The 144179-nt window shown below is 30.2% G+C and overlaps 9 protein-coding genes, 1 non-coding gene and 3 pseudogenes across 10 annotated transcripts in view; 4 read left to right on the top strand and 9 right to left on the bottom strand.

Annotated features, from left to right (window-relative positions):
* Positions 1-3736, bottom strand: part of LOC137818670 (telomere repeat-binding factor 4-like) — a 3879-nt gene extending 143 nt beyond the window's left edge. Inside the window, exons 1-6 of the mRNA XM_068622226.1 lie at positions 2768-3736; positions 2458-2678; positions 2159-2243; positions 1495-1578; positions 249-546; positions 1-148 (exon numbers count right to left, since the gene is read on the bottom strand). The exon at positions 1-148 is cut by the window's left edge and continues 143 nt beyond it. Of these exons, the coding sequence (XP_068478327.1) occupies positions 117-148; positions 249-546; positions 1495-1578; positions 2159-2243; positions 2458-2678; positions 2768-2917 (870 nt within the window). The 5' untranslated portion in view covers positions 2918-3736 and the 3' untranslated portion in view covers positions 1-116. The remainder of the gene's footprint in view (positions 149-248; positions 547-1494; positions 1579-2158; positions 2244-2457; positions 2679-2767) is intronic.
* A 5264-nt stretch (positions 3737-9000) lies between these two features.
* LOC137819017 (telomere repeat-binding factor 4-like) lies at positions 9001-12215 on the bottom strand. Its single transcript, XM_068622714.1, has 6 exons — positions 11847-12215; positions 11537-11757; positions 11228-11312; positions 10671-10754; positions 9364-9673; positions 9001-9263 (listed from the first exon to the last, which is right to left on the bottom strand). The coding sequence occupies exons 1-6, from the start codon at positions 11994-11996 to the stop codon at positions 9232-9234; spliced, it is 882 nt and encodes a 293-aa protein (XP_068478815.1). The 5' UTR covers positions 11997-12215; the 3' UTR covers positions 9001-9231.
* A 1884-nt stretch (positions 12216-14099) lies between these two features.
* Positions 14100-15171, top strand: LOC137818080 (uncharacterized mitochondrial protein AtMg00370-like; annotated as a pseudogene).
* Positions 15172-15970: 799 nt separating this feature from the next.
* Positions 15971-16042, top strand: TRNAQ-UUG (transfer RNA glutamine (anticodon UUG)). Its single transcript has one exon. It is a non-coding gene; the product is annotated as a tRNA-Gln (tRNA).
* Positions 16043-20591: 4549 nt separating this feature from the next.
* On the bottom strand, positions 20592-25440 carry LOC137819039 (linoleate 9S-lipoxygenase-like). Its single transcript, XM_068622753.1, has 9 exons — positions 25135-25440; positions 24476-24762; positions 24133-24370; positions 23345-23665; positions 23178-23263; positions 22980-23087; positions 22522-22826; positions 22171-22434; positions 20592-21661 (listed from the first exon to the last, which is right to left on the bottom strand). Exons 1-9 carry the CDS (start codon positions 25370-25372, stop codon positions 20905-20907), a joined length of 2604 nt encoding a protein of 867 aa, XP_068478854.1. The 5' UTR covers positions 25373-25440; the 3' UTR covers positions 20592-20904.
* An 8719-nt stretch (positions 25441-34159) lies between these two features.
* On the bottom strand, positions 34160-39289 carry LOC137819040 (seed linoleate 9S-lipoxygenase). The gene is made up of 9 exons (XM_068622754.1): positions 38877-39289; positions 37999-38285; positions 37678-37912; positions 37007-37327; positions 36826-36911; positions 36367-36474; positions 35903-36210; positions 35542-35805; positions 34160-35062 (listed from the first exon to the last, which is right to left on the bottom strand). Exons 1-9 carry the CDS (start codon positions 39109-39111, stop codon positions 34309-34311), a joined length of 2598 nt encoding a protein of 865 aa, XP_068478855.1. The 5' UTR covers positions 39112-39289; the 3' UTR covers positions 34160-34308.
* A 2156-nt stretch (positions 39290-41445) lies between these two features.
* LOC137818079 (uncharacterized) lies at positions 41446-101149 on the bottom strand (annotated as a pseudogene).
* On the bottom strand, positions 75847-76486 carry LOC137818813 (seed linoleate 9S-lipoxygenase-like). Its single transcript, XM_068622429.1, has one exon. It carries the CDS (start codon positions 76484-76486, stop codon positions 75974-75976), a length of 513 nt encoding a protein of 170 aa, XP_068478530.1. The 3' UTR covers positions 75847-75973.
* LOC137818812 (seed linoleate 9S-lipoxygenase-like) lies at positions 75847-81510 on the bottom strand. Its single transcript, XM_068622428.1, has 9 exons — positions 80958-81510; positions 79852-80138; positions 79456-79696; positions 78366-78686; positions 78139-78224; positions 77926-78033; positions 77314-77621; positions 76952-77215; positions 75847-76727 (listed from the first exon to the last, which is right to left on the bottom strand). Exons 1-9 carry the CDS (start codon positions 81184-81186, stop codon positions 76643-76645), a joined length of 1929 nt encoding a protein of 642 aa, XP_068478529.1. The 5' UTR covers positions 81187-81510; the 3' UTR covers positions 75847-76642.
* On the bottom strand, positions 87226-89762 carry LOC137819053 (seed linoleate 9S-lipoxygenase-like; annotated as a pseudogene).
* A 16230-nt stretch (positions 101150-117379) lies between the features above and the next one.
* LOC137818078 (uncharacterized) lies at positions 117380-121662 on the top strand. The gene is given in 11 exon segments (XM_068621300.1): positions 117380-117477; positions 118028-118110; positions 118373-118423; positions 118699-118749; positions 118850-118900; positions 119327-119377; positions 119623-119679; positions 119793-120143; positions 120351-120535; positions 120761-120944; positions 121019-121662. Coding segments are annotated over 11 exon segments (1806 nt in total).
* A 1881-nt stretch (positions 121663-123543) lies between these two features.
* On the bottom strand, positions 123544-127308 carry LOC137818811 (seed linoleate 9S-lipoxygenase-like). Its single transcript, XM_068622427.1, has 9 exons — positions 127035-127308; positions 126540-126931; positions 126210-126459; positions 125858-126136; positions 125688-125773; positions 125499-125606; positions 125014-125324; positions 124659-124922; positions 123544-124548 (listed from the first exon to the last, which is right to left on the bottom strand). The coding sequence occupies exons 1-9, from the start codon at positions 127240-127242 to the stop codon at positions 123798-123800; spliced, it is 2649 nt and encodes an 882-aa protein (XP_068478528.1). The 5' UTR covers positions 127243-127308; the 3' UTR covers positions 123544-123797.
* A 12789-nt stretch (positions 127309-140097) lies between these two features.
* On the top strand, positions 140098-143863 carry LOC137818810 (seed linoleate 9S-lipoxygenase-like). Its single transcript, XM_068622426.1, has 9 exons — positions 140098-140371; positions 140475-140866; positions 140947-141196; positions 141270-141548; positions 141633-141718; positions 141800-141907; positions 142082-142392; positions 142484-142747; positions 142858-143863. The coding sequence occupies exons 1-9, from the start codon at positions 140164-140166 to the stop codon at positions 143606-143608; spliced, it is 2649 nt and encodes an 882-aa protein (XP_068478527.1). The 5' UTR covers positions 140098-140163; the 3' UTR covers positions 143609-143863.
* Positions 143864-144179: the final 316 nt, after the last annotated feature.

Genomic DNA, 144179 nt, shown 5'->3' with positions numbered 1-144179 from the left:
GGTACAATACACCAAAAAAAATTTTGTTAAATTCTATCTCGTTTAATCAACCAAATTTTACATTTAGAAGTCATCATCAAGATGAATATATTTATAGACCTTTTCCGTTAACCATCTTAGGCCAAGAGGATAATTTCACCACGGGAACCTGCATGAATAGACCCACAAGATCAATGGTAGTTATAATCAATCAATAATATTAAAAGAATCACAAATTATAGGCAGGAAAGATAGGCTATCTATAGTACATTGTTCATATATGTCTTTTGCTAGCTGCAACATTGAATCACTATGTTCAACCAGCAATGATATTTTTTCTGCCTCCTTTATTGCTTCCGCAGCCAGGTATGATTTACTTTCAGCATCAGCAACTCTGTAGGCGGCAGTATCTGCAGCTTCCTTTACTGTGGCGTTAGACGCCGTAAAGACAGAAGTTGGGGGTTGCCGTTGTGGTTGTAGCTGCAGTGGCCGAACATCCTTTGGTTTTGGTGGAGGTGATTTTGTCCCTGAGGAAACATCTTTTTTTATTTTGTAACAATTTTGTACCTGTAGATGGTAAAGAGTAGAGAAATCCTCAAAAAATGGAGACAAGCTTCAAGATATTTTAACTTAAATATGACATAGTACAACACAGATATGATGATTGTGTAAGAATACATAAATGTGCAAATATTTAGACCACATTACTAATTGCTTTATAATACAAAAATATACCAATAGTTACAATTTCCAAAGTGTTTCACATGTGTTTGTGTCCAAGGGTGTGTGCAATTTTGGTGCATGCATAAATGCACAATATTGGTAAATGTCTATAGAAAAAAATATTAATGGTTCAGTACTTCATATACATATAAAAAATCTATAAATTATGATCACAACATACGAAAAAAATAGGTTGTAGTCATAACCAATGAGCAAATTACATATTATTCCCCCACCCCTATAAGAATGTATTTCTCCTACTATGAACATGTAACAAAATCTATAACTTTCCTTTGAGGAACTCCAATTAGATCCTAGAGTACAAATATGTAGTAAAGAACAATAATATTAACAAAGATTGAATAAGGGCGACTTCTGAATTAACAAAAGGTCTGAAGGGCAAAGCAACTTCAAAATAAGATAATAAGACAACAAGATTGAGGAGCATAGGAGAACGCCGATGCTTGCTCTATAGAAAAAAAAAAGAACAATGATTCAGTACTAATTACAAGGACATTAAAGCCGTGTCAACCAAGTATCGTGTTTCACTTATCAAACTGAGCATGATATTTACAAGTTAAAATAATAAAATTGAATAAATTATATAATATACAAAAAAGAAAGTGCAGTGCATGAGATTCCCACTTTATTAGAATTGAGGAGTGGTGATGGTAGATATACATAGTTTTCCACCAAGCAGAGAGGTTGTTTCCTGAATTTACAACATTAAGAAAACTATAATATGCAATACATCAGTAAAATCACCATTTCACTGTATTGAAACTAAATTACCTTTTCAAGTTTCCCTTGACTAACAAGCCTCCTCAACCTTGTACTTAATGCCCTTCTAAAATTTTGAGGAACCTGATGTTTTTGCTGCAGTATTATGTGTAGTGGTTGTTACATCTAAAATTCTCAAATAAAATGATAATACAAAGTAAAGAAGACTATGCACAATACAGCATAGCATGTTAAATTAATTTTCCAACTCCGCTCTCCCCCGTAAAAAAGTAGGGACAAAAACATACTACTTCTAAAAGATTATAACAAAATCATTATTGAGGTCTTGGAGTTCAAGAATTGATCTTAATACTCAAATTTATGTGAAGACGGCAAAGGGATAAATTACAATATTGCAAGTCAGTTGTTACCACCGGAAATATTTATACTTTGACGGACAAAAAAATTGTTTATACTCTCCAATAGGATTGCCCTGGTAAGTGAGAAAACTTATAGAAGAGCTGGAACTCAAAAACTCAGATCTATAAAGAGTATGATCACAGAACTACATCTTGAAATTGTATGCATTCCCATTCTAGGTTCTGAAATGTAAATATAATCTCAGAAATAAGAATATATATATATATATATATATATATATACATATATATATATATATATATAATTTCGTTGACAAATATTATGGAAACATTGGTAATAAAGATCTTCATCTGACCTCGATGAAAGTAACAATGGCATTTAGGTCCGATCCATTATTATCTTTTAGTGCTGATAGAGCTTCAAAAACCATTGCATTGTACCTGATAAAAATACAAAGAGCCCCTCAGATTATGATCTTAATTGGCAGAAGAACACATAGCCTGCAATGTTTTCACATTTATAACAAAAGAATTCCAATTTCTAATTGGGAGTCAATGAATGTGAACAACAATGACTGCAAATACAGCATCAGACAACTGTTAATTGGAGCAAATTAATAAAGAGCACAGTACATATACAGTTCTATCGTCATACCTCGGAGGGTTTTTGACATCTTGGTCATTCGGAGAAGAATCAGGGACAGCGACATCAGAAGGTCGGTTTTGAGGAACAGGAGCGGCGTTTTGAGAGGTGGCGGTTGTGGTGGAGGAGGTGGTAGCAGAAGGAGGAGCAGGAAGAGCCTTGAGCTTGGGAATCCTAGGTTTGTCTTTAGAGCCTTGAGAACCGTTACTTACGCTCAAATTCCGCCATTTGTCCTGGAAGAGGGGGATTGTAAGAACCCTAACCCTAATCCCAATTGTAATAATTGAAGAAAAGAAAAGGTGTTAGGGGTTAATGGGTTTACCTTGAGGTCGATGTTGGAACGGGAAGTGAGAAAAGGGGCGAATTGGGGATCTTTGAGAATGTTCTTCCACTTTCCGGGACCGTGCTTTTCAACTCCGGCGATGAGCGCGTCTTCTTCGTCCTGCGTCCACTTCTGCTTCTGATTCCCCATTCACATTCACATTCAAATTCAATTCAAATTCATATTCATATTCATATTCTCATTTAATTTTCTCTTCTCTTTCCTTCTTCACTCTTCAACTCTTCCTCATTCTCAAGCTTCCCTTCCCTTGTTTTGTTCTAAATATAAGTTTTTTTTATTTTTTTTGTAATTTTGTTTTAAATATCACAATATTTTTTAATGATTTCAAATTAGTTGATGACAAAAAATTAACATTGATAAAAGCTTAAAGAACAAATTTAATAGTATACAAATATGTTTTAATTTAAAGATTATTTTATTGAAAATGAAAAAATGGTGGTTAATAAAAATTAGTCTTGATCTAGTTTGTGTTCTAACAGTGATGTCCTTTTCTTTCCGTGTTCATTGTCGTTGGTCTGTTTGTTGACGTTGTCATCGGTGTGGTGCGTTTTCTATGGTGGTTTTAGTTGGTGGTGGTAGTGTATTTTCCGGTCTGGTGGATATATTACATCGGTTAAGTCATCCAACCGATGTAATATACCACGTTTTCACCTAAATTTTTTGAATTTTTTTATTTTATTTTGTTATGAGTGCGGTATATTATACCGCTTTCACCTAAACCCTAAACCCTAAATTAGTGTAATATATCATGTTAATACAGACAAAGAAAGCAACAACGACCGCACAAGAAAGACGTTTACCTGATTTCCAACGCCCTACACTGAAAAAAGTATAGTTTGTGTTTCATTTGTTCTACTGCTTGATTCGTGCTTCCAGCTGCTTCTTTCTCCCTCTCTTTGACAGGACCGCTGCTTCTTTTTCCCTTTCGTTTGAAATCCTCTTGCTTCTGCACCTGCACTTAAAAGCTAAACTTTTACACTCTCACAAAATTGTCCTTAATGCCACCTCACTCTCATCATATTACAAAATATTTCATTACCATATCCTCACCCAATGAAATATTTGCGGTGTCAAGTATATGTTTGCGGTGTCAAGTATATGTTAGTGGACAGAAGGTGAAAGTGTTAATAAAACATTTTTATAAATATTATGCATAGTAAAAAATAATAAAAGATAAAGTCAATTAATTATAAATAATATCTTATTCAAACTACTTGTATTTCTTAATTTGCAGAAATAGATTTTACTTTTTATCAAGTATGAATTTTTTGTTTATTTGCAATTTTACCACCGAAATATTATTATTTTACTAATTTATCATCAACTTTTTTCCATACATTATATCATTGAGTATTATTTTTTTAATTTTCATGTTTTTTACCAATTTGTTAAATGTGTATAACATGTTATTATATATCTAAAAAAATAATATTGAACAGCATTTAACAAATTTAGAATGCCCAAATCACATCTTCTTCTTGTTCTTATATATTCAGTTTCATCCTCAATCATTTTCCAAAGGCATCACCATTAAAGCTATACAAGCATTTAAAATGGAAAAGAAATTTCACTTTATACCAACACAGTATCGTATAGCATTTACAACCAAAACTGAACATCATCTAAGATTTAAGGGACAAAGCTTTCACAACCAATTGGTGGAAACGATGCATTATTACACTCAAATGGGCACCAAACCATATATATATATAGCAGTAGCATCTCTTCATTCTTCATTCTGGTTGCAACACTTTCGTTCTTGTTCAGTTGTAACATTTATCTGAGAGAGTTGACGAGAATATTTGATTCGAGATAAACTGGTACTAAAATAATTTTATTTTAATTTTGGACTCCATTTTCTCTATTTTGTGACTTAAAAAAATTGAACGAAAACACAATTATCAAAACTTACCTCAACCATCAAAGTTCACCATAAATCAATTATTAAAAATTAAAAGTGAGTCATCACATTCCCACCATAATTAAAGAGATATTATTGAAATTTAAAAAAAAGAAAGTATAAAAGTGTAGTATTAAGGTATAGAGATTCATAGAGAATTTGGCACAAAATTTTCTTACCTCAATTCAAATAATTGTCATAATTATATGTGTAATGACAAACAAATTATAACTGACATATTGGATCAACAAAGGAAATTAAATTTCCTTTTTTTAATGAAAAAAAAACAATGTTCAGAAAATATAGGTAGCAAAAGAAGTTTAAATTTTTTACATAGCATTGGAAGCTAGCACCTGAATGCCCTGTGACTTAACATTAATATGCACCAATATTAATGTTTTGAACCTAATGTTTTTGTATGTTTGAGATTTGTCTTTCAATGATTCATTTTGCGAATAAATGTGTTTTTGCGTAGAAACGGATAACATAACACAAAATTATCTTTTGACCTAAAAGTGTATACACTATACAATAATATAGGTATTAATATAAATGCTAAACATGGACAAAATTTATATATATTACGTAGAAAAATTTAATAGTATAATGTTATACATTTTATATCTTAACATCAAATATTAAAATGTTCACAATTTGAAGAGAATATTATTATTTAACCATACTTAAAAATATATATGTATGTAGTGTTCCTATCTCCAACCTATTTTTGTTTTCGCATATTGCCATTATTATTGTAGAATACATACAATCCAAACTATTTTTTTTTCCGCATATTGTCATTATATTTGTAGAATACATATAATTCTTTGCTTATAGGTGAGCAAATAATTTATAGAACCCACCAAAGGTTCAATTTCCTATCTAGCACCATTTACATCTTTATTTCCCTATCTAGCACTCTTTTATTTTTATTTCTCTATCTAGCACTCTTTTATTTTTTATTTCCCTATCTAGCACCATTTTAAAAATAAATAAATAATAAATTATTATTTTTTTAATAATTTTAACTTTGAATGCATTAAAAAATAAATATTTTTAATGTTTAAAATAATTAGAAATATAATTAATGAATAAATAAATGAGTTTTTACAAAATAAAAATAAAAAAAATAATAAATTAAAAATGTTTAGTTTAAAATTATTTTTTTTTAAAATGAAGAAAATAAAAAATTAAACTCTACAACAACATAAAAGTTGAATCTATAAACATAAATTAGTATTTATTTTTATTATTATTGATGATGTAATCATGTCAATTTCAAGTAAAAAATACAGGACATATTTATAAAAAAAATTAAAGTCAATTAGTATTAATTAATAGTTGACACATAAATAATATTGAAGTGTTTACATAAATGCAAAATTCTAAAAAAAACTAATACAAATGTTACACTTAATGCTTAAAAATGAGACAAAAAAATAAGTATAGAAAATAAAAACAGCAACAATAAAATAAAAACAAAAAATAGATATAAATAAAGAATGACAGAAAAAAAAATAACAATTAAAAACATAAAAGATATAAAATAAAGACAAAACAAAATAAGATAAAGATAAAAGATATAAAAAAAATTCAAACAAGATAAAAATAAGAGATATAAGACGATATTAAATAAGTATATGTTGATCATAAAAAGGAAAATAAATAAAAGATGATCATTCATTTGATATTTTCTTCAGTGGTACATTAAATAGTTTGTGCAAAATGAAACATAATTAATGACGAGAATTGCACAATCCAGTAATTTTTTTTATAATTTTAATTTTGAATGCATTAGAAAAAAATATTTTTAGTATTTAAAATAGTTAGAAATATAATTAATGAATAAAAACATAAATAGAAATAAATAAAGAATGGCAGAAAAAATAATAATAACTAGAAACATATTAAATGAACGATCATCTCTCATTTATTTTCCTTTTTATGATCAACATATACTTATTTAGTATCGTCTTATATCTTTTATATTTATCTTGTTTTGATTTATTTGATTTTTTTTATATCTTTTATCTTTATCTTATTTTGTTTTTCCTTTATTTTATACTTTTTATGTTTTTAGTTATTATTATTTTTTCTGTCAATCTTTATTTATTTATTTATGGTTTTTGTTTTTATTTTATTGTTGTTGTTTTTATTTTCTAAACTTATTTATTTTTTCATTTTTTTCTTCTCATTTTTAAGCATTAAGTGTAACATTTGTATTAGTTTTTTTTAGAATTTTGCATTTAGGTAAACACTTCAATATTATTTATGTGTCCACTATTAATTAATACTAATTGACTTTGGTTTTTTTTATAAATATATCCTGTATTTTTTACTTGAAATTAACATGATTACATCATCAATAATAATAAAAATAAATACTAATTTATGTTTATAGATTCAACTTTTATGTTGTTGTAGAGTTTAATTTTTTATTTTCTTCATTTTAAAAAAAAATAATTTTAAACTAATCATTTTTAATTTATTACTTTTTTATTTTTATTTTGTAAAAACTCATTTATTTATTCATTAATTATATTTCTAATTATTTTAAACATTAAAAATATTTATTTTTTAATGCATTCAAAATTAAAATTATTAAAAAAATAATAATTTATTATTTATTTATTTTTAAAATGGTGCTATATAGGGAAATAAAAAATAAAAGAGTGCTAGATAAGAAAATAAAAACAAAAGGGTGCTAGATAGAGAAATAAAAACAAAAGGGTGCTAGATAGGGAAATAAAGATGTAAATGATGCTAGATAGGGAATTGAGCCCCACCAAAAGGTAGCAATAAATTATTTAGAAATTAGATTAATAACAAGTGACAACTTCATCTTAAGTAAGGATAGAAATAACACATTATAGTAAAGAAGAAATAGATTCTATTGAAATACATTGTTATTAAAATACGAAACTTTTGACAACATAACCTAAATACTTTTTATATATTCAATAATCTCACATAATTTAGAAATTAAGGTTAAAATGTAATTTAAATAGGCATTTCTCCCTTAAGTCCTCAATATGCCTTTAAAGATAAAACTATTATAAAATTTCGAATTTCAAAACAAACAATATATCAGACGTAGTAATAGATCTTAACAATGTTATTTTAATAAGTTTGAGATCAAAATATTGACGACATATATGAGAATGAAAAAGTGATTTCAAAGATAAACTCCATTCTCTTAGTCATTATTAGGAGGAATAGAAAAGTAATTACAAAGACTAACTCACTTTGTCCAAGACCGCAACTCTGAGAGTTTGTTCAAGTACAATCAATAATCACTTGCTGTGAACAATTTAAATATGTCTTCCTCCCTTACCCTTTAAGGTGGTCTTTCAAGAACAGAATTGAACTTCAAAATTAACAATACCTCGAGTATGTTGGTTTTGAAAGGCAGTTAATTTTCCACCATAAAATATACAGATATCACAAGACAAAAGTTAAAAGAAAATCGTACTAACCAAAAAACGAACATTATTTGACAAATAATGAAAAATTCAACATTTTATGGAAATTAACTAAGTTGGGCTAGAATTTATTTATTTTAATGTTGACTTTGATTGGATTAAGACTATTTATGCCTTACAATATGTAGAAATATACCTGCTAAAATTGCACTATTATATTAGGTTTCCTAGCCCTAGGACTAATGGATGATCATGCATCTTCCTTGTAGTCATCTCTCATCATCAGTGTTGTCAAGATCGCGATCTAGATCTTTTGAGAAGAAAACAAGTCGAATTGTGAGGTGGATTGAAATTTGTCCAGAACGAAGTGATCTGACGATCTCTGGGCCTCTCCAATCCATGACTCGGCCCATTAAAAAAAATTGAAAATCCAATCCAAATAAAACAAGAAACCCTAATTTCACAACCCTCTACAGCTTGCAACTCCGTTCTCGCTATCGCTCGTGCTTCTGTTCGCGTCGCCGCACCACTGCTCACATTGTCGCTCGCGCACGCGATTCACCACCACTCACACCTCCAATCGCGTGCAATGTCAAATCTACTTTTAATTATATTATGTATTTGAACCATTTTATGAATTATGAATCTATGTTTAATTATGTAGTGTATTGGAACTATTTTATCAATCATGAATCTATTTTTAATTATGTTATATATAGTAGTAACTCGAATAATAACTCGAACTCTTTCAAGTCGAGTTATGACCCTTAGGTTAAAAGTTTTCATACCCTTTTTGGTTCGCTTCTGAATTACGAGTTTAACAACATTGCTCATCACCACTTCTCTAAATTTTTACATTTCGCTATGATGATTATTGTATATTGACTGAATTAGGGCCAAACACTTCTTGAAAGTTGAAACCATCACTCTCCCGATTCTCTAAAACAATGGAAATATCTCTCACCCCCACATCCGCAGAAGACTACTTTATGTAACATGCTTTTGGAGTGTTGATAAAATACACCCAAAAAATGTTAAAAGAGTATCTCATTTGATACACAATTTTACATTTAGAAACCAACATCAGGATGAATCTATTTATAGACCTTTCGTTGACCATCTTAAGCCAAAAGGATAATTTCACCGCGAGAACCTGCATGAATAGATCACAAGATCAATGATAGTTATAGATAATCAATACGATTCAAAACAATCATAAATTATAGGCAGGAAAATTATCTTATCTATAGTACATTGTTCATATATGTCTTTTGCTAGCTGCAACATTGAATCACTATGTTCAACCAGCAATGATATTTTTTCTGCCTCCTTTACTGCTTCCGCAGCCAGATATGATTTACTTTCAGCATCGGCAATTCTGTAGGCTGCAGTATCTGCAGCTTCCTTTACTGTCTCATTAGATGTTGTAAAGACAGAAGCTGAGGATTGCCATTGTGGTTGTGGTTGTGGTTGTGACGGTGCTGGTCGGACATCCTTTGGTCTTGGTAAAGGTGATTTTGTTCCGGAGGGGACATCCTTTTTTATTTTGTAACAATTTTGTACCTGTAGATGGTAAAAAGTAGATAAATCCTACAAGAATGAAAACAAGCTTGAAGACCATTAAACTTAAGTATGAAATTTCTGTTTGTATGGAAAGTCCCCATAAGAAGGTGGGCCCCTATTGGAAGAAGAGGAACAGAAAGAGTCCTAAATTGAAACGCATATATACACTGTACTACAACAGAGGTATGATGATTTTGATTTTGTAAAACTACATAAAATGTGCAAATATTTAGATCACATTACTAATTACTTTATAATACATTATCAATAGTAAATAAAGATTATTAACAATTTCAAAAGTGCTCACATATATGTTTGTGTCCATGCATGCGTGCAATATTTATGCGTACAAAAAAAGCACAAATGCACAATTAAGTGTATAGAAAAAAAAATTAATGGTTTAGTACTGCATATACATATCAAAAGTCTAAAATGATCAAACTTTACAGAAAAAAATAGGCTGTAGTCATAACAAATAAGCATAATTGCATATCTTACCCCCGCACATATTAGAATTACTACGAACATGTAACAAAATCTATAATTTCCCTTCAAGGAACTCCAATTAGAAACTTGAATACAAATATGTAGTAAAGAACAATAATATATTAACCAAGTTTAGCATCTTCGAAATAAGAGCACAAAATTGAGGAACATAGGAGGAGGCAGATAATAGGGAAAAAAAGAACAATGATTCAGTAACTAATTACACAGACATTATAAAGCTATGTCAACCAAGTAACATGCTTCAATGATAAAACTGAGCATGATATCTACAAGTTGAAATAATAGAAATGAATAAATTAGTAAAATATACGAAAAAAAAGTCCAATGCATGAGATTCCCATACATAGTTTTACTCTACCAAGCAGAGAGGTTGTTTCGAGAATTTGAAACAGTAAGAAACAACCTCACCCATTGTCCCAAGACTCACACTCAACTACAATATGCAATACACCAGTCAAGTCACCAATTGACCAAGTAGAAACTAAATTACCTTTTCAAGTTTCCCTTGACTAACAAGCCTCCTCAACCTTGTACTTAATGCCCTTCTAAAATTTTGAGGAACCTGATGTTTTTGCTGCAGTATTACATGCAGTGGTTGTTAGATATAAAATTCTCAAATAAAAAGATAAATTGATAATACTAAAAGTAAAAAAGAATATGCACAATAGACAATCCATATTAAATTCATTTTTCAACACCTCTCACCCCAATAAAAAAAGGTGCAGGGTTTCAACACACTACTTCTAAAAGATAATAACAGAACCATTATCATTGTACAAGTATAAACACTAAGAGGGTCTTGGAGTTGAAAAATTAATCTAAAGTACCCTCTTAGTGTCTTACTCACCAATAAGACTGCTCAGGTAATGTAGAAAACTTAAAGAACAGCTGAAAGTCAAATCCCAAATCTATAAAATTACTTATGAAAAGTGATATGCATTCCCATTCTAGGCTTTGAGATGTAAACCCTTATCATATAATCTGAGAAACAAGTATTATCATTGACAAATATTATGGAAACATTGGTAATAAAGATCTTTATCCGACCTCGATGAAAGTAACAATGGCATTTAGGTCCGATCCATTATTATCTTTTAGTGCTGATAGAGCTTCAAAAACCATTGCATTATACCTGATAAAAGAACAAAAATACCAAGAGCCCCTCAGATTATGATCTTAATTGGCATAACAAATAGTTTGTCATGTTTTCACATACATAACAAAAGAATTTGAATTTCTAATTGGGGGTCAATGAACGTGACAACAATGACTGCAAGAGTGCTAATACAACATCAAACATCAGTCAATTGGTGCAAATTAATAAAGAGCACAATACATATACAGTTCTATTCATACCTCGGAGGGTTTTTGACATCTTGGTCATTCAGAGAAGAATCAGGGACAGCGACATCAGAGTGTGCGTTTTGAAGAGCAGAAGCCGCGTTTTGAAGAGTGGTGGTGGTGGTGGAGGAGGTAGTAGCAGAAGGAGGAGCAGGAAGAGCCTTGAGCTTAGGAACCCTAGGTTTATCTTTAGAGCCTTGAGAACCGTTACTTACGCTCAAATTCCGCCATTTGTCCTGAAAGAGGGGGATTGTAAGAACCCTAACCCTAATCCCAATTGTAATAATTGAAGAAAATAAAAGGTGTTAGAGGTTAAAGGGTTTACCTTGAGGTCGATGTTGGAACGGGAAGTGAGAAAAGGGGCGAATTGGGGATCTTTGAGAATGTTCTTCCACTTTCCGGGACCGTGCTTTTCAACTCCGGCGATGAGCGCGTCTTCTTCGTCCTGCGTCCACTTCTGCTTCTGATTCCCCATTCACATTCACATTCACATTCAAATTCAAATTCAACTCAAATTCACACCCACATTCTCCCTTTCCTTCTTCACTGCTTCTTCGCTTTCAAGTGTCTGGTTTTTGTTTTCCTTGTTGCCAAACGTTATTTTCTCTTTCAGGTTGATGCTTGCTCACGTGTTAACATGCAATATCAACAACAGACAACAGACAAAAAAGAAGAAAATGGTAACTTTTGATACAAAAGATAACAAGAAAGTAATAATATAACATATAACAATATTTAGGGAATTCCTTTTTTTTCAATTTTATACTTTATTAGAATATTAAAAATAAAAAATTATTTATTTAAAATTGAAATTTTGAATTTTAAAAATCTAGAGAAATTTAAATTTTAAAAATCCAATTTTTTACAATTTTATCCTTTAAATATAAATACATTTTATAAATTCAGATAATTTTTTTAATAAAAACAACTTACACAATAAAAAAATATATTCAAAAAAATTAAAAAAAATACAATAATTTTTAATAAAAATATTTTATAATTTAATAATATATTTTTATTTTAATAGTTATAATAATAATAATAATATTTTGTCAAAAAAAAGTGTAATTATTCATCTCCTAAAAAATAATTTATTTATTTATTTAATAAAATAAATAATTGAATAACTGTTTTAATTTTAAAATAATTAAATAATTTTCTGTTAAATATATATAATAATTTTTATCATGTATCCGATTTTTTATTTTATTATTTATACATAATTATGTTTAATATTTAAAATTAAATAAAAGAAGTTATATGTTTCTATTATATATTTAATAAAATTTATTAAAATTAAATTGATCAATTAAATATACAAATAAAAAAATAATATTTTAATAACTTTAATGTTACTAATAATATTATATTAGAATAAATACAATAAAAAAAATATATATTGACATTCAATCAGTTTCCTTTACATTAAAAGCGTAAATGAAAATAAATAAATAAATACTTTTGTTTTCATTTTTTTTTTCTTCTCATGGTCTTCTTTACCTGGATTAATATCTTCTGCATCTTCGTATCCAAGAAACTAGAGAACAAACAGAAACATGTAAATAAGTTTAATAAAATATTTATCTTTTTTTAGTTTTAATGGTTTAAAAAAATTATCTTTGAAGATAGAAAATAAGTAGTGAATGATTAATGTTTATAAAACAATCATTTTAGTGCTCTTGATAAGAAATTGAGAAACTTATTCATTTGAGAGTGTAGGAAACACAGTAAGTGAGGGGAAGTGGAGAAGAGAGCGCGTTGGACAAATAGTCACTCATCTTAATTCAACCGATCAAACTTCATGCGCTTGATGACGACAACTATAAACCAATACAAAAACTATATACACAATCCTATATACAAAAACACACATTACATGTAAAGAAGATGGAACAATTGGAACAAAACCTACATGTAATTCTTCTAAGTTTCGAATAGTTCTCCATATTTTCTGTTTTCGATTATCTAATAAATCACTCAATGAAAGTAGATTTTCTTTCCATCCATTTCAAAATGTCTATGATCTCTTCCTTAATCAAACATGAATCTTTCGATTCATTTGCCTCTCACACTCAATTACTTATTGGAAATTTACCATTTTCTTATAATGAGTCTATCCTCTCTTCTCTATTCTAAGTGAAATCAATTATCAATATAAGACCAAAATATTCGGATGACTCTTTTGACCAAACAAATATATGTCAACAAAGTTGTTTTTTTATTCAAATCTAAATACTTGTTTTTAATCTATACACAAGTCATCCATCGATTACACATTATACAAAGGGGAGGTTTAAATTCACCCGTTTTTCATATCTCATCATAAATAGGATTCAAGACATTTTATCGACATGAGTGTTTTATATCGAACAAAAATCTAAGAATCTTATTGAAACCGTTTTCCTTTTTGTATTAACATAGTGGTAGAAAGAGCACTACACTGTGTCTAGACTTCAAACTATTTTTAATCATAGTAATGGTCCCAAATTCTTAGTTAACAGAGAATCAAAGTGGATTACCAATGAAGCGCGAAATGCTATGATTCTTTAAGCTTTTTCTAAATTATTCAAAAAATAAAATGAATTCAGAAGTAATTCGCGAGATTATGTACATTTTCTTAATAGAACTAAACTAAAAAGTGCAGTTTGGTTGAATCCAATTTATTCTTTGAAATAAACAACTCACACACACTCCTTTTCCAAAGAAAAAACAATACACCTAACACTACACTAATATTTATTGGATTTGTTTTTAAAATATCGGTATTAAACACAAAACTTTCGGCAAATGACCAGGAGCCCAAACAAAGGAAAGAATCAGTTCTATTTCTTATACGATCTCATCTCCTCTTATGAATAGACTAATTCTCTTTCCAAGATTCCTATTAGATATATAATAATCTAATTTGAATATATAATTCTAGAATTTGATATAATTTGGATTGGTCAATCAATTGGAAGATTCCCTAAAAGAATAATACTTCTTAGAATTAGATACTCGTTCTTTTTTCAATTGCAAAATCTATCTAGTTGTAACACTTTAAAAAAGTTATTTGAAAATCAAAGAAGAAATAGGGCGAATAAGTATGTGAATACCTTTCAATTAGTAATTGCAATAGAAAAGAAAAAGAAAGGTTTGAGATTATTTTTGAATCTTTTATACTGGAGAATCTAGTATTCTTATGCATGAATATAATGAATTCGATAGTTGTGGTCAGAGTCTATTATGGATTTATGATCACATTTTCCATAGGCCCTCTTATCTCCTCCTCCTTCGAGCTAGACTTGTGGAAGAAGGAACCAAGAAGAAAATATCAGCAATAACTAGGTTTATTAAGGGACAACTCATAATGTTAATGTCTATCTATTATACGACTTTGCATTTAGCATTATACAATAATTATCATAACTATACCATATCTTTTATTTCAATTGTTCGGCTATAGTCTAAAAATCTTTTTTAATTATGGATACACAAATCTAAATTCAATACGTAATTTTAGTATTCAAAGAATCTTCTTTCAGAATTTTCTTTTTCAGTTTTTCAATATTCTTTTCTTACCACGTTCAATATTCATGAGATTCGTCAATATTTATTTATTTTGCTGTAACAATTTTGATAATATATTCAAATCATTTTTTTTTGGCTAAAAGAGATTCCTCTGACCCCAACCAATAAAGTAAAGAACACTAAAACAAGCATAAAAACTTGTATAATATTGTTAGATTCATTAGGATATAAACAATCAATTTTTTTAGTGCCAAAATCAATGATACAAAAAAAAGACATGATATATTTTTGATAATTTTATTAACGCGATGTAGATATCTCTTCTGAATAAAAAAAATCATTTCATTCTTTTTTTATTATTAAAACTAATAAAAAAATTGTTTTTATATTTTAAGTTTTACTTGTTTCTTCCCCATAAAAGATATTGAATAGAATGAACTATTTTTTTTCCATTGAAATTCAAGAAATAACGTTTAAATACCCTTCTATAACAAGTAAATAAATTCAAAACATATAAAATGCAGTTAAGCATGCGGCAGAACAAGCTATTATTGCAAAAATTGGTGAATTTTTTTTTATTAGCAATAAACATTATATACAAATGAATCATTTCAGAGGTAATCCAACCCAATTACAAATAAACAATGACAACCTAACAACATAATACCTCCCAGACAACTGCTAAAAATTCTAACCTTGTTAGAAAAAAAACTTCAACACTAAACTAAAGCGAATAAAGAGACACTAGAGGATCAACCTATTGTCATTAAGAATCTCATCCTTAGATAAAAAAACAAGCAAAGGGTGGAATACAAACTAAAAAAAGTTTTTGTAATTGGTACATGTTATGTTTTGTTAAACCATCCATAAAAACCATATTTTGCTGGAGAATATCCGACAAAAGCTTCCATTGAACGAATAATGGGTTTACATTGTAGTGGTTCTATGGTGTAGTGGTTAGCACTCAGGACTTTGAATCCAGCGATCTGGGTTTGACTCCCGGTAGGACCTTTTTTGTCAAACAACTGTAGTAATTAATATTGACATAATTAAAGTAAGTGAATCGATCAAGTATCTGTATTTTTTATTTTATTATTTATATATAATTATGTTTAATATTTAAAATTGAATAAAAGAAGTTATATGTATCTATTATATATTTTAATAACTTTAATGTCACTAATAATGTTACGTTAGAAGAAATACAATACAAATAAATGATTGCATCATCTTGCTTTGTGCTGCCGCCTCCTCAGAGTCTTCTTTACCCTTATGGAATAATGACTTTTACACATTTATATCCAATAAACCTTAAAACAAAACAGAAACATGTAAGTAAGCTTAATAAAACATTTATCTCTTTTTAGTTTAATTTAAAAGGCTTTAAAAAATCATCTTTGATGAAAAAAAAGAAGTAATGAATGATTAATGTTTATAAAACAATCTTTTTTGAAAAACGCAAAAAAAAAACATGGCTAGTTTTAAAGTTGTAGTGTCTTATAAAAGAAATTGAGAAACTTACTCATTTGAGAGTGGAGGAAACAAAGTAAGTAATAGGAAGTGGAGAAGAGAGCGTGTTGGACAAAGAGTCATTCATCTTAATTCAATCAAGGGACCAAACTTCATCTGTTGGATGACGACAACTGTAAACCAATACAAAAACTATATATAAAAACACATACATGTAAAGAAGATAGAACAATTGGAACAAAACATACATGTAATTCTTCTAAGTTTCGGATAGTTCTCCATATTTTTTGTTTTCGATTATCTAATAAATCACTTATTAAAAATATATTCTCTTTCCATCCATTTCAAAATGTCTATGATCTCTTCCCAAACCAAACATGAATCTTTCAATTCATTTGACTCTCACACTCAATTACTTATCGGAAATTTACCAATTTTTTTTGTAATGAGCCTATCCTCTCTTCTTTATTCTAAGAGAAATCAATTATCAATATAAGACCAAAATATTCGGAGGACTCTTTTGACCAAACAAATATATCTCAAAGTTGTTTTTTTATTCAAATCCAAAGACTTATTTTAAATTTATACATAGGTCATCCATAGATTACGCATTGTACAAAGGGGAGGTTTAAATTCACCCATTTTTCATTTCTCACCGTAAATAGGATTCAAGACATTTTATCAACATGAGTGTTTTATATCGAAAAAAAATCTAAGATTTTTATTCAAATCGTTTCCTTTCTGTATTAACATAGTGGTAGAAAGAGTACTACACTGCGTCTAGACTTCAAACTATTTTTAACCATAGTAATAGTCCTAAAGTCTTGATTAACATAGAATCAAAGTGGATTACCAATGAAACGCGAAATGCTATGGTTCTTTATTCCATTGAATGAATAATGCATCCAAATTGCACTGGTTTTATGGTGTAGTGGTTAGCACTCTGGACTTTGAATCCAGCGACGTGGGTTCGACTCTTGGTAGGACCTTTTTTGTCAAAATTCTTTTTCATCCAGACGAGTTTGTTGGATCGTGGCACAACACACTCTAAACCTATAATAATGGATCAAGATCCTAAAAACAACAATGTTTTTGAGTAAGCAAATGAAATAAAACACCTCGATAAGATCCCATGCCCAAAGCTAACATCATATAACCCAATTAAGACATTGTAGAATAGGCCAATTTTTTCTTAATATCTTTTTGAGCAGTAGCTAAATTAGCCTCTAATATTACTTTTATTAGACCTACAAAAGTTATTGTGTTCATTATTTTGGGTAGAACTACAAAAAGAGGAAGAAGTCGAGCCACAAGAAAAATTCTCACGGCTACCATAGTAGCAACATGTATAAGGGCGGAAATTGGAGTAGCAACATTGCATCATGTAGCAATACATGAAGAGAAAATTGGACCGATTTGGCAACTGAGCCACAAAATAGTAATAGGGCAAACAAAATAACAAAAAAAAAGATTCATTTCATTTTTAGAAATCAAATTATTTATAATTTGAAATAAATGTCAAAATTCCAAACTACCTGTTATCCAATAAATAACTAAAATTTCCAATAATAATTCAAAATTCCCAACATGATTAGTTACAAATGCTTTTTGACAAACATTTGTCGTAATAGGACTGGTAAACCAAAAGCATATTTATAAATAAGAACACATTCCTATTAATTCCAAAAAAAAAAAAACTTGTATCAAATTTGAATTAGTAACTAATCCCAACATTGAAATATTAAAAAGAGTCATTGATAGTTGTCGTTTAGCAGTCAAATTAAATATGATTCTAACATTGACTTGTTTAACACTAGAGAGATGATAGTATAGAAGTGGTCAGATCACCCCAAGTCGTCTCCCAATGAATCCAATAGAGATTCCAGGGAATAGAATTCAAAACCTATATGCAAGCAATGAAAATTAGTAGTAATAGCAAAAAGGGTTATGATCGTTAAGCAAGAAAATATAAATGATGATTTAAAACAGCAAAGAATGCATATTTACTCACAAGTTCTTCCACCAATGAATTCCTCATAGGTTATCTAAAGATTATTTCTTTCTCATTCCTCCAACAGAGCTAACCAAATTGAACATATGTCGATCTGATTCAACTGAAACTCACTAGTAAAACATGCGTATACTGGTTTAATCAATACCCACTTTGTTCCATGTGTATACTTCATGAGATTGTTTATCTCCTCTCTCTTGAATCATGTGCCCAAGAAATTAATTAGAACAATACAAACTAACTAAGAAACCAAAAATTAGTTCAAGTACAACCTCTCACAAAAACTAGTTTTTCCAGGAGATTAGACAATAAAAACACTTACTATAAATAATTGAAAAATAAAACTTTAATTGATCAAAACCTCAGAACTCAATGGGGAATCACAAAGGAATCAACCAAAAGGTTTAGCTTTCCATGCAGAGGCAAAAGATTTACAAAAAAGAAAAGAAACTAAGAAAACCCTATATGATTAAGAACGAGAATGTCAACTCTAGTAATTAATGTTGACATAATAGAAGTAAGTGAATCGATCAAGTACCCAAACTCTAAAGAAATATAATTATTTATGGTCCAAGACCATACATATTGAAAAATTGAACTATTATGGATTTGATGAATAGACAAATTAAGCGAAAAAAAATAATCATAGTTAACAATAAGATACTAGGAAAAGCCCAAATACGAGGATATTTTTTGTTGCCATCAGAAAAAGTAGAAGTCTCACTCCTATTAACATCAAAACTGGGAATGGAATAAAGAAGATGGAACGAGTAGAACAAAACCAGAAAAAATAGACAAAAAAAAAATGAGGATGAGAATAAATACTTATTTACAAAAAAGAAAAAAAAAGTGAGAATGCGTTTGTCTCAAAAAGAAAAGTATGTGAGAGAAGGGAGTGAAAGTTCAGGTACATTAATATTGTAACTGAACAATTTAAGGACAAGTAAGAGAGAGGAGTGGAAAGTTTTTTATAAAGAGAAAAAATGAGAAGTTTTTTTTTTTGAATAGGAAAGTGAGAATTTGTTAAGAAAGTTAAGTTTGATTTTCATATTATAAAATTAAAAAAATGAGAATAAATACCCAAAATAAGAAATGACAGGAATGTCCAAGATAATAATAAAATGACAAAAAACCTCTTAATATATTATATATTTATAAAATAATAAAATAAAATATTGATATAAAATTAAAATAAAAAAATAAACATATACACAAAAAAGAGATATACTATTTAGATATAGATATAATATAATATTTATAACAAAGAAGAGACAATAAATTTGTAAAAATATTTAAAAAATACATATCATAAATATAATATAAACTTTATTTTAATTTTGAAAATACTACCAGTATCACTATCATTACTACTACCACTACTACAAAAACTAGTTTAATACCAATAATTTTATAAAATTATCTCTAATTTAATCAATATAATACTTAATTATTTTAATCTTTAAAATTAATTTTTATTTAATAATTTTTTTTATTTACATAACCACTATTTTTACTCTCACTAATCTTATTACCACTACCACAACCATTACTACTATCACAATGACTACACTACTACTAACACTACCCGGTTACCACCATCGCTGCTACCACCACCACTGCTAACACCACCGTAACAACTACTGCTATTAACATTACCATTATCACCGTAACAACTACTGCTACTAACCTTACAACTACTATTAGTCATCCTCCTCCTCCTACAATTATTATTACTACTATTCTATTATTATTATTATTATTATTATTATTTCTGGTATAATACCATATTCTTAAATATAATGATACATTAACCTAAATTTTTTATATAACTACTCACAACTTCCAATACTATTATTTTAATATCTTTTTTATATTATTTAATTATAAATTTATCCTTTATTATATATATTTATTTCAATCTTGATATGATACAATTTCAAGAATTATCAAACTGTAATTTTTCTATTTAAGTTCCTTTATAATTCAATTTCATGGTTAGTTTTGGAACAAAACTTTGGTGTTTGAATTACTATTTCCAAACATGAAAGTTGCTCTACATAATGTAAATCTAACATGGTATGAACGGTAGAAATATAGAATTTTTTTAATGCAGAACACCAAACAAACGCAATACAAATCATACTCTCAACGAAGGAGTTAAACTCCTTTTCTTTTTATTTAGACTGCAACACAACCATAGACCTCAGTATCTTTGTGTCCATTTCATGTCAATGTCCATGTTTCTATCATATCAATATCCGTGTTTGTATTATATAGTAGAAATATAGAATTTTATTAATCTAGAACATCAAGCATACGCAATACAACTCATACTCTTGGGAAGACGAAGGAATTAAACTCCTTTTCTTTTTATTTGCAAGCATATACCTCTTTAGATGGAGATACTGTTAGGAATACCTCTGCAAGTCAAGCCTTCCTCACTTGAAGGATAGAGCAATGTGTAGGGCATCTTCACTGGACCATAACGGTTCCTCAGCGTCTCATCACTATTTCTTTGGATGAGCTTTTTCTCAATTTCTGCCAATCTCTTTCCAAATCTCTTGAAGGCCTCTAATGGCTCTTTATCAAAAGTCCAAAACTCACCACCATCTCTTTCTCCAAGATACAACTCATCAGAAGCATGCCTTGACAAGACTTCTATTATAGTGAGGTCTTTAAGGGCATCACTCTTCCCTGTAATGGTTTTCAAGTACACCTTCTGAGGGTTCTTAGCAAGCTCATCATACTCAGGAGATCCAATCTCAGGCATGAATTGCCTACTAAGAGTTGGTCGGTTAAGGATGTAGCCACCATATGGATACTGTCCGAAATTCACAGCTGCATGAAGGGCTGAAGCAGTCCATATGAGTGTGGTGCAAGATTCAATCAACTCTTCACGAGTTTGCATTTGTACCCACCACGGTTCATTTTTCTTGTCACCGTGACCAACCTGAACAAGTTCTTTCCAAAAGGCTTGGAGTTCAGTATCTTGTGTAATAGCAGCATCTGACTTGTAGTAGAAAAACACATATTCTTGCACCCATGATTTGATGGTGGCCCATATCTCTAGTCCATCAGCAGCATAAGGATAGTCCTCTATCAGTAGACGAAGGCCGTGTGGAGAAGATGAATCCTCAACAGCCACACCTCTACATAACAAAAAAGAAAATAACATTAGCTTAGACACTGATACTGATATTGACACTGATATAGTCTCTAAAATGTAGGATACGGAAACACGGGATCATAGATTTATATATTATGTGTACAAGTATGTTTCAATTTTTTTTGTAGCAGAACAATGTTTCTCATAGATGATTCAAAAGAATTTGTTCCTTATTTTTGCAATCATAATACAAATTTATACAATAAGTTTGAGTTTTTAGAAAATTAATGTATTTTTCTTTTTTAAAATTGTATTAAAATCGTGTTAGAATTATCATAAATCCAACAAATATTTATTGAATTGGATACTTCGCTCATATGTGTCATACGAATGTCGATACGTATGTCCGACACAGACTCACCATTTATGAGGCGTGTCGGATCCTGATAACATCGTGATAAAGTTCTTCTTTTCAGATAATTTTTTGTTTGTATCTTAAGTAATGAATACATAGAAACTAAAAGAGATGTGCTAATAACTTGTAAGTATTACCTCTTAATAAGATCAGCAGGTAGTGCTTGCTCAGGGAAAACCCAATCCTTGTATACAACTGCAGACATTTCTAATGAATAGCGTCCCCACAAGAAAGTTGATTCTATAATACCTTCTGCATTGACCAAGACATTCCTTGCAAGTGCATTGATGTTCATTGTGTCACGATAATGTGGAAGAAGAAGTTTGTGAATAGGGTGAACCACACTAAGATGCCTGTTTGTTGCTATGACGAATGGCTCAACAACTGCATGAGTGTTTAACCTGTCATACATGTAAAGCTATTAAAGAATAATTTACAAATAGAAAAACTAAGTTTGAGTATATAAATGTCATTTGCAAAATTTATACCAATGGCTGACAAGTTGGTGATAACACGAGTCATTTACGATCACATAAGCCTTTGCAAGTAGCCAAATGAAAGTTTCAACTCCTTGGTTTGCCGGAAGATAAACATTGCTAATAGGACCAAAATTATCACCCGCAGGATGTGGTTTGCTTAGCTCAATGGCCAATGGCTTTAATGTTCCATTATCTTGTAAGAAAATGATGGTTCTAGTAGCATAGGCCTTTGTCTGTGTTGCGTTGATTCGTCTCAAATATGGAATAAGTGTGTCATGGTGATCTAGTATGAAGAGTCTGTTGTTTTGGATAGCCTGTTCAACCAAAAAATATTTTAGTCCTTGTAATTCATTTCAATCATATAAAAAATTTCTTTTATGCTTTATTTTTGTGAAGTTAGAGATGGATGGGAGGGAAAATTTCTTTAATGTTACTCTATGAGGAAAGAAAAAAGAATGTGAATTTACCTGTTCTACAGTGAGTCCACCCAAGTTAGGCTCCAAGTGTTCTCTGGTAATTGTACTGGTATTATCACCATAGAGTTGGCTATCTAGCTTGCTCTTAGGTGGAAACTCCTACAAAAAAAAATAATTTGACATTATCAAACTTATAACACCAATCCGAATAAAAAATGTACTTTCTTAACAGTGAAGTAGTAAATTTACCTGAAGTCTTTTGATGATATGAGGATTCACACCAGCTATCATCTCTCTTGCAAACTCTTCATCAGTCATCCATGCAGACTGGTTCACTACTCCAAATAAAAGCATTTTGAATGATATATGAGCTTATGATATGTTTATGAATATAAATATTGTTTGTAATGCACTACCTTGAATTACTTTAGGTGGTGGAAACTTAAGGACCTGCTCCCCATCAGTACGAAAGAGTTCAGTGAACAATGGTATTGGACTAAGCTTGCTAAGTGCATCAGTAGGCAACTTAATTCCACCATCATAGAGTCCACGCACGTCATCAAAGTTAGTAAACTCAGGTTGATTGAATTGTAATCTGAGTGCAGATTGCAATTGAGGTATCACATTTTGAGATGCAGATTTAAGTATATAAACAAGGAAATCTGATGACTTCAAGTGGCCAAATGATTCATCCCTGGGAAGATAAACAGAGTCACTGCGACTCTCACTTTTAGGATCTGTTAAGATATGCAATAGCATAATTAACAACAGTAATTTTAGAACTAGTACGATAATAAGTTTTTGTATTTTATATCAGCAAAAGTCACTGTATGTATGTTTGTGTTTCCCAGCATCTCAGCTCTGGCAAAGCAAATTGATATTGTTTGACAGTGACAGTAATGTCTATTTGAGGTCACTGTAAATATACTTCATTGTAAGGTAAATGATAACTTTAAACTTTTCTGTCTGTAGAATTGATTTTAAAGTTTAGCTCAAAACATACTTATTTAAGACTAATTCTAATGAAAGAATTCAGCCAAATGGTAATTATCTCAAGAACTAAACCACTGAACCCCAAAACTTTCTCCATCGAAGTAAAACACAACTTCAGGTGTAGATGTATCATTTTTGTTAAAATTGCATGCAATGAATTTGAAAAGAAGAGGACTGAAAAACTGTATTGAATCTTAGAACAAAGTCTTACCTTTCTTAGTTGGTTTTCTACCAGTTCTTCCCCTGCGAGGATAAGGCAATGTGGATCCTCCAAGAACTGGACGAGCCAATCTGGCATTGAAGTCAGGATTACCCAAATCATTGTAGACATCATAGTCATAGATCCTTTCATGTTCTTTGCGCTCTCCTGTTCCATCTCCTCTTAAAGTCTTCAATTCTTCTTCTCTATACTTCACCAGTGGACCTGGTGTTTCACTCGGAAGATATGCCTATATTTGTTTATATTTAACAGATTGATTTTCACATTGATGGATGATACCAAGATTGGAAAATAGAATTTAAATTGACTAGTTTAGTAGGTGAGAGGGGTTTACCTTGTTGGCAAAGAAAATGCGGTCAGATTTGTACTTCTTGTCATTGTAAATCCATGAGTTGCAAACAAAGTGAATGGTTCCTTGGTTAGGAACATCTTCAAGAATCAAACTCACAAGAAAGAATTCAACTTGCATGAAATTCTCGATGTAAAATGCTCCAGGAATTCCCATGTCACAGTCCCATTCAAAATGAACATCGAATGCAGATTGGCCAGCTCCCAAGGTTGCTATGGAAGTAATAATACCTTCCAAAAATGTTTGTTTTCCCACCTTTCCTTTTCCAGATGCTGCACATATGAAAGAAACACATCTTACAGCAAAAAGAACTAACAAACTCACCATTTACCATCTTGTTTAAGATCATATTAAAAGAACGTGAAAGCTATGTAAAATACATTTTAGCTAAATCATGATTTTCTTCGTTTCCTCTTCTTGGTTGCTTTATTATTAAACTGTTTACTATGATCCTTCGGTTATCAAATAACTCTTTAGTATCTGGTTCATGAGTCACAGACACCATTAGAGTGACAGTGAAGTGTTCCTTTTTGGTTGGACTGAACAAAGACAGAAACAAATTGTATAACCATATTCAACATTTTAACTATGAAGTAGCATAATAACAACAGTTTTTTCCATGTGTCGTTAATGAAGTTGGTTACCATCAGCAGTGGTGGCACTGATCAACCTGAGAGCCACAGATCGTCCGAGAAAGGAAGTGAGAGTGTCAACGGTGCTGCCAATGACACCACCCACAAAACCGAGTGCTCCACCGATGATGCCGGTGGGACTTTGAGCAGAAGTGAGGGCATTGATGTCCAGCACATTCTTACGCATCAACACCACTGTTCCCTTCAGCTTCTGCCCCCTCTTGATGAAACCAGACACACCTGAAAACATCTTTGAAAATCTTGAACAACAACAACAACGTTACACTTTGTTTTTGTCTGGTAGAGAAAGTGGGTTGTGAGAAAGACGAGGAAGGTGACGAGTATTTATAAGGCCAAATAAGATGGTGAGAAGAGAGAGTTCTTAAGCTTTCATCATCTTTTAAAATATTATGTGTTTGATTACTACTTAGAAAATTTGATTACATGTTGAAATAATATTTTTTATATAAATTTTATTTTTTAATTAATATATATAAGGTTGTGAGAAGTCTTTCATACTCTTTTTTTAAAATATACTAATAAAACAAGGATTATGCTTAAGTTCAGTTTAAAATCAACCTTGTTTTTATAACACTATATCCAACATGTTTCTACGCTCTAATTCTCCTTTAATAATCTAATCCTTCTTTTGAATGCCCTTTTGCTTTTATGTTAAAAGGTACAACAAGTTTAAATTAAAAAAAAATTGTAAAATGTATTATAGAAATAAAGTATAAAGTTATAATTTTGCATTGAGTATAAAAATAATCAAAATTACTAGGAAGTGAAATTAATTTTATTTGTTTTAATAATTATTTTTGGTTTATTATTATTATTTGCTATGTAACACAGACCCTGATAGATATGAACACAGAGAAACATATCATCTTTAAAATGTAGGATATATATTATATAATCATGAATTATATAAATTGACAATAAAAATTTATGTACAAATATGTTTCAATTTCTTTTTGTAGCATAAAGATGTTTCTATAAAAATTTATATAATAAATTTAAGTTTTTGAAAAATTAATGTATTTCTTTTTTTTAAAATGTGTTAAAATCATTTTAGAATTATAAAAAATTTAACAAATATTTTTTAATTAGATATTTCATCGATATATAAATATCCAATGTATTCGACACAAACCTATGTAGCACAAACACTGACACAAACACAGATACGTAAAATTTCTAAAATGTAGGACACGGGGACACAGATTTATATATTATATAATTATGAATTATATAAATTGACAATAAAGATTTATGTGCACAAGTATGTTTCAGATTATTTTTTAGAGCATAAAGATGTTTTTCATGACTGACTCACAAGAATTTGTTTCTTGTTTTTATAATCATAATAACAATTTATACAATAAAGTTTGAATTTTAAATAAATTAATGTATTTTTTCTTTTTAAAATTGTGTTAGAAACGTACTAGAATTGTCAGAAATCTAACAAATACTTTTTGAATTGACTTCATGGATACGTGTTCTACATGTGTCATACAAGTATCGGTGTCCAATACCACAGACACACATTTTAAACCAATTTACGAAACGGAGATTCTCCACTTTTTAGTATACTTGTCTTTTGATACTAAGTATCTACTGTGTATTTCAGTATTTCACTATTCTAATTTTGTAGAGTACGTATGACATAAAACACAAGATAAAGATAACCACCAACGTAAAAAAATCTGAAAAAAAAGAGAGAGAATGAAATTCATATTAATAAGAGAAAAATGTAGTGGAGAAAAATTATTATATTTAATAAAAAATGCACAGTTTACTTTTTAAGAAGGCCATACATATTTTATTTAAAAAATATAAATATAAACATTACATCTTAACTTAGTATTAAAATTAAACAATGTGATAAAAAAATGAATTCTAAGAGAAAAAAAAACTATTTTAGAAAATAAAGTATTAACTCTCATCACAAAGAGTATGGTGGGCTGAAATACAATCTCAATGGAGCAAACATCGAATCTCTAGCCCAACACTATTTCTATATATATATATATAATATTTTAATCATATAATCTAGATTTTGATCTTGTACAATAAAATTTTCATTATAGTATTTAATATTTTCAAACGTTTTATTTTTTATCTCTATACCAAAATCTGTTATAAAAAAATGTTAAGATGACATTGATATGATCACTTACCATATCATAAAGTATAATATGTCATGTTTTATCAGCAAGACTGTCAATAATAATATCATACCATGATAACAAAAGAACAAAAAATATAAAATATAAAAGCTAAATTAGAAAAATTAAAAGGACATAAAATAAAAAATAGTGGTGGACTAAACAAAAAAACTGACAGTTTTGTAGAAAGAAACAAATAATAAGAAGGAAGTATAATATATGAATTTAATTTTACACTAGTATAAAATAAAAATATTAATTAACGATCAATCTTTTTTAATCTATGTCTTTCTCCATTTTTTTCCTGTTCAATACTGCAAGGTTACTCATATTTTGCAAAAAAAAAAAGTTCTCTCACCACTTTTTTTTAAAGAAATAAATTTTTTATTAATAAAACCTCATAACTCAGTAGATCACAAAAAAATATTTAACAAAAGAATTAAAAAAAAACTAAAAAATAACGGTTCTCTCACCTATAAATAATTTGTTTCCATTTAACCAGACACATACTCAACAGCAAAAAAGAGTTCAAACACTTTAAACTATAGATTGAAAAAAAAAACAAACTTATTTTTCATACTTTAAGTTCACTAATAAGCTCACAAGTTAAGATAGTTTAGGTCAGATTCTCAAAATCTAATGATCATTATAAGTTAAAATAGTAACTTGATTTGTTTTCAATTGATAACTTAATCTATAGTTTATGTTACTTCTAGTTTTTTTGTTTTATGTGATAACAATGGAAATTCATATGTCACTTTATGTTTATACAGTGTTAATTATAATGATGTGATATGTGACCGATGAATTTTATAAGAATATTGAAAGATTTTTTTAATCGTTAAAAATAATTTTATAAATAATAGATAAATACATTGTCATTCTATTGCTGTTGTCAATAATAAGTCTATTATATACATTGATAAGAGAAAATTGTCTTAACACAAGAAATAAAAAATTATATTCGTCAAATATTTTGAGCATTATTGAAATTTGTTATTATTGGGGATATCAAGCTTTTAATTGTGCATTCCCCTATATGATATTATTATTATTTTCTAGATTTATGTCCACCTCATTAATTAAAAGGGTCACAAAATTACACTTTCATAAATAAATAAGAGAATATAAAAACAATGTAAGAAAATAAAATAAAATCCTTTTGTAATTTTTTTGGTACAAAGAGATAAAGGTTAGTGAGGGACCAGCAATGACTTAAAAACCACATTTATAAGCTTTGTCTTTGCTTATCAGGACCACCAATGATCTTTCTTGTATATGTATAATTATTAAAATATTTTATTTAATCTATACTGAAATATTTGTTATTTAAAGTTTCTAGACATTTTTACTATTTAAAAAGTCTAAAATTTAAATTAAAAATAAAAATCAATTTCATACTGTAATATAAAGACAAAAAAATTAATTTAATAAAAATTATTATTTTAATGATACAAAGAATATTAGAAACTCCATTGTCAGTCTGTTACCATCTCCTATAAGTAAAACCAAATAATTTTATTGAAATTATTATTATATATTGGCTAAAATGAAAGTAATTATTATACTAAAAATACAAAATATACTATACTAGCATTTTTATCAGACATGCCAAAGTAATTGTTGGTTGTTAAAAGTAACTTTACTTTGAGGGAGAACAAAAATCTTTGAACAAGCCAATCATAACATGGTTTTAACTTTTATGAGAAAAATCATTAACGTGATGGAAAAAAAAGTGACAGTTATTAAGCATGTAGGGTAAAAATAGTGTATACAAGAAATGAATATTACTTTATTCTATCTTTCAACCTCACGTTATTACATTCACACCTCTTCTTCTTCTTTTTTCTTTCACCTTCATTTTCTGGTTCTTTTATTAATAATATAAATTTATACATTAATTATTGAAATAAATAAAAATTTAAAACTCTATTAAAATAATAAGTCGTATTAATAACTTTGTTATAAAAAAATTAAAATAACACAATTTTAATATATTTCAACTAAAATCGTGTTACTATTACTACATATTAATAATTAATGTATAAAAAAGAAAATTTTATTACAAGAAAGTCATGTTTTAGATGCCATATAATTTCTAATTTAAAAAATTAAAATAATTTTGTTAGTAAAAAATATTTCAGTAGAATTAAAGTACGATGAAGAGTATACTTTGAAACACAAGAAAATTATTATATAAAAGTAAATTTTAAAGATAAAAAATAATTAGTTATTATTGTGACTAAATTAGAGATTACTTTAAAAACTAAAAAAAATTATTGATTTTTAAATTAGTTTCTATTCTTGATAAATAGTTTTTAAATTGGTATGAACTACGAAAATTTTGCTACTAAATTTAGAATCTAAATTAGATATCAATTTAGAAATTATTTATCAATAATAGAAACTAATTTAGAAATCAATAATTTTTTTAGTATCTAAAATAGTATCTAATTTAGTCACTATAACAATTAAGTATTATTTTTTATCTAAAATTGATTTATATTTAGTAATTTTTTTTAGTGATAATAGTATTTTATAAATATATTTTTGATATCACATGACTAGAAAAGTATATTTAAAAATATATAATTTTATAAAGTTGAGAGTTAAATTTAAAATTTATTTTTTAATTAAAAATATTTTTATGTGCGATAAAATCTTGAAAGACGAAAGCAATCATATATATTAAATGCGATAATTCTGATGGTGGAAAATGATTTGATGTCGAAAAAAATATATTTATAATATTTTATAATTTTCTATTTTGTATAATAAATAACAATTATATTTTCTAGGTTTTAAAATCGTAGTTTTCATGTACACTGTATTTGGAATACGAGGCACTGTGTTCTGTTTGTTTTTAGATAGACATTTGTCATACGTGGCCACGTTGTTTTTGTCGTTTTGTTAGCAAGAAAATTTGCATATCTTATCCATAAGAACTGAATATGTTATAAAAATATGTGTCATGCATATTTTTCTAGAAGAGTTCAATATAAAAATAATATTTCCTATCAAAATAATTCTCATTTTAATATCTATCAACTCATAAGGCCTAATAATGAATATTTTATCCGATCTATTTCTTATGATAAATTAAAAAATAGTATTTTTTTTTCAGTGTTTATGTATATTATAATTTAATTATATGTTTAGTTGAGGTAAAATATATAAGATATTTTCATTCAACTGGTTATTTATTGTAACAAAAATTATTACTTATAGTTGTGATAATAAATAATTTTTTTTTCTATTATAATTTTATGATCTAAATTTTAATTCATCCAAATACTTATAATATGAGACAAAAATATATTTAATTATTTTTAAAATATTGTTGTAAAAAACACAGTTCTCTTACATCATTGATCGAGATTGCTTTTGATTTTTTTTATAAATATTTTCTTAATTAGTTGTTATATTGATTAAATTTAAAATCTAATAATTGATAATTAAAACTTGATAATTAATTTGATATCAATTTAAAAAATATTTAATAATAATATAAACTAATTTAAAAATAAAATAATTAGTTTTTAAAATAAATTTTTATTTTATAATTTTGGGTAATGTTATCAATGATTATTTCTACCTTTTGCTTTTACTTTTATAATATAAATATCTGAAAAAAATAATACACTAAGATCAGAAAGAGACAACAAAAACCATCTCATATAAGCTACCTTTTATTTTCTTTTCCTTTCAGTCACAGTCTTTTTTTTCTTTCTGTCACAGTCTCTCACAACATGTCAAATTATGCTATTTCTTTAGTAGAAACGAAAGTGTTTCCTTCATTATATTGTCTACATCTTTAGGAGGATGTAAAAGATATACATAATAAATTTAAATATATTTTTCGTCACAAAATTACTCTAAACTTTATAACCTTATCGATACTTATAATAAAAAATTAATAAAATAACTTTTTATTAATATCTTTTAATATAATAAACGAACTTTTAACCTAAATTGTGTTATAATATTTTTTATTAGTAAAAAATAAAAAATAAAAAATAAAAAATAAAAAATAATATAGGTATTTAATGGATATCTCAACCCTTATACAAAGATGTTAATTTAAAGCTACTATGCAGAGATTCAAAACAAAACAATAATTTAAAATTATCCGTATACATCTAATACTTTTTGATAGATTTCATATAAATCAGCGACTCTAAACAAAAAAACTAACTATGCAAACTTTCTAAGAAACCCACAACAATACCTTCAATTGCACTATAATGAATATTTCTATACAATCGATTTTCTTATTTTTAAAAATCTTCTAATTTTTACGTCTTCACAATTCACTTACGACTACTATCAACACCTAATCTCATTTAATTAACAACCTCATTGACCCGAGTCATCTTAAAATAATTTAAAAAGTACTGTATAATATTTATGTATTATAATATTTTTGTGGATTAAGAAAAAAAATTTACAAAGTAAATAAAAGGGATATTTGATCTTTAAAATAATTATTATGATTATCCCTACCACGTCGTCGTGGTTTCTTGGGTTTGGTTGGAACATTAAATATTAGAGAAATGGTTTTGCAATAATTAATTATGGTTTTAATTCATGATTGTTTTGTATTAAAGAAAGTGAAGATAGAAGAAGTTGTTGTACCTGTCATTAATTAATATTATCATGTTTCCTTGATCTGCAAAACAAAAATACAAAATATATCACACGCGAGTCACGAGTTGATGAAACAACTTTAATTAGGGTTAGGGTTTGAGAAGTAACTTTCTTTTAATGTCGATGTTAAACACTTTAACCTTCTTTCTCTTTATTGGCTTTAACCTTACTTATTCATGAAAAATAGGGTTAAATGCTAATGTGATTATTTTGATTTGTTGAGAGAAAAGTAATGAAGAAGAGTGTAAGTAACACATGTTTTAGGCATTTGGGGAAGGTAATCAACTTGTCTCACTCTTTATTTTTTCTTAGCTCTTTTGATTTATACAACTTCACTTTTCTTCTTTAGAAGTTTTCCAGGATTCTCTTTTTCTTCATAAAATAAGTAAATTGAACAGTACTTACTTTTTTTTTCAATTAAAATATGATTAAGGGGACCACTTTTTGTGTAATTGTTTATATCAGGACAAAATTACATTTATTAATTTGTGTCAGTATTTCAAGTTTATAATTACATTCCAAAATATTATTTACTTTCAAATTTGATAAGTCTCCCTCAAAGTTATAAATTATTTTACACTATTTATTATTATGTTTATCAATAAATAAAATTATTTAAGGAATACTTCAATCTTTATAAAAAGTTACACAAAATAGTCCTACAAAATTCTTAAATGAATTCTAATAAAATTCAACATGATTAAAGAAAACAAACTTAAAAAAGTAGATTTACATTTCCTACAGCTGGAAAAAGGGAAGAAAGAAAAGTTTGATACTTGAATTGTCTCTATTAATTTAATTTTATTCTTTGTTGTTTTAAAAAAAACACCAAAAAAAATATAAATACATAAAAGTGAAGAAATACTAGACAAATTTAATTAAATATAACTGATTGTATTATAATATTTATTTTTTAAAGATATAATTAACTATAATTTTAACAGAATTTTATTATGATTTATTTTTATGATAATAATAGATAAATTGTTATGAAAAATAAAAATAAAGAATACCTACTATCACAAATAAAGAATGTTAATTAAGTTTACTTATACGTTTTATTTCTTATGAAAAATCACATTTTGTAAAGTATCTTCAATCGTATTATGGGAGATGATGGTTACATTTGAATTGTATTTGAGAAATAATGGTACTATCAAAGTTTTTTATGTTAAACTAACCTAACTGAAAATAATAATAAATAGAAAGTCATTTGTTGGGTATGTTATGCATATGTTAAAATATTATTTGAAATACATGACATTTTTTTTAATCAGCAAAAAATAATAAATAATATAGTATTTGGAGTATTGTAACTTGTATACAAAAGATTGTATATATGATTAAATTATCCACTTACTCTACAAGAAATAATGATGGTATATTCTCTAAAAGAGCGACGCAAAAGAGAGACGTTACATAGGTTAGTGTGGACTTAGCGTCCCAATAGAAATAAAAACTAATAATATAATCTTTTAGTGGTTATGCATTCGAGACGACCTCCAATTAAACACAAATTTAAAAGATAGTGTTGGTTAAAATGATTTCGTTCACAATACTCTCAAATTATATTAGCATTGTTAAATTTGAAAGCCAATACAGTTGTAAGGTGTTTCAGAAGGCTCAACTCAAATCCTGGCTTTGGATGAAGCACAAGGTGCATTCCTTTACTTATTCTTTTGTAGACTGGATTCTTAATCCAATGCTTTGCATTAGAAGTTATAATTAGTACTCCCAGATGCCAAGAGTTTTAAGACTACGGCCTATACTGGATTTATAGTTGGTTGGAGGTGTTGGTGGGTTTGTCACAGCCTGTAGCTGATGCAAGATGGAAAGGACATATGTGCTTGTATGCCAGGGAGTCAAAAGGAATGTTAAGGACATGATGGAGGATTCTGTTTTGATGTGTCTTATAACAGACCAATAGAGGCAGGGTGTATTTGATGATTTTGTAGTTGCAATTTGCAGTGCTTATAGCATTCCAATACGAGCACGATGCTAGATGGAATAGGATGTCTAGCTTATGCAACAAACATTATTTATCTATTGCTTCTGGGGTGTTTGTTCATCTCTTTATTCTTGAAGATTCTTAATGTGATTTGGTTTATGTAAAAGGGTTGGGATACCCCCTTTTGTATCCCTCTTAATTTAATTTCATTCTTTGCTGATAAAAAAAAACAGTTGTAAGGTATTAATTTTATGTATGCACATTGAAAAACAAGTGACATTGAAAAAGATTTATTTCTTATATATAAACTGATAGCATCCAAATATAAAGTGCAGAGATACATGCAACAATTACACACAGGTAAGCATATACCTATGTTATTGAGAAGTACAATAATACACAGAAGGAAACCACACACTTCTTTTAGATAGAGATGCTGTTGGGAATTCCCTTGAAAGTTAACCCTTCTTCACTTGAACGATGGAGCAATGTGTATGGCAGTTCAACTGGTCCTCTTCTGTTTCTCAGACTCAGATCACTGTTCCTTGCATTGATTTTCCCTTCAATCTCACCAAGTTTGCTTCCAAACCTTTTGAAAGCTTCCAAGGCCTTATTATCAGTGGTCCAGTTTGGAGTATCCCTCTGTCCAAGGTACACTTCATCAGAAGCATGCCTTGACAATATCTCTATCACTGAAAGGTCAATAAGGGTCTCAAACTTGGGTGTGATTGTTTTCAAATAAGCCTTTTGATAACTGCTCACCATCTCATCATATTCTGGAGTTCCTGGTTCAGGGATAAACCTTCTGCTGAGAGTTGGACGGTTCACTATGTAACCTCCATAAGGATATTGTCCAAAATTAACAGCTGCATGAAGAGCAGAAGCTGTCCATACAATAATAGAGCAAGATTTAACGAGAGCTTCAATACTCTGCATTTTAGGCCACCAAGGCTTATCTTTTAAGTCAGCATGACCCTTCTCTACAACTTCCTTCCACCATGCTTGGAGTTCAGTATCTCGTTGAACTGCCACATCGGTTGGGTAATACAATGAGACATACTCTTGGACCCATGACTTAATAGCATCCCAAATTTCTAGTCCATCAACAGCATAAGGGTAGTCCTCTATCAAGAGACGAAGTCCATGGGGGGAAGATGGATCCTCAACTGCCACTCCTCTGAATCAAGTGATAATAAAATGTTAATACAAATTCAATAAGCATCTCTCCTTTTCTTCCATCATCAAAGAGAAAATTTGTTACTGCTGTAAATTATGCAGAATTTTGCTGCATAACTATATAAAGCACTAGAGGATGTGCCAAAAAGCTTAGCCATATAAATGTTGCTATGATTTGGATTGTAGTTAGGTGGTTGTTGCTATGTATATGTATTGGATTGTAGTTAGGTGGTGTGGATTTTTTGACACTTGTATAAGGGTGTGTCAGAGAATAGAAAAATTTGTTGTTTAGTTTGCAAACTAGAAAATTTAATGTTTCTATTAAAAGAACACATTTCAACCTCCATATCTTCTATAAGATTAAATGACAACATAATAATATATGATCAATTGGTTGATTTTTATGGTACCTATTTTAAACTTTTTATGTATAAATAAAAGTAATAATTTAAAAGAATGGTTAGCTTTTACTATAAATACCTCTTGACTAGATCTGCTGGCAGTGCTTGATCAGTAAAAACCCAGTTCTTGTAAACGGCTGAAGACATCTCAATAGAGTACTTTCCGGGCAAAAATGATTGCTCTATAATGCCACCTGCATTAATCAAAGATTGCCTAGCAAGTCCATTGATATTTATGGTATCACGGTAGTGAGGATAGAGAAGTTTGTAAATGGGGTGAAGCACACTGAGATGTCTGTTTGTTGCTATGGCAAATGGCTCCATCACTGCATGAGTATTTAACCTGCAACATCAAAAGAAAAAACATCAATAATAAATTCATATATGCAAACATTATATATATATATATATGGGCTAAATATTGCAGAAGAATTTCTTACCAATGACTCATGAGCTGATGATAACCAGAGTCATTTACAATTACATGAGCCTTGGCCAATAGCCAAATTGTGCTATCAACACCATCAAGTGCAGGCAACACAACTTTGCTCACAGGACCCAAATTATCTCCACCTGGATGTGGCTTGCTTAATTCGATAGCAAGTGGCTTCAAAGTGCCATCATCTTTCAGGAATAAGATTGTTCTGGTGGCATAAGCTCTTGCAACAGGTAGACTGTTTATCCTCGTCAAATATGGAAAGAATGCATCTTGGTAATCTAATATGAATAATCTCTTTGCAGCAAGTGCCTGTGTTCCAAAGTTTAATTTCAGTGGTCAGTTTGTTTCGTAACTTCAAATTACAAACCTAATATGACTTCAAGTGCCTCTATACTACACAGAATTATTAAAAAGAAGAATATAACAAAAGCTGATGATTTTTTAGTGAAAACTGTATATCATTACCTCATCTACTGTGACCCCATCCATGTTAATCTCCAACTGTTCTTTTGTTATGGTACTAGTTTGATCACCATAGAGAGAGGGATCAAGCGAACTTTTTGGTGGGAATTCCTGCCATTATTAAAAGATGCTATATGAGGAAAGATGACAAAAATAACAAAGACAAGATTTTTTTTATCAGGAATAATAAATGAATAAAAAGGATACTTCATCTCAACCCTTATACAATAGTCGAATAGTCGAAAAGCAGCAAAATAAAGCAACTAAGAGCCTATGATTCTATGACACACCCATACTAGCACTGATTTTTTATAGCAAATTATGCAGCAGGTGCATTCACAATTATGCAGCAAAATGCATCCATAAATATTTAGCAGACTGCATTCACATTATGCAGCAAAATGTGACAAGATGCATTAACATTTACATCAAAGTTGACCATTTTAGAGACTTAGTATTAACCTGAAGACGACGAACTACATTTGGATTGACACCAGCAATCACTTCTCTTGCAAATTCTTCATCAGTCATCCATTCAGATTTTTTAACTGCACAAATAAAAAAGAAAATCATTATGAAATCAAGCCAAATATTATTTAATTCCACAAGTGTTAATATATTGAAGCTTTTTTTTATTAAGTACCTTGAATTACATGAGGTGGTGGAAATTGAAGAGTATTTTCACCATCAGTACGGAAGATTTCCTTGAGGGCTGGTAAGGGGCTAATTTGTCTCAATATATCTGTTGGCAGCTTAATTCCACCCTCATACAAACTACGCACATCGTCGAAGCTCTTAAACTCACTTGATGTGACCTTTAAGTCAAAAATTGCAGATTTTAACAGAGGTAGCACAGTCTGAGATAAAGATTTTATTCCATACATAAGGAAATCTGATGACTTCAAGTGACCAAAATTTTCATCTCTTGGAACATAAATCTCGCCTGGTTTCTCACTGTTGGGATCTGTAATGAAGCAACCAACAGAACATTAAAATCCTTATTTTCCAATCATATATTTTCAAATTGTACAACTTTTCGCACTTACAAAATCTATATGGCCTTTTTTTTTTCACGTTGACCTCTATATAATTTGTTACTTTGCAAAACATTACCAAATCTATAAGCATATTTAAGCAAAGTGTAGGATCATTTTAAGTTCTTTTAGTATAGTGTAGTTAGATAGAAAACTTGTTAAAATTCTTAGATTAGATGAGTTAAACAACTTCATCATAGTTATACCATTAGAACTATGCTCATATATAAAGTTAACTGAACAATGATAAATATCACAAATCAAACAAAAAAAGTCTAACCTGTCCTGGTTCGTTCTCTACCAGTTCTAACCCTACGAGGGTAAGGGTGGATGATAGATCCTCCAAGGATTGGACGAGGATCTCCACCATCTGGATTGCCCAAATCGTTATAAACATCATAGTCATAGATTCTATCATTGTCCTTGCGTTTACCAGTTCCATCTCCTCTAAGAGTCTCCAATTCTTCTTGTCTGTACTTGAGTAATGGAGCTGGTGTTGCACTTGGAAGATATGTCTGCAATATGTTCATGAAAACAATAAATGATCAAGACCATTTATAGTTAAAAACAAAACTCCAACATCAGAAAAACACAAGCTTACATCATTCACAAAGAAAATGCGATCCTTTTCGTATTGTTTGAAGTTATAAACCCATGAGTTACAGACGAAGTGAATGGTTCCATGGTTTGGAATGTCCTCAAGAACAACACTAACGAGGAAAAATTCATCAGTTGTATAGTTTCTGATGTAAAATGCTCCAGGAATTCCAAAATTAGCATCCCATTCAAAGAAAATACTGAATGCATCTTGTCTTGCTCCCAGTGTTGGTAACGTAGGAAGACGTTTCTCCAAATATGTTATCTTTCCAACTTTTCCTTTTCCACTAGCTGCAAACAAATACAAATAAAATTACAATAATGAAAAAAATGAGTATTTTATATTGCAATTGAACAATAATATTAAAAAAAAAGGGTGATCTTAGCATGAATCTTTTCACACAAATAGTTTACTGATATATAGCTGTCGCTGCAATAAAAAAACTAAGTTAGCCACTTAGCTGCAAATGGTGCAATCGTTTAAAATAACCCTATGATATGTTCCACTTACGTATGTCAGAACATAAAATAGTGAATTGATTCTTACGATGAATTTTGTCCCTCTATTTTTTTCTATCCTCGTAAAGTTAACTTCTCCGTTCAAGTTTACTAAAAGAGTTTTTAACTTATCCAAGAAACATGATAAAAAGTATAATAATGGTACACGTTTAGAGTAAATATTAATTGAATTTCATTTTCAATGTAAACAAAAGTTAGACAAGTAAGTCCTTGCATTATTGAGGTTGAGTCAAACGACTAAGGATAATATAATATTTTAAGAGTAGCTAGAGGTGGATGAGATGTGTTCATATGTTAAATGAAGTATAATTTGTGAAATAAGATATGATAGAAAATAGAGTGGTTGGTAAGATGAGAACAAACCATCAGCCTGAGTAGCACTGATCAAGTGCAGTGAAACATTTCTGCCTAAGAAGGAAGTTGCAGCATCAAGTGCTCCACCAGCTATGTTGGTGACAACGCCAAAGGCATCTTTGACAGTGCCGGTAACACCGCTCTTACCAATGGAAGTTATGGCGTTGAAGTCCAACACATTCTTGGGCATCAACACCACAGTGCCCTTTATCTTCTGGCCCTTGTCAAAGATCCCACCTAACATCTTAATTTCCTGCTATATCAAACACTGTATATTGTTACTGTTTCTGCAAAGGAAGAAGAAGAAGAAGAGAAGATTGAAGCTTAGTTGTGTGTGTTGTGAGGAGGCCAAGAAAAGCTATTTATAGAGAGGAAGTGAGAAGGGAGAAGCATATGTGAAACACGTTATCCACATTTGGTTCTATTATTTTTATCTTCCTTCTCTTTAATTTAATATTCTTTCATGTCATTCAATTAATTTCTCTATTATATTCACTTTATTATTTGAGTTTGGACGTTCCTAGTTGTCTTTTTCTTTTTAATTGCACATGCAAATGATCTACAACAATCAAGAAAGTAGAAAAATAATTGTATATTACAAGAAAGAAAATCGTGTAATCATTAATTATACTTTCTTAACTTGCCCACTAGTATAAAAAAATATTTTTATTACAATTATATTGATTCTTTTGGGATTGGAAATCCATGTTGTGTATGTGAAATGCTGAAGTTTTTTATACCCTTTGGATGAGAATTTCATATTAGAAAAAAATTAATCTCGAGAAAATTGTATGGTGTTTGTTGTTAATTATTGCACATCTTAGCATATTTATTATTTTAAGTGTGTAATAGCAAGAAGATAGTTATTTAAGAACAATCTACTTTACACTTGGTAATTATATGTTGTGATAGTACTTGAGAAATCCCAACCAACAATTACATAATTGAAAGAATTGGCCTTCTACAAAGTGGTGAAGAAAGTTTTTTTATTTTATTTTTTATTTTAGTACAAAGAACTATTTGAAACTTTGAAGATGAAAATATAAATGAGAAGTCGTGGTTATAGTAGATTCCATGGAGAAGGGAGTGATTCCAAAGGTCCTTGAGGTAGGTTACCAATTGCAATTCACAAGTGTAATAGTCAAGGCACGATAGGCAAAATGTTGACAACAATATATATTTTCTTAATAAAGAGGGAGTGATTAGATTTAGATTAAATGAAGCCAATTGAAATAAGAAAGAATGAAAGTTTTACAAACCATTGTTGATTGACTTGCTTTAAGCCATATAAGGACTTAGTTAGTTTACAATTTTGATTTGATTGAGGCAAAATAAGACCTGAAGGAGGAACCATATAAGCTTCTTCTATGAGACCATATAAGAAAGCATTATCAACATCACACTCATGTAAATGCGGATGTTGTGTGGTAGCCAAAGTCAAGAGTAATCTCACTAATGTTAATTTAGCCACTGGTGAAAAGGCGTCCAAGTAATCTATGCCTTCTATTTGCGTGTAACCTTTAGCAACAAGGCAGACCTTGTAACTTTTAATGGATCCATTCAATTTTTATTTAATTTTATAAACCCATTTGCAATCGATGGAAATCTTGTTCTTAGGTAACTTTGTCAAATACTAAGTTTTATTATATCTTGAAGAGTTTATAATACCTTTTTCATAACATCAAATTGATGGTATGTTTATGCACTATGAGACCGTCTAACTCATCTATTCAAAGTTGGATTGTCTAGTTGGTCAGTGTTTTGCACTTCATTTTTCTTCTATTAACATAGAAACACTCATAGATTTGTCTAATGGGTTTAACACTGAGAGACTGTCTAAAAATTTTAATACTATAGGATTGTCTAATCAATTATGCCTTTATAGACCATTTGACATGTGTTTGCCCTGTTCTGCACACTAATGAGCTTTGTTAGAATACTTATACATCTTATAATGTTTGTTATCATCAAAATTCATAGACTCTCATATCACAAGACTATCTAATGGGTGATAGACCGTCAAGTGGATACAGGACAGTCTAGCATCTTAACACAATTCATCCATTATCACTGTAATTACCTTTTGTGGAAGAGAGTCTCTCATATCACACATAGTAGAATAACAAGTACATCTTGAATTGGTTTCTAAAAATTGTGTTAAAATCTAAGTCTATATTATTTTCAATCTTTTTCGCTTTTTCACTTTTTCTTCTTCCTCCTCTTCTTCAAACTCATGCTCTCTTTCTTCCTCTTTAAATAATACACACTTTTCAATCTTTTCATTTGCCTCAGATGATATAATACTATCGCTATCAATCTTATTCATGTGATTAGTTATTTGATCAATCTCGTGCGATACATGTTTCTACTCCGTGAGTGGTAGTTGATTTCACTGAGTTAAGGTGAAACAAGAATCATTTCTGAATTTTCTACAGAATGCATATAGTAAGGGCTTGATGGAGTAATAACAAGATCCATGTTGTAAGATTTGGTTGCAGAGGATTCCATGCGGGAAGAAGTAACAAATGGAAAGAACCAAAAAAGAATAGGAAAGAACCAGAAGGAAAACACCTACAAGAACCAGAATAAGAAACCTTCATTAACTGAGAAGAGTATGAAAGTCACACTCTTTTACACACATGCCACTTCCTATATATAAAAGGAATGGCAGAACACATAAGTAAAATTGATAAGTTACAACATACTCAAAGTGAACAAGAGCAGCACACTACATACATAAAGACGATAATTTCACAGAGACTTGTATTGTCTCTTATTCAAAAGGATAATGGACAAGGAAATCACACATTCGTTTTAGATAGAGATACTGTTGGGAATTCCTCTGAAAGTCAACCCTTCCTCACTGGAACGAAGGAGTAAGGTGTATGGCAAGTCAACTGGCGAATGTCGGCTTTTCAAACTTGGATCACTGTTCCTTGCAGTGATCCTTCCTTCAATTTCTGTCAGTTTGCTTCCAAACTTTTTTAAAGCTTGTATTGCCTTTGAATCGGTTGTCCAATTTGGATTATCCCTCTCCCAAAGGTAGATCTCATCAGAAGCATGCCTTGACAATATCTCTATCACTGCAATGTCAATAATGGTCTCATACTTAGGTGTGATTGTTTGCAAATAAGCCTTTTGGGGATCCTTCACCATCTCATCATATTCTTTAGTTCCTGGTTCTGGGATAAACCTTCTGCTGAGAGTTGGACGGTTCACAATATAGCCTCCATAAGGATATTGTCCAAAATTAACAGCAGCATGAAGAGCAGAAGCTATCCATATGATAATAGAGCAAGATGTAATGAGATCTTCAATAGTTTGCATTTTAGGCCACCAAGGCTTATCTTTTAAGTCACCATGACCCTTTTCCACAACTTCCTTCCACCAAGCTTGTAGTTCAGTATCTTGTTTTAGTGATGCATCTGTAGGGTAATATAAGGAGACATAATCTTTGACCCATGTCTTAATAGCATCCCATATTTCTAGTCCATCAGCAGCATAAGGGTAGTCCTCTATCACAAGACGAAGGCCATGAGGAGCAGAGGGATCCTCAACTGCTAATCCCCTGAGTCAATCAACAAAAAATGTTATTGAAAAATTAAACTAACCTCTCTCCATTTCTACAATCATTAAGGGTTTTTTTTTTTTTTTTTTGTAGTCTCGGAACTGTAAGAATTATTGTTTCTGTTAACAAACACATTTAAAAGCTCAATGTCTGCTAAGAATGAACAGTTCATGCAATCACAAAGTTATCCAATCATGCATGTACAAATTCTCTTTTACATTAACAGTACATAAAAGATAAGCCCTTCTTGAATGACTTCTTAATAAATAAAATTTCATATATCTTTTTTTAGTGAAGTACATTTTATGAATATTACCTCTTGAGGAGATCAGCTGGTAATGCTTGGTCTGTGAAAACCCAATTCTTGTAAACAACTGAGGAAATCTCCATAGAGTACTTTCCAGGTAAAAATGCTTGCTCAATAATTCCACCTGCATTGATAAGGGATTTCCTAGCAAGGCCATTGATATTTATGGTGTCACGGTAGTGAGGATAGAGAAGTTTATAAATGGGATGAAGCACACTGAGATGTCTGTTTGTTGCTATGGAAAATGGCTCTATCACAGCATGAGTATATAGCCTGTTAACCCAAAAAGAAAAAAACATATCAGTAATAAATTCATACACACATACACTATACAATGCACATGGACTAAATATTGCAAAGAAAAGTCTCACCAATGACTTATGAGTTGATGATAGCCAGAGTCATTCACAATTACATGAGCTTTGGCCAACAACCAAATTGTACTTTCAACACCTTCTGTTGCAGGCAGCAGGGCTTTACTCACAGCACCTAAATTGTCTCCACCAGGATGTGGCTTGCTTAATTCGATAACAAGTGGCTTCAAAGATCCATCATGTTTCAGGAATACGATTGTCCTTGTAGCATAAGCTTTTGCTGTTGGTAGGTCGTTTATCATCCTCAAGTAAGGGATGAATGCATCATGGTAATCTAGTATGAACAATCTGTTTGTACCAAGTGCCTGTTCCACAAATTTTAGTTTAAGTGACTCTATTTCTTAACTTCAAATTACAAATCCAAGTAGACTTTTTTACATGTTTACCAAGTGTGTTTGTTTTTAACATGTATTAGAAGGATTATTAAAATAAGAGAATATAGAAAAATTCATGATGTCTTTTTAATAGTGAAAAATGCATATCATTACCTCTTCTAATGTGACACCATCCATGTTAATCTCCAACTGTTCTTTTGTGATGGTACTAGTGTGATCACCATAGACTGTGGGATCAAGTGTGCTTTTTGGTGGAAATTCCTGCCATTATTAAAGAATGATATGAGGAAGGATGACAGATACTCAGATAGAGAACTTCATAACAAAACATTTGGAACTTACTTGCAGACGACGAATTACATTAGGATTTACACCAGCAATCATCTCTCTTGCAAATTCATCATCAGTCATCCATGCAGACTTGCTAACTGTTCAAAGCATCACAAATATATTTGTCAAATTGTTAATTCAACAAATGCTAATATGTTTAAGTTGTTTAGATCAAGATGTATAATCAAAGGTACCTCTGATTACATGAGGTGGTGGAAATTGAAGGGTATTTTCACCATCAGTGCGGAAGATTTCCTTAAGGGCTGGTAAGGGACTAATTTGGCTCAATATATCTGTTGGCAACTTAATTCCACCCTCATATAAACTACGCACATCGTCGAAGCTCTTAAACTCACTTGATGTGACCTTTAATTCAAAAATTGCAGACTTTAACAAAGGTATCACACTCTGAGATAAGGATTTGAGTGCATACACAAGAAAATCCGATGACTTCAAATGACCAAAATTTTCATCTCTTGGAACATAAACTTCGCCTGGTGTCTCACTTTTGGGATCTGTTACAAATCAACACAGAGTAAAATAAATATCAAGAAAAGCAAAAAATTAATACCAAGACCAAACATACAAACAAATTTTACAGATAAAACTATGTGATCTGATACCATATTAAGAAGTGTCAATTCTTACGTGAGACAATATATTTATGAATAGTATGATAATAGTTCGATATCGGATGCTCTGATAAGCCCACCAAACACGTAGAATAATCATTAAATAACTCTGATACGATATTAAAATGAATTTTAATCCTAATTCAACCTTATAACCTTATAAAACAAAGACTTATGATGTAAGATTTACACCAACTTATATAAATATAAATGATGTATTCTCTAGTCGATCTAAAATCTCCAACATCCTTTTTTTCTCACACTTTTTCTCCAATTTTAGTTTGATTCAAAAGTAAAGTCTAACCTTTCTTGGTTCTGTCTCTACCAGTTCTAACCCTGCGAGGGTATGAATAGTTGCTAGAGCCACCAAGGATAGGACGAGAATCACCACCATCTGGGTTGCCCAAATCATTATACACATCATAGTCATAGACTCTTTCAAATTCCCTGCGTTTCCCTGTTCCATCTCCTCTTAAAGTCTCCAATTCTTCTTCTCTGTACTTAACTAGTGCAGCTGGTGTTGCACTTGGAAGATATGTCTGCCATATATTTCACCAATTTTGTCATCAAAAGCATTACAAAGATAAAATTTTGTACACATTGGATGAACAGAACTTACATTGTTGACAAAGAAAATACGATCCTTCTAGTAGTTTCTGAAGTTATAAACCCATGAGTTGCAGACAAAGTGAATGGTTCCATGGTTTGGAATGTCTTCAAGAGTTAGACTGACTAGGAAAAACTCATCAGTCTTAAAGTTTCTGATGTAAAATGCTCCTGGAATTCCAAAATTAACATCCCATTCAAAGTAAATACTGAATGCGTCTTGTCTTGCTCCCAGTGTTGGTAAGGTTGGAAGATGACTATTCAGATATTCTTCTTTTCCAACTTTTCCTTTTTCACCTAAAAAAAACATGCAAAGTCAAATAGTTCCAAAACATGGGCACGTGATCCAGCAATAATGGGTATGCTGTTTGAACTGATTTTTACATGTAAAAATAATAACATAAAAGTAGCAGTTGTCATCTTATCTTAATTAATGAAAAAATGGGACTGAAAAATATAAAACTTTTACATACTAAATAGAATACACATTATAAAAAACTTATTAAATAAAAATTAATTTAAAAATAAAAAATAAATTATTATTATATTAATTAAATTAGATATTATTTTAAATTTTTAAAAAATTATTAATATTTAAATTAATTTATATTATTAATAATTAATTTTTAAATTAATATTTAATTAACTACCAAAATTTTAGATTTTTAAAATGTTAATAATTAGTAGTTAAAATTTATGTATTTAATTAGAAATTAATTTAAAAATTATTTATTAATAATATAAATATTTTTTTAGTTTATAAAATAGTACGTAATTTAATTAAAAGAGTAATTAATTATTTTTTGTATTTAAAATTATTTTTATTTAATATTTTTAATACTGAAAGCTTCACTTAAAATATCCAAATTTACTAGATTTAAAATTTAACTCAAAAAATATTTTTGTTATTATTATATAAATAAAATAATAATAATAATTTTATATGTAATGTTTAATGTATATTGAATAAGATTAAAATTGATAATGCTTTTATTTTATTATTTTTAAAATTTTACTATGATAATCATATTATTATATTTTTTTTTCATTTGTTTCTATTTTTTAAAATAAAAATTTTCAGATTACGTATGCAACTTGAACAACCAGGTTGTCACTTCAAATAATAAAAATCAATATCTCTTTCTACCTTATTTTTCCTTTTTTTTTTATTACATTCTTTATCACATCTATTATTTTTTTTTCCATATTTCAAACTCTTTTCAACCGTACACTACACTTTTTCTGGATAATATAATATAAATTGTGAAGTTAATTATTTAGTTTTTTCTTCGTTGTAAAGTTGACTTCCATTTTTTTATCTTTACAACATTTTTTTACAATGAACACCAAAATTTGAATCTAAGTTTACGAAAATTTATTCAATAAATATTTAGTACACATTCCAGAAACTATGATATTATTAAAGGTGAATGTTTGTCTACATATTTTTTTTATCTAAAAAACCCACATTGATTGTATACATATTACATGAACATAAAAAAAAAGTAAAATAATTATACCTATAATAAACATTATTAACATTATTATAAAAATTAAAAAAATTTAAAGTTTAAGATTTAGGATTTAAATTTTTATCTTTTGGTTTGGTTTTGTACACTTTTTCTTATAGCAATTATATACTCCTGGTAAATGATTCTGATTTTTTGTAAGTCCATTTTAATTTATTAATTTTTGGACGATAAAAAGAAAAAGTTAGTGTAGTTCGAAAAGAGATTAAAAATGAGTGTTTAACGAACGAACCATGAGTCTGAGTAGCACTGATCAATTGCAGGGAAACGTTTCGTCCTAAGAAGGCGGTGGCAGCATCCACTACTCCGCCAATTACATTGGCGACGCCGCCGACGATACCACCCACTGCTCCGCCAATGCCGCCGTCAGGAATGGAGGTGATGGCGTTGAAGTCCAAGACATTCTTGGGCATCAACACCACAGTCCCCTTTATCTTATGTTTCTTGTTCAGGATCCCACCCAGCATTTTTCTTCTTATTGTTTTTCAGAGATGAAGAAGAAGAAGAAGAAGAAGATTGAAGCTTGTGTGGTGATAGAAAGCAAAGAAAGGTACTTATAGAGAAGGAGAGAACCTATGCTTACCTAAACTGCATATGTAACACGTGATATGTAATATTATCCACAACACTCCATGAACAAGTTACTTTCTTGCATTATTTTACCTCGTCGTTTTCTTAGGACTCACATTATCCATTCATATTTCTTCTATTATTTTTCTGCTTTTTTTTATACTTGTGGTCGTCAAATATTCACTGTGAGATATTTCTAAAAGCAATTTTCGAATTCAAATACAAAATACTCACTTTCTAAACAAATCACAGGATCTTTTTTATTGTAAAGAATCTTCTGAGAGGTAAGTAAAATTATTATGCATACAACCACCCATTTCACTGAAAACTCAAAGATAGGCTCCTTTGGTCACTCCATGTTTTTAATCTTTAACCTATTGAATAATTCAAGAGATGGTTTGAAATAATGCAAACAAACATCAACATGTGTTCAACAACAATTCTAAAAAGAAAATAAAAACTCAAAAATATCACACCGTTTAACACAATTTGATATTGAAGAACAAAACTTTAATTGCACAGAACTTCGAAATTTATTGTGAAAGAATTACAATGAAGAAAATTAGGAAAACTAAGATGCTATGTTTTTCTAACATATTTTGTTGTGTAGACTTCCTTAACTCTCTTGAAGTTTGTATCTTTTTATAAGTTTTTTTTCTCTAAGGATCTCGAAAATATATATGTAGTTTCTTAGTTTCCAACTTTCCAGAATTCTCAATTTTCAATTTTATTGGGAACTCTTTATCTTCGTATTTTTGCATATGATTCATTTCCAGTTCTATTTTTTTTATTTTGTAAATTTTCTTTTATTTTTCTTCTTTTTCTTTAAATTTTTTGTTTTCGGTTTTGATTTAGAGAAACAAATTGAACTTTTTGCTTGATCGGACACACTCGCAACGATATAGGCTTTCCTTTAAACTGTCTATCAGATGCTCATATGAGATTGTCTAGTCTATGTTATTCACATCAGACTCTTTCTACACCTTTTGTCTTCATTACACTTTTTGTTTCTAGGGTATTTCTTTATCGGTTGAGCCTTGACACATATATCGTTAGACCGTCTATTTCATATAATCACTTGACCGTCTAGTTAAATTGTCCAGTCATATTATTAAATCAAATTGTCTAGTCATATCATTGATCAAGCTGATTAACTAACCAGTTTTGTCTAATCATACAATTTTATCAAACTGTCTAATCAAATCAAATATTAAATCTTCTATTACAATTAAAAAACATAAAATTTACAGAAATAACAATTTAAGTTTTTATAAATTCAATTAAATAAATCATAATTAAAATAATAAATTTATTTATAATTACAGTAACAAAAACTTTGTTAAAATTTGAAAGTACAAGTAAAACTATTCTAATTAATGCAAGATTTTCAACTGATATTGATTTTACTATTTACATAATAAAGTTTACGTAAATTGAATATTCCAAAAACATGTCGATTACTAAATGAAATATGGAACAATAGGACGTGGAGAAAGGAAACTAGTGTTTTGTGAGATACAGTGCACTAAAATTATTATGTATAGTGCCTAGAAAAGCACGTGGTTCCCATGTTTTTAATTCATATACAAACAATTTTAAATTTGTACTATATAATCAATATCACAAGAAAAACCATAACCATAATTTAGGACCTTATTTAAAATATCAAAAGGGATTTTTATTAATAAAATTCGTTTTGATGTACATGACCAAACTTTCAATTTGTACCTGCATTATCTTTAATAAAAAATTATTGATTTATTCCTTCATTTACTTATGTAATAATAGAAACATCGTAAATAAGTAAAAATATAATATTAGAGTTTAATAAAATATTACATTATGTTAAAATAAATATTATTCACGTAAAAATATCGAATCTATTTTTTTAATATAACAGTGAGAATTTAATTTTCTCGAGTTAAAAATATGTTATTATAATAAAAATATCATATTTTTTAATCATTAAATATAAAATGAATTAAGATTTGTGATAATAAAAAATTGCCACTTGGTGAAGTTTTAAGAACACAAACAAATATTTGTTTTACATTTCATATCTATTTATATTAGGCATAGAATGGTCCAATAGTCTTTTTCGTGGCTTCTTTTATATCATTGGACTATATATGCTTGTTTATTCCTCATGTGAAAAAGATGCATTGAATCATTCAATGATTAATTTTGGATTTTTTTAACAGCTCCAAACCTTCTCCTTACACCTTCATATTTTTTAATTCCACCAATATTCTTAAAAGTACACTGGAGAGTATGATGTTTATTTTTTATTTTTTTAATTACAGTGAACGTTGGTAGTTGAAGTAAACTTTATGATGTTTTTATTCATGATGATTGTGTTTTCGTTTGTTTTTTTTCTTTCTTTTTTTAAAACCACAAAATTCAGGGAAAAAAAACAAGCTAGATGAAAAATAAAATACAAAACACAAAAGAAAAAAATTATTTTCATACTGAAAAACGTTGAATACAATAAATTTCCTTCCAATTTTCTCATCTCAAATGATGAAATTACTATTTCAAATGTTGTCATTGTTGACAAAAAATGTAGCAGTTTAAAGAGATAAATAGGAGTGAGAAGATGCAATTGAAGTTATTTAAAAAATTATATTTTATTTAAAATTTTTTAAATTTTTTAAAAATTTAAAACCAACTTTTAGCAATTAATACGAAAATAGATATAGATTTATATGGAGGAGGTGGTGGGAGAATTTTCCCTTAATATTTCCATCAATTAGTATTAATCATTCTCTCCAAACTCAATATTAAGAATTTAATTAGGAGAATATGGAATAATGGGCTTTATAAACATATCGGGGGCGAGCCCATTAATTGAGTCTATCAAAAAAAGTATTCCAAAAAATAAATTAATAACATAATAATATATGGATGTTTCTTTCTGCACCGCGAACAAATTTCTCCCTGCACCATATTTTCTTCACATCCATATTTTTCTCTCACTTTACAAAGTTATATTTGGACTTATTCACAAAAAACTACAGAAGAATACAACTAAATAAATTCAATTATTTAAGTTAGAGAATCACTAAATTAACTTTACTTTTGTCTTTACATATTATTGATGACATTATTAAAAAAAATCACTTTAGATGGTTCTTGAATGGTGGTGAGTTGATCAAGGAACGAGGAGAATAAATATTAGGTGAGATTGTGGATCATACTTGAACATGTTTGCAAAATCATCTATTGTATATAAAGCACTTTTTTTATAAACACAGAAAAAAAAAATTGTGAAATAGAAACTAATTGCAAATATTAAAATAATTAATTATTATATCAAAAATAAAAAATTTAAAATAAAGTTTCTAAAACAAATTTTCCAAATTACTGTAAAGAAGGCAAATATTACTCAATTATTGAGTTTTACTGTGTGTTAAAATAGAACACGTGCAAAGAGGGAATTTTCTTTTATAAAAAAAAGAATTAAACTATCAATGACGTCAGAAATTTGTTGGAAATTCTTTTAAGGGTGAGTCATATCAGTAAAGAGATAAACATATTAATTTGAAAACTCAAAATAATAATATTCTAATTATAATTTTTAATTTAAAAATTTAATATATATTATTTATTAAAATTTGCGGTTAATCTGGTAAAAGTAATGTCATGGTAAAGATTAAGGACAGTAAGAGTTTTTAAACTATCTTTAAAATTGAGTACAAACAAAATTATATGGTTTTTTTAAAAATAAATAAAAAGAAAATAGAAGGAATAAGAATGAGTTAGATAAAATTTTATATTATTCATGATAATAATTCTTGAATAATACAACTCAAAGGTGAAATAACAAGGTCCCATTCATAAAACAAAATCTGCTAATAAGCTTATTTATAAGGGTAGAAAAGGTGCACAAAAACAAATTTCACTTAAACAAGAACACACAACGAGGCATGCAGATAACATGCGAGACATGTTGAAAAGTAAAAACATAACAAAGAAAGAAAACCACGATGCGTTTAGATAGAAACACTGTTAGGGATTCCTCTAAAAGTCATCCCTGGTTCACTGGTAGGAAGAAGCAAAGTGTAGGGCAATTTTATTGGTCCAGTTCGGTTTTTAAGTTCTTTGTTATGGTTTCTTTCAGAGATGTCACTCTCAATCTCTTTTAGCTGTTCTGTAAATGTTTTGAACAAGTCTTTTGCATCTTGATCAGCAGTCCAGTCCAAAGTGTCCCTTTGTCCAAGATATACCTCATCTGAATAATGCGTTGATAATAACTCCAGCACTGAAAGATCAATAACTGTCTGGTACTTTGGAGTAATTGTTTTCAGAAAAGCTTCTTGGGGATTCTTGCCAATCTCATCATACTCTCGAGTTCCTCGTTCCGGGATCCATCTGCGGCTTTGTGTAGGACGGTTCAGCATATAACCTCCATAAGGATACTGTCCAAAATTAACAGCAGCATGAAGAGCTGAACCAATCCATATAATGGTAGTCAGAGTTTCAACCAGCTCTTCAGAAGTCTGCAGTTTTGGCCATTGTGCAGGTTTTAAGTCAGGGTGACCTTTCTCCTTAACTTCCTTCCACCATGTTTGCAATTCAGTATCTTGTTCAACTGCACCATCATCTGAATAATAGAGAGAGACGTACTTTTGTACCCACAACTTAATAGCATTCCATATTTCTAGTCCATCAACAGCATAAGGATAGTCCTTTATCAAAAGTCTAAGGCCATGAGGGGCAGAGTTATCCTTAACAGCCATTCCTCTAAATTAGTCAAAAGTAAAAAAAAAAAAAAAAAAGTTATTTTGATAACAAGGCTACCTCAACTTTTGCCATAATTGGAGACATTGATGTTTCTAATTTAATACGTTTAATTTACCTTTTGATGAGATCGTTTGGTAATGCTTGGTCAGTGAAAACCCAATTCTTGTATACAGCAGAAGACATCTCCATAGAATACGGTCCAGGCAAAAAAGTTTGCTCTATAATGCCACCTGCATTAATTAGAGCTTTCCTAGCAAGTGTATTGATATTTATGGTGTCACGAAAGTGAGGAAAAAGAAGTTTATAAATGGGGTGAAGTACACTGAGGTTTCTGTGTGTTGCTATGACAAATGGCTCAATCACTGCATGAGTATTTAACCTGTGACAGACACCAGGAATGTTACAACATTAAATTTATAGAGTAAACATGTTTGCATATGTATGTTGCTAGCTAGCACATGGAGTTCTTACCAGTGGCTTACGAGTTCATGATAGTTGGTGTCATTTACAACAACATGAGCTTTGGCCAATTGCCAAATTGTACTTTCAACACCTCTGTCTGCAGGCAACACCGTAAAGCTCCCCAAATAACGATCTCCACATTGATGTGGCTTGCTTAATTCAATAGCAAGTGGTTTCAATGTTCCATCATCTTTCAAGAACAAGAATGTCCTGGTGGCGTAAGCCTTTGCAGAAGGAAGCTCATTTATCTTTGTCAAATACGACATGAATGCGTCACTGTAATCTAATATGAACAATCTCTCATAGGCCATTGCCTGTTCCACAAATTTAATTTCAGTGATCACTTTGTTAATTTCATATACCTCTTAATCACATCCATACTATAAAATAATATTTCCAAATCAAAGTATTTAAAGAAATTTTGAACTACTTTGTATTTCTAAGATATCAAGTTGTTTCATTAAGTACGTTTATATTATCACCTCATCTACTTTGAGCTTATTCATGTTGATCTCCAACTGTTCTTTTGTTATTGTACTGGGTTGAATACAGTTGCAAAGTAGCTTATATGGCGATATGATATCTTCCAGCTGCCATTAATAAATATGTCCAATAATCAGAAAGAAAGGGCAAGACAATAGAATAATTCAACATGAGATATTTGCACTTACTTTAAGACGGCGAATTACAACAGGGTTTACACCCGCAATCATCTCTCTTGCAAATTCTTCATCGGTCATCCATGCAAACTTGCTTTCTATATAAAATTAAAAGAAAGAAAATAAAACTAACAAATGGTGTAATGTGTGGAAGTAGTTACGTTGGAGTGGGAAGAGACTAAGTTACCTTGGATTAGATAAGGTTGTGGGAACTCAAGGACATTTGGATTGCGAGTGATAGATATAGGCAGATTAAGGCCACCTTCATACATTTTCTGCACTTCTTCGAAGCCATTAAATTCGTTTGTTGTGGTCTTTAAGTATAAAGACAGGAGCAAGGGTTGGACTCTTTCAAAAGTTTTTTTCCCGAATTCAAGGAATTCTTTAGCCTTCTCGTGACTGAAATGTTCATCTCTTGGAATATAACTAACGTTGGCTGGTTCCTCGTATTCCTCACCTGTCAAGACATAAATTAAGCACAGACACAGTTTTTATCATCAAGAATTCAAACTTTTAGACCATGTAAGTAAAACATGATAAAATTTTACTCACCATTCTTGTCATTGCGGATGAGTTTTCCCCCAGTTCTAGTCCTACGAGGATAGGGATACTTATGGCCTCCAAGAACTGGGTGTTCCTGTGGTCCATCGCTGTCTAGAAAGCCCAGATCATTATACACTTCATATTCATAAATCCTATCCCATTTCTCAAGCTTTCCATTTCCATTTCCCCTTAAACTCTTCAACTCCTCTTCTCTGTACCTTCGTAATGCCACTGGTGTCCCTTCACCAGGAAGATATGGCTGCAATACATAGTTTTTCACAAAGATATAGTTTTCTCGTTTACATTAAGAATTAAAATAACAATGCTCGTGGTTTGACTTACAATGTTGGCAAAGAAAATGCGATCCGTTTTGTAACACTTATGGTTGTAAACCCACGAGTTACACACAAAGTGAATATTGTTTTGGTCGTGTTGAGGATATTCAAGAGTGACACTAACAAGTAAGAACTCATCATTCATTCGGTTTGTTACGTAGAATGCTCCAGGAATTCCCATTTCATTATCATCCCATTCAAAATAAATGTCGAATTCCTCCTCTTTGCCCCCCAAGTTTCGTAACACAGAAGCCTTATTCTCCAAATAGCTTTCCTTTCCAACTTTCCCAGCCACATTTTTTGCTGCAAGATGAAAACGATTCAAAATCCAAATATAATGAGAAAAGTTTTATAGTGATAAGAAAGAGAAAGAGAGAAGACTAACTGTTATGTGACTTAGTACGACTAATCAACTTGAAAGACACAGATTTAGTGATATCATATTCGACTGAATTGTCAATTAGCTTGATGCCAGTGCTAATGAGATCCTTGGCACTGGTTAGGGCTTCAACCAGTCTATTCTGCATCAACACCACCCTCCCCTTCACCAACTTTCCCCCTATTGAACTCATTGCTATAGCAACGATAATTTCTTATGAAACTCAGATATTTCAGACTACTGAGTTGTGAGGAAGCTAAGGCTGTAATCTCAGCTATTTATACACCATACTATGTGATGCTTCTATTAATTATAGTATAATCGTTGATCTAATATGATAACAAATATCTTTGTATTAATAAAACCATGTTGTGAAGAGTGTGTTTTTACTGTGTGTGCAGTGTCAAGGTATCAGGCTCTATTATTATATCTGTGAGAAACTACATGAGTATATACATACAGAACTCAGACTACATAAATCATTTATACATTATGTTTAACAAACCTATTTTTTTACAATAAAAAATTAAGAGAAAATTTCAGACATGTCATAATCCTCATTATATATAAGCCAAGACTTCCTAACGGATTAAAACAAAACAGCATTATACATTGCATAGAGAACCATGACATGATTCCTAACACAAACAAATCACACCCCACATAAACCTAATTTTATTTATTTTATGGTTGTCAATTAATGAAAGTAAATGGTGTGAACAGAAGACTTTTATGAAATTGAACAATGTTTTTTTTATAACAAGTTGCTTCTATATAGCTTGCATAAATTGAATATTCCTAAAACATGTCGAACATGAAATGAAATATGGATTAGGACGTACAGACACGAAAATAATGTTTTGAGATACAGTGCACTAAAATGATTATGTATAGTGCCAGATAAGCACACTGTTCCTATTTTTTTAATTCATATACAAACCATTTCCAAAAAACGTCTGGTTTCCCTCATGGTGGGAAGCGGATAAATGTGGATAAGGAGATCAATGGATTTAGAAAGATAGTAATTCAAGGTCAAATCAACATACACTATTATAAAAGATGAGACACTGGGGGATGATGCAGATATGTATGAGGGGTTATGGAGAATCAAAGCACAACCATCTGCTCAAATAACAACTTGGAGGGTTCCGGGAGATAAGATTGCATCTAAAGTGAATCTCAAAAGGAGGGGCATTAGTTTAGTTGAAACTACTTGTAGTATGTGCATGGAGGAAGAGGAAACAATGTCACATAAAGTTGCTTGGCTTTTATAGTCCAAGTGATATGAGTGAGTGAATTTGGTATCCAAAGATTATTGGGAGTCAAACAAGCATTTCTTATTGTTTAAGATGATGAATATCAGTGAAGCAGTTAAACAATGAAAAAGAAGATGGATTTCTCAAACTGCACAAAGATCAATGTTTTACTGCCACCTTTTGCACAAAGATAAATAAAAAAAACTATAATCTCATGTATTTATACCCCAAACTATGTAATGCTTCTATTATATTATAACAGTAGATCTAGTATGATAATAAATATCTTTGTATTAATAATAAAATCTAAAAATTATTTGGTTGTGAATTAATGAAAGTAAATGGTGTGAACAGAGTATTTTCATGAAATTGAAAAATGTTTTTTTATAAAAAGTTGCTTGTATATAGTTTACATAATTGAATATTCCATAAACATGTCGGACACTATGAAGTATGGATTAGGACTTATAGACACGAAAATAGTGTTTTGTGAGATACAGTGCACTAAAATTATTATGTTATGCCTAGAAAAGCACGTTCTTCCCGTTTTTTTAATTCATACAAACAGTTTTAAATTTTGTACTATATAATCAATACTACAAGAAAAACAATAACCATAATTTAGGACCTTATTTAAAATATCGAAAGGGATTTTTATTAATAAAAGTCGTTTTGATGTACTTGACCAAACTTTCAATGCACCCATCATTATCTTTAATAATAATTTCTTTATTTATTCCTTAACAGGTACCTTCGTTTACTTACATAATAATAGAAACATCATAAATAAGTAAAAATATAATATTAGAGCTTAATAAAATACTGTATTATGTTAAAATAAATATTAATCAGGTAAAAATATCTAATGTATTCTTTTTTGTAATATAATAGAGAGAATATAATTTTCCTGCGTTAAAAAATATTTTATTACAATAAAAATGTCATATTTTGTTGAATCATTAAATATAACCCACGTCTCCCATACAAAAATAAAAACACAAAAGTACCTTCAAGACAACACCAACTAGAAACAACATAAAAAAACAAAAGTGAATGCATACCTACCGAAGGTTCTAATCATTAGTTAGAGAATGAAAAACTCACTGATAGTACTTTTAAGGAAATCCAAGACTAAACATTTACCTGTACCAAGGAGAAAACTTTAGAAAGATCAACCACCCCTCCATTAAATAAGCAATTATTCGTATGTCTCCAAATCTCGTTTACCAACGCGGTCCAAAAATTATCCAAAATTAGATTAACAAAGGTAGATGCGTCAAATAATTTAAACTGCTCGAAATGTGAAGCAGTGGTAAGAAAATCTATCGAACTCACTCTTAACTAAGCGTAACAAAGATTTCAAACTAGCCAAACAACTTTGAGCTGAAGAACATGACTTGTCGACTCCTATGACACCCTGCACAAGAAATAAAGGTAGCTCTCGACCTCAACCCCTCATCTTTCTAAATTGACCTCAGAAATAATCTTGTTTTCAATCACCCTTCAGATTGTGACGTGAGCTGGATGAAGAACCTTAATCTTCGAAAATAAATTGTAAGCAAACTTTAGTGAATTGGGCTGTATATGGTCGTTTATTACTCCTGTGAAAGAGATGCATTAAATCATTTAAGGATTGATTTTGTTTTTTTTAAGGGTTCAAATGTCTTTTATTCTTTTTTTATTTTATTTTCAAAATTAATAACTAAATCCCATTCATAGCCTCTTAATATCTCCATCGATAAGTATTAATTATTCTCTCCAAACTCTAATATTAAGAATTTAATTAAGGGAAGTGGAATCATGAACTTTATAACATATCGGGGCAACCATTAAATTGGCTTGAGTCCATTATACTGAGTCTACCAAAAAAACCCACTCCAAAACAATAATCAAAACATATTTTCTTTTATAATCTTTGTTGGTTGATTTATTTTAAGACAATGGAATATAAGTTTTATGGCGATTTGCTCTTAGAAAACCTGCATTTTATCTCGATGACATTGCATCTTGTCACGGTGTGTCTGTATCTTATCATGGTGCTGGTGATCTGGTGGAAGTTAAATGAGTTGTGTTGCATGCTAGTGATGAAATGATGGATGTTGATCTAGTTTTCATATGAGCTTTGAGAGCATCAAGAAAATGAGTCCATCTCATAAGATAATAATGTTGACGCGATAGTTTGTCTTCTAGTGAGTACTATAAGTGATGTGATCCGAGAATAGTTTTACCTAGACTTCACGATTAACATTAAAATGTTTTTACTAAAGGTAAATTAGAATCATATTATGTTCGATTGAATTGTCAATTAGCTTGATGTCAGTGCCAATGAGATCATTGGCGCTGGTTAGGGCTTGAACCAGTCTATTCTGAACCAACACCACCCTCCCCTTCACCAACTTTCACCACTATTGAACTCATTCCTATAGCAAGGGTAATTTCTTATTGAACTCATTCCTATAGCAAGGATAATTTCTTATGAATCTCAGATATTTCAGACTACTGAGTTGTGAGGAAGCTAAGCCTGTAATCTCAGCTATTTATACACCATACTATGTGATGCTTCTATTAATTATAGTATAATCTTTGATCTAATATGATAACAAATATCTTTGTATTAATAAAACCATGTTGTGAAGAGTGTGCTTTTACTGTGTGCAGTGTCAAGGTATCAGGCTCTATTATTATATCTATTATTATATCTGTGAGAGACTACATGAGTATATACATACAGAACTCAGACTACATAAATCATTTAAACATTATGATAGAGATCCCACATCAACTAGAGATAAGGGTTTATGGAATTAAGTTAGGCTTAAAGTCCACTTTCTTAATATGGTATCAGAACCATTTCAATCATATCCTAACAAGTATTTGTTGAATTTATCAGACCACCACCTGATTAGACTTAAAGTCCACTTTTTTTAATACATTATGTTTAGCAAACCTATTTTTTCCAAGTTAAGAGAACAGACAAAATTTCAGAAATGTCGCAATCCTACAGTATATAAGCCAAAACTTCCTGACGGATTAAAACAAAACAGCAGCATATTTCAGAAATGTCGCAATCCTCACAGTTTATAATACAAAACTTACTAACGGATTAAAAAAAAACTGCAGAAAACTGCAGGATACATTGCATAGAGAACATGAAATGAATCCTAACACAAACAAAACACACCCCACATAGAGAAGCACGTGGTTCCCATGTTTTTAATTCATATATACAGACAATTTTAAATTTGTACTATATAATCAATATTACAAGAAAAACGACAACCATAATTTAGAACCTTATTTAAAATATCAAAATAGTTTTTTATTAATAAAATTTATTACAAAGTGAACTTTAAGCCTAATTCAATCCCATAAAATCGGTTCAATGAGATGAGGTTTACACCCACTTATATACTAAAAAATGCTCTAATCTCTAGGCAACGTGTGATCTTCAACAATGTACATGACCAAACTTTCAATGTGCACCTGCATTTAATAAAAAAATTCTTTTTTATTCCTTAACAGGTACCTTCATTTACTTACATAACAATAGAAACATCGTAAATAAGTAAAAATATAATATTAGAGCTTAATAAAATACTGTGTTACGTTAAAATAAATATTAATCAGCTAAAAATATCTAATGTATTTTTTTAATATAATAGCGAGAATATAATTTTCCTGAGTTAAAATCTTTTCCCTGGCTTCATTGGACTGTATATGGTTGTTTTTACACAAACCACTAAATTTAATCCAAACACACACCTTCAATTATCCAAGGGTGAGGATTTCTTCGACATCTACTTTTCTGTTCTAGAAAACAATCTTATTAAAGATATGTTTGAATATAACCTTTTTTTTAAAATTATTTTTACTAGAAATATAAGAAAATATTATTAAATTGCTTGAAAAAATCTTGTAATTAACTAAGACTTCGAATTTTATTCTATATCTTTTATCACGCATTCTCTAGAAAAGGCATGGATAGAAAAATTATCCTATGCAGAGAATTAATAACTATAATTAGAATTTTAGCACTAGTGCATAGTGCATAGAAGTCATTAAACACCGGTTTTTCGAGTTTTTAGACATCGATTTTGTAATCGTAATCTATCAGTACATAGTCTATATTTTAAAATAATATAGATAGTGGTTTCAAATCATCATTTATAAGACACATCTAGACGGTGGTTTTGGTGTAAAACTGCTGTCTATATCTTTTCCTGAGACTTTTTTTTAGTTCACATGATTGAGATATAGACAACGATTTTGGCTAAAACTGTAGTTTATACTATATTTTTTAAGGCGTTTTTTGTAGCAATTACTGTCTATTATGGAATTTTGTTTTTACTTAATTTTGTTTTATGTATTTTCTCCTCTTAATTAACCTGTTTATTTAAAAATCCAACCAAATACATAAATTCAGACACATTCTTTCAAATAATCAAATTATATGTATTGCTAAATATATTACAAACACTAATACATATTCCTATCTATCTAATTCCTATACATTAGAACCTATACTATTCATTAGCTATTCTAGAGTTACAGTAATTAACGAAATATGTGGTCCAAACATTTCTCACATAATCTTTTTTTTTTATCAGCAATAAAAAATAAATAAATGGGAACCACTTCAGGGGTGGTCCAACCCTTATACATAAAGAGCTAGCGTCTTACCAACCTCCAACCAAGGAACACCTTCTAACTTAAAAGGAACAACCAAAGCAACTCAAGAAAGCATTAAACAACTAGCCTCATACAATCCATTGGGTTCAAAACCCAGTTGGGGTACGTAAAGGAATTACAACAGGACTTTGCAAAAATCCAAGACCAAACATTTACCTGTACTAGTGCAAATACCTCGAGCGCATCTACCACGCCCCTGTCGAAGGTCACCGAGTTCCTATGTTTCCAAATTCCACTCACAACACCAACCCAAATCGCCCCCCAAACGTCATTAACCACATCAGAAGCCGAACACAACCTGAATTGTTGGAAGTTTACCAAAGGGTCCTTGTGAATAACAAACGACACTCCAAGCCACTCAAAACAAAGGCACCACACCCGCCAGGTAAACTCGCAGACGGAAAATAGATGACAGGACGACTCTTCCACCTTCCCACACAAACCACACACCAGATTCTCTACCACCACCCCTCGCCTTTCCAAATTTACCCTAGTAGCAATCTTATTCTCCATCACCCTTCAAGCAGTGACCAAAGCGGAAGGCAAAGCTTTGCACCTCCACAACTTACTGTAAACTGGAGAAACCTCCCCAACTCTACCATTCCTAACTTGAAAATAGGCTGAGTTAACCGTAAAAGTATGAAACCCCCTGCCTTCCAAATCCAACAATCTGCCTTCCCTGATTCCAACTTCGCCCCTTGTAGTAACTGAAAGAACTGCTCCACCAGAGGTTTCTCCCATTCGAAAAAGGGTATACGCCATACAAAGTGCCACACCCAAACACCATCAATCCAATTCCCTAGTTCAGCCACCTTTGCACCTTTTGTCACACTAAGAGAGAAAATTCTCGGGAAAACACTATTTAACGCTCCACAACTCAACCAACTGTCCTCCCAAAAAAGGATAGCCCTCCCCTTACCAACTTCCCACTCAAACCCATCTTCAAAACTTCTTCCCCAACCCTCTGAAGCCCACACCTCCTTCAAATCTTTCCACCAAAGAGAGCCCCTACCAACTTTACCTTCCTCTTTCAAGCTTCTCCACCCAACTTTATCTTTCTCACATAATCTAGTACTTCCAAAGGTAGTAGGTTCTCATTCGTAAAAGTTGCATTACAAAATAAGTTCAAATTAGTGTTAAGATACATATACTTTTTATTATAAAGAATAATTTAAATATTATTACCTGCTCTCAATCTTTTCGAATGCCTACTCTTATAATGGTAACCATCCATTACATAACGTAGTAGTCACACTCGTAGCCTCTCGGTTGTTTATTACACTACAATTCAATAGAAACTAAAAGTTAATATTGATATTTTGATAAACAATGAAAAGAGGAAGACAAAAATTACAAACTTTAGGTTCAATCATGTTAGCTTTTGATAATTTGCACTGGATCAACCTCTGAGTATGTTATATCTACGTCATGCCTTGACTATTAGAAGAAACCTTGTTAGTAGACGTTTAAGTATTGTACGCAAGTAGGTTCATAATGTAATTATGCTTCAATTATTTTCTTGAGATGTGTGGATGGCTTCTCGTGTGAACAAAATCATACAACAACGTTATTAACTACAAATAACACAAGTAACTGTCAGTAATCCTTGCATCATCCATGAAAACAATTAGTAAATATTTAAAACATGAAATACTAATAATTGACTACTTATAATTGAACTTACTCATTAATATAAGGACAAAGATATATGTGTTTTCCCTCTTCAATCAAAATATTGGTGATGTATGACTGAATTTTAGCTTTCTTTTCTCCAATTGGGTTAATGAAATAGGGATCCAAGAATCCATAGACATCTTGATTCCCGTCATTAATAAAAACTCCAGAAAAATACCTACATGTTATTAGTTAAAGCATAATCAATAATTTAACATAAAGTAAATTGAAATATAGGTGAAAGATACTTACATCATAAAAATTTGAACGATAATTATATTGAGCTCCATGTTTCGAGATGCAAACTCTAACACTTATGACATGTATATGTATAAAGGAATGTCAGTGTTTCTTCCAAAATAAAGTGTCATCCCACGAAACCTCTAGTGGGTTTATACCTACAGCCTTAGCAACTGATAATAAAGAAGCTATAGGATTGTCAATGGTAATCAGAAGCTTCTTTTGTGGACTTGATTTTCGACGAGGTTTCTACAAAATAAAAAGCATTTGTATTAAATTAAGTATAATACATAAATATAAATAATATAATCAAATTAAATTCTTAGCGGGGGTTCTGGAATAACTCGAAGGAGGTGTCTGAGCCAGGGTATGAATTACCTCGACCATAGTAGTTACCTCATTTGTAGGTAGATGAACACAAACATCAACTCGTACTTTGTCCATCGTCACTTCACCACATAAGGGGGAAATGCACGTTATGTAAGGTAGTGTCCCCTTCAAAGACTTTTTTGATGGCCACCACCCGAGGAATGATGTCGTCCACTAGAAGTAACTCACATTGGCTTATCTGGCCAATGACATCCTCTGATGTTGTAGGATCTGCACAACTCCCTTTTATGCTCCTGAGAGTGGGAGCCACAAATGACTCAACTCAAAGTAAGAAAAGAAGATTTATGATGTTTCTCCTTGTCGACTACCTCCTCTAGGGTTTTCTATCTCTTTCTATTTTGCCAATGATGTCTAGGGTTATGTCTCATGTCTTCTATTTAACCTAATTGGGTTTGGGTTAAGTGAGATCTCACTTAAGCGAGTTTTATGAGAAAATGCCGAATTTCACTAGAGTGAATTCTCTTAAATAAGTCTTGGAGTTCCTTTGGAGAATAAAAAAACAAACTTTGTTGTCAAACTTGCTTAAGCGAGCCTTGGAAAAGTTTGAAGGAGTTTTCAATCTTCTAACTTTGTCTTTAACTTGTTTATTCCCCTTTAGCTCTTTTATCTCCATTTGTCTCTAGAATCCTAAAATTAACATAAATTTGGAAATAAATCGTTCACATTCATCTTATAATCCAAAAATATGTAAAAATGTTCAAATCCCTAAATTATGGGTTGAATTATAAATATTTTATCAATTAAAATTCATAAGTGTCTATATTTTTATATGAAATATTACTGAATTATGCTTTATGCTCAATCCTCTCTTCTTACCAATTCATCCAACTCTATATTGAACTCCTTATCTACAACAGTAGATGGTCTTACTTCATCTACTAGACGACCCAGACAAATAAAACCTGAGCAAAACACAAAATAAACTCAAATTTTCTTTATTTATTCCTATAACAGATACCTTAATTTACTTACATAATAATAGAAACATCATAAATAAGTAAAAACATAATATTCACTACAAGAAAATCATCAAATAGAAACCAATTTTTAGAAACTAAAATAATTAGTTACAATAGTAACTAAATTAGAGACCATTTTAGAAACTAAATAAAAAATTGGTTTCTAAATTACTTTCTATCATTGTTAAATAGTTTTTAAATTGGTATCTAATTAGCAACCAAGGTTTTAACTACCAATTATTTAGTTTCTAAATTTGGTTTCTAAAAGCTTGGTTGATAATTAGATACCAATTTAGAAACTATTTAGCAATAATAGAAACTAATTTAGAAACCAAAATTTTGTTTAGTTTCTAAAATTGTCTCTAATTTAGTTACTATTACAACTAATTATTTTGGTCTTTACAAATTGGTTTCTATTTCATGATTTTCTTGTAGTGAACTTGAAAAACACAGATTTAGTGATATTATCGACAAAAGAGTTAATTAGCTTGAGGCCAGTGCCACTGAGAGCCTTAGGGTTGGTTAGGGTTTCATCGGTTAGGGTTTCAACCAGAGTCTTCCGAATCAACACCACCTTCCCCTTCTCCACTATTAAACTCGTTGCTATAGCAATGATAATTTCTTATGAATCTCAGATATTTCAGACTACTGAGTTGTGAGAAAGCTAAGGTTGTAATATCAGTCACCTGGATTTATGCAGTGGCTGTTGCATATGTAGGTTGCCTAGGCACTCATTTGCTGCATAATTATACAGGAAGACTTGGTTTCTAGTGTTGTGGTCCTGCTGTTTGCTGGTTTTGCTAGCATGCATATGATAATAAGTTTTAGATTGCAGTCCAAAGTCGGTGAAGTATATTTCTTCTTTTCTGATTGGTGTCTTGAGTTATTAATTTTTACGAAGTCTCTAAAATTTAATAGGAGATTTAGTTGATGAATAGAGGAGTGGTGTTAGTTTTATTGCTTTATCAATTATTGTTTAAGAGATTATATTTAAGGTTTATGTTTTTGTAATGAGGTTGCAGGGAAACAAACTTAGATTGATATTTTGTATAAGAGTTAAGATATTTCTGAAATATCTTTTATTTATTCATTCGTGTTTTTTTATTGATAAAAAGATTTTAAAATCTTCTCATATAATACTTTCAAGAAAATCATAAAATAGAAACCAATTTTATTAACAAAAAATAATTAGTTGCTATAGTGACTAAATTAGAGACCATTTTGGGACTAAATTTTTTTTTGGTTTCTAAATTAGTTTATATTATTGTTAAATAGTTTCTAAATTGATATCTAATTAGCAACCAAGGTTTTTGCTACCAAATTTAGAATCTAAATAATTAGTAGCTAATTAGATACCAATTTAGAAACTATTTAACAATAATATAAACTAATTTAGAAACCAATTTTTGTTTAGTTTCTAGAATGGTCTCTAATTTGATTACTATTGCAACTTGATCTCTAAAAATTGGTTTCTATTTGATTGTTTTCTTGTAGGATTTTGAAATGTTTTTATTTTATTTTATTTTTTATAATAAATAAAACTGTAATCTCAAGTATTTATAGAGTCAAACTATGTGATATTTATAATCATGATATGATATGATAATAAGTATCTTTGTATTAATAATAAAACTCTTTTTTTTTTCTCAATGAAAGTAAATGGTGTGAACAGAATACTTTCATGAAATTGAAAAATGTTTTTTTTATAACAAGTTGCTTCTATATAGTTTACATAATTGAATATTCCAAAAACATGTCCAACACTAAATGGAGTATGGATTAGGACGTGCAGAGAAGAAAATAGTGTTTTGTGAGACAGAGTGCACTAAAATTATTGAGAAAGGATATTTGATAATTATTTGATGTGATTTAGATATAAATATATACAATAAAGAATAAATTTATAATTAAATGATATAAAAAAAATATTAAAATAATAACATTGAGATTGTAATGTGGTTGTATAGAAAAATAGGATTATCAATATATCATTATTCCAAATTATTGTTATGCCTAGAAAAGCACGTTCTTCCCATATTTTTAATTGAAAAATGTTTTATTGACACCCTCTATCACTAACACATACTTGACACCGTTTGCATGACATTAATTAACGCTGCAGACGTGATATTTGGTGAGGATGTGACACTAACTCTATATTATAATATATGACCCGTAGCACACGCAAAACTGGTTACCCGTGTGTTTGTAAGTGGTTACTTATGTAACACACGTAAAACTGGTTACCTGTGTGTGTAAGTGGTTACTTATGTGACGTTTATAAAAATTTAATTTTTTTAATAAGAATCATAGATTACATCGATTAGATGACTTAACCGGTGTAATAACCCTACCAAAACTACTCAGCCACAGGTTCCTTCACATATACTGACGCACGCAAAACTGGTTACCCGTGTGTTTATAAGTGGTTACCTATGTGATGTTTATGGTCACCCACTCTTAATGAAAAAAAATCAATTTTTTTAGTAAAAACCATATATTACATCGATTAGATGGCTTAACCAATGTAGGTTTCTCCACATATACTGATAGACACAAAACTGGTTACTCGTGTGTCTGTAAGTGGTTACCTATGTGACGTTTATGGTCACTCACTCTTCATGAAAAAAATCATTTTTTTTAATAAAAACCATATATTACATCGGTTAGATGGCTTAACCAATGTAAAAATCATATATAACATCGGTTAGATGGCTTAACCGATGTAGGTTTCTCCACATATATTGGCACACACAAAACTGGTTACCCGTGTGTCTGTAAGTGGTTACCTATGTGACGTTTATAACACACCCACTCTTTTATGAAAATAAATTCAATTTTGAGTATGTAATATGAGTCATTCTGAGTACAAAAATATATTACATTGGTTATTTCTAAGAACCGATGTAATATATTCTTTTTTACACTATTTTGAAGCTCGCGTAGTTCATTTGCGCACAATCTCACTCTGTCACGTCATTGCCACGTCTGCAGCGTCAAATGTGTGTTACTGTGGATGTCAATATATCAGGACACTTTTTAATTCAAACAAACAGTTTTAAATTTGTACTAAATAATCAATATTACAAGAAAATCAATAACCATAATTTAGGATTTTAAATTTGTACTAAATAATCAATATTACAAGAAAAACAATAACCATAATTTAGGACCTTATTTAAAATATAAAAAAGGATTTTTATTAATAAAAGTCGTTTTGATGTACCAAACTTTCAATGCACCCATTATTATCTTTAATACAAATTTCTTTATTTATTCCTTAACAGGAATCTTCGTTTACTTACATAATAATAATAGAAACATCATAAATAAGTAAAAATATAATATTAGAGCTTAATAAAATACTGTATTATGTTAAAATAAATATTAATCAGGTAAAAATATCTAATGTATTTTTTTTTTGTTATATAATAGAGTATAATTTTTCTGGATTACAAAAATATTTATTACAATCAAAATTTCATATTTTGTTGAATCATTCACTATTACGAAGTGGACTTTAAGCCTAACTCAACCCCATACAACCGGCTCATAAGGTTGAGGTTTGCACCCACTTATATACAATGAAAGACTCTAATCTCTAGTCGATGTGAGATCACCAACATTCACTTTAAGAAAATCATTAAATAAAAATCAATTTTAGAGAAAAAATAATTAGTTGTTATATTAACTAAATTAGATATTATTTTAGAGACTATTTTTTTTTAATTTCTAAATTAGTTTCTATTATTGATAAATATTTCTAAATCGATATTTAATTAATTATAAAAAAATTTCTATCAAATTTAGAATTTAAATAAATTGTAGTTAAAATGGTAGCTAATCAGATACCAATTTAGAAACTATTTATCAATAATAAAAACTAATTTAAAAATTAATAATTTATTTAATTTTTAAAATAATATTTAATTTAGTTAATATAACAACTAATTATTTTTTGTATCTAAAATTTATTTTTATTTAATTTTTTTAGTAGTGATTAAATATAACAAATGATTAATATTTGTGAGAGTAAAAAATTGTCAGGACTGAAGAAAGAATTTGGAGAAATTTTTAGAATACAAACAGATTTTCTTTTAACATTTCATATATATTTATATTAGCCATAGAATGGTCCAATTCTCTTTTTCGTGGCTTGTCTTATATCATTGGACTGTATATGGTTGTTTATAGATGCATTAAATCATTGAAGGATTCATTTTGGGTTTTTTTAAGGGTTCAGATTTTTTTTATTCTTTTGTTATATTTAGAATTAATAAATAACTCCCATTCATAGCTTCTTAATATCTCCATCGATTAGTATTAATCATTCTCTCCAAACTCTCATAATGTGGAATCATGCACTTTATAACATATCGGGCGAGACCATTAAATTGGGTTAAAGTTTTGAGTATCATTACACAAAGGAATTGGAGTATATGTAATATAGATACGGACACTGACACGATATTAATACAGATCACATAGAGATACGTATAATCTCTCAAATGTAGAATACGGAGGACATGAATTTATACATTATATAATTTTAAATTATATAAATTGAAAATAAATATTTATGTGCAAAAGTATGTTTCAGATTCTTTAGGGAGCAGAAAAATATTTTTCATGATTGATTAAAAGAATTTGTTCCTTATTATAAAAATTTATACAATAAATTTGAGTTTTTAGAGAATTATTATATTTATACCTTTTAAAATTGTGTTAGAATAGTGCTAGAATTTTCAAAAATCTAACAAATATTTTTTGAATTGAACACTTAACTAACAAATGTCCTACGAGTGTCTCGTGTGTCCGACATGAATACGTCGTTTAAGAAAAGTGTCTCATATATTGGAGTACAAACTGCGTGAGACATTATGTATTATATAACCCAACTTTAAAAGATTAAAGACTTCATCTTTCTTTATAATTTAAAAATGAACATTCTTTTTTAAAGGTGATTTATGGATGATATGTATAAGAAAATGATAAAAAAATGGTAAGAAGAGATGTTTCTTGTTTTGTTATGTGTATTGTTACACCACTTCATGTATAGAAAATATATAGGGGGTTTCTCTCCCCAAATTACCATATAATTAGGTAGGGATACTAATCATGAGATTTTATAATTATTAAATTAATTACATATAATTAGGTACAATATCGTATAATATTGCATACAATAATTATAGTATTATAGTACACATCAAAAGCAAGTGTTACTAATTTTAATGACAAATCACTAATGCAAAACAAACATACAAACATACAACAAGAATCAGAGTTGAGCTATTTTATTTTATATGAGTGGTAAACGAAAGCAATCAAAAGCACCAAACAATATTGATTTATGAAATAAAAATATAAAATAAATAATAAGTACGTGACAAAAAATAGATAGCATAAATAAAAAGTATCTTCAGAAAATAAATATGTAAAATATGATAATATTTTAAAAAAATATATTTAAGTATAATTTAAATATATTTTTAATTTATGTGATTTTTTATTATTTAAATACAAAAATTTAATTTTAGTTCTTGAAATTAAGTATTGAGAGTCGCTACTGTTAATAATTTAAGTAAGTATTGAAAACCGTTACAGTTAATTTTTGAATATTTGATTAAATATAATTTAATTATGTTTTTAGTTTATGCCAACCATGAGGAACAGAGTCTTAACCGTCAACTCGGTAACGATTCTATCCATTCGAATCCCACCCGAAACATCTATTCTTTTCTTTTTTGCAATCTAATGGATTTGGTTGGCTTCCAATTTTGATTTCTTTGTAGCCAACAAAATCCCAAATCACTAAATCCCAAATTCCAAATCACAAATTCCAAATCAGAACACATAAAGTGATATTTTTCATGAATTAAAGGCAAAGTTTTATCGAGGATTCAAATTCGAAAATCCAAAGGAGATTCCAAGACTCATAATTAGAAAAGTATTTAAAAAAAGGTGCTATCCTCCATCAGCATCAGTTGAAAATTCAAGAACGAAGTTTGAATCTTCGGAAATTTTATTAAAAAATTGGACCGTGCACTAACATTCAGACTTCTTATGATCATTTCCAATGATGCACTTTTATCGGGTAAGTTTTTTTTCTGTTAAAACCCTAAACTTTTTTTTATGGTGTTATTCTCATCATTGCATCAAAGAACAAAAAACACTGAACCTAAAGATATTTAGATATGCATAAATGAATAAAATAAAAAAATAAATTCATACATTGTATTTTTATCTATTACTTTATAATTGAAAAAAAAAAAACTTACTTGTTGATTTTGTGAATCTGAAACAATACTACAGAAAACAAAAAAGAGGTGAACAGGAAAATATGCAATTTTGAAATGTTCCCGAATCTCATTTTGTAATGTTTAATTTTAAATTTAAGATATAAAATAAAATTAAAACGGTTCTTAAAATAAAATTAACTAAAAATATAAAGATAAAATTAGAAAAAATAAAAGGGTGATGATATTTTGACATCCCACTCCACTTTACACCCACAACAAAATATTAATATTTATAATAAAATAATTTTAAAAAAATATCTTTAATGAAAATATAAATAAAATATAAAATGTTAAAATAATTTTAAAAATTAAAAAAATTAAAAATGATTAAAATATTAATATTTAGTGGGGTGTGGGGTGGACGAAGTGTCAAAAAACCATTTTCCAAAATAAAATAACAATTAAAACCCTTTATATTTTTGTACTTTCTTCATTTACGAAATTTTTTAAGAAACAGCGATGCATGATCAACGGTTAATTAACAAATCGTCAGTTGGCGCATGTGTTAGTATAAAACTATAACATTTCAAATTAGATTTCCTTTCATCTTCTTTTTGTTCGTCTGCATCTACTGCTTTAGTGTGCGTTTCTTTCATTGTTTAGCTTTGATTGGAGAAAAAATGAAAGAGATGTATGACTGCTTTAGTGTGCGTTTCTTTCATTGTTTAGCTTTGATTGGAGAAAAAGATGAAAGAGATGTATGACTGGGAAGAGGACTTCATTTCCTCGTTTTCATCGTATCATAAAAACTTCGATTATAGTGAGTTTGAGGAATTCAATTCACTCAATATTAAAATGAATAGTAGGAATTTTATAACCTTTTACATCTACTAAAAAAAAAAAACCACTTTACAAAGAAATTCAAAAGCAACTAATCCATAAGACTAAATATTTATTGATTAAAAAAATATCTAAATATAAAAAAAATGTAAAATGTTAAAATAATTTTGAAAATTAAAAAAATAAAAAATGATTAAAATATTAATATTTAGTGGGATGTAGGGTGGAACAAGTGTCAAAAAAACCATTTTTCAAAATAAAATAACAATTAAAACCCTTTTGTATTTTTGTACTTTCTTAACAAATCGTACAAAGTTCGTTGGTCAGTTGGCCAACGAACTTGTAATTCGTTGTCATTCACTAGGTACTCTGTTCTTTCCTTTTTTTCTTTAAAGTTAACCCTTTGTAATTTTTTTTTTTTTCTGTTTTGTTTGCTAATTTGCTGGAATGTCGCAAAGATTTATAGGCTGTTTTTTAGTTTTTATGTTTTTTTTGCACCTTCTTTATAAAATTATTTTTTCTACGAACTATTTTAATATAAACAAACACGAATTACTTTGCGCAAATTATTTTTAATGTGATTCTTATAACACCAACACGGCTTACGTTCACGAAGAAGAAGAGGAGCTCAATGGGTTCGATTAATGAGTCTGAATCTCCCCTTTATTCTTACATCACTTTATCTATAGGAAATAGGAAATATATAGAGTTTCTCTGTCCAAATTACAATCTAATTAGGTAGGAATACTAATCATGAGATTCTATAATTATTAAATTAATTGCATATAATTGGGTACAATATCGTACAATATTGCATACAATAATTGCATATAATTTGATAATTATTATTTCCTTAATACTCCCCTTGTGTAGTAGCGTCAAAAACCGTTCCTTGCTCAGTGCCTTTGTAAAAATATCTGCGAGTTGATATTGTGTCGGTACATACGAAGGACTGATTATCCCATCTTGTAATTTTTCTCGCATAATGTGACCGTCTATCTCAATGTGTTTTGTGCGTTTATGAAATACGGGGTTTGCTGCTATATGTAATGCCGCTTGATTATCACAGAAAAGTTGAGTTGGCAAGTTACATGACACCTTTAAATACGGCAACACATATCGCAACCAAACTATCTCTAAACAAGTATTGGTCATAGCGCGGTATTCTGCTTCTGTTGATGATCTTGATACGTTTGTCTGTTTTTTTTTTTTACTTCCATGAGATAATAGAAGAACCAATAAAAATGCAATACCCAGATACTGATCTCCGAGTTGTCTAACAACCTCCCCAGTCTGAGTCGCAATAAACTATCAATGTCATATTGTTTTTGGATGGCAATAGCAATCCTTGTCTTGGTGACCCTTTGATGTACTTTAGGACTCGAATTGCGGCATCCCAATGAGGTTTTCGTGGATCTGTATATATTGACTTAGGGTCCGAACCCCGAAAATGCTATGTCAGGCCGAGTAACCGTGAGGTATATCAGTCATCCCACGAGTCGCCTGTATTTGACTGAATCCTTTAATATTGTTCCATTGGAAATTTTGTTTGGACGAGCACTTGTGAGTCCCGTATCCTGCAAAATATCAAGCGCATATTTTCTTTGGGACATGTAAATACCAGTTTTGGAACGGGAAAATTCAATCCCTAGAAAATATTTTAGGTCTCCAAGATCTTTAATGGCGAAATTGTTGTAATAGAAAATCTTTAACTGAATTTCTGTCAAATCATTTCATGTCAAAAGAATATCATCCACATTAATCAAAAGGAAAAGGACAGTAAATGATGAGTTATTCTGTCTTGTGAATAGAGAGTAATCGGTCTTGGACTGTTGAAATCCTAGAGATTTAATCACATGAGAAAATGTTGAAAACCATGTTTGAGATGCTTGTTTGAGGCCATAAAGGGATTTGTTGAGTTGACATACAATGTTCTCCCCTGTCGATGATGCCGGGTAACAAGTCCATGTAAATAATTTCATGCAATGTGTCATGTAAGAAGGCATTTTGCACATCTAGCTGGGTGAGTAAACCAATTTCTGGCTGCTGCAATGGTGAGGAGACACCTCAAAGTTGTTAATTTTGTTGTTGGTGAAAAAGTTTCAGAATAGTTGACACCTTCAATCTGAGTGACCCATTTGCGACAAGGCGCGCCTTATATCTGTCGACGCTACCATGAGATGGGCGCAGTTGAGTCTGTGGGCAGATTAACATTTGAAATAAATGATGATGAAGTGTGTGTGAAAAATTGTGAATCAGATGCAATGTGATCGGTTGCTCCGCTATCCAAAATCCATGGTTTCGTAAAAGTAGAATTAGAAGAGAAGTTATGGGCATGCAGAGCTAACAAACGTGTCACTTTTACCGTTATTGTTGAGCGAGTAAATAGCCTTTGCCAATTGCTGAATTTGCTCGGCACGAAGCCTTGTACGAGGTTTCTATCAAATTCGTTAGTGATGCCTTCTTTGTCAGACATGATTTTATTTAGGGAATAAAAATGGAGAGACGGTCAGTCACCAAGATATAAGAAATGATAAAAAATGGTAAGAAGAAGAGATGTTTCTTATTTTATTATGTGTATTGTTACATCACTTCATGTATATAGGGTTTCTCTCCCCAAATTACAATCTAATTAGGTAGGAATACTAATCAATCATGAAATTCTATAATCATTAAATTAATTGCATATAATTGGATACAATATCGTACAATATTGCATACAATAATTACATATAATTTGATAATTATAATTTCTTTAATAATATGTTTTGGAAATATTTCCCAACAGGTTTTTCAGAATTTATAAAACACAACTTCTAGAATAATATATTTAGGAACAAAATTTTGGAATAAATTTTATAAAATATATAAATACATTCTGGATTTGCATAACAAAATTTCTATAACAATTTTTAAAAAAAATATATGAGATATTTTTCAAAATAAAATTTATAAAATAAACTTTTCAAAATATATGAGATACATTCTACGACAGAATTTTTAGAATAAAATTTCTAAATAAGCTTCCTAATTCCTATCTCTCTTTCCTCCTCCTCTTAAAGATTATAATGGACAACAACAATGTGGTGTAGTGGATATTTCAGTCTTTTTCTCTTAATATAAGAGTACTCTCAGTAATTATAGGGTGTAGGAAACAGAAGGTAATATTAATTGCAGAAGGATAAGTCCAAATGAAAAGCGGGTTCAAAGAGAGGGTTCCTCTTCTTTTCCATTTTCTTTTCTTATCATTACAAGAAAAACTTGATTTAACTTCCAAATTTTTGCGTGGGCCATTTGCGAACGCTACTCTCGTCGGTCAAAATGAGTAAAAGCCCACGCAAAATTTACGATGCAAAACGGACGCATATATTGATTTATTTTTTTATTTTATTTTTTTTTTGCGTCGGCCGCGGCCCATGCATAGACGTCGGTTTTGCGTCGGCCGCGGCCCACGCATATGCGTCCGTTTTGCGTTGCCCACAGAACCCACGCATATGCATTCGCTATAGCCCACACATGTTTAGAATTTTAAAATTTAAATATTTTTAATGTATAATAAATATTTAAATATTTAATTCTTTATTATATTTATTTTAGAATTTCTTTAATGTTATAATAAATTATTTAATTTATCAATTTTGAATATAAATTAATTAAATTAGATTTATTAAATTAAATAAGTGTTTGATTTAAAATTAATTGAGTAAAATAAAATATATATTTAAATTATTTAAATGTTATATAAAATATTTGTTTATTTTAAATATTATTTATTTTAAATTTATTTTATTTATATATTGTCATAACTATTTTATTTTTGAAATTATGATATAAATTAGTTAAATTAAATTTATTAAATTGATGATAATAATATTAAATTTATTAAATTTAGTAAATATTAATATTAATACTAATAATATTAATAATACATATAATAATATTAATAATATTTATAATAATATTAATAATATGTATAATAATATTAATAATATTAATTATAATATTAATAATAATGTAAATTATAATGTTAATTATAATGTTAATTATAATGTTAATTATAATGTTAATTATAATGTTAATTATAATATTAATTATAATGTTAATAATAATATTAATAATAATTTTAATAATAATATTAATAATAATGTTAATAATAATATTAATAATAATGTTAATAATAATATTAATAATAATGTTAATAATAATTTAATAATAATGTTAATAATAATTTAATAATATCAGTATAATTTATTTTATTATTATTAATAATAATTATATTAATATGTATAAATTATATTAATAATAAGTATAATAAAAATGATAATATGACCAAAGAATTTGTTTGGTCTAGTGGTTAATCCTTCCCTGTTGACTGGAAGGACTTGAATATCCAGTGCAGAATGTTTCCAACATCAATAAAAAATATAAATAGGTATAAATACTAATTAGTAATAATGGGAAAATTAAAAATAAATTTTTGTAATTATGCGTCAGCCGCGGCATGTGCTTCCGTTTTTTGCGTGGGCTTGGCCGACGCAAAATGCGTCCAACTTGCTGGCCCACGCTAATTTCGATTTGCTTTCAGGGTTTATTCGTGAGATGCTTAGCGGACGTATAAGCGTTCGTTTCTCAAGTTTTGCGTCCGTTTCTGACCCACGCAAATCTATCATTTTCTTGTAGTGTATCATTTTTCATTTTTTTATATTTTATTTGTTTTTGTTGTTTTCTCTTTATGTATTCTTGTTTATTTTATTAATATGATTTTCTTAAAAATTTTAATCAATTTTTTATTTAATTAAAAATTAGCATTTTATTTTTTCAAGGGAAATAAATGTTTTATATATAAAAATTAGGATATATATATATATATATATATATATATATTTGAATAACAACTAAATATTTTTTAATATATGTATTTATATTTATGAAAAAAAAATTATTTTAATTATTGACACTTTCTTTAAAAAGCATTAAAATATAATTCAGAATTAAAACCGAACATTTTATATTATAATAGAAATGTGTATAAATAAATAAAAAAACTCATTTTGAAATGTGCACGAAAACGTTGGTAGATTACATAAAATTATATAAAAAATATTGAGAGAAGATAAGGACATTCGTAAAAGTTTATATGATAATCTTGATTATTAGTATACTTTTCTAGAAGTAGAAGACTTTGTTGTATTCATTTATCTGTTTTATATACACAATGATTGCACCACATCTATCACATTGTCTCATGTTTAATGTTTACAAAAAACACGTAGGCACTTAGAATAAATTTATGAGGTTGACAAATTAAGAAATAGCTAAAACACTGTTATTTTCTTGGTAAGCACAGACTTTCAAATACACGATTACAAGCATACTCAAGTACACTAAAACATGTTATTAGAAAGTAGATTGATGCATAATCAAGGTATTCCACCACACATTCTCTAGATAGAGACACTATTGGGGATTCCTCTGAAAGTCAACCCTTCCTCACTTGTAGGAATGAGCAATGTGTATGGAAGTTGAACTGGTCCATATCGGTTTTTCATAGTTGAATTGGTGTTTCTTGCTGTGATTTTTCCTTCAATTTCTGTCAACTTGCTTCCAAACCTTTTGAATGCTTCTAATGCCTTTGAATCAGATGTCCAATTTGGATTATCTCTCTCCCCAAGGTAGATCTCATCAGAGGCATGCCTTGACAATATCTCTATCACTGTAAGATCAATAATGGCCTCACGCTTTGGTGTAATGGTTCTCAAATATGCAGTCTGAGGACTCTTCACCATTTCATCATATTCTTTGGTTCCTGCCTCTGGGATGAATCTTCTGCTCAGAGTTGGACGGTTCAGGATAAAACCTCCATAAGGGTATTGTCCAAAATTAACAGCTGCATGAAGGGCTGAAGCAATCCATATGATGGTGGAGCATGATTGAATAAGCTCTTGAACAGTCTTCATTTTAGGCCACCAAGGCTTATCTTTCAAGTCAGCATGACCCTTCTCTACAGCTTCCTTCCACCATGCTTGAAGTTCAGTATCTTGTTGAATTGCCACATCTGTGGGGTAATACAAGGAGACATACTCTTTAACCCATATCTTAATAGCATCCCATATTTAAAGTCCATCAACAGCATAAGGGTAGTCCTCTATGAGAAGACGAAGGCCATGAGGAGCAGAAGGATCTTCAGTTGCCAATCCTCTTGATTAAGCAAAAAGAAAAAAAAAAGTTGTTACTAACCATTCTCAATAAGATTGGGATACCTGAAATGTCTCTTTTAATGAAAAATGTATGTAAATTTTAAGATAATTAGTATAAAAATTAGTAAAACCACATAAATTATAGTTAAGTTTATGATTAGATGATGACCTTTAACGTATTCCTTGTTTTTTTTCCCTTCTTAATGCATGTATATTTAATAATACCTCTTGATGAGATCAGCTGGCAATGATTGGTCAGTGAAAATCCAATTCTTGTAAGCAATGGAAGATATCTCCATAGAATACTTTCCAGGCAAAAATGATTGTTCTATAATGCCACTTGCATTAATCAGGTTTTGCCTAGCAAGTCCATTGATATTAATGGTATCCCGATAGTGAGGATAAAGAAGTTTATAAATGGGGTGAATCACACTGAGATTCCTGTTTGTTGCTATGGCAAATGGCTCAATCACTGCATGAGTTTTTAACCTGTAAAACGAAGAAGAAGAAGAAGAAAAATATTAATAATAAATTCATTTACGTGCATACAACATAGATTCACTGAATATTGTCAGAGAAGTTCTCACCAATGGCTGATGAGTTGATGATAACCAGAGTCATTTACTATTACATGAGCCTTAGCCAATAGCCAAATCGTGCTATCAACACCATCAAGTGCAGGCAACACAACTTTGCTCACAGGACCCAAATTGTCTCCACTTGGATGTGGCTTGCTTAATTCGATAGCAAGTGGCTTCAAAGTGCCATCATCTTTCAAGAATAAGATTGTTCTTGTGGCATAAGCTTTTGCAGTAGGTAAACTGTTTATCCTTGTCAGATACGGAATGAATGCATCTTGGTAATCTAATATGAATAATCTCTTTGCAGCAAGTGCCTGTGTTTAACAGAATTTAACTTCAGTGATCAATTTGAATCACAAAGAATAATTCCAAATTAATCTAACTAAATATAAAAAAAAGTGTGATTGTTTTCAATTTCTAACATATTAAATAGATTTAACTTTTTGTGTTATCCTTGTGGTTGAGCCAGCTAATATACCCCATCAGTTTCCACTTGATGAATATTATATTTTCCTCAAAAGAGTAGTTGTTGTTGGAAATATAGCACAAGTCATTATTAGGGCTATAGTTAATTATGTATTCACATAGTGGAGCTAGAACAAATATGTATATGAGTACCTCTTCCACTGTGACCCCACCCATGTTAATTTCCAACTTTTGTGTTGTTAGAGTACTGGTTTGATCACCATAGAGAGTGGGATCTAGCTTGCTTTTTGGAGGGAACTCCTGCCATTATTAAAATGAAGAAATATGTCCATTAACAAGATAGTGGAACAATAAAAAACCTAACATTCTTCACTGATTAACCATGAAATTAATATATGAACTTACTTGAAGACAACGAATGACATTTGGGTTTACACCAGCAATCATTTCCCTTGCAAATTCCTCATCAGTCATCCATGCAGATTTATTAACTGCTCAAATCATAGAAGTTTGTATTGGTTATTTAATTCACAGAAGTTAACATATGTAATACTATGTTCAGATGAAAGTTTGGAATATACTAAGTTTAAACAAACATAAATTGTTTTGACTAGGATGTGGAATTAAGGTACCTCTCACAACATGAGGTGGTGGAAGCTGAAGGGCATTTTCACCATCAGATCTGAAAAGTTCCCTGAAGACTGGTAAGGGACTAAAGTCGCTAAGTGCATCTGTTGGTAGCTTAATTCCACCTTCATGTAACGCACGCACTTCTTCAAAGCTATCAAATTCGTTCCATGTCAAATCTGAGTCAAAAACGTTTTCCAGAGAAGGTAACAGTTGTTGAGACAAGGATTTTAATCCATATGTTAGGAAATCTGAGGACTTCAAATGCCCGAATTTTTCATCTCTTGGCATATAAATGTCGCCCGCAAGTTTCTCACTTTTAGGATCTGTAAAACAATCCAACACTTAATATTAGCACAAGTATCAGAAAACATTCAGAACACTGACAGATTGCAGGCCAAAAGAGCAAAACATTCTTAAACCTGCAACAAAATATCCTTATTATATATTGTCAAGTCTATCATTAAATCACAAACATGTTTCTTTCTCTTTCTCACTTACATTTTTCCCATTGTGGCACATGATAAGTTTTGTTAAGCACTAATCAAAATTTAAAATTTAAAGAAGAAGAGTAAAGCCAGGTATAATTCTAAAGGGGTAAAAAATTTCCCATATTTAACTATATCTTTTGGCTGGAGAGGATACAAATATCTCATTTTGTTTAGAATTTTGCAGGAAAGGACATGGAAAATAAGCAAGGTAAATAAATATGTAGTTTATAAAAATATAATCTCCTCGTACAAATCAAATGAGTTGAGATTTTGCTTTTACTGTTTCTCCTTGTAAATCAAATCAAATAAGGTAGGTCTCATTGCTCATATTAAATAAAGTCAACTTTTCTCCATTATCCCTTCAAGCAAACAAACCTCTTCCTCCTTTCTGCTCTTTTCCTCAATTAAAATATTGTTTTTCTCCCTCTCTTCTCCAAGCACGTTGCCAATATTGTTTTCTACTGAAAAGTGTCACTGTTATCCTTTTATTCTTTAAAGAACCACTGCTATATTTTCTATTTAAAAAGCTCCGACCAACCACTTGCTCCCATGAGTTTCCTTAAAAAAATGAAAACATGATAAAAGAAAAGACAAAAAGTCTAACCTTTTTTGGTGGCTTTTCGACCAGTTCTAACCCTACGAGGGTAGGGATAGGTGCTGGAGCCTCCAAGAACAGGACGAGCAAGCGTTTTATCACTGTCTGGGTTCCCCAAATCATTGTACACATCATAATCATAGATCCTTTCCCATTCCATGCGTACTCCTGTTCCATCTCCTCTCAAAACCTCCAACTCTTCTTTCCTATACTTAACCAGTGGAGGTGGTGTTGCACTTGGCAGATATGTCTGCAACATTTTTCATGAATCATTTAAGAAATGAAGATACACATGACTGCAAAAGTACTGAGCTTAATCTTGTAAACACTAGAAAACTATTACTAACAAAAGATTCAAAACAACTGGCTAGGTAGCTAGGTTTGGATATATATATTCAGACTTACATTATTGACAAAGAAAATACGATCCTTTTTGTATTTTTTAAAGTTGTAGACCCACGAGTTGCAGACAAAATGAATGGTTGCGTGATTTGGAATGTCTTCGAGAGTGACACTGACGAGGAAGAACTCATCATTCATAAAGTTTCTGATGTAAAATGCACCAGGAATTCCAAAATTAGCATCCCATTCAAAATGAACATTGAATGCATCTCGTCTGTTTCCAAAGGTTGGTAGCGTTGGAACATGCTTCTCTAGGTACGTTTCCTTTCCAACTTTCCCGTTTCCATTTGCTACAAACAAATAAAACCAAAAAGATGAGTATCTTTAACCAACAGCAATCTTAAAAAAAGTCATATAGATGCTAAATATTTTAATAAATACTTTGTAAACTATTGAAAGAAAGCAACCTGACAGAAATAAGAAACTGTTTTATAAGAATGTTTTTAAGTAAAAAACTAAATTTAATTATAATATATATGGACAACTATATGTTCTATAATATTATCCTGTCTCAAGTTGTCATGTAAAAATATGTACTATAAGGAATAATTTCATAGATCCGTGAGAATACTATATACCTTATTTAGTTATGGGTGAAAGTTGGATTTTTTACTATGATAGGGTTATTTTTTTTGCTTTTTATCAAAATGGGGTCTGTTTAAAAAAATTACAAATTTAGGCAAGTCGTGTCAATTCAACACGACTTTATATACACAAATCGTTCCAATTAAGGCAGAGTCGTGACTTCAGTATGACATGACAGAGTCGTGTCTAATTGGGACGATTTTTGCATATGAAGTCCCGTCGAATTAATACGACTTTTTTAAATTTGTAATTCTTTTTAAACGGACCCAATTTTTGTAAAAATAAATAAAAATAACACCATCATGATAAAAAAAACTCGTGAAAGTTAGCTGTGTGATATAAGGGCTAGAATCTATGAAATGTTTCGTTTTAATTTAATTTATTTCATTCTTCGTTAAAAAAAATGTACTATCTATAAAATTGTCATATTTATTATATATTTTGTCTGATAAAAGAAAAAACATGTAATCATCATGAGTGGCACAAAATGGAAGAAGAAAAAGGTAGAAGATGAGAGAACAAACCATCAGTGGAGGTAGCACTGATCAACTTGAAGGAGACATTACGGGCTAAGATGGCAGTTGCAGTATCAACTGCTTGTCCTGCTACGTCGGCGACGGCGTCGAAGAAACCAGAGACAACACCACCAAGTCCTCCATTCTGCACTGCAGTTAACTCGTTGGCGTCCAACACATTCTTTGGCATCAACACCACAGTACCCTTGATCTTCTGGCTCTTGTCAAAGAGAAACATCTTTGCAACTTCTTCTTCTTGATGATGATGATGATAATATCAACAGTTGAAATTCTTTGTAGGTTGTGAGTTGAAAGGAAGCAAAGTGATGAGTTATTTATAGATGGAGAGAGATGAAACCTTCAACCATTCTTTTACTGTCAAGTTGCCAACTTTGATTCATTATTATATGTGGCTGCTGAAAAAAAACTCCATAGGTGATATAGATATCAACTCACTGTTAATTAAAGTCTCTTTTATTATATCATAGATTGATGTTATCCATGTCATTAGTCTAATCTCGTTAACGTTTCTTGTGTCTTTCTACACTCAAATGATTTACCTGATATCACAAAAATCTCAAACACAATTAATCAATTATATCTTGTAACCAAGTATTAAACATATTCATGCCAAGAGATTTATAGAGACTTATTTTGATTTAAAAAAGAAACCAATTTATAACACGTGTAAATTGATTAAGACAAATAATAAAAGAACTTCTATTTTTTGGCGTCGGAAACAAGAAAATCCATGGTAAACATGCATCTAATTATATAATGGTTATATAACAAACACTACAAGAAAATCATCGAATAGAAACCAATTTTTAGATACTAAAATAATTAATTGCAATAGTAATTAAAGTAGATACCATTTTAGATACTAAAAAAATTAGTTTCTAAATTAGTTTCTATTATTGTTAAATAGTTTATGAATGGTATCTAATTAGTAACCAAGTTTTAACTACCAATTATTTAGATTCTAAATTTGGTAGCAAAAACCTTGGTTGCTAATTAGATACTAATTTAGAAACCATTTAACAATAATAGAAACTAATTTAGAAACCAAAAATTTATTTAATCCCTAAGATGGTTTCTAATTTAGTCACTATAACAACTAATTATTTTTTGTTTCTAAAATTATTTTTTATTTCATGATTGTCTTGTAGTGTAATTTGTTAAAGAAATATTCAACCACACACATATATTGATAATGTATTGGGAAACAATAAAGTGTAAAATATGATTATATTTTGTGTGTAAGATGAAGAATTTTCTTTTGACATATGATATAATATGTTATAGTTTTTTTATTTCATGTCTAATAAATATTTTTGTACTTATACGATAAACACATAATATTAAGTTAACGTTATATTTCATGAAAATCTTTTTATGTTTATTCTAAGTTATTGAGAATATTTGATTCCTTTGTCTCTCAAAAAGATTCATAAAAGCATGTCACAACAATATGTTGAAAAATGACATGCTTAAATAAAAGCGCTTGTTTTTGTCAATTCTAGAAAAGACTATCTATCCTATACGGTTTAGTGGTTTACACAATTTCAAATCAAGACTCTCACCAATGATACACTATAAGAAAATCATTAAAGAGAGACTAATTTTAGAGACAAAAAATAATTAGTTACTATAGCGATTAAATTAGAGACCATTTTAAAGATTAAAAAAATTATTGGTTTCTAAATTAGTTTTTATTATTAATAAATAGTTTCTAAATTGATATCTAATTAGCTACCAAGGTTTTAACTACCAATTTTTCATATTTTACATTCGTTCAATGGAAAGAATTTCTCAATTATTGAAGGGGAGTGGAGGGGTGGCGATGGGTCCATGTTATTATTGTGAATTTTTATAGTTCCGGTACTTTGAAAGAAAAGAAGTTAATCTGGAAGAATTTAGCGAGATCAGAAGAAGGCAGAGTAACAGGGTGTGGTGCGTGTTAGAGGATTTTAATTCTATTCGAAGTCAAGAGGAGAGAAAAAGCTCTTATTCGTATTCAGATTACAGAAGAGAGATAAGATGTTTTAATAACTTTATCGAGAAGTCAGAGTTTGTGGACATTCTAATGGTGGGTAGAAAATTTACATGGTATAAAACGAATGGGTCTGTGAAGAGTAGAATTGATAGGGTGCTAGTGTCTAGAGAGTGGTTGAATATTTGGCCGGATAGTAAGCAATTTGTCATCAGCGCAGGTCTGTTTCTGATCATTGTGCGATAATTCTTAAGGATATGACTACGGCTTGGGGGTGAAACCATTCAGATGTTTGGCAAAGTGACAGTAGGTTTAAAGATTTTTTGAGAAATAAATGGCTCAATTAGAAGATACAAGGTGGGGGGATTTTTGTATTCAAAGAAAAACTGAAAAAGGTAAAGGCGAATTTAAAGGTTTGGAACAAGGACACTTTTGGGAATGTCAATAAGGTGGGGGAAGAGTTGAGCAAGAAAATTCAAGAATTTGATGCACGAGACAATGAAAATGAGCTAGACGAGCAAGGAAGAGAGGAGAGGTTTTTGTTGGCAGAACAAAATAAGATTTTCTTTAAAGTAAGAAGCTATAATGCAACAAAAAGCGCGTCATAAGTGGCCGAAGCATGGTGATCTCAACACTAAATTCTTCCATTTCCGTAAAGTGGAGGAGGACTAGGAACGGGGTAAACAGAGTTTTTGTGAATGGGCAATGGTGCGATGATAGGGAGGTGGTGAAAGATAAGGTCAAAGAGTTCTTCAAATCAAGGTTTGTCAAATATGAAGGGGTTCCTGTGAGACTGGATAATATCAAATTCAATTCAATATCTGGTGAGGGCAATTGTATGTTGGAAGGAGAGTTCTCTAAGGAGGAAATTAAGTCAGCTGTTTGGAGTTGTGATAGTTCAAATAGTTATGGTTCTAATGGGTTCAACTTTGGGTTTATTAAGTTTTGCTGGGAGTTCTTAAGTAAAGATATTTTGTCAGTTATTAATGAATTTGTGACTCGAGGTAGATGACCCAGGAGTCCAATGCGTCTTTCATTTGCTTGATCCCCAAGGTCGATAATCCCCAACAGCTGGGTGATTTTAAACCTATTTCATTAGTTGGATGTCTATATAAAATTGTTTTGAAGTTGTTGTCTTTAAGGTTGAAAAAGGTAATAAACAAAGTTATATACACTAGACAATCAACTTTTATTGAAGGCAAGGGGGTTATTGGACAATGTTTTGGTGGCTAACAAGGCTTTGAAAGAGATAAAAAGGAAGAAGAAAAGTTGTGTCTTTTTCAAAATAGATTATGAGAATGCTTATGATTCTGTTTGTTGGGAGTTCCTCTTCTACATACTAAAAAGGTTGAGGTTTTATGAAAAATATTTTTAATTTAAAAAAGAAATCAATTAATCTAATTAAGATAGTACCAAAACATCATGTATGGAAATTCTTATTACAAAACGGGAAAAAATGAAATACAATTTTCATAATGAATAAAAATGAGAACAAAAATAAACATGGATTTTACATTTTAAAAGAAAAACAAATACACTCAAACCCGGCTTTAATTCTAATTTTAACTTTTATATATATATATATATATATTATGTTATTTTATTAGAAATCTTATACTAATATTCTTTATCTTATTATTCTATTACACATTATTATTATATATAGTGAAATGAAAAACTTTACTCTTAAATTTGGGATTGTGATGAAGTCTAAAGACATATCGAAAAGAATAGTGGAAAAACTCAAAAGAGATTGGAGAAAGAGTATTTATAACATATATTATATGAACTTGTAAAAAATAAATGTTTTATTCTCCTTCTTCTTTTCTTGAAAAACGAGTTTTTTCAAACGTATGTTTTCCGACAAAATCATCCAATATAGTTTAGTATATGCGAAAATGTTTTAAAAAATCCAATTAAATACCCTTTCCAACATTTTTCTTTTACTTTAGATTACAAAATATATTTCTTTGTTAAATTATATACAATATATATCTTATAAAAAGTATCATCATTTAAAATTAACTTCCCAACATAGAGTTTATTTCTTTTAAATTAAATTTCTTAGTTTATATTAATTTTTTAAATTAAATAATTTTTAACTATATTGTAATTTTGAAATAATAAATTTTGAAAATGAAATGTAGAAAAACCGTTCTCGAACGGGAGTTGGGCTTAGAGAACAATTGTCTTGTTCTTTCACTCGGTCGATCATTATCGCTCTTTGTTTTTTGCTTCACCTTCCTCCTCTCGGTCGTCTGATAGTCCTGGTTGGGATAGTAGCTGCAGAAGACACTCCGACCATCAAGTCAGTCAGGGTATGGACACTCGATTATTAGAGTACTGTAGATAATGACGTACCTGATTCTTGGATTACCTTAATGGGCCTTCGTTGATGGGTCAGATTAATGGGTTTGTTCGTGTTTAGGGTTGTGCTAAACACTTTTCAACTATAGATTAACCCTACCGACTTGGTCAACCCATGTTATCACGTGATCTTCTTATTGTGGTCAAATGATCAGATGATTCGGGACTCACCCAGTCGTCCGGTCGTACCAGTAAAAAAAAATAGCAATTTTGTTTGCGACCATTAGTTAAACAATAAGTTTTTTTTGACATGTGAATGTTTTTGTTCCTGTTTGTGGTATTGTATCACCCCTCTTAGTTAACATAAGGTAGCCCGCAGATTAGAAGTCACGTGAAGAGCAAGGATGACGATTCATTGATTCTAGTGGCAAGAAACTAATTTTCAATGCTAAAAACGATAACAACATTCTGAATGCTATTAAAAAAAGGTTTGCTTTTAGTAAGTTCCATCATATCACATATTTTTAAACATTTCTTTTTTTTTTAATCAGAAAAAACGAAAAAAATAGAGATTTTAAAACATTTCTTAAAATTTAGATTTTATTTAAAGAATAAAAATTCAATTTCAATCAAACTAATTGCATGTTAATGCTTGTATAAAGAAAGAAAACAGAGGATAATAATATGTAAAAGAAATAAAAGAAAGTATAATATTTATATTAAGTATCTATATAAATGGGTGTAAACAAAATTTATACAATAATTGTTATGTGTGTGCTTCTTTTATGCTCATTTGATTATATTTTTTTATACTCAAATTATTTCTTTAATATATATATATATTTTTTTTTATCTCAAACATGAAACAGAGTAAAACGGCACATGATGAAAATGTTTTTTTTCTGGCAAATTGGTCATGTGGTCGACTAAATCAACGCATGCACTACTACCAAGGATAATAATAAAAGGTAGAACAATATTATATAACCTCGTGGCCTTATCTTCTTAATTATATTAATATCTCTCAATGAAAGAGACTTCAAGTTGATTACAGTAAGCAATGCGACCATGGATTGTATCATTGCAAACCTCTTGCAATATTTAAATATGAATTACTATAAAGAAGACAAATTTTAATTTTCAATTATTGACTTTTACTGCGTTAAAATAGAACACGTGCAACATGGGAATTTTTGTTTAATAAAAAAAAGAATGAACCTATATATCAATGACGTGAGAAAAATTTTTGACGATTTTTTTAAGGGTGATTCATATCAGTAAAAGGATAGAAATATTAGTTTGAAAACTCAAAATAAAAGCATTTTAATTATATTTTTTTTAATTTAAAATTTTAATATTTGTTATTATATTATTAAAATTGGCTGTTGAGCAGGTAAAAATATTTTCTAAGGACAGTAAGAGTTTTGGAGAACGAAATGACATGTTTTTTTTTTAAATAATTAAAAGAAAAATATAAGGAATAAGAATGAGTTAGATAAAATGTAATATTATTTATGATAATAATCGGACAGTGTCGGAGGTTCTAACACAATTTTAAAAAGAAAAAATACATTAATTTTCTCAAAATTCAAACTTCGTTGCACAAATTCTTATTATAATTATAAAACTAAGAAACAAATCAGTGTGAACCAGTCATGAAAAACATATTTTCGCTCCAAAAAATAATTTGAAACATACTTATACACATAAATCTTTATTGTCACTTTATATAATTCATAATTATATAATATATAGATCCGTGTCCCGTGTCTTACATTTTAGAAATTTTACATATTCACATATCCATGTCCGTATCGTATCAGTGTCCGTATCTATGTTACATGACTTTGAATAATACAACTGAGAGGTCAAATAACAAGGTCCCATTCATAAAAAAAAAATCTGCTAATAAGCTTATTTATGAGGGTACAAAAGGTGGACGAAAACAAATGTGACTTAAACAAGAACACACAATGAGGCATGTTATCACATAACATGCATATGTTATTGAAAAGTAAAAACATGACACAAAAGAAAGCACCATGCGTGTTTAGATAGAGACACTGTTAGGGATTCCTCTGAAAGTTATCCCCTTTTCACTGGTTGGAAGAAGCACAGTGTAGGGCAAGTTGATTGGTCCAGTTCGGTTTCTAAGTTCTTGGTTAAGGTTCCTTTTAGAGATTTCATCCTCAATCTCTTTTAGGCGTTCTGTAAATGATTTGAACAAATCTTTTGCATGTTGATCAGCAGTCCAGTCCAAGCTGTCTCTTTGTCCAAGATACACCTCGTATGATGTATGCCTTGATAGAATCTCCATCACTGTAAGATCAATAACGGTCTGGTACTTTGGAGTAATTGTTTTCAAATAAGCTTCTTGAGGATTCTTTATCATCTCATCATACTCTGGAGTTCCTTCTTTTGGGATCCATCTTCGGCTTTGTGGAGGACGGTTCAGAATGTAACCTCCATAAGGATACTGTCCAAAATTAACAGCAGCATGAAGAGCTGAACCAATCCATATAATGGTAGTGCAAGTTTCAACCAGCTCTTCAGAAGTCTTCATTTCAGGCCATTTTGCATCTTTTAAGTCACCGTGACCCTTCTCCACAACTTCTTTCCACCATTTTTGTAATTCAGTATCTTGTTGAACTGCATCATCTTCTGAATAATACAGAGAGACGTACTCTTGTACCCAACTCTTTATACCATCCCATATTTCTAGTCCATCAACAGCATAAGGATAGTCCTTTATCGCAAGACTAAGGCCATGAGGGGCAGAGACATCCTTAACCGCCATTCCTCTAAATTAGTCAAAAGTAAAAAAAAAAAGCAGTTATTTTGATAACAAGGCTATCTCAATTTTTGCCATTCATAATTGGACACATTGATGTTTCTAATTTAATACATTTAACTTACCTTTTGATGAGATCGTTTGGTAATGTTTGGTAATTCTTGTATGCAGCGGAAGACATCTCCAAGGAATACGGTCCAGGCAAAAAAGTTTGCTCTACGATGCCACCTGCAGTAATTAGGGATTTCCTAGCAAGTGCATTGATACTTATGGTGTCACGGAAGTGAGGATGAAGAAGTTTATAAATGGGGTGAAGTACACTGAGGTTCCTATGTGTTGCTATGGCGAATGGCTCAATCACTGCATGAGTATTTAACCTGTGACACACACCAGGAATGTTACATGTTACAACATTAAATTTATAGACTAAACATGTTTGCATATGTATGTTGGTAGCAGATGGATTTGTTGTATGTATACCAGTGGCTTATGAGCTGATGATAGTTGGTGTCATTTACTACAACATGAGCTTTGGCCAATTGCCAAATTGTACTTTCCGCACCTTTCTCTGAAGGCAGCACCACTGTGCTCTCGGTACCCAAATAACGATCTCCACATTGATGTGGCTTGCTTAATTCAATAGCAAGTGGTTTCAATGTCCATCATCTTTCAAGAACAAGAATGTTCTGGTGGCATAAGCCTTTGCAGAAGGAAGCTCGTTTATCTTGGTCAAATACGGCATGAATGCGTCATAGTAATCTAATATAAACAATCTCCCATGAGCCAATGCCTGTTCCACAAATTTAATTTCAGTGATCACTTTGTTAATTTCATATACCTCTGAATCTCAAACAATATCACTTCAGGTACCTCCACAAATTATTGAACTACTTTGTATATTCCCAAGATATCAAAATGTTTTATTTAGTATGTTTAGATTATCACCTCATCTACTTTGACCCTATTCATGTTGATCTCCAACTTTTCTTTTGTTATTGTACTTGGTTGAGTACAGTTGCAAAGTAGCTTGCATGGCGATGCCAGCTCCTCCATCTGCCATTAATAAAGATGTCCAATAATCAGAAAGAAAGGGCAAGACAATAGAATATTTCAACATATATAGTGATCTATACATTTGCACTTACTTTAAGAAGGCGAATTACAATAGGGTTTACACCGGCAATCATATCTCTCGCAAATTCTTCATCCGTCATCCATGCAAACTTGCTTTCTACACAAAATGATAAGAAAGAAAATAAAATTAACAAATAATGTAATGTGTGGAAGTAGTTACGTTGGTGTGCCAAGAGACTTAGTTACCTTTGATTACATGAGGTGTTGGGAACTCAAGGACACTTGGAGTACTATTGCCAGGGATAGATATAGGCAGATTAACGCCACCTTCATACAGTCTCTGCACTTCTTCGAAGCCATTAAATTCGTTCGTTGTGGTCTTTAAATATAAAGAGTGGAGCAAGGGTTCGACTCTTCCAAAACTTTTTTTTCTTATTTCAAGGAATTCTTTTGCTTTCATGTTACTGAAATTTTCATCTCTTGGCACATAATTATCCTCGGCTGGTTCCTCGTATTCACCACCTGTCAAGACATAAATTAAGCACAGAGACACTTTCATCATCAAGAATTCAAACTTTTATACCATGTAAGTAAAACATGATAAAATGTTACTCCCCATTGTTGGCCTTCCCCGTGCCCTCATCCACATCGCCCCCCACTTCCAATATCTGATCTTCTATTCTTCAAAAACGGCGATGATGCTTAACTTCGGCGATCACCGACTACGCACACATGGAGATCGCCGCTTCATCGACCGACGATCATGCTGGCCTTCTCGACTGCGCTCCTTTCTCTTGACCATACACCAGCAGCTCTGGTCTTCTGTTCTTCAAGTGCGGTGATGATGCATAACTTCGGCGACCACCGACTACGCACGCATGGAGAACGCCGGGGGTGAAAAAAGGAGCTCCTATCAACTTGTTCCGACCTAGGATAATAAGCTCATGAGTTTAGTTTTACTTCACCAGCGAGAAACGAAAGAAGACTTCCATCTCCAAATTTGATTCAGACATAACTCGCTTCTTTTTGGGTGTGAAGCAGTGTCAAACTACCCAACAAGCATTAGCTCTCCCTGAAAAGGAGGTGATCCAGCCGCACCTTCCAGTACGGCTACCTTGTTACGACTTCACTCCAGTCACTAGCCCTGCCGACGCTTCATCGACCGACGATCTCTTTGCCTCCAAAAAAACAAAGGACTGACTTGACAGAGCCTACACTATTGCACTAATTGCGCCCTACTCATTTACAACTGGTAATGCACATCAGAGGATTCATCATCCAATCAGCAAAAGAATATGTTGAATTTATGATAATTCTAGTACGATTTAAACACAAATTTAAAAAGAAGAAATACATTAATTTTTTAAAAATTGAAACTTATTGTATAAACTTTTAATATGATTATAAAAATAAAGAACAAATCATTTTGAACCACATATTGTCAATTTATATAACTCATAATTATATAATATATAAATCCGTGTTCCCGTGTCTTACATTTTACAAGATTATACACATCTTTGTATCTTTGTGTATGTATCCATATCGTATCAGTAACCTTCCAAACAATTCACCTAACTGAGTAATAAATTTATAGTTTGTATAAATGTTTCAAAATTACCCTTAAATATTTTAAGTTTGAAAGATGTTTTTGATACATGTTAATACTTATATTCTTAAATAAAATCTAAAAAATTTATGATTTATTTCAAATATTTAATTAAAGATATTTGAGGAAAAAAAATTAGTCAGTACAAAATTATTAAATAAAAACAAATTTTAAACACAAAAAATAATTACTAATGACTAAATTAGATATTAATAAAAATTATTGATATTTTAAATAGTTTCTATTATTAATAAATTTTTAAATTAATATTTAATTTATCATTAGTTTATAAATTAGTTTATAAATTTTATTAATAATATAAATTAGTTTAGAGACTAGTAATTTTTTTAATTTATAATATAATTTAATTAATATAATAACTATTTTTTTTACACTACTTTTAATCTAATTAATTAGTTTTTGTCTAATTAATTAGTTTTTGAGTGGTGATATTTTAACACCACACACTAAAATACATACACTTCACACCTCCAATAAATTATTATTTTAATTATATATATTTTATTTTTTAATTAAAATTATTATTACAATTCATTGTAAAATGTGTGTTGTTTACTATTTTAGTGTTAAAAGAAATTTTTATGGCGTTTTCCTCAACTTTTCACCATGATTGGTGGAGGAGGGTTGCCTTAAGTTAGGTGCGTTGAACTTCTAAAGAGATTGTGCAGTTCTCACGTGCGTTAAAAAACGTGTGGTTTAGGACATTAGTATAAAGTGAAATGTTAAGGTTTGAATTACTCAATTAATTGAAATGAAATTTTGTTATAAAAAACTATTTTAATTTCATAATTAATTAGTATACTTTTATTTACAAGCATATGAATAATTAATATGGTAAATACATTTGTTAGTAATTTTCATGATGTAATGTTTATTACTGAACTAATTAAAATCATAAAATCAGTGTCACAGTTTTTAATATATTTTTTAAAAATTTTAACGGATTATTATATCTAATATTCACGTATTAACTTTTCATCAAAAACTCTTGATGCAAACACGTATATATATTTATACTAACAAGAACTCAGAAGAAACAACCCCACTTGGTAAAGAAGTTCAGCAAAAGCAAAGCTTAACATTCTTATATTAACATGCCCCAACACGGATGTATGGGATGAATGTAAAAAACATGCTACTGGACCTCAAGTTAACAAGGCTAAGGACCAAGGAAAAAAGGTGTGCAGAATTCATTTATAGGATAAACCATTTAAAATTGGTAGAGAAGCTTTCCGCAAGGGAGCTTAATGAGATTGATTCCAGGATTACCACTGTTGTAATCGCAGCCCCTCCAGCATCATAAACTGATTGAACGTAAACTTATGCTTCATCTGTTCCAACATATCATCTCCTTACATGCTCACTATATTGATACCACCCACCCACTAGTCCTTTACATCTTCCTTAGCAGATCATCATCAGTTAGCACCCTACTTCCTTGCATTTGGATAAAGTTCTACCTGCAAAACCTACAAATAAAAGTTAACTAATCTCTGACTGCTGATATGTATTATTTATGGAAGCACATGAATAAACATATTTTTCAAGGAGGGGTGATCGATCTTTCGGAAGTGTTCACTTTGGCACAATTAAAGGCTTGGTCTTGGTAACTTCTAAAACTGTTTCTGCTAGTTTTATTTACTCTTAGTGGTGCATTGATCCTAGGGTTTAGGTTGTTTGTTGTTCTAAGCTTTTGTTGTTCTTTTTGTCCCTTGTGGTTGCAAAGAGATTGTATTGGGTTTGGTTTTGAGTTTGTACGGGTTAAATTTGAATTTGTACGTGTTAGTTTTGAAATTGTACGGATTAGTCTTGAAAGTGTACGGGCTGTACGGGTTTTTAATGATAGATTTGTTTGTCTCTCTATTTGTTGGTTTGGTAGACCAGAGAAATTGTCTCATATTTTTTAGGTATGTATAAGGGTTGAATCACCGGTTCCTCTTATTCAAACCTTTTTGCTGATAAAAAAAAGGGACCCATTAATCCAACCCTGAACTCCTCTTCTTCTTCCGTGTTGATGTTATATATGAATCATATTAAACATAATTCTTGTTTTTTTATATTAATAGGAAAAAATATACATATAAACATAAAGACTAAAGACTCATCATAACCTGAAAATTAGCAAACAAGAAAAAAAAAGAAAATTACAAAGTGTTAGCTTTAAAGAAAGGAAAGAATAGATTACCTAACGAATGACAAAGTCACGGACATGACGGTGACAGTCTTTCTTCTTGCTCCAAAGCTAGTTTTAGGCAACCCCTTGACCAAAACATAAGGAAGCCATCTAGATAATGGCAAATATTATCATGACATGGTTGGACTTTATCAAGAGACAAGACAAGCTCTAAGTCAAGACACATACTTACCCAAATGGTAGTAAAGGGGACCCATTATTTATGGAAGCACATGAATAAACATATTTTTTAAGGAGGGGTGATCGATCTTTCGGAAGTGTTCACTTTGGCACAATTAAAGGCTTGGTCTTGGTAACTTCTAAAACTGTTTCTGCTAGTTTTATTTACTCTTAGTGGTGCATTGATCCTAGGGTTTAGGTTGTTTGTTGTTCTAAGCTTTTGTTGTTCTTTTTGTCCCTTGTGGTTGCAAAGAGATTGTATTGGGTTTGGTTTTGAGTTTGTACGGGTTAAATTTGAATTTGTACGTGTTAGTTTTGAAATTGTACGGATTAGTCTTGAAAGTGTACGGGCTGTACGGGTTTTTAATGATAGATTTGTTTGTCTCTCTATTTGTTGGTTTGGTAGACCAGAGAAATTGTCTCATATTTTTTAGGTATGTATAAGGGTTGAATCACCGGTTCCTCTTATTCAAACCTTTTTGCTGATAAAAAAAAGGGACCCATTAATCCAACCCTGAACTCCTCTTTTTCTTCCGTGTTGATGTTATATATGAATCATATTAAACATAATTCTTGTTTTTTTATATTAATAGGAAAAAATATACATATAAACATAAAGACTAAAGACTCATCATAACCTGAAAATTAGCAAACAAGAAAAAAAAAGAAAATTACAAAGTGTTAGCTTTAAAGAAAGGAAAGAATAGATTACCTAACGAATGACAAAGTCACGGACATGACGGTGACAGCGACAGTTGCGTTGAAGCTTTTCTTTACGCTTCCTGCTATTTCTTGGACGCCTCTCGCCGTCATCCTCAGAATCCTAACATCGAAGGCTTCATGATAAGATAAGAGTAAAAGAACTCTAGTTCCCAGTCGTATTCCATTTCTCCGATCAGTAAACGAAGAAAAAGAAGAAGAAAAAGAAGATAAAGGAAAATCTAACTTGTATAGTTTTATACTAACACGTCAACGCCAACTGACCAAGGAACGGTTGACCAATGTATAATTTTAAACTAAAAACATAATTAAATTATATTTAATCAAATATTAAAAAATTAACTGTAATGGTTTTCAATACTTACTTAAATTATTAACAACGACTCCCAATACTTAATTTCAAGAACTAAAATTAATTTTTGTATTTAAATAATAAAAAATCACATAAATTAAAAATATATTTAAATTATACTTAAATATGTGGAGTCGACAAAACACATGTTTTTTTATTGCAGGATTGTCTGGTTAGTCTGGAATCAGTGTTATACATGGTTAGGGATTGCGTCGGTTGACCATGTTGTCCCAACAACTCACTTCTTGCATTTTAATTTGCTAAATGCTCATGTCCAGGTTAATGTAGTCTGGAATTGTGTTTGGATTGCTGTAGTTAGTGAATTATGGAAGCACAGGAATAAACATATATTCCAAGGAGGGGTGATCGATCCTTCGGAAGTGTTCACTTTGGCACAATTAAAGGCTTGGTCTTGGGTAACTTCTAAAATTGTTTATGCTAGTTTTACGCATTGATCCTAAAGCTTATATGTTTTCAATAAAGTGAGCTTTTATAAGAGTTACTCCTTGGGTTGGGCTATTTGTTGTTCTAAGCTTCTGTTGTTCTTTTTGTCCCTTGTGGTGGGTGCAAAGAGATTGTATTGAGTTTGGTTTTGAGTCTATTTGGGTTTGTACGGGTTAGATTTGATTTTGTACAGGTTAATTTTGATTTTGTACGGGTTAGTTTTTTGAAATTGTACGGGTTTTTTAGTGGTAGATTTGTTTGTTCTATCTGCTGGTTTGGGAGACCAGAGAAATTATCTCATTTTTTAGGTCTGTATAAGGATTGAACCACCCTTAAGTGGTTCCTGTTATTCAATCATTATTGCTCTGATAAAAAAATACTTAAATATGTTTTTTTAAAATATTATCATATTTTACATATTTATTTTCTGAAGATACTTTTTATTTATGCTATCTATTTTTTGTCACATACTTATTATTTATTTTTATTTCATAAATCAATATTGTTTGGTGCTTTTGATTGCTTTCATTTACCACTTATATAAAAAAGGTCAACTCTAATTCTTGTTGTATGTTTGTTTTGCATTAGTGATTTGTCATTAATATTAGTAACATTTGCTTTTGATGTGTACTATAATACTATTATTTGATTTTTTTAATTGTTTATGAAAGTGTTTTCATAATTTGTTTTGCTTTTAGTTTTGATTTATATTTTAGAATTTTTACATAATTTTTCTAAATATAATTTTTGTTTACCACATTTTTTAAATATTGTAAATAGAAGACAAAGAATGACCATTGAACAAAGGACAAATGAGCTATCTACATAAAACAGAACTTATAAAGAAAGGAGATTGAAATCTATTCGACATCTGGCTCGATCAATCAATAATGCAGATAACAAACATGTTATATAACACAACAAATTTTTTTTTATAGTTTTATAGATTCATTCATTTAACTTGACATTTGAAGGATCTAATCATAATGAAGCAGGACCAAGTAACACACATGTTACTGAACCTGGTTAGTACACTTTTATGCATAAGATGTCAATTTTAAAAAAGTATTTAAAAAGACAGTTGAAATATCTATACGAAGAAAAACTTATAGAGAAAGAAAAAAACAATACTATTGATATGACAAATATTGTTTCAGGAAGGAGATTGTCATCTATTCGACATTTGGCTCGGTCAATAAATGATGCAGGTAACACATATTTTTGCTTTAAATTGTTCTATGTAATTTTATTCATTTATTTAACTTCACAGGTTCTACTTTTACTCCACAAAACTTTCAAGGATCAAATGATAATGAAGCAGGACTAAGTAATACAAATGTCATTGACATTGAACATGGTTAGTATATTTTTATCGCAATATTTACGTGATGGAAGTTCAATGAAATACTTCACTTTTTTGAAAAATTATTACACATGTAGGAAGGCAACAAAGATTTCGACGGATACATAACTGTGCTCGAAATTTTAGAAACACTGTTGCGATGGTAATGTTTCAATTGTCAACTCCGACTACATGTGCACATTGTCATGCACGATTATTTTACCATGAATCACGTGATATGTGTTGCTCAGGTGGAAAAGTATTACTTCCTCGTGTTACTGCTCCGGATGAGTTGGTTCAAATATTTTCTGGTTGTTCTTCTGAAAGTAGACATTTTAGACAACATATTAGAAGTTACAACCATGTGCTTTCATTCACTTCACTTGGTGTTCATATGGATGAAAATATAGTTGCAACTGGTCGTGATATATATAGTTTTCGTGCTCAAGGTGCAATGTATCAAACATGGATAAGGACTCAAACCTAAATCTCAAAAAATCAAACACTTTACATGTTTCAAACCTAGATATTGGAAAACAAAATCTGAAGAAAGAACTTTGACTACATGCTAATTGATCTGAAGAATCCGAAGAATTTCTGAAAAGGTTTATTTTTTTTGGAAGTTGTGTTAAGGTAAATTTGATGCAACATATAGGTGTACTTCAGCATGGACTAATTTTATTTATGATGCAGCAAACCAAACCCAGCAGTAATATTGAGAAAAAAAATATCTTTTGGCATTATGGTTTAAAGAAACACAAATTTTCCAGATTGACTAATTTTTGTTTTGCTTATTTTTTAGAATGACTACCTGAAAAGGACTATTTTGTTATGGTCGACACTGTTGAAATATTTTTAATATTCTATTTATATATTCTCTTTATTAATAAAATAAAATAAATAATTTCAAACTTTATGTTACTATGTAAAATTGAATTAAACTCAAAAATTATTTCTTATATATATATATATTTTTTTTTTTTCTTTTTTTTTAATCTGTCACATGAAATAGAGTAAAAGGGCACATGATGAATTTAAAATGATTTTTTCTCTGGCAAATTGGTATATGGTCGACTAAATCAAGGGATGCACTACTGCCAAGGATAATAATAAATGTAGAGCAATATTATATGACCTCGTGGCCTTATCTTCTTAATTATATTATTATATAATTAAAATTGGCTGTTAAGCAGGTAAAAAGTATTGTCATTGGTAAAGATTAAGAACATTAAGTCTTTAAAATTGGAGAACGAAATCACATGTCCTTTTTTTAAAAAAAAAATAATTAAAAAAAATAAAAGGAATAAGAATGAGTTAGATAAAATATAATATTATTTATGATAATAACTCTTGAATAATACAACTCAAAGGTCAAATAACAAGTTCCCATTATTTATGAGGGTACAAAAGGTGGACCAAAACAAATGTGACTTAAATAAGAACACAGAATGAGGCATACACATAACATGCCTATATTATTGAAAAGTAAAAACATAACACAAAAAACCACCATGCGTGTTTAGATAGAGATACTGTTAGGGATTCCTCTGAAAGTTATCCCTTTTTCACTGGTGGGAAGAAGCACAGTGTAGGGAAATTTGATTGGTCCAGTTCGGTTTTTGAGTTCTTGGTTAAGGTTCCTTTCAGAGATATCATCCTCAATCTGTTTTAGGCGTTCTGTAAATGATGTGAACGCAACTTTTGCCTTTTGATCACCAGTCCAGTCCAAAGTGTCTCTTTGTCCAAGATATACCTCGTCAGAAGAATGCGTTGATAATAACTCCAACACTGAAAGATCAACAACTGTCTGGTACTTTGGAGTAATTGTTTTCAAAAATGCTTCTTGAGGTTTCTTGCTCATCTCATCATACTCTGGAGTTCCTTCTTTTGGGATCCATCTTCGGCTTTGTGTAGGATGGTTCAGAATGTAACCTCCATAAGGATACTGTCCAAAATTAACAGCAGCATGAAGAGCTGAAGCAATCCATATAATGGTAGTGCAAGTTTCAACCAGCTCTTGAGAAGTCTTCATTTCAGGCCATTGTGCAGCTTCTAAGTCAGGGTGACCTTTCTCCACAACTTCCTTCCACCAATTTTTCAATTCATCATCTTGTTGAACTGCATCATCATCTGAATAATACAGAGAGACGTACTTTTGTACCCACAACTTAATAGCATTCCATATTTCTAGTCCATCAACAGCATAAGGATAGTCCTTTATCAAAAGTCTAAGCCCATGAGGGACAGAGTCATCCTTAACCGCCATTCCTCTAAATTAGTCAAAAGTAAAAAAAAAAAAAGTTATTTTGATAACAAGGCTACCTCAATTTTTACCATAATTGAACATATTGATGTTTCTAATTTAATACGTTTAATTTACCTTTTGATGAGATCGTTTGGTAATGCTTGGTCGGTGAAAACCCAATTCTTGTATACAGCGGAAGACATCTCCATAGCATACGGTCCAGGCAAGAAAGTTTGCTCTAAAATGCCACCTGCAGTAATTAGGGATTTCCTAGCAAGTGCATTGATGTTTATGGTGTCACGGAAGTGAGGATGAAGAAGTTTATAAATGGGGTGAAGTACACTGAGGTTCCTGTGTGTTGCTATGGCAAATGGCTCAATCGCTGCATGAGTATTTAACCTGTGACAGACACCAGGAATGTTACAACATTAAATTTATAGAGTAAACATGTTTGCATATGTATGTTGATAGCAGATGGAGTTGTTATGTATATACCAGTGGCTTATGAGCTGATGATAGTTGGTGTCATTTACAACAACATGAGCTTTGGCCAATTGCCAAATTGTACTTTCAACACCTCTGTCTGCAGGCTTCACCACTATACTCTCGATACCCAAATAAATATCTCCACATTTATGTGGCTTGCTTAATTCAATAGCAAGTGGTTTCAATGTCCCGTCCTCTTTCAAGTACAAGAATGTCCTGGTGGCATAAGCCTTTGCAGAAGGAAGCTCGTTTATCTTCGTCAAATAAGGCATGAATGCGTCATAGTAATCTAATATGAATAACTTTCCATCAACCAATGCCTGTTCCACAAATTTAATTTCAATGATTACTGTTAATTTCATATACCTCTGAATCACAACAATATAATACTAGAAAGAATATTTCCAAATCCAACTATTTAAAGAAAATATTGAACTACTTTATAGTACATTTATATTATCACCTCATCTACTTTAACCTCATCCATGTTGATCTCCAACTGTTCTTTTGTTATTGTACTGGGTTGAGTGCAGTTGCAAAGTGGCTTGTATGGCGATATGCTTATGATATCTTCCAACTGCCATTAATAAAGATGTCCAATGATCAGAAAAAGAAAGGGCAAGACAATAGAATAATTCAACATGAGATATTTGCACTTACTTTAAGACGGCGAATTACAACAGGGTTTACACCCGCAATCATCTCTCTCGCAAATTCTTCATCGGTCATCCATGCAAACTTGCTTTCTATACAAAATTATAAGAAACAAAATAAAATTAACAAATAGTGTAATGTGTGGAAGTGGTTACGTTGGAGTGGGAAGAGACTAAGTTACCTTTGATTACATTAGGTAGTGGGAACTGAAGGACACTTGGAGTAGCATTCCCAGTGATAGATATAGGAAGATTAACGCCACCTTCATACATTTTCTGCACTTCTTCGAAGCCATTAAATTCGTTTGTTGTGGTCTTTAAATATAAAGAGAGGAGCAAGGGTTGGATTCTTCCTAAACTTTCTTTTCCTAATTCACGGAATTCTTTACCCTTCACGTTACTGAAACTTTCATCTCTTGGCACATAATTATCCTCGGCTAGTTCCTCGTATTCACCACCTGTCAAGACATAAATTAAGCATTGAGACAGTTTTTATCATCAAGAATTCAAACTTTTACACCATGTAATTAAAACATGATAAAAATGTTACTCACCATTGTTGTTATTGTGGATGAGTTTTCTCCCAGTTCTAACCCTACGAGGGTAGGGATATTTCGGGCCTCCAAGAACTGGGTGATCTTCTTGTTTATCGATGGGTAGAGTGCCCAGATCATTATAGACATCATAGTCATAAATCCTATCCCCTTTCTCACGCTTTCCAGTTCCATCTCCCTTTAAATTCTGTAACTCTTCTTCTCTGTACTTTTGTAATGTCACTGGTGTCCCTTTAGGAAGATATGGCTGCAACACATAGTTTTTCACAAAGATATAGTTTTCTCATTTAAATTAAGAATGGAAATAACAAATGCTCGTGATATTTGACTTACAATGTTGGCAAAGAAAATGCGACCTGTTTTGTGGTCATTATGAACCCACGAGTTACACACAAAGTGGATATTGTTTTGGTCGTGGTCACTTGTTGGATATTCAAGAGTCAAACTGACAAGGAAGAACTCATCACTCATTAAGTTTGTAACGTAGAATGCTCCTGGAATTCCCATTTCATTATGATCCCATTCAAAATAAATATCAAACTCCTCCTTTGTGCCCTCCAAGGTTCGTAACACAGAAGCTTTATTCTCCAAGTGGCTATCCTTTCCCACTTTCCCAGCCACATTTGTTGCTGCAAAATGCATACGAATCAAAATCCAAAAATAATAGTAAGGTTTTTTTTTTTTAACTAGATTCTTTGTTTTTTTTTTTTAGTTTTGTAAGTTTAGGTTGTTTATAAGGGATTTGGTGAAAATTATCTATGTATAATTTTTACTTGCTGATAAAAAAAAGTACATCAGCAAAGATTGTTTTTACAGTATCATTTGATTTCAAATCACCATATGGGATATGAACTACTGCTTTTGATAAAACATAACTTTTAACTGTAAATTATAAATCATGTTACAAATTATAAACATAACTATTTTTGAAGCATTGATGAGATGAAAACTTTTAACTGATAATGCATAGTGTGAAGCTGAAAGGAAAAACATGAGAAAGAGAGAAGACTAACGATGATCTTGTGAGTTGGTACTACTAATCAACTTGAAAGACACAGATTTAGTGATATCATCGACAAAAGAGTTAATTAGCTTGAAGCCAGTGCCAATGAGAGCCTTAGGGTTGGTTAGGGTTTCAACCAGAGTCTTCCGAATCAACACCACCTTCCCCTTCACCAACTTCACCTTCACCACTATTGAACTCATTGCTATAGCAACGATAGTTTCTTATGAATCTGTGATATTTCAGACTTCTGAGTTGTGAGAAAGCTAAGGCTGTCTCAGCTATTTATACACCAAACTATGTGATGCTTCTATTATAGTATAATCGTAGATCTAAGATGATAATAAATATCCTTGTTTTCTTTTTATCAATGAATAAATAAAATTAAGACCACACATTCAAACCTTAACAATTAAGCTTCTAATAAATATCATTGTATTAATGAAGGAGGAAGTTTCTTTTGAAACCACCCAAAAATTATTTATTTCATGGTTGTCGATGTACCCCTCTAATAATCTAGTAAAAGTAAATGGTGTGAACAAAATATTTTAATGAAATTGAACAATGTTTTTTTTTATAACAAGTTGCTTCTATATAGTTTCTTGACTTATTTATTATTACAATTAAAATAAAAAATTGTAATTAATTTATTTAGGAAATGAATGGGTACGTATAACCAACAGGATGACAATGAGCCTAAAATATGGGAGTTTGATTATATTTGTTTCTATTTTAGAAATAAAAATTTGTACTTTGGGTTTTATATATGTGGTGGATATAAATTTTGTCTCTTATCATTATTGGGTTTGGAGTATACTTATCTCCATTTAAATATTTTTCCTTACAATAAATTAAAAGTTATAATGCAGAAAATATGATCACTCTTTAATGTGGAAATGACATATATATTTTTCTTTATATGAGAATGACACATTATTTTATTCAAACAGATGTGAAAGCAGAAAGAAGACTTGCAATTTATTGTTTAACAACTATTTGTTAAACAATAAATTTAAATATTTAAGTATACTCATCTTCATTTAAATATTTTTCCTTACAATAAATTAAAGTTATAATCCAGAAAATATGGTCACTGTTTAATGTTGAAATGACATATTTTTCCTTATATCAAAATGAAACATATTATTTTATTCAAACAGATGTGAAAGCAGAAAGAAGACTTGTAATTTATTGTTTAACAACTATTATTTGGGTACACAAAGGATCTATAAAATAAAACTCAAGTCAGCTGTTGTTGGAGGATTTATGTATAATAAGTCTCTAAATGGTGAATTTGATAAGAGTGAGATGTTTTATCATCAAGAGATATGAGGAAATATCTATGAGATAAGATTATAATTAATTTGGCTAAGGAAAGAAAAAAAGAGAGAGAGAATGTAATGTTTTTTTTATCAGAAAAAACAAATAAATAAATAAAAGAATTTCAGATATATTTTAACACTTATACAAAAATACCAACCTAAAAGAATGTAAAAAGAATGTAATGTTAATCTCTCTTTTTTTTCTCTCATAATCTTCTGGTAATGGGTTGTAATAGTATCAAGGACTCCATTTATATAATTATTTTCATTGATAAACAAATAATTACATAAAGTTTTAAAATATCAAATACAAGAGGATTTCAATAATTCAAAAATGAAGAATAAGCATGAGAACAATACAAGGACAAATATCTATAAACTTATTTGTACTTGATTTAAAATATCAAATATATATACCATTAATTATTTGATCTATCCCATTTTTTATTCATTAACATCATAATAAATCCATACAATATCGATAAATTGGATTTTATTTGTGATTTCTAATAACCAAATTATATAATTACAACACATTAAGGGTAGTTATATGAACACATGTGTCTACTTTCAATAATCAAAACAAAAAGTCAATTTATATCTCTTATAATAAAATATTTAGATGATGTGCACGATCTATAATATTTTTTTTTCTACCTCTTTAGTCAAACCTACCTTTGTTGTTGTCATTTTGGTTTGCAACTAGTTGCCATTCTATACCCTATATTTGTTTACCGAAATGCAATAAATTTATAATAGTTGATTAATACACAATTTCAAGAGCTAAAATATTATTTTTTTCCAATGAATTTTTTTTTATAAGAACTAATTACATTAAATAATTAAGGAAAGTTCCAACCCTATATACAAAAGTGATTAAATATATTCAAATTAGAATTCATTACTACCCAAAAACAAACCATCTAAAAAAAACCTATATACATTATATATGCAACCATAAAAACTCAAAAGATAAGGTAAAAAGATAAGGTATTGATGCAACAATTAGCCAAAAATAGACCAAAACCACAAATAGTCTAAAGTACTTAGTTTGCAACTAAGTAACCAAAATCTAAAAAACACTACACTATACACTTTTGCAAGTATGTATTTGGTGTGTTCCAATGAATGTGATCATTCTTATTCAACATAAATGATTAAGGGTAAGTTGGATATAAAGTTTTAAACTTTTTTTGAAGTTATTTCTACTAAAAATATACAAATTATTAAAAAAATTCTAAAAAACTTTTGAAAATTTTGTATCTAAGGCTTTGATTTTTATTCTATATCTCCTCTCATGCAATCTCTGAACACGGGAAGGTTTTATTATACCCAAATCTTAAACCACCAATATTATAAAAAAAAAAAAATAGATGAACAAAAAGAAAAAAAAAAAAGACAAAGGAAGAAGAATATTTTTTTTTTACTTGGATTAAATCAGAGAGTCTGAATATATATACAATACACTCATTTTAGGTTTAGTTAAAGAGACAAAATATAAAACAAAGAATTATAATTTTTTTTATCAGCAAATAAAATAAAAATTAGGAAGTACTTATGGGATGCTCCAATCCTTATACATTACAGAAAAAAAAAACCACCTAAAAATTACCAAAATAGTTAACTATTATTTAGCTAAAACATTAGTAGCTAATGATCAGATATCAATTTATAAACTATTATATAAAGTGTTGGAGATCTCACATTGACTAAATATTAGAGTATTTCATTTTATATAAGTGAGTGCAAACCTTACCCCATAAATAGGTTTTATGGGATTAAGTTAGGTTTAAAGTCCACTTTGTAATATAAAGTTCTATTAATAATATAAACTATTTTTGATACCAATAACTTTTTGAGTTTATAAAATATCTCAATTTTAATTAAATAATAATTAATTATTTTGATTTCTAAAATTAATCACATCTCTAGATTTGGGAAGACATGGACAAGGGAGATTTAGTGTTGTCTAAGTAGCATAAAAGATATTCCATTTAATTTATTTTACTTTTTACCGATAAAAAAAATAAATACTCCTCATAATATACATTTTTTTATGTTATTCAGACTACATCTCTTTTTCTTAAATTTTTTTTTTATTCAAATCAATTTGTATGGTTATTATAAAACCTTCATTTGAATCTTTTAACGACTTCACATTCTTTAACATTTTCATATGAATATTCAAGAATTGAAGATCCATATCCATGGTTAAATTTAATAAAAGATGAGTGTACAAATATAAGCCTACAGATTGAAAGATAAGGAGTAATGAACCGGAATAATTTTGTTAATTTATTAATTTTCATATTCGCTTTGCATTATGAACGTAGATAAACATATATTTAATTAATAGTGACATATAAAGAAAATAAACACTTAAGTTTATTGGAATTGTAAAATGACTTATATAAAAGACTAACTTTTCTCCTCAACTATCTCTTACAATACTTATATAATTTATTTATTTATTTTATTCTTATTTAAAATGAAAATAATTTGGTAATCCAATTGTCTAGGAAATTATAAAATTAGGGTTGGAGATTTTTATATGACTAAAGCACTGTACTGTAAAAAAGTTGAAATATTTTTGAAGTAATCTGTATTTATTAATTTTAATTATTGATAAAAAGATTTTTATTATTAATAAAAAAACTAAATTTAAGTATCAATCAGAATAAGTAAATTGTAATATTTAGATTATTTCCTAATCCAAATTCATATATTCAATTGTGCAAGAGTGAGGATTTCTTCAACATATATCTATTTCTGGAAAAACAACTTTATTAAATATATGTTTGGATATAACTATTTCTGTAAAATATTTTTACTAGAATTAATATAAAAAAAGTCATTAAAATCCTTTCAAAAATATTGTAACTAAAGCTTCGAATTTTATTCTATATCTTCTTGTCATGCAATCTCTAGAAAACGCATGGATAAAAAAATTATCCTATGCAGAAAATTAATAACTATAATCAGAGATTTAGCAACCCCATAATTCTTAATTTATTTATTTGAAATCCCAAATTACTTAGATATATAGTTAAAATTAAAATATATAAATGGATATAATTTTTATTTTATTAAGTAAATTTTGTAAATTTGACTTAGATTTTAATTTTAATTTTTAAATAATATCCAAGCGATTTATACGAGGTCTTCTTTGTTCCTATATTTTAGGTTCTACTTAAATTCTATTTTAATGTTACCTTAAAAAAATTGACATGGTTGACATTTTAAGAAAAATAATCCAAAAAATTCTCTGGCAACCGCGATCCGAGTGATTTATACGAGGTCAAAACGTGTTTTTTTTTTCTTTTTCCTCAATACTCGTAGAAACACATGGCATTGCCGTGAATTTTTTTAATATAATTAAAAGTAATAATAGTTATAATAATTTTTTTTATTACCAAGTATAATATTAAAAATAAAATTATAAAAATATAAACCTTTATTATTTTCATTTAATATGATTTTTTTATCAGCAATTAAAATAGTTGTTGTTGCAGAAAGTTTGCAACTGGCCTAGTAAAGCATCTCATCAGTTTAGTTGAAATTTAACTTATATTATTGACCAATATTTATTTGGGTTCGTAATAAAATAGACGAATATATTTATTATTATGATTAGGAGTAGTGCCTTCATCATGGGACCTTTATAGATGTGACTTAAGATAAGAAAGAAATAATTTTGTGGGTCATGGTAAATGTGCAAAAGTTGTGACAATAAGAACACGTCTTTGAAAAATAGGAAGGAATATTGAAATAAAAATGTAAATATTTTTTTAATATAAAATAAGTATTAAGGTAACAAGTAACTATGTATTGGCGTCATATCTTTTATATATTAATTAAATAATTTTTTATAAAAAACAAAAATTACATGATATTAAATTATTAAATAACAATTATACATAATTGAAATTTTATAATAATTATAAAATTTACTCTTTTTTAAATGATGAGAAAAAAATATTTTGGTGATTTTAGTGAATTTGGTAGATATAGAACGAATTTAATTATTGAAAGAAAGAAGGTAAATTTATGTAGTGAAAGAGAGTATTTCAAATAAAACAAATTTAAGAACTAAAAATATAGAAGAGAAGGTAAGTTTTTAAAGTTATTCATTAAACTAAGGATTTACATGATTGAATATTCATAATAAGTGATGACAAAAAATAAGTTATAAATAATTGATTAAAAAATAGTAAAAAAAATTAAATGTATACTTTACAAATGATTTAATTCGATAAAATTTAACGTTTATATTTCCTAGAATGCAATACATTGTTTGAAAAAAAATCATATAAAAAAATGTATGTGTAATTGAGATTGGGACGAAAAATAATTGATTTTCTTTTCAAATGAAATAAAAGATCAAATTTGGTTAAAACGTTTTTTCGTTACATTTTGGTTAAAACAATTTTTTTTTGTATAAAAGGATTGGATCCCATAAATAATCTAATCTAATTTATTTTATTCATTATTTTTTAATAAAAATAATAATAAAAAATGACTAAAAAGTGATTAATTAGTCTTTTAACACTACAAGAAAATCATGAAATAGAAACCAGTTTTTAGATACCAAAATAATTAGTTGCAATAGTAACTAAATTAGAGACATTTTAGAAACTAAAAAAAAAATTGGTTTCTATATTAGTTTCTATTATTGTTAAATAGTTTCTAAATATGTATGTAATTAGCAACTAAGAATTTAGAGACCAAATTTTAGAAACTAAATAATTGGTAGTTAAAAGTTTGGTTGTTAATTAGATACCAATTTAGAAACTATTTAACAATAATAGAAACTAATTTAGAAACCAATTTTTTTTTAGTTTCTAAAATGGTCTCTAATTTAGTTACTATTGCAACTAATTATTTTAGTCTCTAAAAATTGGTTTCTATTTCATATTTTTCTTGTAGTGTAAGTTATCTAATAAACTAACTTAAAATTAACTTAATATAAGCAATAATAAAACTAAGTATAGCAATGATAAAAGGTATCAAGATTAAAGTTCACCAATTTCAATCTATATATTCATTCAAATATTCGGGTTATTAAAAGTTCAAAGCCTTATAAACCAATTCCTTGATTTTAAAAATTCTAAAGTGTCTATTACAATAATTGATTGCTCAAATCATCATAAGAAAATCCAACAAAACCCTTGCTTTAAGTTAAAAAATTGATTCAACTAATAATTTAAAATTTGTCCCTAACATTCAAAAATATTAGATGATTTGATTCAACCCATATTTAAGATCTATCTTCTAACATGAACCTAAATCAATTGTTAAAGGATGCATGATGAGTTCATCTTATTATTAACAACAAAATCAAATCATTAAAATTAAATAAAAAAACATCATATACATAAATCATAAGCATTATTATTGAAGAGTTGGATATATTACATCCAATCTCAATACAAGAGAAGTTTAGTTACTGAGAATAATGAGCACCATATTAATTACACAAATGTTGTAGTTAATATGAAAATTCAATTACATTAAATTGTTTATTGTTTTATAAATTACTTGATGTTTATATAATTGTTATTTGATACTTTATTTTAAAATTTATATAATTATAATTTCTTCTTGAAAATTAGTATTGAATTAAATAAAATGTTTATTTTTTATATTAAATCTATAATAATATAATACTTTTACTATTACTTTTAATTTTTAAAAGAAAATTATTTAATTAATATAATGAAAATACATTTTTTTATCAGCAATGAATAAATCACTACAAAAAAATCATGAAATAAAAACCAATTTTAGAGACAAAAAATAATTAGTTGTTATAACGACTAAATTAGAGACCATTTTAAAAATAATTTAACAATAATAAAAACTAATATAGAAACCAATTTTTTTTTTTAGTTTCTAAAATAGTCTCTAATTTGTAGGAGACTATGCAGATGCAGTTTTTGTTGTTTGTAGGAGGATTTTGGGATTTCTTTGTAATTGTTGGAACTAGTTTTTAATATGTATGAAATGGAATCAGAGATATTGTCGGATTTCATGGTTTATGTATACGGGTTGAGATACCCCTGAAGTACCTCTTTTATTCTATTTTATTCTTTGCTGACAAAAAAAAATATCTAATTTAGTCATTATAATAATTAATAATTAATTATTTTTTATTTTTTAAATTAATTTGTATTTCATGATTTTCATATAGTGAATAAATTAAAAGAGACATTTACGGAGTATTTGAACTCGACTTCAAAAATACAAACCGAAAACAAATTGTAGCAAGCTGCACCTTAAAGAACTAGGCCAAAACTTAATCTACCATTGCAATAAAATCAGCTATTGGACATAAATACACCAATGCACCAATATAATTAAGATAGTATTACAACATATGTATGGGAATACTTATTATGTGAAAAAAAAATGAAATACAAATTTTATAATAAATAAAAATGACAAGAAAAATAAGCATTAAATTTTACATTTAAAAACAAAGGCAAAAATACAGTCAAATCCGACTTGATCCCTAATTATAATGTATATACGAAATCACATGTTTTTTTAAAAAATAATTAAAGAGAAAAAAAGACCGGGAAAGGAATTAGTTAGATAAAATGTAAATATATAATATTCATGATAATAACTCTCGAATAACAAACTCAAAGTTCCCTGTCATAAAAGAAAACATTATGAGCTCAAAGTAACTGACTTAAATAAGTTAATTAAGTAAGGTAACTATCACCAATTCACTATATATTCACTTACCGGTTTAAGTACAGTAACTGCAATGAACACATGATTGTATATATCTTCATTCCATCAAGGGTATGTCTTCAGCACCACTGGCTTTGTCTTCAGCACGAGCACTAGGTTGGTCTTCAGCAGAAGGAATTACTACTGACCAATGATTTACTTTGTACACTTGTTCTTGCAGAATTCTAATTTCCTTCTGCAGATCACATAGCCTCTTGACATTGGTCATAATTTGCTTTTGGAAAATTTCATGTTGTTGAAGAATTGTTTCCCATTCACTAAAAGAAGGGCCAGTACATTCATGTTTTTCATGTGAACTAACACATACGGCTTCAATAACAATATCCAGCCTTCGTTCTTCTTCAGTCAAGGGCCATTCCCATGAAATCTGAAATACAAAATTATTTATTATGATAAACAAATTAAGGCAAAACTATCAACCACAAAGTTAACAATATAATCTACCTCAGCTGATAAAAAAACTTCATGTATCTTTCTTAACCGAAGGTTTACGCACGATCATTGCAAAAATCGAGGAAAACGAGAATTATTTTCCGCTTTGCCAAGCCCAACATGTTCAACTGCCCACAGCTGTTGCACAAAAACATTAGTGAATAAAAACCTTCGTTTTAAGATTATGAACATTACATTATATCGTCCATTGTCCTGAATTTTGAACATACCTGCAATACAACAACACAACCAACTAAGTATATCTCACACAGATTCTTTTGTTGGTAATATACTTTGGAAGCCCGAGTTATACTGGAAACAACTGATTCATGAACTACACCCCCAATTGTACATGTGGAGTGCATCTAAATTGTCTAAAAGTCTAAAAGGAAAGCTACAAAAATTCTTATAACTCCTAGGAAAATAAAAAACAACAAATGAAAGCAAAATGGTTAACCTACAAAAATCATCAACATTTTGTCTCAGCCTAAATTTTTCATCAGTCATTTTCTTCATAATATTACGTACATTAATGTCCTCTCCGTCAAACAACTGATTCACCAACCCTTCTGTATCATCCTCTAAATTTACAACTTCCCCCCCAACATGCAATCCCAGTCCCACACATATATCCATAAGTGATAAAGGAACTAATTTTTCCCTAAACATAAAACTTTGCTTACTCCCATTCCATCTACTTAGGAGTTCTCTTAGAACAGTAATTGATATTTGCATTATGTCTTCTACTTCAGCAATCCACTTAAAAGGAGTTTGTTGTATCCTTTCTCGTTGAAAAGAAGTCAACCTACGATTCACTTCAACAATGTACTCCGTTTGCACTGTGTGTCTCACTCTAACCTAGAAATTCAAAGCACACTATAATTAATATTTAATACATTTCAAAAATAACAAAACTATTAACAACCTTACAATATAACCAATCTTACATTGAAGTCCTTTTCTTCACCATCACTTTGTCTTGAACTTGAAGTCATGTTGCAAACAATAGGAAACTGGTAATTCTACAAAAAATTCATCACAATAAAGTATTGAACCACTTCCAATGACCTATTTTAGTATTACATTACACCCTCCAAACATTATATTATACTTGTACACTAAAACACATATTAAATAAGGTCAAGCATACACAACATACATTCAGTGTGCCTCAACTAAAAACAAAAGGAAGTGTTGATATATTTATTCCTATTTTCATATTCTAACACCACGAATCATTAATTTTTTTTGGAGTCTTGATATACCTACATTTTTTCTTCCCAATGTTTTGTGTATTGGGTGCGCCTACTTTTATGGATTTTCAATCACTACTAATTCTTAGTGTTTTAGAGAACAAATGAAGCTGAAGCTGAGATTATTATTTGGAATGCCTTTATCTTAGTAAGTTGACTTTATGTACTATCATTATACAATGTAGAGCTGCAATCCAGTTTTTGGCAATGTATTTCTTGTTTTGCAGGAATGGAAACTTTGATAACACTAGTACATTTTCTTCATGTCATCTCAGCTTGTCTAGCTGGTATATTTCCTAATATTTTCTTTCATGTCATTTACTAGTCATTTTTGGTTTTTATGGACTCAAAATATTAACAAATGAGTTTCCTATTGAACGTGAATAACCAAAAGAAAATGAAGAAACAGATTTAATCTAATCATATTCATCTTTTTTTTTCATAGTATAGTAATCTTACAAAATACAACCTTTTAATACCCAAGTCAGCAGAATAATATATTTGGCTTAGTTCATAAAGTGATTTCAACAATCATGACGATAACATTTTCAAACAGATTCCTATAAAAAAAATTGTTTTATATAGTAAAGAGCTTTATATAACAAAAAAATGCTTTCAAATAAAGAGTTGATCTCCACTAGCATACCTTTCCAAACTTCAGATCAAACTCTTCACTAAAAAGCTTATCTCTTTTTTTCATGTGTATAAGATCTCAAAGTTTTCTACTAATGCAGAGATTTATATAGTAGTTCAAATATCATACTTAGTTTTCTAAAAAACTCAAAAGCTCGAGATCAATTTAAACAACATATATGTTCTTCTATACACTCTCATAATATCCAATTTCGTTATTCTTTTTTCTTCAACATTTTTTAAGTTGATTGGTGTGCCTTATGGACTATGTTTTCAACAATTACAAGATCTATCGAATCAAGTACATGTTGATGGAAATGGTGTTATCGACTTTGACGAGTTCAAGGTAATATAGCAAGCCTTCATTTTTGGATGATATTTAGGAAATCCATGCACTTGCAGGTGCCTAATGCATGTTAAATTTTACCATTACAAATTGTTCTGATATAAAAAGTTAAGCATAAGACAATTTGGATGGGATCATGGGACAAACATTTTTTTAAAGGTTCCTATATCTATATATTATTCAGAGAATAAAATAGTAATAATTGACTTTGCATTGTACCAGAAGATTTGGAATTCGGCATGTCCAAATCATGTCTTAGAAAACTTGAATGGGTGCATGGAAGATGTTAACACAGAATTGGAGCAGCAAGAAGCCATTGGTTTTATGATAAAGAATGCAATGTTGTATCCGCGTGAAGTGGAGAAAGGACTATGGCCAGAAGATTATTCTGAGGGAAGAAAAACAAAAACCATCAAGTGTTTACTTTCTCCAAGCATAAACCACCAAGGAAAAACCAAAAGGAACCACCAATTCATTCTCCTCCACGCTGGACCATTCCATGACAGAGGAACTCCCTCCAAAACACCCAACAAAACAAGAAACCAACAGCGAAGAAGACGACCAACTCTTTCCATTTTTACCACCATCACTATTGTCATTCACATCACTATTTTTACCATACTTTACATGCATCGAATAGGATAACCCAAAACAAAACCCTAAAATCAAAACTCAAAACAATACCCTAAAATCATAATCCCTAAATAACCCATAAAATTAAAACTCAAATAGGAATCCTGCATAGCTACTATAATGCAATAAAATCCTAAACCCTAAACGAAAACTAACCTCAAAAAAAGTCCCCAAATCGCACGCACACCAAATGCCAACCCAGATTGAAGTCGCAATCTCCCACCAAATTGAAGGCGCAAGAATCTCTCAAAACCCAGCAGCATCGAATAAATGAGGAAAAGAAGCTTTCGGAGAAACACATATACCCAGTAGCACCGCTTGATAAATGACGAAAAGAAGCTTTCGAAAAAAACGCATATACTGATTTTTATTTTTTTAACAAAAGGACAAAATTGCCCTTGTCATGTCATCCAATTTGCCACCTAAGCAGGTTGTATACCGGTGCAGCCACCTGTCGGTTGTTCATATATCACTACTCTTTATACTAACACATGCGCCAACTAAACAACGAACTTTGTACGATTTGTTAATTAACCGTTGACCCGTGCATCGCGGTTTCTTCAAAAATTCGTAAATGAAGAAAGTACAAAAAAAAAATACAAAGGAGTTTTAATTGTTATTTTAGGTGTGATATACTATGTTCATAAATGAAATTCAAGCCTTTTTCTATTAGTGTGTTTTTTCCTTTTTTTTTATCACGTATGTGTCAAGAAAGCATTATAAAAAGAGGGTGATTTCAAAAATTATAATTTTGAAAAAGAAGTTAACCTGTGGCACTGCAGGTTTGGGCACCTTAATTACAAGGGTCTTACCACATTATCACAAAAACACTTGGTAGCCGGCTTACCAAATCTGAAAGATTACAAAGAAGATCTGCATCATCTGCTTGACTGGAAAACAACACAGAAGATCAATCCCAAAGAAAAGCATGTGGAAAGCCTCAAGGAAACTACAACTCGTACATGCCGACATATGCAGTCCTTTCAAGCCTTCCTCAAACAGCAAGAAGAGGTATATTTTAACCTTTATAGATGATTTCTCACGTAAAACTTGGGTTCATTTCTTACATGAAAAATCTGAAGCATTCCAAAACTTCAAGAACTACAAAATTAGTGTTGAAAAAGAAGTTGGGGAACATATTGCTTGCTTGAGAACAGTTAGAGGTGGTGAATTCACCTCGCATGAATTTGAAGAATTCTGCAAAACTCAAGGCATCAGAAGGCAATTAACAGCGGCTTATACTCCTCAGCAAAACGGAGTCACTGAGAGGAAAAATAGGACGATCATGAATGGTGTGAGAGCTATATTGAACGAAAGGCAAGTTCCGAAGGTATTTTGGCCAGAAGCTGTGAAATGGTGTGTGCACGTACAAAATCGAAGTCCAACTTCAAGCCAATTGGAGTTAAATGGGTTTTCAAAACCAAACTCAACGAAAGTGGAGAAGTAGAAAAGCACAAAGCGAGACTGGTGGCAAAAGGATATGCACAATGATATGTGATGACTTTTTACGACAAGTGCACCGCGTTTGTCAGAAGTAATAATTGTCCCTAAGGACGGATATCGATCCCACAAGGAACAATAATGAATTATCAAGTACAATAATCGTTAAATATAGAACAAAACAATTAAAAGTGTATTGAAGGTGGTTGTGATGACGATGATCAATAAAAAAGCAGACAAAGAATTAATTGCTTCAATTGGAAAAATAGGGATTAGGTTTCATCTATCTCACTCTCATGTATTTTGATTAGCATGTCAATATTAAGTTCTTTAATTGAAATTGATGCCCGTATAAAAATCATCTATATTGATTCCTCGTATATAAAATCCTTAAGAATGTTCCCTAACTATCGATCCCTCACGCATAATTATAAGAACAACTTAGAACGAAGCTCAGACGTTTAATAGCAATTAACATTTCAAGTCTATTCTTAGCACTCAAATATGTTAAGTATTGTTGTTTAGGTCCGAATCCTAAAAATACCTCCCGATCAGATTTAAGATTCTCAATTTGTCACGAAAAAATAAAAGTAAAATAACAATACCAATAATCAATCAAGAACTGAATATTAATATATAAAATATCACCTCAATACATAAGAGTTTGAGCTCTCAATACCAAAGGGTAGAATTAGTCACACATACTTCTATCACCTTCCATTCTCCCAATTGGGTTACAATTCACTCTATGGTGTTTTCCTCTCAATCTGGGACACTAAGGTTGAGCCTCTAACCCTCTATTTATCCTAGTTTTCTAGGGTTAGGTTGTTTATTGTGTCGCGTTAATGGGCTAAATGATAAAACATAAAAAAGGCCCAATCTTTCTTTGCATCTTTTTCCATTCTGGGACCTTCTATCTTTATCTTTTTAGCTCAAATCATTCATCTTTAATCCAAATCTCCAATCTTCCTTAGAAATTTGCAATTAACACCAAATTTGGGAATAAAATACTCTTATTCAAATAAAGATCATAAAAAATGTAAAAAGGTATAAATTCATAAATTAGGGATTATTTTATATGTAAATTAGCAATAAATCCTCATAAGTGCCTATATTTTAATATGAAATATTACTGAAATTATACACTTATCAATATGAAATCGATTTACATGGAAGTTTTTGCACTAGTGGCCAGACTTGATACGATACGTCTAATTCTTGCACTTGCAGCTCAATATGAATGGAAAATATTTCAACTTGATGTGAAGAGTGCATTCCTTCATGGAAAACTTGAAGAAGAGGTTTTCATTGAACAGCCAGAAGGGTTTATCAAAAAGGAAAAAGAAGACAAGGTTTACAGATTGAAGAAGGCACTGTATGGCCTTAAACAGGCGCCAAGGGCTTGGTACAGCAAAATAGAAACTTATTTTGTACGTGAAGGGTTTGAAAAATGTTCCAGCGAACACACCTTATTTACCAAGAAAGAAGGAGGTAACATACTTATTGTTAGTCTTTATGTAGATGATTTCATCTTTACTAGAGGCAATAAAAGTATGTGTGATAAATTCAAAAGCTCAATGATGAGAGAATTTGATATGTCTGACTTGGGAATGATGAGATACTTTTTGGGAATTGAAGTTATACAGAATGAAGCTGGAATATTTATTTGTCAAAGAAGATATGCTCGAGAAATCCTAGAAAGATTCAGCATGGGGAGCAGCAATTCCATGAAGAATCCTATCATTCCTGGAGCAAGACTATCAAAAGATGAAGCAGGAGATGGAATAGATATCACCATGTTTAAACAAGTCGTTGGAAGCCTCATGTACCTCACAACCACTCGACCAGATCTAATGTATGGAGTAAGCTTGATTAGTGGGTTCATGGCAAATCCAAAGTCATCTCATTGGCTTGCAGTAAAAAAAAAATTTAAGGTATATAAAAGGAACCACTGATTTTGGCATACTCTACAAAAGAGGCAGAAGAAATGTAGGTCTCGTATCTTATACAGATAGCAACTATGCTGGTGATTTAGATGACCGGAAGAGCACATCAGGTTTTGCTTTCATTATGGGGTCCGGAGCAATTTCATGGGCTTTGAAAAAGCAACCAGTAGTGAACTTATCAACTACAGAAGTTTAATACATTGCTGCTGCACTTTGTGCTTGTCAATGTATTTGGCTTAAGAGAATATTGGAGCAACTTGGAGCTGAAGAAAGAGGAAGCACGGAAATTAATTGTGACAACAACTCTATAATTCAACTGTCCAAAAATTTTGTTTTTCATGGACGAAGCAAGCACATTGGAGTAAGATTTCATTTTCTCCGAGACTTGGTAAATGATGGAGTTGTGAAGCTGAGTTTTTGTAGCTCTGAAGAACAGATTGCTGACATAATGACAAAGCCTCTCAAATTGGAGCAATTTGTGAAACTTCGTGGAATGCTTGGAGTAATTGATGCAACTGAAATTTAAGCTCAATGCAGATGCATTAGCTTAAGGGAGGGAATGATAGTCAAAATTAGTTATTTATTTTATTCACGTTCTCAATAAAAATCCCTAGTCTTCTGGGTTTCCTATTTTCTAGGATTAGTTGCTTTTGAATTTCCTTGTAAAGTGGTTTTTCTGTTTTGCTTTAGTAAGTGTAAAAGGTTATAAAATGTCTACTGTTCATTTTAATATTGAGTGAATTGAATTCCTTTCCAGTTGTACGTGTTATTTCATTTTAGTTTGTACGACATCCTCAAACTCATTATAATCGAAGTCTTTATGATATGATGAAAACGAGGAAATGAAATCCTCTTCCCAGTCATACATCTCTTTCATCTTCTTCTCCGATCAAAGCTAAACAATGGAAGAAACACACACTAAAGTAGTAGATGCAGACGAACAAAAAAAAAATGAAAGGAAATCTAATTTGAAATATTATAGTTTTATACTAACACCGCGGTTTCTTCAAAAATTTGTAAATGAAGAAAGTACAAAAATACAAAGAGGTTTTAATTGTTATTTTATTTTGAAAAATGGTTTTTTGACACTTGCTCCATCCTACATCCCACTAAATTTTAATATTTTAATCATTTTTAATTTTCAAAATTATTTTAACATTTTACATTTTATTTATATTTTCATTAAAGATATTTTTTTATTTTTTTTAAATTATTTTATTATAAATATTAATATTTTGTTGTGGGTGTAAAGTGGAGTGGGATGTCAAAATATCATCACCCTTTTATTTTTTCTAATTTTATCCTTATATTTTTATTTAATTTTATTTTAAGAACCGTTTTAATTTTATTTTATATTTTAAATTTAAAATTAAACATTACAAAATGAGACTTGCTTGGGAACATTTCAAAATTGCATATTTTTCTATTCATCTTTTATATCATCAAACACCTTTTTCAAACGTCTATTTTTTTTTTTTCGTTCCAGATTCACAAAATCAACTAGTAAATCTTTTTTTTTTTCAATTATAAAATAGATAAAGTAGAAGATGGAATACAATGTGTGAATTTACTTTTTTATTTTATTCATTTATGCATATCTTTAAGTTGAGAGTGTGTTCTTTGATGCAATGTAATGTATGATGAGAATAACACCATAAAAAAAAGTTTAGGGTTTTAACAGAAAACAAAAAACTTACCGATAAAAGTGCATCATTGGGAAATGATCATAAGGAGTCCGCATGTTGGTGCACTGTCCGTTCTTGAATTTTCCGAAAATTCGAAGTTCGTTCTTGAATTTTCAACTGATGCTGATGGAGGGTAACACCATTTTTTAAATACCTTTTCTAATTATATGAGTCTTGGAATGTCCTTTGGATTTTCAAATTTGAACCCTCGATAAAACTTTGCCTTTATATTTTTATTTCATAAATCAATATTGTTTGGTGCTTTTGATTGCTTTCGTTTACCACTCATATAAAAAAATGTCAACTCTAATTCTTGTTGTATGTTTGTTTTGCATTAGTGATTTGTCATTAAAATTAATGTGTACTATAATACTATTATTTGATGTTTTTTTAATTGTTTATGAAAGTGTTTTCATAATTTGTTTTGCTTTTAGTTTTGATTTATATTTTAGAATTTTTACATAATTTTCTAAACATAATTTTTGTTTACCACATTTTTTAAATATTGCAAATAGAAGACGGAAAATGACCATTAAACAAAGGACAAATGAACTATCTACACAAATCATAACTTATAAAGAAAGGAGATTGAAATCTATTCGACATCTGGCTAGATCAATCAATAATGCAGATAACAAACATGTTATATAACACAACAAAAATTATTTTTTATAGTTTTATAGATTCATTCATTCATTTAACTTGACATTTGAAGGATCTAATGATAACGAAGCAGGACCAAGTAACACCCATGCTACTGAACCTGGTTAGTACACTTTTATGCATAATATGTTAATTTTCAAATAATATTTTAAAAGCGAAATGAAATATCTATACGAACAAAAACTTATAGAGAAAGGATAAATAATATTATTCATATTAAAACTATTGTTTTAGGAAGGAGATTGACATCTATTCGACATTTGGCTCGATCAATTAATAATGCAGGTAAAAAATATGTTATATAACACAACAAATATTTTTTTTATATATTTTATTCATTCATTCATTTAACTTGATATTTGAAGAATCTAACGATAGCGATATAGGACCAAGTAACACACATGTTACTGAACCTGGTTAGTACACTTTTATGCTTAAGATGTCAATTTCAAAAAAGTATTTAGAAAGTCAGATGAAATATCTATACGAAGAAAAACTTATAGAGAAAGAAAAAACAATACTATTGATATGACAAATATTTTTTTCAGGAAGGAGATTGACATCTATTCGACATTAGACTCGATCAATAAATAATGCAGGTAACAAAAATATTATATAACACAACAAATATTATTTTTTAATAATTTTTTTTTAGTTTTATTCATTCATTCATTTAACTTGACATTTGAAGGACCTAACGGTAACGAAGCAACACCAAGTAACACACATGTTATTGCACGTGGTTAGTACACTATTTTAAAAGACAAATGGAATATCTATACAAAGAAAAACTTATAGAGAAAGGAGAAATAATACTATTCATATTACAAATATTGTTTCAGGAATGAGATTGACATCTATTCGACATTTGGCCCGATCAATTAATAATGCAGGTAAAAAAAAACGTTATATAACTCAACAAATGTTACTTACGCATTGATCCTAGGGTTTGTACGTTTTCAATAAAGTGAGCTTTTATAAGAGTTACTCCCTCAGTTGGGTTGTTTGTTGTTCTAAGCTTATGGTTTTTTGTGGTTGCAAAGAGATTGTATTGGGTTTGGTTTTGAGTTTGTACGAGTTAGATTTGAATTTGTACGGATTAGTTTTGAAATTGTACGGGCTATACGGGTTTTATAGTGGTAGATTTGTTTGTCTCCAGTGAATTTGTCTCATATTTTTTAGGTATGTATAAGGGTTGAACCACCCTTAAGTGGTTCCCGTTATTCAATCCTTATTGCGGATAAAAAAAAAAAAAAACTCAACAAATATTTTTTATTTTTTATATACTTTTATTCATTCATTTAACTTGATATTTGAAGGATCTAATGATAACGAAGCAGGACCAAGTAACACACATGTTACTGAACCTGGTTAGTACACTTTTATGCATAAGATGTCAATTTTCAAAAAGTATTTAAAAAGACAGTTGAAATATCTATACGAAGAAAAACTTATAGAGAAAGAAAAAAACAATACTATTGATATGACAAATATTGTTTCAGGAAGGAGATTGTCATCTATTCGACATTTGGCTCGGTCAATAAATGATGTAGGTAACACATATTGTTGCTTTAAATTGTTCTATGTAATTTTATTCATTTATTTAACTTCACAGGTTCTACTTTTACTCCACAAAACTTTCAAGGATCAAATGATAATGAAGCAGGACTAAGTAATACAAATGTCATTGACATTGAACATGATTAGTATATTTTTATCGCAATATTTACGTGATGGAAGTTCAATGAAATACTTCACTTTTTTGAAAAATTATTACACATGTAGGAATGCAACAAAGATTTCGACGGATACATAACTGTGCTCGAAATTTTAGAAACACTGTTGCGATGGTAATGTTTCAATTGTCAACTCCGACTACATGTGCACATTGTCATGCACGATTATTTTACCATGAATCACGTGATATGTGTTGCTCTGGTGGAAAAGTATTACTTCCCCGTGTTACTGCTCCGGATGAGTTGGTTCAAATATTTTCTGGTTGTTCTTCTGAAAGTAGACATTTTAGACAACATATTAGAAGTTACAACCATGTGCTTTCATTCACTTCACTTGGTGTTCACATGGATGAAAATATAGTTGCAACTGGTTGTGGTATATATAGTTTTCGTGCTCAAGGTGCAATGTATCACAGGTTTGGAGGCTTTTTTCCAAATGAGGGGTCTAGGCCACGTTTTTTGCAATTGTACATTTATGACACTGAACATGAATTACAAAATAGGATGTTGGAAACTCCTCATCTCCATCAAACTATTGTTAATAAGTTGCAACAAATACTACATCAGTGCAATCCTTTTGTGCATGTATTCAAACAACTTGCTCAAGAACAAAATATACATAAATGTACTTTACTCATTAAAGAGCGTCCTGCCAATCAACCACAATATAATCTTCCAACTGCATCTCAAGAAGCAGCAATAATTGTTACTGGGGACACATAATCAATGGCACGTGGATGAGACATTAAAGTTGTAAGTCATGATGGGAACTTAATAAACATTCAAGAAACTGTGGGATATTATGACCCTTTACAATATCCACTATTATTTCCTTTTGGAACATATGGTTGGGATCTCAACACAAAAAATCATACTGGCCAAAATATCTCATGCCGAGAATATTATAGCTACATGCTTCAGGTAACTTCCAACATAATTATATATATCATTTCCAACAATTTACTTACCAATGTTGTGTCATAAAATTAATACACATACATCATTACTTCAATGTAGATTCGTCCCAATGATCACTCTACAATATTACAAGCAGAGCGACTTTTACAACAATATGTTGTAGACAACTATGTGAAGATTGAAGCAGGAAGGTTACGATGGATTCGAAATCATCAAAATAATATTCGTGCTGAAGTGTATCAAGGTTTGCAAGATGCTTTGCATGAAGGACAAACTCACACAGGTACATAATGTATGTAACATACTACATCTAAAACATTTAAATATATCAAAACTCATACTATTTTTTTATTCAAGGAAATGTTGGACAGAGGACAATATTACCTTCATCATTTATTGGTAGTCGTCGAGACATGACACAACGATATGAAGATGGCATAGCAATTGTTGCTCATGATGGTAAACCTGATATTTTCCTTACAATGACATGCAATCCTTCTTGGAGTGAAATTTCTTCAGAGCTTAAAAATTTTCAAACTCCACAAGATCGTCCTGACTTGCTCACAAGAATATTTCGAGCAAAATTTGAACAATTGAAGGAAGATGTGATTGATAAAGGAGTTCTTGGAAAAGTTAAAAGTTACATGTATGTGACTGAATTTAAAAAACGTGGACTACCCCATGTGCATATGTTACTTATCTTACAAGATAATGATAAATTACGTGATCCAGAAGATTATGATAGCATTGTTAGAGCAGAAATACCAAAAAGTGAAGAAGAGCCACAGTTGCACAAAGTTGTACTGAAACACATGATACACGGGCCTTGCGGAACTCTTAATCCAAGATCACCATGTATGAAGCAAAATCAATGCAAGAAAAAATATCCTAAAGAGTTCTTGGAAGAAACACGTCAAGGTAATGATTCATATCCACAATACAAAAGACGTTTCAATGCACCAGTATCTATAAATAGAAATGTGACTGTTGACAACAGATAACCCTTGGTTGTTGTTAAAATATGATTGTCATATAAATGTTGAGGTGTGCAGTAGCATCAAAAGTATTAAATATTTATACAAGTATGTGTACAAAGGTCCAGATCGAGTAGCAATGGAGGTTCATAGAGGATCAGTTGTAGATGAAGTTCAACAATATATTGATGCTAGATGGATTTGCGCTCTGGAGGCTTTATGGAAAATATTCAGATTTACACTTTATCGAATGAATCCAAGTGTAGAAAGATTACAAATTCATTTACCAAATCGTCATCAAGTGCACTTCTATTTTATTTTTCTATAAAATAAATAAATGTTTTCGTAATGTATAGTATAAATTCGTGTAAACTGAAGTTGCACCTCAGATCTTGAAACTTTCTTTGTTGGTTCTTATTTTATCTATTTGTCCTTCTGTAGTTTTAGAGAGAGAAGACGAAGAGATAAAAGTGGTGCAATATTTCAATTCATCATCTCTGTTTTTTACTTTCTATATCAGGTGCGCTTCTATAAGCATCAAAACATAAGTGATGTATTAAATGATGAGAATACTTCCAAAACCATGCTCATAGAATTTTTGATTGGTATAAAATGCAATTTTTGTCCGAATCAACAAACTCTTGTTATGTAACAACTATATTTTCATCTCACACCTTATCCCAATTAGGAAGCATATTTAACAAAAAGAAAAAGTAATAAAAGAAAATCAATAACAACAATAATATATTTTCAAGGTCATAAATTTAATTTTTAATAGAATAATTTTTTAGAGAAAATATAGATTTTATAATATAACTAATTTATTTTAAAATCTATTAAAAAAATTACTTGTTCTAATAATTTTAATAAAATAAAATTATAAAGTAACAAGTGTGTGATTCCCTAGTTACTTGTTATGCAATTGTTTTTTTATAAATATAATTAAATAAAAAATAAACATTTAAAAATAATAGTTGTGAATATACTTCAGTGATTTGAAGACACAAGAGATTAAATAAATTTTTAAAATGGATATGATAAATTTTTATTTTGCAATATAAGAATGTATTAAATTAAAAAAATAAAATAAAAACATGTTTTATTATAATAGAAGTTTTGTTTTAATTTATTGATGATAGTAACATGTCTAATTTATAGTTGGTTTGGTACAGTTGCTTTGTTGTTTGTCCTTGTGCACATGTGCTTCGAGAACCTTGTTTGTCGTCATGCAAACTTACGTAACTTCACACTCACAATGCATTAATTCTCAAACCAATTTGTCCTTAAACACGTGATGCTATAACATTTTAGTATTCTTTTTACAAGAACATCCCTCAAATATTTCAAATTACTTTATTAATTCTTTGAAAAGAATTTATCAATAAAATGTACTTTATTGATATTCCCTCAAATAAAATCTAATTTATCAATAAAATGTACTATAAAAAGAATTTATCCCTCAAATAACATGTAGGTATTCTTTAAAAAGAACATCCTTAAATTACTTTATTAATTCTTTATCAATAAAAAAAATCACATCAATAATGTTATAGAAGTCTATTTTATTAATTATTTTCAATGTAATAGACTTGTATTTTAATAATTTCTATTTATATTATTGATATTTAAAAAATATTTTTTATTATTATGGTTTAGAATCTTATTTAAATGTTTTTTTAGTAGATATGTGGATTGACTAAATAGAATACTGTCTATAAAGATTTATGTGGAAACACTTAATATTCACACACCATTCTCAACATATCATAAATGTTTTACATTTCAAAACAAAGACAAAAATACACTGAAATCCGACTTTGATGCCTAATTATAACTCATGCATTCGAAATCACATGTTTTTTTTTTAGATAATTAAAGAGAAAAAAAAAAGAAAGGAAAATGAACTAGTTGGATAAAGTGTAAATATATAATATTGATGATCATAACTCTTGAATAATACAAACAACAAGGGTTCCCTGTGATAAAAGGACACATGCTAATGAGCTTATTTATGAGGGTACAACAGCTTGACGAAAACAACTGTGGCTTAAACAAGAACACACTGTGACTTAAACAAGAACACACAGAATGAGGCATGCACATAGCATGCGTCTGTTATTGGAAGATAAAAACATAACAGAAAAGGAAATTCCATCATGCGTTTAGATAGAGACACTGTTAGGGATTCCTCTGAAAGTAATCCCTGGTTCACTCGAAGGAAGAAGCACAGTGTAGGGCAATTTCACCGGTCCAGTTCGGTTTCTAAGTTCTTTGTTGTTGTTCCTTTCAGAGATCTTGCTCTCAATGTCTTTCAGCTGTTCTGTAAATTTTTTGAACAAATCTTTTGCCTTTTGATCAGCAGTCCAGTCCAAGGTGTCCCTTTGTCCAAGATATACCTCGTCAGATGCATGCCTTGATAGTATCTCCATCACTGTAAGATCCATAACTGTCTGGTACTTTGGAGTAATTGTTTTCAAAAAAGCTTCTTGAGGATTCTTTATCATCTCACCGTACTCTGGAGTTCCTTCTTTTGGGATCCATCTTCGGCTTTGTGTAGGACGGTTCAGAATGTAACCTCCATAAGGATACTGTCCAAAATTAACAGCAGCATGAAGAGCTGAAGCAATCCATATAATGGTAGTGCAAGTTTCAACCAGCTCTTGAGAAGTCTTCATTTCAGGCCATTTTGCAGCTTTTAAGTCACCGTGACCCTTCTCCACAACTTCCTTCCACCATGTTTGTAATTCAGTATCTTTTTCAACTGCATCACCTTTTGAATAATACAGAGAGACGTACTCTCTTACCCAAATATTAAGAGCATTCCATATTTCAAGCCCATCAACAGCATAAGGATAGTCCTCTATCGCAAGGCTAAGGCCATGAGGGGCAGAGATATCCTTAACCGCCATTCCTCTAAATTAATCAAAAGAAAACAAATATAAGTTATTTTGGTAAGAAGGGTACCTCAATTTTCACCATCGACATGACACATTCATGTTTCTAATTTAATACTTTTAATTTACCTTTTCATGAGATCTTTTGGTAATGCTTGGTCAGTGAAAACCCAATTCTTGTATACAGCAGAAGACATCTCCATAGAATAGGGTCCAGGCAAAAAAGTTTGCTCTATAATGCTACCTGCATTTATTAGGGATTTCCTAGCAAGTGCATTGATATTTATGGTGTCACGGAAGTGAGGATGAAGAAGTTTATAAATGGGGTGAAGTACACTGAGGTTCCTGTGTGTTGCTATGGCAAATGGCTCAATCACTGCATGAGTATTTAACCTGTGAAAGACATCAGGAATGTTACGAAATTAAATTTATAAACATGTTTGCATATGTATGTTGGTAGCAGATGGAGTTGTTATATGTATACCAGTGGCTTATGAGCTGATGATAGTTGGTGTCATTTACAATAACATGAGCTTTGGCCAATTGCCAAATTGTACTTTCAACACCTCTGTCTGCAGGCAGCACCACTGTGCTCTCGATAACCGTAAAAAGACAAATACATGTATGTGATTTGCTTAATTCAATAGCAAGTGGTTTCAATGTCCCATCATCTTTCAAGAACAAGAATGTCCTGGTGGCATAAGCCTTTGCAGAAGGAAGCTCGTTTATCTTGGTCAAATAGGACATGAATGTTTCATAGTAATCTAATATGAATAATCTTCCATCAGCCAATGCCTGTGTCCACGAATTTAATTTCAATGGTCACAACAGTTAATTTCATATACCTCTGAATGACCATATACTAGAAAGAATATTTCCAAATCCAAGTACTTAAAGAAAATATTGAACTAGTTTATATTTGGAAGCTATCAAATTGTTTTGTGTTTAGTAGGTTTATATTATCATCACCTTATCTACTTTGACCCCATTCATGTTAATCTCCAACTTTTCTTTTGTCACTGCATGGGACCGAAAACAGTTGCAAATTGGAATCCATGGCGATGCGATATCCTCCTCCTGCCATTATTAAAGATGTCCAGTAATCAGAAAGAAATGGCAAAACAATAGAATAATTCAACATAAGATATTTGCACTTACTTTAAGAAGACGAATCACAATAGGGTTTACACCGGCAATCATCTGTCTTGCAAATTCTTCATCGGTCATCCATGAAAACTTGCTTTCTGTAAAAAATGATAAGAAAGAAAATAAAATTAAGAAATAATAATGTAATGTTACGTTGGAGTGGGAAGAGACTACTAAGTTACCTTGGATTATATGAGGTGGTGGGAACTTAAGGACACTTGGAGTAGCGTTGGCAGTGATAGATATGGGCAGATTAACGCCATCTTCATACAGTCTCTGCACTTCTTCAAAGCCATTAAATTCATTTGGTGTGGTCTTTAAATGTAAAGATAGGAGCAACGGTTCCACTCTTTCAGCTAAAGTTTTTGTTCCCAATTCAAGCAATTCTTTAGTCTTCACGTTACTGAAATTTTCATCTCTTGGCACATAGTAAACCTCGTCTGCTTCCTCGTATTCACCACCTGTCAAGACATAAATTAAGCTTAGAGACACTTTTTATCATCAAGAATTCAAACATGATAAAATGTAACTCACCATTGTTGTTATTGTGGATGAGTTTTCTCCCACTCCTAACCCTACGAGGGTAAGGATAGTTTGTGCCTCCAAGAACTGGGTGATCATGTTGTCCATCGCTGGTTAGAAAGCCCAGATCATTGTATACATCATAGTCATAAATCCTATCCCATTTCTCACGCTTTCCATTTCCATCTCCCCTTAAATTCTTCAACTCTTCTTCTCTGTACCTTTGTAAAGCCACTGGTGTCCCTTCACCAGGAAGATATGGCTGCAACACACAAACATATAATTTTCTCATTTAAATTAAGAATGGAAATAATTAACAATAATGCTCCTTATTTGACTTACAATGTTGGCAAAGAAAACGCGATCCGTTTTCTTGTGAACCCATGAGTTACACACAAAGTGAATATTGTTTTGGTCCTGGTGGTGGATAATGCTTTGGTTTTGGTCCTGGGGGTGAATAACAATGCTTTGGTCCAGGGGTTTAATAAGGGGTTGAATAATGATTTTGTCGTGGTGTTGAGTTGTTGGAGTTGGATATTCAAGAGTGAGACTAACAAGGAAGAACTCATCATTCATTAGGTTTGTTACGTAGAATGCTCCTGGAATTCCCATATCATTATCATCCCATTCAAAATAAATGTCGAATGGCTCCTCTGTGCCCCCCAAGCTTCGTAACACAGAAACATTATTCTCCAAATAGCTATCCTTTCCAACTTTCCCAGCCACATTTTTTTCTGCAAGATGCAAATGAATCAAAATCCAAAAAAACATAAGTATTTTTTGAAGCATTGATGATATGAAAAAGTTTTATTCTGATAAGAAAGAGAGAAGACTAACGATTCTGTGACTTGGTACGACTAATCAACTTGAAAGACACAGATTTAGTGATATCTTCGACTGAAGAGTTGATTAGGTTGAAGCCAGTGCCAACGAGACCATTGACGTTGGTTAGGGTTTCAACCAGACTCTTCCGAATCAACACCACCCTCCCCTTCACCAACTTCCCCTTCACCACTATTGAACTCAATGAACTCGTTGAACTCATGCTTATGAATCTCAGATATTTCAGACTACTGAGTTGTGAGTTGTGAGTTGTGAGGAAGACAAGCCCTTAATCTCACCTATTTATACACCAAACTCTGTCATGCTTCCATTACTCTTCTTATACACTGATAGAGAAAGGAATAGAAAATGGAGATTGGAAACAAAAGTTGGTGAGACGTCACCCATATCCTTCATACTCCCAACAACAAATTTAAGTTCAAGTGATAAATTATGTTTGCTTTTTTTTAACAAAATTTGTTTCACAAATTATAATCACAATACTGTAAATAAAAATAATATATATCCCAATCAACACAACAAAATTTATGACAGAAATCTAAAATTCTTCTTCTTGTGTAGGAAATATTGCACAGTAATTAATGAAAGATATTTCCTAAAATTTCAATATTTTTGAAATAAATTTAAACAGATTTTGTATAGTATGAATATCCCAATTAGTCATAAGATACATTAAATATATTTCTTTTTCAAGAGTCGTACATACATTATCAGTTTCACACCTTGCTAAAGTCCTTTGTAATGAAAATTGGGTTAAATTTGTTTGTAGTACCGTACAATAATACGAACTTAATTTATTTTTTTCCTTAATTATAGACCATCGAAATGATTATTAGATTATCAGTTTCACACTTTGTTAACATCTCTTATAATAAACATTAATATTTAGGTTAATGGTAATTTTTAGGAAATGTTTTATTAATTATATGTTTCAAAATATACTAAATCAGAACATTTAATTATACTTAGTATTATTATTTTGGTGACAGTACTAATAAACTATTAAAGAATTTTTTTTATTTAAATCGTTAAAGGGAAGAAAGAAAAAGAACGTTGTGACTGACTTTGTTTTTCAAGAAATATTTGGCCTATTTAATTTCTAAATTGTTTCTCAAAAGCATAAGCAATTAACTCATGTCAAGAATATAAGGTATGAGATCTCCATATAGTTGTGTTGAAAAGAGTTGTATAGTGAGTAATGAAATAATAGGAATGGAGTTATTTTGAAGAGGGTAGGGTTTCTGGTCATAGATGAAGAGAAAAATGAACAACTTTTCTTTTTCCTACTGCGATGAATTGTTGGTGTCTCTTTCTCTTCCACTACTAGAATAGAATAGAAAACCAATTAGCTATTGATAATAATTGTGAAGGAAATGCTGGAAGAACAAAGGCACAATCTTTGTATTGTTGCAGAATTATTCCCCTGTGTAGGTTGTTCTGTGCAAGGATTCTTTGCTAAAATAAAACAAAGAAACTCGTGTTAGGCATGTAAAAGAACTATGCTGCTTCTATGACAGACCCACACTAACACTGATTTAAATGCAGCAGCTACATTCACACCTCTGCAATAATCTGCATTCACACCTCTGCAACAATCTATTAACTGCAGATTGTGATGCTCTAAGTTCATAAAGCTCCTCTGCAGATTTCCTGCCACCACCCTACAAACCACATCATCAAATTATTACTGCTGATAAAAAAAAACGTGTGACTACAACTACCTCAAATTATTACGACTGATAACAAAAATGAACTTATTTTTTTATATAAGATTAGAATATTCTTCAAACTATCAGTAAAACCAAGAACAATGTAATGTCTAATTTTATAATTATTTTCGATAGAAGAATTTTCACATGACTTTTAAGTTAGTTTTTACTATATTATATAATTTTAAGATTTTTTTTAATATTTTTTTATCAGTAATAAGGATTTAGTATCTTTATAATATGTTTTGGAAATGTAAGGTTCTTCCTGCTGCTCAGACTTTGGCCTTGAGGGTGTTTGAAAATAAGATTGCTACTAAAATTAACTTTGTTAAGCGAGGGGTGGTGGTTGACAATATTATTTGTTTCTTGTGTGGGGTACAAGAGGAATCTACGAATCATTTGCTCTTTGGTTGCATAATTGCCTATTTAGTTTGGAATCAGTGTCTCTCGTGGTTAGGATTGGTGTCGACTGCTCCATTGATCCCTCTCAAGTTTTTTGCAGTTCTCTTTAGGTGAGGCTTCTGTTTCTGTCAACTCTGTTTTGGGATGTGTGTGGATTGTTGTGGTAAGGGAGATCTGGATTCATAGGAATAAGATAATTTTCAACGGTGGTGTGGTGGACCACCTTGAAATCTCTTTTTTGGCCCAATTGAATGTTTGGACTTGGGTTCCCTCCAAAGTTTCTGCTGCTCAATTTTCCTTTCCTGATTGGTGTTTGTCTCCTATGTCTTGTCTCAAAATTTGTTATAAGCAATTGATTATAGTCTCTTTGGTAGGTTGTCATATGGGAGATGAGTGTTACTTGTTTGTGAGTTTTCTGTATGAGGCTTTTAGATTATTTGTTTGTAAGGTTCGTGGTTTCTGGTTTGTCTACGCTTGTTGGTGGCTCTTTTCCTCATTTGGGAGTGGGTGTGTTGGTGAGGTATGCTATCCTGTATTTTTATGTATACGAGTTAAATCACCTCTGAAGTGGTTATATTTATTTATTTATTATTGTTGATAAAAAAAATCAACAATAAAGATTATATACATATGAACGGAGATGATTCAATCCTTATAAAAGAAATAAGAAAAACTTAACTACCTCACACTTTTCAAACACCTAATATTCACACACCATTTCCAACATATGATAAATATTCTTGATATGAAATTCATTTAATTCTTCGATTGAATGAACTTGTTTGTCGCAACTATCATCAAAGTTTGCAACTAGAAAAGTCTTAATCTGAGGTGTGATGCTTTTATTACTGTTCTGATATACTGTTAGAGAAAGGAACACAAAAAAGTGATTGGAAACAAAAGTTGGTGAGACGTCACCCATACCCTTCATTACTACCAACAACAAATTTAAATTGGAGTCATAAATTATGTTTGCTTTTTATTACAACAAAATTTGTTTCACAAATTATAATCACAATACTGTAAATAAAAGTAGTAATACGGATTAAAAATTATTTTTCCCAATTTTACAAATACTCGATTAGTTCATACAATAATTAATTATGTTAGTTGATACTTTTTAGATAATCTATTATCAATATTGAATAATGAATGTTGTTTCAATATATTTGATGAGTTGCATTAATAACATATTAATAGATTATAATTAAATATAATTGATTATATTAATAAGTAATTTTAAAATTTTTTTCAAACTCTTTTAAAAGAAAAGCATTTTATAATTTTTTTCTATCTTCAAACAAATTTTTTGCTTCCTCCCTTACTTCCTGTGGTTCATCCACCCAACGTTCCGTACTTCAACTTTTTTTATTTCATTCCTGAGCCTTCTCCATTTGATAATTGAATAGTAGTATTTCGAGTTAAAATCCGCATGTCTCAACCAATTTGACCTTACCTTTTGATGTAAAAGTGATTCTATCTTATAGTCAGTAAGTCTTAGATTACTGACTAAGGCCAACCTTTTCAGTTTATCATTGTTCGCCAAACCACTATTCTCATCTTCAATATCCAAAGCCTCTATTTCCTTTAGGATTTCCTTTTTTGTAGTTTCCAGGAGGCCAAAAACTTCCTTATTCCAAACTTTAAGATCATTCTTCAACATTTTCAGCTTTTCCTTGAACAACCTTATACCAACTCCATGTAACTTGTAAGAGTTCCCTTTTTTCCATCACCAAACCTTTGAAACCTTTATCCAAAAACCACACATCAATAGTTCTAAAGGGTCTTGGTCTCTAATCATTTATTAACGACTTCACTACTATTGCACAATGGTCAAACATCTCCCTTTGTTTGATATATTGTTTACTATTTGACCATTTCTTAAACAATTCATTAGACACAAGTACTCTATCTAATTTGTTCTTTGTTGTTCCATTTGGTTTATACCACGTATATTTTCTTCCAATTATTGGTATAAATTCCAGCAATATGATGTCCTCAATGAAGCAATTAAACCTTTCAATATCACTATGTTGTGTGTCCCTTCTACCAATTCCCTTCCTTACATTGGTGCTCCTGATCGCATTAAAATCACCCAAAAGACAACATAGAGTTGATGTGCTAGCTTAATTTCGTGTAATTCTTCGCAGAGAATTTTCTTTTTCACCCAAATTACATGGAGCATATACATTAACCACCATTATATTCGCCATAAATTTTATATGTTGTCCAAGCACTGCAATAAAACCTTTTCCTATTATATGATTATCATAATTGAAAACTTCCTTATGCCACATGGTTAATATGCTCTGTGCCCCTTCAACTTCTTCATTATTAAGCCACCCAAATTGTTCTCACCCACGGAGAAACATCTTGCATCTGTCACTAAGACTGATTTAATTTCCTGTATACATACTAATTCCGCTCCCTCTTTACCGATTAGATTCCATAAATATTTCGTCTTAGTTTCCCTCCTAGTCTTCTAATACACAAACTCGTCTTAGGCATGTAACAATTATATTTACATCACTCACCAACCAATATTTATGGCTGCACAAAAAACTAACTTGTTCACACACACCTTATAGCATATAAAAGAAAATCAATAACAACAAAAATACATTTTCAAGGTCATAAATTAATTTTTAATATAATAAAAGTTATGTTCTAAATTTTTAAGTGATGTGTCACCTTAATTTTGTGTAATTCTTCCCAGAGAAATTTCTTTTTCACCCAAATTACATGGAGCATATACATTGACCACCATTATATTCGTCATAGATTTTATATGTTGTCCAACCACTACTGCAATAAAACCTTTTCCTATTATATGATTATACATCTTAATGAATTAGCGAAAATGTATATGATACAAACATATTAAGATTAAGTGCGTGAGTAACTTATTCTTAATTGTTAGATTGATACAATATCTAAAGTGTTCCAAAGTTGACTACATGCTCTATAAATGTCATTGTTATAGTTACTGAGTATGATTTCGAAAAGAAATTAATGTTTTCCAACTAAAGCACATAATAATGTAGTAAGTAACGAGATGATACATATGCAATATTCCTTATAAGTGTGTTAATATAGTTTCCTAATATACTAAATAATAGGTCTTTGACATAGTAAATTTAGTAGACTTAGTTTTTAATAAATGTAACATAAATAAGTAAGTTTTGACTGGGTGTGATATAGAATGAACTTAAAATCATGGAATAGAGTTCATGATTACATTTTGGATTATAAGTTATGTGCCGGTATGGGCAAGACCGACACTTGGTCTCCTTGACCGAGACCCACCTAGCTGTCCGAGACCTGGTGTACCTGACCGAGACCAAGGGAAACCTGGCCGAGACCTGAGAGACTTGACTGAGGCGACCGAGACCTGAGAGACTTGGTCGAGACCATGGAAGGTTGGCCGAGACGAGTGGAATCATCACAGTCGGCCGACCCATACTATCGTTAACGCTGAAACTAAGGTCAGTGAAGCTAATCCGTCATTAAGGATAAGGTAATACAACCCTAAGCGAGATCCACTCCACTAATCAGACCCAATAAGGTCAGTCCATTAAAATAATATACATAGCACACATTCCAAGAAGAAATGTACGTCATTTATTATTGTGTTCACCTACCAGAATACTGATCACCCGCTTCACTGACTTGAGCGTCAGAGTGCCTTCGCAGGTACCCCCCATCGGTGTTCGCCATAGACCGAGAGCCGAGGAAAGAAGCACGAAGATGAGAAGGACCCCAGTCAAGCACCCAACAATCTGCCCGACCGAGGGAAGAAGACGAATACTTCAATAGTTGTCTAGGTCTCATCTCCCTAGCAGAAAGAAGTTAATAACCGTAGTCCATTGTCAAGGTAAGAGTTGAACTAAGAAGTGCATTGTAAAGACTGAAAGAGAGTATCATAAGCAATTTGAGAAATATGAGTCATTTCGTGATAATTATAGAATTAACTTAGAATCATGGAATATAGTTGATTATTAGATTTTGGATTATAAGTTAGAAGGGATTATAAGTTAGATTTAACCACTACACCAAACAAATTCTTTAGTATTATTATGATTTTAATTATACTTATTATTATTAACAATATTAATTTTAATAATACGTATATAATATTAATAATAATGTTAATAATAATGTTAATAATAATATTAATAATAATGTTAATAATAATAATATTAATAATAATGTTAATAATAATATTAGTAATAATTTTAATAATATTAATAATATTAATAATATGAGTATAATTTATTTTATTATTAATAATAATAATTATATTAATATGTATAAATTATATTAATAATAATAAGTATAATAAAAATATAATATTACTGGAAGGACTTGGCAACATTAATAAAAAAGTATAAATAGATATAAATAATAATTAGTAATAATAGAAAAATTAAAAATAAATAGTTGTTTTCTTGTAGGCTTATGAAGCCACCCAACATTACCCACAGGAAAAACATCTCGCATTTGTCATTTCCTATATACATACTAATTCCGCTCCTCTTTTCCGATTAGATTCCATAAATATTTTGTCTTAGTTTTAGTCTTCTAATACACAAACTTGTCTTAGGCATGTAACAATTATATTTACATCACTCACCTACCAATATTTATGGCTGCACAAAAAACTAACTTGTTCACACACACCTTATAGCATATAAAAGAAAATCAATAACAACAAAAATACATTTTCAAGGTCATAAATTTAATTTTTAATATAATAAAAGTTCTGTTCTAATTTGTTGATAGTAAAATATCTAAACGTATTTATATTTTGTATGGTACAGTTGTTTTGTTATTTGTCCTTGTGCACATGTTCTTCTATGTGGAAACACCTAATATTCACATACGATTTTCAACATTTTATAAAGATTTTGTTGACTAACATGTTTTTGTTCACAGCAGCGTATTAATTATGTCGGTTTTTTACTTATAAGAAAATTTGTTTTACAAATTATAAGCACAATACTGTAAATAAAAATAATATATATCCTAGTGAACAATAAAAAAAATTGTTTCAGAAAAAAAATGTAAACATTCTTCCCAAACTTTCAAAAAAATTTGAACCTTACAAAACATAGAAGGGATGTTAAAACCCTTTAAAAAAGAAAAAGAAAAAACTTATTAGCTTTGAAACCCCATTCACATAGATGTCACTACAAGAAAATAATGAAATAGAAACCAATTTGTAGAAACCAAAATAGTTAGTTGTAATAGTAACTAAATTAGAGACCATTTTAGGAACTAAAAAAAAAATTAGTTTCTAAATTAGTTTATATTATTGTTAAATAGTTTCTAAATTGGTATCTAATTAGCAACCAAAGTTTTTGCTACCAAATTTAGAAATTAAATAATTGGTAGTTAAAACCTTAGTTGCTAATTAGATACCAATTTAAAAATTATTTAACAATAATAGAAACTAAATTAGAAATCAAAGTTTATCAAATGCAATTACTTTTTGTTTTGGTTGTACATTATAGTCTTTATGGATTTGAAAGCAAGGATTGTGACACTCTTAAAGATACTATTGTATAAGGATTCTGACACTCTTAAAATATTTTTTTAATTTATTAATTCTTTGTTAATAAAGAAAAAAATTGATGTACAATCCTCAACCCTTTGTTGGATCCAGTGCCTGAAACATATAGCTCACTTCATCTTGAACAGATTTTTGCAGATGGATACAACTATGAGCACCTTTTTTGTGTGAGCTTGATATGTTATTCATGTTGTTCCTTCCTATTTTTCTACGACACAAACAAATAACCTTTCCTAGCTAATTTGCACTATAGTGTGATTTTCTTAAAAAAAAAAACATATTACACCATGGACAGAAAATGACATTTTACATGATTGTGATAAATATAGGAAAAGGAAGCAAAACAGGTAAATCCAGATGGAGAAAAAATGCTAAGGTAGGTGATTATTCTAAGGCAAAGTAATGGATAACTTACTCTTCAACCATATCCATGTTTAAGATGAATCCTATGAAAAACTTCCTACACATCTATCTACACTCCCTTATTTAAAAACTGTTCTATTCCTATGATCCCATAAAATTCATACCACTGCTATCCACATTCCTTATCATATCAGATTTTGTTTATGATTTATATGGAGGAGATGCAACTGCCCAAAATAGATAAAAATGTTATTGTGTCAGAAAAACTCAGTACTTATTCAACTATAACATATATTTCAAGCTAGAGATGTTATTTCACAACCTAAAAATAAATGGTGTACAAATTATTATTATTATTTTTTTACAAAGAGGACAAAACATGATTTTCATTAAATAGAAATTAATTTTAGATACCAAAATAATTGGTTATTGACTAAATTAGATATTATTTTATAAAATAAAAAATTTATTGATATTTAAAATCATTTCTATTATTAATAAAAATTTATAAAATGGTTTTTGAATTGATATCTAACCATTAGTTACTAAAGTTTTAGTTACTTACTTTGTATTCTAAATAGTGTCTATTAGTCTTTTTACAAACTAATTTATAATATAATATATTAATAGTTAAAATTTTGATAGTTAATTTAATATCAATTTAAAAATTATTTTATAATTTTTTTTTAATAATAAAAACCACTTTGTACAACTAATTTTTTAGTTGAGGAAGTAGTAGGTGGTAATGCAGAACTATCTCTGGAGCAATAAATAGGAAGAGCATAGCCATATGATGATCAATTTGGGTGCTTGTTAAGGCAATAGTTAAATATTTGTATAAGAGTTGAGACACCCTAAAGTGTATCGTTTATTTAATTCATTCTTTGTTGATAAAAAAAAAACGAGTTTGTGTGATGTTTTGTGTATTGTTGTGACTTTTTTTTTTTTTAACTGTTTGTGTTTCTGATGTTTGGTTTTGTGATTTATAGAGTTTGTCTGAAGCTTTACTTGTTAGGTGTTGAGTAGATTGGTCTTTGACCAATTTCTGTATAAGAGTTGAGACATTGCTAAAGTTTCTCTTATTATTTTATTTATTTCTTGTTGATAGAAAAAAAAACAATTTCGATATCGACAAAAACTACATTTTATACAAAAAAAAAATATTGGTTTTTAAATTAGTTTCTATTATTGTTAAATAGTTTCTAAATTTGTATCTAATTAGCAACCAAGATTTTTTCTACCAAATTTAGAAACTAAATAATTGGTAGTTAAAACCTTGGTAGCTAATTAGATACCAATTTAAAAACTATTTAACAATAATATAAACTAATTTAGAAACTAATTTTTTTAGTATCTAAAATAGTCTATAATTTAAGCAACTAGTGATAATTTATTAATATGTTATTAATGTAACTCATCAAATATATTGAAATAGAATTCATTATTCAATATTGATAATAGATTATCTAAAAAGTAACATAATTAATTATTGTATGAACTAATCGACTGGGAAAATAAATTTTAATCCGTATTAGATAATTAATTATCTGCGAATGAACGAAGTAAAAATCTTTATTAAACAATAAATTTTAATTAAACTTTATATAATTCAAGAAAAACATTTTGAATACAAATTTATTCAAACCAATCCTAAAATTTTATTAGTATTCTATATTTAATCATTCTAATCAACTAAGGGTGTATTTTTCATAAAAATGTAATCATCATCATCATTAAAAGTGCTAACAATCTCATCTACACACTCACACACCCTAAATATTAATTTTTATTATGAGGGACTTTAGCAAGGTGTGAAACTGATAATCTATATACGATTTTTTTGAAAAAAAAAATATAGTGTATCTCGTGACTTACTTTTTTTTTTAATTAATATTGGGATATTCATTACTATACAAAATCCTGTTTAAAATTTATTTCAAATTATTATTATTATTTTTATATCCAAATCCAAAGATAGAAATCTTAAAATTTAGTGAATAAAATATTGAAAGCTTAGGAAATATATTTCATTAGTTATTGTGCAATTTTTCCTACAGCTTCAAAATTTTCAAGAAGAAGAATTTTATATTTTTTTTCTATCATAAATTTTGTTATTGTTCACTAGGATATGTACTATTTTTATTTACAGTATTGTGATTATAATTTGTGAAACAAATTTTGTTGTAATAAAAAGCAAACATAATTTATGACTCCAATTTAAATTTGTTGTTGGTAGTAATGAAGGGTATGGGTGACGTCTCACCAACTTTTGTTTCCAATCACTTTTTTGTGTTCCTTTCTCTAACAGTATATCAGAACAGTAATAAAAGCATCACACCTCAGATTAAGACTTTTCTAGTTGCAAACTTTGATGATAGTTGCGACAAACAAGTTCATTCAATCGAAGAATTAAATGAATTTCATATCAAGAATATTTATCATATGTTGGAAATGGTGTGTGAATATTAGGTGTTTGAAAAGTGTGAGGTAGTTAAGTTTTTCTTATTTCTTTTATAAGGATTGAATCATCTCCGTTCATATGTATATAATCTTTATTGTTGATTTTTTTATCAACAATAATAAATAAATAAATATAACCACTTCAGAGGTGATTTAACTCGTATACATAAAAATACAGGATAGCATACCTCACCAACACACCCACTCCCAAATGAGGAAAAGAGCCACCAACAAGCGTAGACAAACCAGAAACCACGAACCTTACAAACAAATAATCTAAAAGCCTCATACAGAAAACTCACAAACAAGTAACACTCATCTCCCATATGACAACCTACCAAAGAGACTATAATCAATTGCTTATAACAAATTTTGAGACAAGACATAGGAGACAAACACCAATCAGGAAAGGAAAATTGAGCAGCAGAAACTTTGGAGGGAACCCAAGTCCAAACATTCAATTGGGCCAAAAAAGAGATTTCAAGGTGGTCCACCACACCACCGTTGAAAATTATCTTATTCCTATGAATCCAGATCTCCCTTACCACAACAATCCACACACATCCCAAAACAGAGTTGACAGAAACAGAAGCCTCACCTAAAGAGAACTGCAAAAAACTTGAGAGGGATCAATGGAGCAGTCGACACCAATCCTAACCACGAGAGACACTGATTCCAAACTAAATAGGCAATTATGCAACCAAAGAGCAAATGATTCGTAGATTCCTCTTGTACCCCACACAAGAAACAAATAATATTGTCAACCACCACCCCTCGCTTAACAAAGTTAATTTTAGTAGCAATCTTATTTTCAAACACCCTCAAGGCCAAAGTCTGAGCAGCAGGAAGAACCTTACATTTCCAAAACATATTATAAAGATACTAAATCCTTATTACTGATAAAAAAATATTAAAAAAAATCTTAAAATTATATAATATAGTAAAAACTAACTTAAAAGTCATGTGAAAATTCTTCTATCGAAAATAATTATAAAATTAGACATTACATTGTTCTTGGTTTTACTGATAGTTTGAAGAATATTCTAATCTTATATAAAAAAATAAGTTCATTTTTGTTATCAGTCGTAATAATTTGAGGTAGTTGTAGTCACACGTTTTTTTTTATCAGCAGTAATAATTTGATGATGTGGTTTGTAGGGTGGTGGCAGGAAATCTGCAGAGGAGCTTTATGAACTTAGAGCATCACAATCTGCAGTTAATAGATTGTTGCAGAGGTGTGAATGCAGATTATTGCAGAGGTGTGAATGTAGCTGCTGCATTTAAATCAGTGTTAGTGTGGGTCTGTCATAGAAGCAGCATAGTTCTTTTACATGCCTAACACGAGTTTCTTTGTTTTATTTTAGCAAAGAATCCTTGCACAGAACAACCTACACAGGGGAATAATTCTGCAACAATACAAAGATTGTGCCTTTGTTCTTCCAGCATTTCCTTCACAATTATTATCAATAGCTAATTGGTTTTCTATTCTATTCTAGTAGTGGAAGAGAAAGAGACACCAACAATTCATCGCAGTAGGAAAAAGAAAAGTTGTTCATTTTTCTCTTCATCTATGACCAGAAACCCTACCCTCTTCAAAATAACTCCATTCCTATTATTTCATTACTCACTATACAACTCTTTTCAACACAACTATATGGAGATCTCATACCTTATATTCTTGACATGAGTTAATTGCTTATGCTTTTGAGAAACAATTTAGAAATTAAATAGGCCAAATATTTCTTGAAAAACAAAGTCAGTCACAACGTTCTTTTTCTTTCTTCCCTTTAACGATTTAAATAAAAAAAATTCTTTAATAGTTTATTAGTACTGTCACCAAAATAATAATACTAAGTATAATTAAATGTTCTGATTTAGTATATTTTGAAACATATAATTAATAAAACATTTCCTAAAAATTACCATTAACCTAAATATTAATGTTTATTATAAGAGATGTTAACAAAGTGTGAAACTGATAATCTAATAATCATTTCGATGGTCTATAATTAAGGAAAAAAATAAATTAAGTTCGTATTATTGTACGGTACTACAAACAAATTTAACCCAATTTTCATTACAAAGGACTTTAGCAAGGTGTGAAACTGATAATGTATGTACGACTCTTGAAAAAGAAATATATTTAATGTATCTTATGACTAATTGGGATATTCATACTATACAAAATCTGTTTAAATTTATTTCAAAAATATTGAAATTTTAGGAAATATCTTTCATTAATTACTGTGCAATATTTCCTACACAAGAAGAAGAATTTTAGATTTCTGTCATAAATTTTGTTGTGTTGATTGGGATATATATTATTTTTATTTACAGTATTGTGATTATAATTTGTGAAACAAATTTTGTTAAAAAAAAGCAAACATAATTTATCACTTGAACTTAAATTTGTTGTTGGGAGTATGAAGGATATGGGTGACGTCTCACCAACTTTTGTTTCCAATCTCCATTTTCTATTCCTTTCTCTATCAGTGTATAAGAAGAGTAATGGAAGCATGACAGAGTTTGGTGTATAAATAGGTGAGATTAAGGGCTTGTCTTCCTCACAACTCACAACTCACAACTCAGTAGTCTGAAATATCTGAGATTCATAAGCATGAGTTCAACGAGTTCATTGAGTTCAATAGTGGTGAAGGGGAAGTTGGTGAAGGGGAGGGTGGTGTTGATTCGGAAGAGTCTGGTTGAAACCCTAACCAACGTCAATGGTCTCGTTGGCACTGGCTTCAACCTAATCAACTCTTCAGTCGAAGATATCACTAAATCTGTGTCTTTCAAGTTGATTAGTCGTACCAAGTCACAGAATCGTTAGTCTTCTCTCTTTCTTATCAGAATAAAACTTTTTCATATCATCAATGCTTCAAAAAATACTTATGTTTTTTTGGATTTTGATTCATTTGCATCTTGCAGAAAAAAATGTGGCTGGGAAAGTTGGAAAGGATAGCTATTTGGAGAATAATGTTTCTGTGTTACGAAGCTTGGGGGGCACAGAGGAGCCATTCGACATTTATTTTGAATGGGATGATAATGATATGGGAATTCCAGGAGCATTCTACGTAACAAACCTAATGAATGATGAGTTCTTCCTTGTTAGTCTCACTCTTGAATATCCAACTCCAACAACTCAACACCACGACAAAATCATTATTCAACCCCTTATTAAACCCCTGGACCAAAGCATTGTTATTCACCCCCAGGACCAAAACCAAAGCATTATCCACCACCAGGACCAAAACAATATTCACTTTGTGTGTAACTCATGGGTTCACAAGAAAACGGATCGCGTTTTCTTTGCCAACATTGTAAGTCAAATAAGGAGCATTATTGTTAATTATTTCCATTCTTAATTTAAATGAGAAAATTATATGTTTGTGTGTTGCAGCCATATCTTCCTGGTGAAGGGACACCAGTGGCTTTACAAAGGTACAGAGAAGAAGAGTTGAAGAATTTAAGGGGAGATGGAAATGGAAAGCGTGAGAAATGGGATAGGATTTATGACTATGATGTATACAATGATCTGGGCTTTCTAACCAGCGATGGACAACATGATCACCCAGTTCTTGGAGGCACAAACTATCCTTACCCTCGTAGGGTTAGGAGTGGGAGAAAACTCATCCACAATAACAACAATGGTGAGTTACATTTTATCATGTTTGAATTCTTGATGATAAAAAGTGTCTCTAAGCTTAATTTATGTCTTGACAGGTGGTGAATACGAGGAAGCAGACGAGGTTTACTATGTGCCAAGAGATGAAAATTTCAGTAACGTGAAGACTAAAGAATTGCTTGAATTGGGAACAAAAACTTTAGCTGAAAGAGTGGAACCGTTGCTCCTATCTTTACATTTAAAGACCACACCAAATGAATTTAATGGCTTTGAAGAAGTGCAGAGACTGTATGAAGATGGCGTTAATCTGCCCATATCTATCACTGCCAACGCTACTCCAAGTGTCCTTAAGTTCCCACCACCTCATATAATCCAAGGTAACTTAGTAGTCTCTTCCCACTCCAACGTAACATTACATTATTATTTCTTAATTTTATTTTCTTTCTTATCATTTTTTACAGAAAGCAAGTTTTCATGGATGACCGATGAAGAATTTGCAAGACAGATGATTGCCGGTGTAAACCCTATTGTGATTCGTCTTCTTAAAGTAAGTGCAAATATCTTATGTTGAATTATTCTATTGTTTTGCCATTTCTTTCTGATTACTGGACATCTTTAATAATGGCAGGAGGAGGATATCGCATCGCCATGGATTCCAATTTGCAACTGTTTTCGGTCCCATGCAGTGACAAAAGAAAAGTTGGAGATTAACATGAATGGGGTCAAAGTAGATAAGGTGATGATAATATAAACCTACTAAACACAAAACAATTTGATAGCTTCCAAATATAAACTAGTTCAATATTTTCTTTAAGTACTTGGATTTGGAAATATTCTTTCTAGTATATGGTCATTCAGAGGTATATGAAATTAACTGTTGTGACCATTGAAATTAAATTCGTGGACACAGGCATTGGCTGATGGAAGATTATTCATATTAGATTACTATGAAACATTCATGTCCTATTTGACCAAGATAAACGAGCTTCCTTCTGCAAAGGCTTATGCCACCAGGACATTCTTGTTCTTGAAAGATGATGGGACATTGAAACCACTTGCTATTGAATTAAGCAAATCACATACATGTATTTGTCTTTTTACGGTTATCGAGAGCACAGTGGTGCTGCCTGCAGACAGAGGTGTTGAAAGTACAATTTGGCAATTGGCCAAAGCTCATGTTATTGTAAATGACACCAACTATCATCAGCTCATAAGCCACTGGTATACATATAACAACTCCATCTGCTACCAACATACATATGCAAACATGTTTATAAATTTAATTTCGTAACATTCCTGATGTCTTTCACAGGTTAAATACTCATGCAGTGATTGAGCCATTTGCCATAGCAACACACAGGAACCTCAGTGTACTTCACCCCATTTATAAACTTCTTCATCCTCACTTCCGTGACACCATAAATATCAATGCACTTGCTAGGAAATCCCTAATAAATGCAGGTAGCATTATAGAGCAAACTTTTTTGCCTGGACCCTATTCTATGGAGATGTCTTCTGCTGTATACAAGAATTGGGTTTTCACTGACCAAGCATTACCAAAAGATCTCATGAAAAGGTAAATTAAAAGTATTAAATTAGAAACATGAATGTGTCATGTCGATGGTGAAAATTGAGGTACCCTTCTTACCAAAATAACTTATATTTGTTTTCTTTTGATTAATTTAGAGGAATGGCGGTTAAGGATATCTCTGCCCCTCATGGCCTTAGCCTTGCGATAGAGGACTATCCTTATGCTGTTGATGGGCTTGAAATATGGAATGCTCTTAATATTTGGGTAAGAGAGTACGTCTCTCTGTATTATTCAAAAGGTGATGCAGTTGAAAAAGATACTGAATTACAAACATGGTGGAAGGAAGTTGTGGAGAAGGGTCACGGTGACTTAAAAGCTGCAAAATGGCCTGAAATGAAGACTTCTCAAGAGCTGGTTGAAACTTGCACTACCATTATATGGATTGCTTCAGCTCTTCATGCTGCTGTTAATTTTGGACAGTATCCTTATGGAGGTTACATTCTGAACCGTCCTACACAAAGCCGAAGATGGATCCCAAAAGAAGGAACTCCAGAGTACGGTGAGATGATAAAGAATCCTCAAGAAGCTTTTTTGAAAACAATTACTCCAAAGTACCAGACAGTTATGGATCTTACAGTGATGGAGATACTATCAAGGCATGCATCTGACGAGGTATATCTTGGACAAAGGGACACCTTGGACTGGACTGCTGATCAAAAGGCAAAAGATTTGTTCAAAAAATTTACAGAACAGCTGAAAGACATTGAGAGCAAGATCTCTGAAAGGAACAACAACAAAGAACTTAGAAACCGAACTGGACCGGTGAAATTGCCCTACACTGTGCTTCTTCCTTCGAGTGAACCAGGGATTACTTTCAGAGGAATCCCTAACAGTGTCTCTATCTAAACGCATGATGGAATTTCCTTTTCTGTTATGTTTTTATCTTCCAATAACAGACGCATGCTATGTGCATGCCTCATTCTGTGTGTTCTTGTTTAAGTCACAGTGTGTTCTTCTTTAAGTCACAGTTGTTTTCGTCAAGCTGTTGTACCCTCATAAATAAGCTCATTTGCATGTTTCCTTTTATGACAGGGAACCCTTCTTATGTAGTTTGTGAACTTTAATCCTACAATGTTAATGTTATGTGTTTTGTGAGTGTCATCTCTATGCTTTTTCTCTTTCTGCCAATTCTTATTTAATTTAATTTCATGTCAACTATAACATCAATTATTTTTAGAACTTATGAGAGAGGAAATAAAATATCTTGTAAAGTTAATTAATAAAATATCTTGTAAACTTATGAGAATTAATAAAGTAGTTTAAGGATGTTCTTGTAAAGTTATATAGCATCACGTGTTTAAGGACAAATTGGTTTGAGAATTAATGCATTGTGAGTGTGAAGTTACGTATGTTTGCATGATGACAAACACAACAAGGTTTCCAAAGAACGCGTGCACAAGGACAAACAATAAATCAA

The sequence above is a fragment of the Phaseolus vulgaris genome, chromosome 10 (genome assembly GCF_000499845.2).
Source record: "Phaseolus vulgaris cultivar G19833 chromosome 10, P. vulgaris v2.0, whole genome shotgun sequence".
In the NCBI taxonomy this organism is placed as follows: Eukaryota; Viridiplantae; Streptophyta; class Magnoliopsida; order Fabales; family Fabaceae; genus Phaseolus; species Phaseolus vulgaris.
This window is presented reverse-complemented; position numbering and strand designations above follow the sequence as displayed.

Excerpts from the sequence above, each read along its gene's own strand:
- LOC137818811 (XM_068622427.1), bottom strand. The coding sequence starts at position 127,242 with ATGAGTTCAACGAGTTCATTGAGTTCAATAGTGGTGAAGGGGAAGTTG. Across the intron at positions 126,137-126,209 it reads CATCCACAATAACAACAATG|GTGGTGAATACGAGGAAGCA; the intron begins GTGAGTTACATT and ends ATGTCTTGACAG. Across the intron at positions 125,325-125,498 it reads ATGGGGTCAAAGTAGATAAG|GCATTGGCTGATGGAAGATT; the intron begins GTGATGATAATA and ends TCGTGGACACAG.
- LOC137819040 (XM_068622754.1), bottom strand. The coding sequence starts at position 39,111 with ATGTTAGGTGGGATCTTTGACAAGGGCCAGAAGATAAAGGGCACTGTG. Across the intron at positions 38,286-38,876 it reads CAGTGCTACTCAGGCTGATG|CTAGTGGAAAAGGAAAAGTT; the intron begins GTTTGTTCTCAT and ends ATTTGTTTGCAG. Across the intron at positions 36,211-36,366 it reads ATGGGGTCACAGTAGATGAG|GCACTTGCTGCAAAGAGATT; the intron begins GTAATGATATAC and ends TTTGGAACACAG.
- LOC137819017 (XM_068622714.1), bottom strand. The coding sequence starts at position 11,996 with ATGGGGAATCAGAAGCAGAAGTGGACGCAGGACGAAGAAGACGCGCTC. Across the intron at positions 11,758-11,846 it reads GTTCCAACATCGACCTCAAG|GACAAATGGCGGAATTTGAG; the intron begins GTAAACCCTTTA and ends CCCCTCTTTCAG. Across the intron at positions 11,313-11,536 it reads GATGTCAAAAACCCTCCGAG|GTATAATGCAATGGTTTTTG; the intron begins GTATGAATAGAA and ends TTCTTTTATCAG.
- LOC137818813 (XM_068622429.1), bottom strand. The coding sequence starts at position 76,486 with ATGAAGACTGTTCAAGAGCTTATTCAATCATGCTCCACCATCATATGG.
- LOC137819039 (XM_068622753.1), bottom strand. The coding sequence starts at position 25,372 with ATGTTTTCAGGTGTGTCTGGTTTCATCAAGAGGGGGCAGAAGCTGAAG. Across the intron at positions 23,666-24,132 it reads TAGAAAACCAACTAAGAAAG|ATCCTAAAAGTGAGAGTCGC; the intron begins GTAAGACTTTGT and ends ATATCTTAACAG. Across the intron at positions 22,827-22,979 it reads GTGGACTCACTGTAGAACAG|GCTATCCAAAACAACAGACT; the intron begins GTAAATTCACAT and ends TTGGTTGAACAG.
- LOC137818810 (XM_068622426.1), top strand. The coding sequence starts at position 140,164 with ATGAGTTCAACGAGTTCATTGAGTTCAATAGTGGTGAAGGGGAAGTTG. Across the intron at positions 141,908-142,081 it reads ATGGGGTCAAAGTAGATAAG|GCATTGGCTGATGGAAGATT; the intron begins GTGATGATAATA and ends TCGTGGACACAG. Across the intron at positions 142,393-142,483 it reads CATCAGCTCATAAGCCACTG|GTTAAATACTCATGCAGTGA; the intron begins GTATACATATAA and ends TGTCTTTCACAG.
- LOC137818812 (XM_068622428.1), bottom strand. The coding sequence starts at position 81,186 with ATGTTTCTCTTTGACAAGAGCCAGAAGATCAAGGGTACTGTGGTGTTG. Across the intron at positions 78,225-78,365 it reads ACCACCTCATGTTGTGAGAG|TTAATAAATCTGCATGGATG; the intron begins GTACCTTAATTC and ends TGATTTGAGCAG. Across the intron at positions 77,622-77,925 it reads GTGGGGTCACAGTGGAAGAG|GCACTTGCTGCAAAGAGATT; the intron begins GTACTCATATAC and ends TGTTAAACACAG.